Here is a 128142-nt window from a genome sequence, read left to right on the forward strand (position 1 = left end):
TTTAAAGAAAAACAATAAAATTATAAAATAAATTCAAAAAGACACAAGGAGCAATTGGAGGGAGGCCAGAACAGGGGCGATGAGTTTAAAGATGAGCGGCAGTATGTTGGGGTCGCTGTATGACCGCTTGTTACCAAGCAGTGTGCGCCACTGAGGGACTCAGACAAACTGGAACTGTGCATAAATTCCATGTATTCATGAATTATGAAGAAACATGACTCAGTCAGGACATCGTGCCCACTCTATGAGTTAGACAGTTCAGTTCTCCTCACATAACACACTAACAGGGACTATTTGTGGCTATTTCCTTATCATGATTTGATTATTTACTATTTTTTTAAAACAAATTGGGCAGGATATCCTACTTTAGATGTTATCTCATTCTGAGAAGGTGTATTCTGAGAACTGTTGCTCTCAACATGAGATTCAGTTTATTCCATTAAAGGGTGCAGAATTATTAGAGGCAACGATGTGCCGTTTTGTTAACGCAGACATTTCAGTGCGTCACCAGGGAGCAAACACAGAGGCATTCTTTCTGTGACACGAGAGCCTCCTTCACACCGTCACGGTCACTCAGACAAAGACGGGCACGCAAACACAGGAAATAGATTCACAGTCGCAGTGTGTAACTCATCATTTTCACTCTTGTGGAAATAAAAAGGCTGTGTATTCTCTCCACGCAAACCCACTCTCAGTTGTTGTGCCAGCTAGGTGACACTTCTGGGGAATATTATCCCTGGTACAAATCTGCAAATCACAAGTTTTAAGGATCTTAAGAATAATTCGCTATAGGTAACATGCATTACGCAGCAGGGTTGCCATGCACCATGTTGCTTTTGCGAGTGCTGCTTGCCAATCGCATGCCCAGAAAATGCCAAAATTCTCAGGTCCAGTGAATAATTCACAGATGCCTGCCAGGATTTTTTTTTTCCCCTATCAAAAACATTTTGTCTCATTAACACATTCATTGGTACTATGAAATTATGTGTTAGCCTAAGTGTAAGGTGTTGCTGAAATGACTCTCTCTCCCTGACACTGCTCAGATGGTACCTGCCCCCTCAAGCCATCTGAGCAGTGCAGACATCTGCGAGCGTCAACCTGCCAAGAACACGTCTAAAGTAGAAATATAGATTTTATAAAATCCCTAAAATGGAGTGACAGCGGATGGGTCATTTGGAGTAGCTGGGACATCATTTTATGTCAGCGTTTGTGTGGCAGCAATGTGAAAATGCCGAGTCGTGTTGTCTCATTAGTGGAGACAGAGACCAAAACCGATCACCCCACGACTGACACGTAAACAAGTCATGTGTCACTGAACAGCCTTGCTGAAAGACTCCGTCAGTGACAGAGAACCCAGCAAACTAGCCAAAGTGCATGTAGACTGCAGGGCCCTCATTTCACACTGCACCTTATTCTGAAATACCAGCGCAGACCTGGGTGTCTACATCTTCATCTGCATTGTTGCTTCTGCGACTGCCATGACATTCTGTACACACACTCACCTGGCATCATCCCAGATCCTGCACGCAACAGATACATACACTCACCATAAAAAAATGCGCCTGTATATTTCAGCAATCTGAATTCTTGCATCATTTTTAACGAGTGCACAGACAGCGTTATTTTAAATGCTGCTAATGCTACATCGGCACCACCAGAGTATCCAAAATAAAGAATAACATTTATGTGAAAATATCGTCATAATCGTCTAAGTGGGACAACAAAGTCCAAAGTTACAAGCACATCAACTACAGCATCAGAGCACTCTACGCAGTTTACATTCTTTGCAACTACAGAAAAATGGAGCAAAAGAAAACGTGTAACGTGTAAAAGTGTAATTGTGATACATCTGGTAACGAAAAATGACCAGTGTTTAAACAGAACAGGCTTTACCGGGACCATGCAAATCCATAAAAAAACCACATTGGATGAACCTACTTTCAAAAGAAACCCGAATCTCAGTCTAAAACCAGAATTCTACAAACGTGGTAACGTTTGAGTAGTTCTTATTCCAAAGCCTTTGTTAAATCCGAGCCAGTAATGGCAAACACCCACTTAAGGAGCCGCGTTAATGACCTGTTAGATGTGACGTCATTGTTGAGCTGCCGTAAAAAACATCGTTCATAAATGTCTCCTAAATCATGAGAACGGAAAATGGAGACATTGATAGCTCTTATAAAGACGAAAACGCTGCCATTCCGCTGTAGTTGCAGCGTTTGAAAAGACGCACCTGTAGGATATTTAAAGTGGATATTATAATGGAAACACTGCCATCTACTGGTCATACTGGTCAGCCTAAAGCGCACAGAGAGTAAAGTGGGTAAAGGTTTTTTATTTATTTATTTACTTTTAACTAGTTTCATGGGCTATAATATATGCTCCTATGTTTCAGTGATGGTACGCTGGTTCAATATTTTAAAGTCAAAGTTTCTCTGAACACTGGTGGGAATGGGAAGGTGGGGATATCCTGACCAGAAGCGAAGCCTGTGTGATTAACGCAGATTATATGCAGATTTGTCATCGTCATAAATGTACAGCTGTCCCCGGTCTCACATTTTTATTTGTCACTTCAAAGCATACTGTTCACCCCCGGGGACGCGGTACCTCCCTCATCTCTCTTCACCTGTTTCCCACACTGCATCGAATCCCTCACTGGGTTTGGATGTTCTCCATCTCCTCCCACACTGGCTGCCTTAACCACTGGCACAAACTCCATTTCTCACGTGAAGATTTGGATTTATCTGCTGATTTAGCAGCAGGGTCGGTGGTAGCTGACGGGCTTAAATACTGTCTTCACCCATCATGCCACTTTGCTGCAGCAGCTGGGAGCTGTGACGCTGCTTTCATCCTTTGGACTCCAGAGCTCCAGCTGTTTGCTATCTCTCATCCTGATGGCTGCAGAGCCCAGAAGCACCACCCAGAATTAGACAATCGAAAGCATGATTCACATCTGTGGCTGTCGCTTTGTAGTGCAGGACCCCCAAAGAGAGGTCCGAAGGGCACCTGGGGTGTGCATGAGGAACCAAAGTGTCATGTGCTAAGCCAGAGAGCATTCCAAACATTAAAACCTTGTGTATGTGGAATAAGGCCTTCATGGGATGAATTTGTTCATTTTTACTTATCTATGGGAAGAATTGCAGGAATTAAATGCTTTTCTTGTACAAATCCTTCGAATAACAAGAGTCAGCCTCAACGAAAACCTTCTTTAGAATGTGGAGGAGGACTCTCACAACAGGATAGCTTTACTTTTTCTCACACTTTCTCCAGGACAGACACAGAAAGGGGTCCTGTAAACACAGAGAAGGGTGTAAACACAGGGTCAGGGTGCAGTCTTAAAGCTGGATGAAGGTATGTGTGTATACATCTGTTTTCCCCATCAGGCATTTAATCCTGCGTCCGCTGCTTGTCCCTCTCCTTAATAGAATTTGTGGGAACGTTCTCGGACCCAGGAAGAGAAAACATATTCCTGCTGAGGTTACCGCGGCCTTTGGAGCGGGCTTAGAGGCAGATCCAGGAGGATTACCCCAAGCAACGGGAATCTATCTACACACAAAATAATCAACTTATCTACCCCCACCCCCCACACACACACACACACACTCTTAATAACTATAACCATGAAATCTGAGCCACCCTGCAAAGTTGCCGAGTGAGCACAAGCCACATTCTTTCAAGGACCTTTGCTTACCTCTCAGTTTCACTGAAGGATATCACCTTTCCAAATGACTTCTATTTATTTATTTTAAGGAATCTGTGCTGTGTGTCGTGTCACTTTTTCTTGCGTTTCACAGGATAGTTCTGGCATCTAAAATGACATAACAGTGAGAAAACAGTTTTGGCCTATCTCAAAATCCGTTGTGGCTCCCAACCGCCCTGTCAGTGTCAGCCCTTTCACCATAAAGAAGAAATAACTCTCCCACACCATCAGCTGCATGTGGCAAAGTTATTTTAACTTCCACATAGACATTTTTGTCGTCAGGAATGAAATACTTCTGTAAATCAAGGTAAGGATAAAGCAGAAATAACTTTTAAAAGAAATTACAAACTAGCTTGTTTGATTCAAAAGGACTTTCACAAGGGTAAGCCACATGTTTAAAGGTAAACACGACAGGTAAACATAATATGACCATTTTCCTATAACTGACATATTTTCTAGTGCAATAAACTGCTCTAAACTTCATAAACTATGAAAATATACTGTATATCCACATTGTAGTTCGAAAGGTATCTGTAGTTAGAATATAGACCACTAGAGGGAGACCTTTCCCTCATTTTACTTTTATACATTAAGCCTGTGTTCGTGTGTTAAAGTAGAACGTGCGAACATTCATGCAATTCATTTTGCAAATTATTACCGACATTGTGTCTGCATAGTATTGGATAGCAACCTTTTCAAAAATTGTGACAGGCCAACCCCAAAAAGAGGCGCCACGAGAACACAATCAAATAAAAATATATTTATTTGTTGGCTTTGGCTCCGCTAAAATAGTTGCACGCTGACTGAACTACATAGTTTTCGAGTTATGTGCAACTTCAAGATGAGTCAGTGTGCAAACAGAATGCAGCGATTAGATGAAGGCCAACTAATCTTATCGATGCCGCTCTATACATTTAAAAACAACACATCGTAGCTGTTTCATAAAATGTTTACGATCCTAATTCGTTTCTAAATTAAATATTAATGCAATATTTAGCACGCAGTGCGACTGTCAGCGAGCCCTATTAACAACAGCCAATCACTACCCACCATACTTGAGAGAACTCAAAATTAACCAATCAGATTTTAGCTTCTTAGACTGTGACCTATAGTGGCGGTAATGTTATGGAGTTTCCGCTACTTCTCTGCGTCCATCCAAACCAATAGGATAGGGAGCTAGCATCGAGAGCTAAGCTAGCGCCACGCACGGCCTATAGCAGACCGGGAGGGATACCAAGATCAAAACATTTCTGATCGGACGGAGAAGAATATCTCTTTATGAATCTGCATGAGAGCAGTTAAAATCCCAGAAATATGGTGGTTCTCAAAATTCGAGACCAGGTAAGTGCTCGTTGTGCTAGAAGCCGACCCAAGTTTGTACTACTATTGGCTGCCATACATTAGCCAGCAAAATGTTATTCGACTTTCTTCGGCTATTTTACGAAACTACAGCATTCACGTCTGCATTTTAGAAAATCTCCCGAGACTAAATGGTAAATTATACTTCTGTGTGTTAGGGCTGTGCGTGTTGTATTGTTGTTTACACTCTATATTCGCATTTTAGGGAATTATAAGAGCATCGCATTGGGACACATTCTTAAGCGTTTGTGGAGTTGTAGCCAGCTAATGATCGTGTCTTTCCCCAGCAATTAGCCATAGCCTGCCTGAAATGCTACTTCTATGACAAATGAGAAGTGACCAGTTGGCATGTGTGAGTTCAGACTACAGAACCACGTCTGGACTGTCATTTCTAAATAATCGTATGATCAAATAGCCACATAATATCGGTAACGCCGCGTCCGACAATCGCTTCGACAACGACGGCGGTCTGGTTGATTGTGACGTTACCGGGACACCATGATGTGCAAAACCCTTTATGTTGTTAAGCCAATACTTCCTTCGTTTGGAAGTTCGGTAGCCGACAGTTTATCCAACGTGCAGGATATCTGGTTTTAATAACGACGGCGCGATTGGCGTCGATGTTTTTAAGTCGATTGCAGCCGCTTTGTTGTGGAAGGGGATTGCTGTCACTGGTCCTGCGCACTTTTAGCAGGGATTTACTAAAACATATCGGTAATAATAGACTTGCTAGCTGGTGCATCAGGAATAACTGTGTGTATGGTCTGCAGGTACGCAGGAAAATCCCAGTGTGAAGTTCTGATGCCTTTCTAACAGGGTTGGCAGGCCATCAGAGGAGCGGGGCGTCCTTAGCCTTTTTAAACATTTGTCACCTACTTGGAACAACAAAAATAACTGTCCCTTATCATTCACGCACCGTGTGTTTTGGACGAGTCCGCTATTCCTGTGACATGTACGTGCATGTGCACCATTGTGTGTGCCTGGCTGATCCTGTACCTGGGCTCTGTGAGCTGTCGCCATGGTGACAGCACTAACCGGACCAGGTTGGATGAGGAAAGGAGGTGCATGGTCGTTCAGTCAGGGGAGCGCAAAATATCCCACAGCAGTCGTGCAAATGTGTAGAAAGAAAAAACTGCCACACAAGCCTGGTCTTTTAGTCTTTACTGCAGAGCTCCAGAGAAACGGTGGGACGGAACCCAAATACAACGGGCCACTTGTTACTCCGAGGTTGGCCCTGGGAGATCTAAGCTCTAACAGATATTCAGGGCGTTATTGTGGTGAAACGATGGATTGTGATGTGTTTTAAAAAAAAAAAAAAAAAAATCTATTTAGGCATCTACGCAGTTTAGAGGATTTGACCTTGAACGGCGTGTCTTTCAGTTCTGGCGACAGTTTGCACACGAGAATGTTCAGATGTACCAAAAAAGGCAGTTGATGGTCGGACTTCAATTCTTGGGTGCACCTAAACATTTCGGATTGAGTAACGTTATAAAGGTTGGCAGCTCAGTTAGCAGTGGGGGATTGTAGGTCATAAATTCATCAAAGTCCTGACTGAATGTGGTTAAGAAAACCCCGTGACTTTGTTGTTTGTTCTTTTATTTTAATGAGGCTATTATCTGGTAATTTAAGCTCTTCTTGGTTGCCAAAATACACTGAGCAGCTAGCAGTGCTTCTTTATTCTTTCACTTTTTTGTCAGGGGGTGATTCTCTTTTGAAACCATGAATGTACCATTTGTTTCTTTTCTTTAAATGTGTAACCAGTTGCATTGATTTCTTTGCCCTCACTGTTTTCCACATCCATGCCAGCCTTCGTCTAAAGACAATGGAAAACAGCTCAAGTCTGCTGATGTTAAAGATCAGATAGTAAAGTGCTGCAGGTCCGTAGACTGCAGCCGTTTCTCACCAATGGCCGTTTGCACATTTAAATCTCCAGTTGGTGTTTGTCGGGGACAGGGATGTTGATATGCACCGTTAGATTACTTTAAATGACTGCACGTCATTTCGGACTTTTAGCTGTCGGCTTGATGATCGTATACTTAAACGATCAATGCTGACTTTCCCTTATTTTACCACCAGCTCTGAGAAACTAAAGGGAAAATCCAGCAGTTACAGCTGTTGTGTGTTGAACTTTCACCATGCTGGCAGCTACAAGAGAGGCTCTGTAGATGGTTTCATCTGTTTCTTCTCTTAAGTTTAAAGCTTAGAATCCTCGTACAGGTATTTTTTCTGTTTAATTTGTGTTCTTCCATATTTAAACAAAATATTCTCATCATTAGTTTGACTCTTATTGTGGGGCAAAATATTAACAAGGAAGCAGTCAGAGCAGCGTGCACGACCCGGCTTCACAGCGCTATTTATTTAGCCTCCAACGGGCAGAGCCTACCTAATTTCTTTGAAAGAGCCAGCAGAGTTGGGCTTTCTGATAGAACGTCTTTTATCGTTGTTTTTATGGCCCGATATGTTTTTTCTAAGATTGAATGCACTCGCCGGAAACCATAGTGTTATAGAAGTCTGGAAACGCAGGTGAAAATGGCCAAAGGATTTCTCGTTTGAGCAGCAGATCAGTTACTTGGAGCAGGATGCTGCACTTGGATTTAGATTGGGATATTTTCAGCAGCCTGAAAGCACGGAACATAATTGGAAGGTGAAAATGCCAGACTCCCCAGGACAACCTACCTCTGTGCTGAATGATGTGAACAGGAATACTGTATGTTGGGACACTTTAAACATAAAGGAAAGAAGGTTGGGAACCACTGATCGAATAGATTCGTGGCTCTAAAGTAATCTAAAAAAATGAGTCGGGTGTGCGTTGTGGTCCTTGATGAAGACAATCCTGAAATTTCTCGAAGGTCTAAAGTTTTCACAGACACCGAGGTTGTTGTAGGTGAAGTAAAAACTTTACCTATTGTGGCATTTTGTCTAATATTTCAAGGCTGTTGTACCTTAAAAGGAAATTAAAAGATTAGATTGTGCTACATTTTGGCTAACCTTGAATTTTGGTTGAGTTCTGATTTTTTTTATTTTTAAATTTCTTTGTCTCTCCACAGCCTGCTTTGCTAAAAGCTATTTTCAACGTGGACCCAGATGAAGTTCGTTCCCTTATATTCAAAAAAGAGGATGTGAACGCGCAGGTAATTCCATCTTATTTCTAACAGCTGCTTCCTGGCATTATTGCTGTAAGATTATAATAATCCTCACTATCACTGCGTTAACAGGGGTGTCTCACACTGTTAGCTAAATTAAACACGTTTCTAATATTTGGAAAGTGTTTGTTTCAGAAGATATAGAAAGCAGATAAAATATCAGGCTTTACTTTATTTCTAAAGATGTCTGCTTGTTTTCAGGACAATGAGAAGCGGACTCCTCTACATGCTGCTGCCTATCTCGGAGATGCAGAAATTATCGAACTGCTGATTCTTTCAGGTATGATTCTTGACACTGATTTGAAAGGCAACCATATGGAATGTTTTGATATTCTGTGCATAGATTAGCTATATAGTAAAGGCACAGTAGAGGTTCGTCTTGTTTGTAGGCAGTGTATGCATCCCTTCATATCTCCACTTTTCCTGGCCCTGACTGACTGGTTTCTCTTTGTCTTGTTGGTGAAGGGAGCGGTAAATGATTAGTGACTGCCTGAGTCACTTATAATTTTGGTCAGTAGTCACTTGGTACATCTGCATTCCGAACTGTGCTATGCATTTAGGCTCATCTTTCATTGCCAACGGTTGTTTCAGATAGAAATTCAGAACTGTGAAAAAAGCTGTGAGCTGTTATTTTGGTCTCTTCCTAACAGTTAAAGTGTCATTTTAATTGTAGGTGCCAGAGTAAATGCCAAAGATAACAAGTGGCTCACTCCTCTGCACCGGGCTGTGGCGTCCTGCAGCGAGGTATGCACACGCTATACGGTTTCTAGGTAATTCACACCATTGCACGCTGACTGGGTGCATCATCTAAAGATGCGTTGGAAAATTCTCGCAGGAGGCCGTCCAGGTGTTGCTGAAACACTCTGCTGATGTAAATGCCAGGGACAAGAATTGGCAGACGCCGCTTCACATCGCCGCAGCAAACAAGGCTGTGCGCTGTGCCGAAGCCCTCGTCCCTCAGCTCAGCAATGTGAACGTGTCGGACAGAGCAGGCCGGACTGCTCTGCACCACGCCGCCTTCAGCGGCCATCTTGAGGTATTAATGTGACCTGCGGGGACCAAAGCCCTTTGAAAGTGTTCATCCTTTTGTTCGATAATTATAGCTGACAAAGGCTTGGACGCGTGCATTTTAGAAAACCTGACGGTTTGCTATCAGAGTCGTTCACCTTGCTGTTAATGTAAGCTCTTAAACCTTCCGCTTATTCAAAGGAAGTGTTTGTGTGTGCTTCATGAATGAATAAACACAATGGTCATTGTGCTGTGTGCTGCGGTTCAGGCCAGCTGAAGACTGGAAAGCACGTTTCCTGTAAAATCCTGAATGATAAAAATCTGCAAATGATAGCGGTTGAACCAGTCCTGTTTTTCTCCATTGTGACAGTAGGTTTTGGAATGGTACTCAGCCACTCCAAAATGACGTGTGCACACCACATGTCCCTGTTTTTTACACTCGCATGTAAATGCATCCAAACAAATGCGTGTTTAATGGAAATGCTGTGGAAATGTGCTATCGTGTAGGCAAATAATGAAAACCATACAGCCTGCTGATTATTCAGTGAAATTCAAACAGGTGAAAACGTGTTAAATTCTCATTATAAGCGTAAAAGAAGAACTCTGAGGACACCATGGATTTCCTGCTTAATTTCTGAATAAAATGAAGTCAAATTCTGGTATTATTGCTTCTACACATACAGTATCTTCACATGGGTTTCTGATCAGACTTTAACTAATTTCCTGACTGTATTCTTGTTTCTTTGCTCTGATTAGATGGTGAGACTTTTGCTCTCCAGAGGAGCAAACATCAATGCCTTTGACAAGAGGGACCGTCGTGCGATCCACTGGGCTGCTTACATGGGTAAATCAGTCGGGGGATTTAATATTAAATGATCATTTCTGTGCCTTTGTTTGAAGACATTAAAGCAATTAGTGACACACTGTTCTGCAACAACTAAAGCTGAAGTTTAGTAGCATATTATTGTAATTGGGTTTGTCTCCTTTTCCTGTTGTTTTGAATCTACAGGGCACATCGAAGTGGTGAAGCTGCTGGCATCGCATGGCGCCGAGGTGGCTTGCAAGGATAAGAAATCCTACACCCCCCTACATGCAGCAGCCTCTAGCGGAATGATCAGCATTGTCAAATACCTCCTGGACTTGGGGGTGGATGTAAGTTCCACCTACAGTATTATCGGCTCATAACACTGTAAGATTTAAGGAGGTATTACATAACCATATGTAATTATCCACGGTTGAAATTATTGCTTTCCAACAAAAAGGCTCAAGTCAAGTTTCTGTTTTTTATGGGGAAACATTGTCTCATCTCGATTGTCTAGATCAATGAGCCCAATGCTTACGGCAACACACCCCTCCACGTGGCCTGCTACAATGGGCAGGACGTGGTGGTGAACGAACTTATTGAATGCGGCGCCAACGTTAACCAATTGAACGAGAAAGGCTTCGCACCACTGCATTTTACCGCCGCTTCACGCCACGGAGCCCTGTGTCTGGAGCTCCTAGTGTGCAACGGGGCTGACGTCAACATCAAGGTCAGAAAATAAGTTGTCATAGAGGAAACATTTTTAAGCCCGATGTAGCGTCGCAGCACCGGATGTCAATAAAATCCCCCTCTTTAGTTCTAATTAAACAGTGACTTTATTGTCTGGGTTTTGCTTCAGAGTAAAGATGGAAAGACTCCCCTGCACATGACCGCTATTCATGGGAGGTTTTCTCGCTCTCAAGCAATCATTGAGAACGGTGAGTGAGAATTCGGCCTTGTTGGATTTTCTTGGGCGTACAAACACATTCAGCATCTCTTTAAAGGGCGGAACTTAAATCATTAACATGTTCTGAACCTTTTCTGAAGGCGCAGAGATTGACTGTGAAGATAAGAATGGAAATACTCCGCTGCACATTGCAGCTCGATATGGTCACGAGCTCCTAATCAACACCCTCATTACCAATGGCGCTGACACAGCTAAGTAAGCAAGACATTTCTGTTTTATTCTATTATTCGAAACATTTACTGACTTTAGAGATGTGTCTATTTCAGACGAGGTGTTCACGGTATGTTTCCACTGCATTTGGCTGCTCTCAGCGGTTTCTCTGACTGCTGCCGGAAGCTTCTGTCTTCAGGTGAATACTACCCACTGGCAGAAAACTACCTATGGATGTGTATGGGGAAACAACACTTCCATAACGAGTGTTTTTACTGTATGCAGGATTTGATATTGACACTCCTGATGACTTTGGAAGGACCTGTTTACATGCTGCAGCTGCTGGAGGGTGAGAACAGTATTATGTGTCGGTGTTAACACTGGTCTTGACTGTAATCAGGACCAGATTGATGTATTATTTTATTTGCTAAAGCTCAGCTGCGATCTACAGTAACTGTTGTTTTATTGGGAAAAGTGATCAGTCAGCATTAGAGTGATGATTGCTGACTGACTGGGGGGTTTTCTGTTGTGATTCGGAGGTTTTCTCTCTGCCGTGCATGATGAAAAGGATTTATTCTCTCACCTTCAGGAACCTGGAATGTCTCAATCTACTCCTGAACACCGGAGCAGACTTTAATAGAAAAGACAGCTTTGGCAGGTTTGTACTGTCATTAAACAGTCCGGATCAAGAATTTGATCCTTTTATTCTTGATCAAATATGACCCGAGCTCCGTTTGTGTTTCCAGGACTCCTCTGCACTACGCTGCTGCCAACTGCAACTACCAGTGTCTGTTCGCTCTAGTGGGCTCTGGAGCCAGCGTCAACGACTTAGACGAGCGGGGCTGCTCTCCACTCCACTACGCAGCTGCCTCTGACACAGACGGAAAGTATGTATTCCACAATAACTCGGTCATCAAAGAGGGGTGGCGACTGCATTAGAGACAGGTTACGCAGGCGAGGGCCGTTTCCCTCACAACAGCTTTTTGTTGTGGCAGGTGCCTGGAATATTTACTGCGAAACGATGCAAATCCAGGGATCCGGGACAATCAGGGCTACAATGCTGTGCACTATGCCTCAGCATACGGACACCGACTCTGCCTGGAGCTGGTGAAGATTACCTTCTGGTTTCTTTCATTTCAATATTTCTGTGTTGGAGTGATTTCACACATTTGTGCCATTTCTCCCTCCACCCCGACCCTTTTTATTTATTACTTTTTTACAGATTGCCAGTGAAACACCCCTAGATGTGGTGGGTTAAATGCAAAACTGACTTCTTATAAATACAAGCACTTGTAGGCAAAGTTCTAACAGATGTGTCTGATTTTCTAAGCTGATGGAAACCTCAGGGACAGATATTTTGAATGATTCTGATGTCAGAGCTCCTGTCAGCCCCCTGCACCTTGCCGTGAGTTTACTATCCATAATATATTGTCCTCTTTTATCGTGGTGTCGCCACACATTTTCCAACAGCTTTTTTCATCTTCCAGGCGTACCATGGACATCACCATGCGATGGAGGTCCTGGTGCAGTCTCTGCTGGACCTGGATGTGAGAAACAGTCAGGGATGCACACCCCTGGATCTGGCTGCCTTTAAAGGACACGTAGAGTGTGTGGATGTATTAATCAACCAGGGCGCTTCTATCCTGGTTAAAGACTTTAACCTGAAGCGCACTCCCATCCACGCTGCAGGTAAAGGCTTGCTGTCAGTGGAGTTCTCGCATTGTGTGGGTTTTGTTATAATGTGCTATCACAGTAGCTAATCTCAACTCATTTTATTTTCTCTTAAGCTACTAATGGTCATTCAGAATGTTTGCGTTTGCTGATTGGAAACGCTGATCTTCAGAGTGCTGTAGATGTCCAAGACGGCAATGGACAGTAAGTCATTTTATTGATGTTTTAGTGTTTTAATTTAGTGATCTTCTGACCTTTTTTCTGTTGTCTTTTAGAACTCCCCTGATGCTGTCAGTCCTGAGTGGACACTCCGATTGTGTGTATTCTCTGCTAAATAAGGGAGCCAGTGTAGAAGCCAAAGATAAGTGGGGCAGGACAGCTCTACATAGAGGAGTAAGAAGTTATATATAATTATACACTTAAACACTGTATGCAGTGCAGTCAAGGACCTTTTGTCAGTTTTTGTTATGTGGAAGCATCATGCTAAAATAAATTTACAGATTTATTACAGAAACTATTAAAATATTGCATTGACTTAAGTATTCTTAAGTCAATCTTGGTCTCTCCCAAAATGTCTCCATGTCCTAACCACTAAAAAAAACACCCCTACAGTGTGATTCTTCTCCCCCATGCTTTATTGTAGTGGCACCTGGTTTTCTCAATTGACTGTTATATTCTTGGTTATATTGGACCAGTGTGTTTCTCACAGTTTGAGAGTCTTCAGGTGATTTTTACAAGCTGATGTTTGGCTCTTACCTGTGTTTTACTCAGGAGAGGCTTATGTGTGGCCACTCTTTTGTCCTCATGCTGTAGTTTTTACCTAATGGTCCACTCATTTAAATTTGCCACAGGTGGTTGTAGAAACATCTCAAAGATGACCGACAATCATGACAAATGTGTAATGAAAGCATAACTACACTATTTTAGTGTTTCTTTTATACATAAACTTGCAATAAAACCTAGAAGTTCTGTTTTCAGGGTAGACTGATGAGAAAGATGATATTTCTTTTATTTTTTTATTCAAGTCACTGTTCATTTTATACAGATTTCACTCTGTTCTATTGCTTTTCACTGGAGAGAAAGAGATGTTTATGATTTATGGTGGGGAAAACTAAATCTATTGTTTTCTGGCTGCAGGCTGTGACCGGTCACGAGGAATGTGTCGAGGCTTTGCTTCAACACAGCGCAAACTTTGTGGCACAAGACTGTAAAGGACGCACACCGATCCACCTGGCAGCAGCGTGTGGACACATTGGGGTACTGGGAGGCCTGTTGCATGCTGCCCAATCATTGGAAACACTCCCCGTCTTAACAGACAGCCAAGGCTATACACCACTGCACTGGGCCTGCTACAATGGTACAGAGACGAGGCTGGAAAATTCCTACTTTTGAAAAAAAAAAAAAAAACACAAATGCAGGGAAAAGTTAATTGTAGCTGTTTAGTAACATTTATTTCCCTTATGACTCAATGACTAAGTTCTAATGCAATTTTCTTTGCAGGTCATGATACATGTGTGGAGGTCTTACTGGAACATGAGGTTTTTCACAAGGCTGAAGGCAATACTTTCAGCCCCCTCCACTGTGCTGTGTAAGGACTTAAACAGTCATTCTGTGCATGTCAGGAGGGGGAAAATGTTCCACTAGGTTAAAAATAGTGAAATATTTGTGCTCTCCCATGTAGGATACACGACAACGAAGGAGCAGCTGAGATGCTGATAGACACCCTGGGACCTGCCATTGTCAACGCCAAAGACGGTAAAAACAGGTGTGTCAAAGTGCAGAAAAGTTCATAGAAGACTTTAATATTGGATTGGAATTATTTCATAATTTTGGCGTTGCTTACCCAGGACCCCACTGCACGCAGCAGCCTTCACCGACCACGTGGAGTGTCTTCAGCTGCTGCTGAGCCACAACGCTCAGGTCAACGGTGTCGACGCTGCAGGGAAAACCCCGCTGATGATGGCCGCTCAGAATGGCCAGACCAATGCTGTTGGTAGGAACCCTTTAAACTGATAACAGAGACTACTCTTTCCTATTAATGGAGTTTGTAGAAAAAAAGTGATGGTTTTGTTCTCCTTAGAACTGCTGGTGAGCAGCGCAAAAGCAGATCTGACTCTGCAGGACACAGCGAAAAACACCGCGCTCCACCTCGCCTGCAGTAAGGTCGGTGTCGCTACACTTATACTGTATCCGATCATTTACACTAGCTTCCAACACAGAAAACGCACCATGCCTGTAATCAGCACTGTCTTGTCGTGCTGTACAAAAACATTTGTCTGACTATCATCCATTCTGAAGTGGACAGTGTGGTCTGGAAACCTTTGAGCTTTATTGTTTAACACCTTTGGTGTTTCCCACAGGGACATGAAACCAGTGCCTTGTTGATATTGGAGAAGATTACAGACAGAAACCTCATAAATGCCACTAATGCCGCCTTACAGACGTACGTTTGCTTCTGTTACTGTTGGTCTTTTGATGCTTTGAGCGATGGATTGATATTTTTCTGATGTGCCAATTTGAAGTTTTTAATGTGGAGTTTCTTGTTTGTTCTTTGAAGGCCTCTACATGTGGCTGCAAGAAATGGATTAACAGTTGTGGTGCAAGAGCTGCTCGCCAAGGGAGCAAGTGTCCTTGCAGTCGATGAAAACGGTAAATTCTATAACTGTTTTCATTCATTCTTCTCTTGTACTTTGGCCTCTTACATAAGGACATTTCTAATATGTATTCTGGCTTTTGATGGCCTGTTAATGATTGAATGATTAGAGGCACTATTTGCCTTTCATGTCCTGCGTGAGCACACACATTCTAGCCTCTTTAACCACATCAAGCATGTGAATAATGGTGTGAATAGGTTTTTCTGTATGAAAGATGCTGCCAAAAATATGAACAGACTTTGAATAATAAGGTGTTATTTGAATCATGCCTCAATCTGTCTGTGTTATTTTTCATGGTTCCAGCAGAAAAAAACAGACACCAGTTATTAAATCGAATGTATTTTTTTTTTATTATTATCTGGAGAAACTGCAAGCATTTGATGGTTCCAGTTTCCGTGAGGGATATTTTAGGAGCCTATTGTGCTTGTGTAACAATAATACCAACCATTGATTTCCTGTAAACCGCTGCTTAAACCTAATCAGGCTCAGGGGGGTGCTGGAGTCTGTCCCAGCACTCGCTTTCACTGTGAGAGGCAGGAATGGAAATACCTCTTTGGACTTGTGTTTCTAACTGATTGTGTATGATTCCCTGTGCCTACCAGTTGAAGCTCTGGTGCCGACTTCTTGACTACGATAATTTTTAACTGTCACTGTTTCAGGTTACACACCCGCCTTGGCTTGTGCCCCTAACAAAGACGTGGCCGATTGCCTAGCCCTCATCCTGGCCACCATGATGCCTGTGTCCCCCTGCACCACGGCCCCCACCCTCTCCTTCAATGCCATTAATCATTACACCACCAGCCCCCCGAAAAGCGTCACCTTTGACAGCCTCCCCGTGCTGCGTGGTGAGCACAGCTCCTACTGCAGCTTCAACAACATCAGCCATCACGACGGCATCTACAAAGACGAGGAGCTGAATGACTCTGATTCAGAGACGTACTGAGGGAAAGAGTGGAGCGACACATGTCAGAAACACACACGGTGTCTTAAATCACCAATCGCCAGCTTGATCGGGCAGAAGAAGAGAGAAGAAGCCCCCCCGCAGGAGCCTTAAGAGTCCATCCCCACCCAACAGAGAGTAAGACAGGGAGGAGGTGCAGCGGGCTGGCACACACATCCCGACCTCATCCAGCACCAGGTGTCCTTCAGCTGATACTGGACCTCAGTACCTGTTGTTTTACTAACACTGACTTGTTGTGTGCTAAAAAGAACTGCAGCTGAAGGGAGGACAGTGATTCTGTTCAGCAATAAGTGCTGAAGTGGGATGGTAGCACTTCACAGAGAGCTAAAATGACAGGGACCAAAAGACACAAATAGATTTAAACCGAGTTTTAACTGTGTATGAGATTAAGAATTTGGGGATTTATCCCAAAGGGGTTAAAAAATAAAAAAGCCGATGTTCATTTTTGAGATTTCTTGACGAGCGGGAGAGGCTGATATCTGCACACGGCATCCAGGTGAATGCACATGTCTTTCAGACCTGCAGTCATGCAGCGGTTGAACCATCTATTTTTGAGATCAGAATTTTATTAAACCCATGTTCATGTCTTAAATGATTTATTCTCCATGTGGGGAAAAAAAAATCAAAACTCCTTTGTGTGCAGCAGGTGATTTTTTTTTTAAAAAGAATGACCTAACTTGTGCTTTGGTGACCTTTCCATGCAGGTTAGATTTCAAGAATAAATTATTTGTGTTCCTTTTGGTTCCTATTTATGTGTTCATTTTGTGCCTTCATAATTTACTGAGGAAAAGATGGTTTTGTGGCGACATCTGTGAAAGTAAATTAGCATTTGGTAGATAATGACACATTTCTAAGAAGCACTGATTGATGAGTCTGCGGCTGAGCTTTGTGTGAAGAAACACTGTAAACCAATGAAATGACAGCATTTGATTTTATTCTGTTTGAATATTTTTCTCTAATATTAGTCAGTTTGTTGACAGTTCACTCGCTTTAACTTCAGAAAACAAACCACTCGATCCTTCCACGACGCTAAAGTTCAGTTTTCTGTCTGTATAATTATTTTAACTGGAAATATGTACAAACACAATTGATAGCTTCGATCGAAGTGAAGATACTTTTCATTGCGTTTTTCTTGAAGAGGGATGAAAATAGTCTGTATATAGAAATTATGACTGTGAATTCAATGCGTCAGCGAGTTCTTTCAATACTGAGATTGCTGTATATTTTATGGGTAATAAAGAAATGAGTTATTTAATCATGAGCCTGGTTCATGAAGACATGTCCCGTTTTAAACAGCTTTTTAGTAAAATTTGGAAACATTTTTAAATCTCAATCTGTTAGTTATGCAAATGGGAAAAACCTCCAACACACTGAGAATGACCCCAAAAGACTTGAAATTGGACTTTTTTTCTTTCAAAGTCTACTCTATAGATCCACTGTCATGACTGAAATCCTATTTCTGCTGCCCCCTATTGGTCAAAGCAAGAAGCGTTACCCCAGAATAAAGAATCTCGACGGTGTCGCAGATAAACATCAGCCAATTTCACATCGTAAAGTTCAATAAATGATTTTAATCGGATCACTCTCAAAAAGTCTTTGTTTTGGCTAATGTGTATTCTTGATATATACAGATTTATTATCCCCAGTATAACAATACATATATATCGTGCACTCATAAAATGGTTTTGCGGGATATAAGTTATTTCCAATTTTAAAGAGAAACGCTTGAATAAACAGCAGACTTTTACTTTTCTACAGGGTTTCATGACGTGCGGGCTCACAGGCAACGTCTGTTGTGATTGGCTGGTAACCCGGAAGTAATGTCGACACCACCCACCATACTAGTTGTGTGTGTGTGTGTGTGAGAGAGAGAGAGAGTGTGTGTGTGTGTGTACAGTTTTGGTGTGTCTCGCCGCTATCTTTTAATATTTAGCTACCGAACAGCAGCAAGCATCTTCCCGGGGACGTCATGGAGGAGTTGACGGGCGCTCAGCTGATTGCAGAGTCTTTAAAGACTCAGGTAGGAGCGCTCCAAAACAGGTCAAAGATTGGCGACCAAAGTTCAAGTTTCAACGTGAACCTAAACAAATTCACACCCATACGTCAATCATGAATAATGATTTTTTTTTATTGCTAATTATGTTTGTTTAATTCCCCTGCAGAACGTGGAGTACATGTTTGGAATAGTTGGTGTTCCTATCATTGAAGTAGCCATGGCTGCTCAGGCTGCTGGGATCAAATATGTGGGCATGCGTAATGAGCAGGCGGTACAGCGCTTATAACACGATAATTACAATATATATTAGCTTTAACAACTGCATGCAACGCCAAACCTACAATAATATTTGTCTAAACACAGGCATGCTATGCAGCATCAGCTGTTGGATATCTTACAGGCAGGTAAGAATTTCTTTTATTTAACAACTTCATACCTGATGTTTCCATTTGTAAATCACGCTCTCTTCTGCATGGTTACATGCAGACCAGGTGCCTGTCTGGTGGTGTCTGGTCCTGGACTCATTCATGCTCTGGGTGGAATGGCCAATGCAAACATGAACTGCTGGTACAGCTTCATTTAGCAACCGGGAGGCCTGGGAGGTGTGTATCTGCGCCCGTACTGTCTGGTTTAAGTTTGTTTTGCTTCCAGGCCCGTTATTGTCATCGGAGGATCCTCAGATCGGAACCAGGAAACAGCAGGTGCCTTTCAGGAGTTTCCACAGGTCGTAAACATCTTAATGTGGATTTCTTTCCTTTTGCTGCTCAATAAGTCAGGCTCATTTTGTTGTCAGGTGGAAGCATGCCGGCTTTTTAGCAAATTCTCTGTCAGACCCAGCAGTCTTGAAGTCATCCCCTCTGTGGTGGAGAAGGTAATCTTGTATCTTATCTTTAATCCTGTCTTTTTACTTTTATTGAATAACCTCCCCTACACACACACAGCTGCAAGTCTGGAAGGTGCAGTTGCAGACTTTCTTCCCAATATCACAAAAAAAGTTAATCTCAATTTATTTACCCGAAAATCACCAAGTTCGGGCATCATCAGTGACACGGAGGTGACAGATTTTCTTTTTTATATACAGGCGGTGCGGGCGAGTATGTACGGGCGTCCTGGAGCCTGTTATATCGATATAGCCGGGGACATGGTTAACGCTAAAGTGGACAGGAGCCAAATCAGGTTTGCACCTGCTTATCCTGTTAAATATGTGTATCTTTTTCTGCAAAGCATGACTTGTGTTGTCCGATTTATTTCTGTAGGGTTGTATCCTGCTGCCCAGATCCACCGGTGAGTTTAGCTGACCACGGTGCCGTGGCCGAAGCCGTGTCAGTCTTGAAAACAGCAAAAAGACCCTTAGTCATCATCGGCAAAGGTAGTATCAAATAAAATACATCAGTGCCTCCTACAGTTATAACATTTCAGCTGGCGCATGTGTTCCGTCCTTCAGTGAGAGCGGGTAATTAGATAAGTCATGGCAGCGTTGTTGCAACAGGCGCAGCCTACAGCCGAGCAGAAACTGCTCTCAGGGAGTTTGTGGAAACGAGCGGCCTGCCATTTCTGCCCACACCCATGGGGAAGGGGGTCCTCCCTGATGATCACCCACACTGTGTGGCTGCTGCCCGCTCAAGGTTGCCGCCCCCCCCCATTTTACTGCATTTGGAAAAAAGTCATTCATGGTCATTTTAAACACCAAAATGTGTTTTCTTTTTTCCCCTTTACTCGCCTCATGGCCTCTTCCACCGTTTCTGCTGTGAAGAGCTCTGCTGCAGGCCGATGTTATACTGCTGCTCGGTGCAAGACTCAACTGGATCCTTCACTTTGGCCTGCCGCCAAGATTTGACCCCAATGTAAAAATAATTCAGGTATATAAATTGAAAACTCCATCACTCAAACATTATTGCCTTTATCAGAACAAGATTTATTTGACAGATATTTAGCATCGAAACAACCTGATTGTTTCGTGTGTTCAGGTTGACCTTTGTGCCGAAGAGATGGGGAATAACGTTAGGCCTGCTGTCGCTCTGCTGGGAGACATCAACGCTGTTGTGACTCAGGTAACCGTGGATCAACTCTTATCTTCGATTGCCACAACAGTCTTAAGTGCATCATTGATGTAAGATAGGAGACAGATTTATTTTTTTCTTTCAGCTCCTGCAGGGTATTTGTAAAGATGGTTGGAAATATGGCTCTGGTACAGAGTGGTGGAGCTTACTGAGGAACAAAATTGCTGCTAATGCAAAAATATCAAAGGTATGTTTAGCTTAAAATCTGAATTTCATCATCTATTAACTAAAAAGCCACATGCTGACATTACTAGAACCAGAAATGTTTTACGGGGACGTCCTAAACGTGTCGGGATTGCTATATTTCCATTCTTCCGCAGACCCTGGCTCTCCAGTCAACTGTGCCCATGAACTACTACACAGTGTTCCATCATGTTTCCCAGCTGCTTCCGCACGACTGCATCATTATCAGCGAGGGTGCCAACACGATGGACATAGGACGAACTATGTTGAACAACTACCTGCCTCGACACAGGCAAGCCCGTCTCACCACAGCGGCATTCAGAGGAGCTCCTAGTCAGAGTCTAACACACCCATTGATCTGAAGGGGAGTGTTTCAGCTTCGCTGTTGCTGTGGAGCGCAGACGCAACCTAAATGGTTGTAATCTTGGAGTTCCACTGCATCATTTTTGACTGATATTCACCGCTGGATTAATATAATCATGGCAGATTATGTGTGCATGACGATCAGCCGATTTAATTATGACATCGGAAGCTGGTGAAACCAAATGAGGGATCAAAGACTTCACAAGTGTCTCGCTGAATCCTAAGCAAACATGCCAAAAACACACGAGCATAAAGCGATCGCCCAGTCCTCATTTGGATTAGCAAGGCCTGTGGTTGTCTCCTCCAGCTGTTTGGGAGAAATCAAATGGAGGGTGAAAATTCTGCAAAAAGTCCGCATAAACCATGTAGCATGAGAAAAGGAGTGCGGCTCGCTCAAGCTGCGGGTGATGCAGTCATGTGATACAGTTGTGTGATGCAGTCATTGTTCTAAGGTTCAGCTTGTCCTGTCAGGTTGGACGCTGGTACATTTGGAACAATGGGAGTGGGTCTCGGCTTTGCAATCGCAGCAGCGACACTAGAGAGGAGCAACGGCGAGAAAGGCCGAAGGATAGTGTGTGTGGAGGGGGACAGCGCCTTTGGATTCTCCGGCATGGAGGTTGAAACCATGTGCAGGTGGGTTCTCAGCTGCCTTTCCAGGAGTGATATGATATTCATTTGCTTTCCTGCTCTGTTTTCCCACCAAGTTATTTATTTTAACAGGTATAATCTACCTGTGGTCATTATTGTTGTCAACAATAATGGAATTTACAGTGGAGTGGATCCTGAAACGTGGAGAGAAATGGCAAAAATGGGGGATCTGACATCTATGTGAGTCTGAGAGGTTTGAGCATCAGTTACTGCAGCATGTTTCCTTTTCACATGGCCACCTTGTCATCATGTTCTGTGTCAGAGCCCCGCCCGTGACGCTCCTACCTGAGGCGCGCTACGACGAGGTCATGGCAGCATTTGGAGGGAAAGGGTATCTGGTGAGGACGGTGGAGGAGCTCCGCAGTGCTTTGGAGCTCAGTTTGACTGACTGGCAGAGGCCAAGTCTCCTAAATGTCCTTATCGACCCCTCGTCCGACAGAAAACAGCAGGTAACTCACCGGCGGCTGGTGTGTGTTTGTGGCTCCCCAAGCTGCAGTAAAGCATCAATCCTGTTGAGGATGCTGCAGTGCTCCATGAATGAAGGCTTCTTGTGTTCAACATGGAATCCCATCAGATTATACTGCACCCTCACCAAGTTTCTTCACCCTCTTTTGGAGGAATTGCTAAACAGTTTAGGCTTTATAGGGCAGGTGAAGGTCATCCAAATACCCTGATTTACACACAGATTTGCCGACTTAATCCTGACCCTAATCCAACCCTCTAGTGAAATGTGTGTATCCAGCAGTTTGAGGTCCTTTATCATTATCAAACAGAGGAACTCTAAAGCCAGACCTGATTAAATGCTGGCGTCTTATAGTTTATTAATGTAATAAGCAACAGTTTAGTGTTGCGTCAGTTCTCAGCTGTCCTGACGTGGCTTGATGAGTAGTAATCTACGCTGTGCGTGTGCTGCGGGACCCATGCGCTCCACTCACAATCCCTCCGCCTCACACTAGCCTGACCTTACTATTTCAGTCCCCATAATTAGGAAGCATGGCCCTCCATGTTTATCGGAGTGTATCCATGCAACCCTCCGTGGACATGTTGTATTGAGGGTCGTATCCATGGTGCTCATCTGCAGAAAGACACGACCCCTAACAATGTGTGAAGGGTGCTGCTGGCAGGTTTTTTTGCCCAAAAATATGCTTCATATTTAGATATAAAGATGAGTATTTGACAACAGAAGGCCATCACATTTTTCTGAAGCCATTTTGTATTTTCTGTATTTGCAGGAATTTCCCTGGCTCACACGTTCAAACTTGTAGAGCTGAAGATGGATCCAGAGCTCTTTTTTTTCAGAAATAAAAAAGATCAAACAACATATATTTGTAATTGTTTAAGGAGTTTTTCAATTCTTACCAACAGAGTAATTAAATGTCAAACAAAACATGAACAAATGCAATTTTGAATACAGCAAACATGATATTCTAGACATTGGTTAATAAAAAACTAAAATGCTCAGAAGTGCACACATGCATTCAGACAGTCTTGATTTCTTGAGTGTCTATTCATCAATCCACCACAGGACAGACAGACCCACGCCATTTACTCACACACTCACACCTGGGGGCACTTTAGACTTTCGATTAACTAATTGTGCACGATTGGCACCATTGCAGGAAAACTTGAGCTGGTATCTCACTTTAAACTCCTGTATATTAATTGAATGTTGTTTATTGCTACAAAAAACTGAGAAAATGATCATTTCTGTCACTAGGCCTGTCTGTGTTAAATAAAATTCCCTGGCTGCTGTTACGCAGCCTCTGTTCTCTTTAAATTGCTGTCATATCCTCCAGAGTGCCTCCTTGGACATGCAGGCACTTAGTCTGGGCAATCAAACTAATAATGGCTGTACAACACTTGTGGGGATGCTGTGTGCAGCATATCAATTGGCACAGATCAGGCATGCACGCAGATTCCCCTTTCCTGCAGAAGCCGACAGTGGATCGTCCCTCAGGAGTCTTCCTGCAGGAGCGGTGGAGACAACAAAAGGACCCCCCCCCCCTCTTTGCAGTAGTAGAGATCTAATATTGGCACCCGAAGCAGCTGGCGGGCTGTCTCCTATAATTTTAGCACACACTGATGCAGAGGAAAGATTTAATGGGCATTGGTCAGCATACCCTCTGCTAGGGGCGTAAAGGAGGTAGAGCAGCAGAGGAGGGGAGCAGAGGGAGAAGACAGTGAGCTTGGACGGGCAGCTTTGGGTCACAAATAAAGTCAAGCAACAATCTGGAGCAGCATGACTCTTCTAATGCTCGGACTGTATCTGCCTTTGTGGCTTTGTTACGGCCGGGCTCAATCCTCCTATCTTGACAGCTATGTTTCTTTCCCAGGTAAGATTATTGTAAGCGTGAGCCTTTGTGTGTCTGTGTGCGTGTGTGTGTGTGCACTTTAGTGTGCGCGCATTACAGTGTGCCAATGATCATACTGATGTGTTGAATTAGGCTGTTTTAGAGACAGGATTTTAGGATTGATTTTGATCTTACTGCATTTATAAACTGCTTGTTTTTATTGTCTCGCTGCCCATGAGGAGCTCTGGAAATGCCTCTATAAATAGGGAGAGCAGATTCAGTCCTTCAGTGAGAGGCACAGGCACATTATATCCGTGTCCAGCTCTTGGATATCTGCCGGATGGGTGTCACGTTTTGATCGTTTGCACCTGTTTAGCCCCTGCTTTTGCTGCTCCTGTCTGCCCTTAAACTCTGGGATTTGCCCAGTTATTTTATTTACATGAATGTGATCATCACTACACTGACTGAGACCACTGGGGGGGGAAAACAAACCTGTTTATTTATGAGGTTAAGCAATATCATTGTTCTGATTTGAAATCTTCTGCTGCTCCACTAAGGTTGGCAAATATTTCTGCAATTTTCTGACTATTTTGTATGTGCGTGCGTGTGTGTGTGTGTGTTTCTGGTTTTGGCACCTGTTGCCATTGTCTGTGTGACTGGTTGCATGCACACTGTGCACAGCTCTCAGGTCTCAGGAGCAGCAGAAGAGATTCAGCCCGTGCTGTTTGCTGAGTCCACCTCCACCCCCGCTATTTCCTCCTCCCCCTTCACTTTGGCGCCGCCATGCTCATGTGAGTCAAAGTCATGTGACTTTTTATTGTGGAATATGTTATGTCTTTGGTTTATGTCCAAAATATCCCACACTTACTGTCTTTGGACCTCTGAGTGACCCTGATAAAACCCCTCAGAGTTTACAAGTGCTTTAATAATCAATTCTTCCTTTTTATTACATACAGAATGAAGACGTAGGCAACAAAGGCAGTGAGACAGAGCAGGGCGGTGAGGACAAAGGTTCTGCCTGCCCTCGAGGCCCTCGCGGGCCCGCAGGACCGCCTGGCATTGAGGTTGAATCCAGAATCTTCTCATGCAGTACTGCACATCACCCCCTCCTCTCTGTTCTGTTAGTGTAGCCCAGCCACCTTGGTTTTGTCTGCAGCACACCTGCTGCAATCTATTTTAGAAAGAGCTTCAGCAGGGTCAAAGTGCTAATAAGAGCCACAATCCAACATTACCCAATCTCAACCTGAGAGTTCCTGCAGGAGATGGGGGATTTCTGTATCCCTTGTATCACAGCAGTGCATTAACGGTCTACATTTAGCTCAGACAGAAATAGCCTTTTTCCACCCCCTGCCAGGGTGCCACACATCATTCGTAGAAACTGTCCAAAGAGCCAGCAGGTTGGAATGATGCGTAAATTCCACTGGTTACCAACACAAACAAAGGTCTGTGTCCTGTGACAATTACAGATGATAACACAGCCCGTGAAAGTCGTAGACTTGTGAACCCGCCTTTTTTACCCCCCTAGAACCACACAGGGATCTTTATTTTAATCAGTTGTGGCAACTATGCTTTTAGTTAATTAAAAATTCAGAGACCGACTTTCAGAACTATTATGGTGTGTATTTATGGGGACAATTAGAAGAATAAATCTATTTTTTGTTCCTCAGGGCCCACCAGGATTACCCGGATTAGGAGGGCCCAAGGGAGAAAAGGTGAGCCGTTGATTTCCTTGCGATCTTTCTGTAGTTTGTGTTATTTCACCAGCTTAAGTGACTGAAAGATGCTTTCTGGAAGCATATCAAACAGCCTCTGTCCTTGTCCCCTCCTCCGCATCCTGTTGTCAGGGAGAAATCGGAAGACCTGGCCAAAAGGTGAGTGTCCCCCATTAATCACTTTATATTCTCCGCTAAGTGGATTTACTCAAAAATGAGATATGCTGCCTCCGCCCGCTTGCTAGCTGTAACTCAGAGCAGTGCCGGGGCTTGGATGTGTTCTGCGAGAACCCGCACGCTGGTGCAACCTTGACAGGGGACGTCGGAGCATCACTGAGGAGATGCAATGCATGCAGAGGGCGCCGCTGGGACGGGCTGTTTTTGACAGCAAAGCGGGATAACGAGTAGCCCCTCCCGCACAGGACCGATGTACTTAGCTATGACCACTCTGTCTTCCTCAAAGACACACAGCACCACAGAGGCCCCTCCCTCATTGTTAGAAAGCACATTGAGAATTGAGGACACATTGTTAGATCAGGGCAGGCAGGGAAGAAGTGACCTCCCCCCAAAAGGCTGAGTGGCTGTGATCGAGCAGTAAAAGCAGCCCAGTTGGAAAGCCTCAGCTGGCTGGTGGCCTGACTGAGCTGCTTTGCAGCACTGCAGGGCAATTTAGCTTAGTGCTTCAGCCAGGTCATAAATCATTTTATTTCCCACAAGCACAGGCTTCTGTTCTATATACGGCCCATCATTTAATTAAAGAGAGCAAAGTGACAGAGCTCGTTAAAGTCATTCTCCCCCACCGTGCAGCACTGATAAATACTGGCGCGAGCAGGCTGACAGCTTATGCAGCATGTCCTGCAACCTACCCTAACCTGCAAGGCAGGAAGACACATTGGGAGAGGTCTTGATTTCATTAACACTCCTCCATCAGCTGTGATAGCAGTTTTATTAGGCCAGAAAGTGATTTTTGAATTAGCCTTCAGGCTTTAAAATGTACTTCCTGTTAGGGCCGGACAGGTCCTCCTGGACTTCCTGGAAAGCAAGGACCAGCTGGATGGCCGGGACCCAGTGGGCCCAAAGTGAGTAAGTCAAACTTCTGATGTAAATTATTATTAAATAATAAGTATTGGGATTGTGTCATGTGCATCATTTTTACAGGTATTTACAGGTATAGTATTTACTCTTCAGACACTTATCTGAACTGTAGTTTTTTCCCTTTGCTTAGCATTTTAAAGTGCAGCAGTCCTTTATTTGACTGATTCCAGAAGTTTTTCTCTTGTTTTAGGGTGAGAAAGGTGACCAAGGACTGATGGGTTTACCTGGAGGCAGAGGACCAATTGGACCACGGGTATGATCCACATTCGCCTTTACACTTATCAACACTTGACATAAAAGAAAAAGGAAAGTTCCCTCATTTCTGTGTGTTTGATCTTTAATTCCAGGGCTTGACTGGCTACAAAGGCGAGAAGGTTCGTGGCCCTTTAAGTTGTTATCTGTAAAGAGCATATTCAGATGTGCTGATACGGACGTCTTCCGATGTTTATGACACGATGTAACACTCATTCATCTGCTCTCCAGGGTTCTCGAGGCGACCGCGGTGAGAGCGGGGCAAAAGGCGACAAGGTGGGGAAGTCTATCAGCTGTAGCGCAACAGTTCATGCTGTGCACGTACCTGCACTGCATTTCATCTGCTCTTCTTTCACCACAGGGTGCGATGGGCTTCCCGGGCATGCTTGGACAGAAAGTGAGGCAATAAATAAGTATTAGTAGCAAAAAAGATGTGTTTCCCCTTGAGAGCTTTAGATCTTTTTCAACTCCGACCTTGCTGACCGTTGGGATGATGTTTTTTCTTTGTGCAGGGCGAAATGGGTCCAAAGGGCGAACCTGGAACCGCAGGAAACAGAGGACCCACAGGCCGACCAGGAAAGAGAGGCAAGCAGGTGAGGCTTCCTGTCCTACCATCACAGCATCAAAGGAAAAGCTGAGAAAACTTTCTTGAGAAAAATCAAAATGGCCAAGAGACGCAATTTTACTGTTCGTTACTCAAAGTCCGACTGCTTTGCTCCGGTTTTGTTTTTGCTGCAGGGAATGAAAGGAGATCCGGGGAGTGGCGGTCCCATGGGACCCGCAGGCCCACAGGGACCTGTAGGACATCCCGGTCCTCCTGGTTCACCTGCCACGGGTGGGAACCTTGCTGCGATGTTCTTTCTTCAGAGCGCGGGTTTTGAGAGTGTCTGATACATGGAGCAGGGCAGCAGTCTGAGAACCAACAGCAGCAGTTTTATTTAGCAACTGAGAAACTTTATCTGGGGAAATGAAACACGACGCTCTGGTTATGATATCATGCACCCAATCGGATTCACAGATGTCAGTCCTCTGTAAACATATAAAGATATTATGTCAACAGGTGACATTTAGTATTTATCACTGATGAGCGATTCATGATGTTTGGACAGCTTGACAGAATCCATAATGCCACATTTGATGTGATGTTCTATTCCATCTATCCTGATCTTATTGTGTCTTAATAAACATTCTTTTCTGTGCACATGTTCAGGACTGTACATGGTTGGAACCAAGGGTGCCCGGGGTCTGCCGGGGCCTCCTGGAAAGTGTAGCTGCGGTGCTCTCAGTAATTTTCCATACGATGATTTTTCTTCCAGAGGACACCACCCGAAAGTACCAGCGGTGAGGAAATAGTCTTCGTTAGTCGTTATCGCTGGAAGCTCAAACACCACATTAAGACAGAAGGTTCTGCTTCTCTTATGGCTTTATTCAGATCTTCATTGTGAACAGTGATGAGGAGATGGAGCGCCTCCACGCAGATAACGCGCTCGCATTCCGCAAAGACCAGAGATCTCTCTATTTCAAAGACCTCGACGGATGGTTCCCGATCCAAGTAACAAGATAGATTTGTCATAACTTTCAACACGGGCGAGGGGCACTCGCCCCGCAAGCTCTTTTTAAAACTCTGTAAAAGTCTTTTCCATTCCAGCTGATGCCATTCCAGTCCATGGAAAACGCACCTGACGATGACGGTTACTGCGGCGATGGGATCGTGCAGGTTCCCAGGGGGGAGGAGTGCGATGACAAGAACAGGGTCGTCACGGACGGCTGCGTCAGTAAGTCTCGGTGTTGTCATTGGCACATTTGTCACGGCTTCGCTATGTGCATATAACATGACTCCCTCATCTCTGGCAGAGTGTAAACACGCACACTGTGGCGACGGATACCGCCACGAGGGTGCCGAGGAGTGTGATGGAAAGGACTTTGGATACCAGACGTGTAATTCATACCTTCCAGGGTGAGCACAATGTATATTGCTGTCAACATTGTCCTGCCCCTCGTCGGTGTGTTGGCACGCCGACCAAAACGTTGCGTCTCCTCCCGTTCGCAGGTCATATGGTCACCTCAAGTGCACGCCCCACTGTGTTATCGACTCCACAAACTGCAAATACTTCACTTGAGGAGGAACTTGGATGATCCAGCAGTGTCCTCTGGGTTTTGCTTGACATGCAAAGAATATTTTGATGTATAAAGAAAAGAAAAAAGAAAAACATCTATATATGTGTATATGCATATACATATACACACATATATACAGTATATGCCAAGCAAAAAACTCTAAATTTAGATGCAACAATGATTCTCTGGGAAAAGAACATAACAGAATCCATATATGTGTGTAAATATCACTCATCTCTATTGCTGCTGAGACATCTAGATCTCTGGAGTTCTGCTCAGTCGGTGGAGGTGAGAACCTTCACCCATCATACAAACTCTTTCTTAACAAGCACGGTCTCCTCGCCGCGCCGATTCAGACCAGTGAGAGGGGCGGAGACTTTATCGGGAGTCATTTGGACGGTGGGCGGACCCATCGATCCGGGTGCCGAAGCCCTGGGTGTCCTGCCACGGCGTGAGTGAGAGCGCATTTGCATGAGGCAAAATATTTTGCTTGATATTCTTACAACAAACCTGGCGCTGTAAATAGTGAGGCCAAGCATCAGAACTACAAACAGGTACGGTTAGAGGTGGACGTAGTGCATGAAATCCTGTTCATACTCATATATTTCAATGAGACTGTTACACCAGGAGACTGTTAGCGTGCAGATACATTCACTGTGGAGTCAGAAATGTAAAGTTTCTCAGGAACAAACAGGTCATATATGTCCACCAGACACCTTTAACAGGCCTCTCCGGTACAACTCTTTACAAAGGAAATGGCGGCGACTGTACGCTGAAGCGCACGGGCAACTCGGACAACGTCTCCGCGGGGGTGCCCACCTGAGTGGGCTGAGTCCCCTGTGCTTCAGTGAGAAATGAACCACACTGTATGTGAAGGCTTGAAACTGTTACGCTCTTAAAGTTCTCACAGCACAGTCAAGGCTGGAATAGTGCGCTGCTAGAGGGGTGAAGTTATAATTCCAGTCTCTTTTATGCTCTTTACTGTATTTACTCTAATACCTCTTTATCCAGTCTTTCTGTCTTACAGCAACGGTGAATTTCTATGGTCACACTTATCCGTGTCTTTACGCATCCTCTGCATTTTTGGACATTGGTCCTGGAAATCGCTTTGATGAAAAAAGTCGACATTTTCCACGAGCTGCTGAAGAGAGGGCGCGCTTCTCTCCTCTCAGCCACAATTGGTCGCAGTCAGGAGGTCAAAGGTGATTCTCCTGGAAAGGCGTTGAAAAGACCGTGTCTCCGCATGCTTCTGGTGCCACGCCAGTGAGTGTGGACTGCTTCCAAACGTTGTAAATCGCCGCCTCCATCAGTGTAGCCGTTGTCTTAAGAGATGAGTCCAGCTCTGCCCGGAGTGAAACAGAGTACTGTATGTTTGATGTATTGTGCCATGCACAAAGCTGCGATATCTTTTTAAAACGACTGTATGTTGAATGTCACGTTGGCCTGTGCTGATCTGCTCTGTTGTGTACGGTGTAATCACAGCAATGTTCAAAGCATGAAATGTTACATGGACCGAGGCTGGGATTGCTCTTTGACTTTGATGTTATGAAATGGTTTCCACAGTACTCGTGGGTATGTGTAAAATAAAAACGGGAGTTTGAATCGTCCAGAAATCTTCCTGACACGCTGCTTTTGTCGTCTCACGCTGCCGCCGACTGCGAGGGAAGCAGCACAAAAAGAAAAACTGCGATTGATGTTCTCTCGGAGCACTCACTGTAATAAAAAGCAGCAGATATCCATCAAGTGGCTGAAGGACGCTGTCGGCAGCTCCACAGTGCTGCGTTAAACTCAGCAGAGCACGCTCACTGGCTTCCATATGGTGGTGAAAATGCCTCCCAGTGCTGAATCTGTGTCTGCAGATGTGGCACAGTGATAAGGGTTTGGGCACGGGCAGCCCGGCAGGGCCCACAGCAGGGACCTCGGATCCGACCCGCTCGAGTAACTCCATTAGCTCGCTTTTTCTAAATCACATCAAGACAATTTGTCTGCTGCGATGCCCCAGTAAGAGCTTACCTAGGCGCACTCCCCAGTCCAGGGTGATTCTGCTGCTCACAATAACAAAGATCAGCAGGTTCAATGAACGTAAACATGTAAATAAAAGAGGTCTAATTTTGGCTGCGGGGGCTGATAAAGGAGGTCACAGAGACAGGAAGCAGGCAGGGACCCAGCTGTTGGCCAGAGACCAGGGGAAATATGCTGACCCGTGGACAGGAACGGCCGGCATGCAGCGTGCACGACAGCGGCTGTTTAGGCTATGTGCCGCAACTCCTGTGCAAATCTGCTATCTAGCGATTACTTGTTGACCCTAAAATAGTGTGTCTTTGCATGTGTGTGCAAAGAACCGCAATATTTAACAAAAAAAACAACCAATGCTGAGACAATTTGATTATTTATTCCATAAATTCAAATGGCATCTTCTCAACAATAAAAATCATGTTTTCTTCTGATTCAAACATTAGAGTTTTAAGAGGCGCCGTTTGAGGCAGAGGCTCTGCTCTAGTAACCGTGTGCGTTGCTGAAAGCACAAGTGTTATGTTGTAGTTACAAATACTTGGTGGTAGAAAAGGAAATGAGAATTTGTTACAACAGCTCAGTGGACGTGTCAAATGGGATGTCTGGTAACAACACCAGTAAATGGAGTAAAACAGTCAAAACATGGTGAAACAGCTAAAATACAAGCACAGAGTGGCCTTCCTGTAACTGTTGTCCGAAGCTTCATCTTAAACCTTCACAATCTCTTAAATTTACCCTACATTTACAGTTTCCATTGGCACCTATGTAAGTTAATACATAAAACCATGCAATCAACATGCCCTGTGAGTGTCCACGCATCAACGCACAAAGCTGGACAGATGTGATCCCTGCGATGCGAACGCCATCGTTTAAAACACAGACGGTGTGAAGATGCGCGCTATGCATAGGTTTGTGCAGACTAAATCCGCACAATGTAAATACTGACTACAGCTTTACTGTAGCATGTGGTGCTATAGGCAGCAGAGGTTAAAGTCATTCACTTTACTGGTCCGATTTGGTCCCATGGAGTTGCTGGGGGAAAAAAACCAACTTCCCATTAAAGTTAAAGTCAGTGCAATAAAAGAAACATGCCCAATATTCACCTAAACCACATACACATGGCAAGAGTTTGACAATTCAAATAGTGCTGTGTGTTAGTGACCATTAACGGCCTGTTTTGTTAATGCAGGTAAACAACCTTGAATAAATATTTCTTCGTTTTCAGTTCATTCTGTTCAGGGATTTCCCTGGAGCCACGACACTGATATGGACCTTCGAAAGTTACATGAAGAGCTTTGAGAAATCACCACGAACGTTGCTGCTTTAGTCTGCATTGTAGTTATTTTAGCCCCCTCGGTTGGCTGCATCATTGGGGCTCTTGAATGTGGACCAAAGGTCCTTCATCACACTGGCATATATTTTCAACAACCCCTGGAAACACCTGGAAGAAGCACAGGAGGTGCTCACACTCTTATGGATACAAGATGCCCTTGATGGCATCTGGCAGCAGCCAGCTGCTGTTCTGACCCCCTTCGTCAGCTTCAACCTTCCTGGAAGCGAATTCACGCTGTATTCACACCACTTCGTCTGACTCCAAGTTGTACTCTTCGTACAGGTCATCCAGGATGGCCAGCTGCTTCTCCATGGCAGGCAGGTACACCCCCAGATCCCGGTGCATCCCTCTCGTGAAGCCGCTCTTCAGCTCGTCGCCCTCTCTCAACACCAGGGCGGCGCTGAAGCTCTGATAGGATGGAGCTGCTCTCAGTGCCAGCTGGGAAAACACCATCACAGATGGGGAAAGATTATTCACAATATGGGAGGGGAAAGTATGATGTGAGATAGGGAAGTACCTACAGCAAACACTCCTCGTACGACCCACCCGTGGTACTGCCGCAGGGTCTTTCCATACGCGTTGTCTGGACGGAGAAACCGGCAGAACTGTTAGCGTTCATGCAGACATATGTAGACGTCCTCGTGTCATCATGCTTACTCAGCGCTCCCTGGATGTCCTGTTGTCCTGCGTTGACCTCCGACAGGAACTCCTTGAGGAACTTGAGGCCTCGTCGGAGCCACAGCAGAGCCTCTGTGGCCGAGTTGCGCACCAGGGCGACGTTGTTCTGGACTTCGTTCAGCACGATGGACTGGAGCGTGGGAAAGCTCCCAGGGTCCGACATCAGTTTCTGGTGAATTTTCTACACGGCGCAGAGACAGGGCGGAATGTTGCTACCACTCAAAAACATCTGGCATCAAAACACTCAACAAAATCCTGACGACAGGTCAGTTTTCATGTCGAGTGACGCCGATTCATCAACAAAGACCACACGTACCTTAATGTTTCCAACAAAATCCATTTTAACAGGTGCAAAAACTGTGGATCCCAGCTTGTCTGAGGAGAGAAAATCTTTGATCATTTCCTCTTTTTCTTTTAATCAGTCAGCGAGACATTAGTTGGCCCGAGCATTTCAAACATGCCTGCTGGAGATAAACGCTCCAAATGATCAAATTACCAATATAATCTGATATAATACTGATAATAAACCCTTAAGAGAGAGTAATGATAAAGACAAGAAGAGTGTTACATGTCTAAATACCAGTCGATATAGCTTAATGGTTAACCTTTACTCCTATTCTCTGTTGTAAAACCCAGCAGACACATGATACAACATCAAAAAATTCATTCATTCACAGGTGAGCAGCAGGGTGGGCGTGAAATGAAAGGATGACCCAGCATGCACACATGACGAGTGGGAAGAAGAGAGAGAAAGGGTTAAATAATCCCACATGGAGCAGGGTGGAGAGGAACAGTGAGGCAGATTATGAAGAGGAGCGTCTTGGAAGTGATGTCCTACCTAATACAGGCACTATTGCATAGCATGAGTCCAAAAACTCTTGTGTGGGGATGCCATTGTCGTCATCCAGTCTCAAATCACTAAATCTAAACAGATTCAAACAGGAGAGAAGTTAGAGGTGAGTGTGCCATGTCCGTCTTTATTTCATTAAAACCAAAACAGAGAAGGTACAAAGGTCAAAATCACACCAGAGAAATGATCCAGTCATGCAGTTCTACGCCTGACACTGAGGCAGGTACCTTGCTACCTTGTTTACAGCCTGACAATGAGCAGTTACAGGAAGACTGTCACCTTCAAAAGAACAACTTCAAAAGTGCATCCAGCAGACAAATGCCAGACAGGTATTTGCTCAGGTGTTTACATTATAAATAAATGTGATAGAAGTTATAGAAATCAGACTTGTTTGTAGGTCAGTAACACTGTTCAGGAACTTTAAGGAAAGACGAAATACGCTAAACTACAAAAAAGGACAAACCAACAACAAAAAAAAGCTTTACAAACCCAAATATCAGTCGAGGGCATCTCTGTGACATGTGATCAAGAGAGAACACACTAGTATAAAACACATGACATCTTCAAACACATCCCTTTAAAATCTCTGCACATTAACAGATGCTTTATCGTCACAGGCCAGTTTAACTATGCAGCGGAAGTGCATTAGCTATAGCTTAGGTCTGGAAATCCTAATACTGTCGCGTGAAACAACACAGACACACTAAGTTCCTGTAGTAACGTGCCCTACAGGATGTGACCTTCCTGAGTAGCGTTTTCATACCTGTGACTCATTGTGCTGAAGAATGTTTCCACTTGCTCTGTGTCTTCTGGCTCTGCTGGATCAGTGCAAGTCTCCCATTGGTGCTGGTCTGGTGCAGCTTCCTGTTCCTGATGGTGCTGGACAGCATCGGTGCAGGTTTCCTCCTCCAGACTTTGGTCCACTTTGTGCTTCTGCTCTTGATCTGTCTGCTTGTCATCAGCCTCCCTTGTTGTCGCGTCGTAGTGTTTGGACTCGGGTGCGTCCTGAGGCGCGTGTGCGTTGGGACCGACCATATCCTCATCGGTCACGCTTTTGGTGTTGGTCACTTCAGTAGCTGAGGCAGAACAAAAAACCCAGAGCTCAAATTAGAAACAATGCCTGCACACCTAACTAAAAAGGCACATTTTCATTCAATATTCTACAGAATTATAGAAAACATTTTGGAGAAACCTGTACAGAGCTCTGAGTGGCTGCTTAGCTTCGCTACAAGTGTTCTAATCCTCCCTAACATTTAAATAAATTTGATTTAACAAATTAAATCATTTAAATCAAAATGAGACACTCAGTATTATACAAACATGAACTGGCAATCTTTAAGGGAGTGTCAGTTCTCTGAAGGTGTAGCTGAGACTGTAACTTACATTTATTATGTAAATCATCTGGTTTATCAGGCTCTTCCGGTCCCTCTGGTCCAGAGTCAAGACTGTGGTTGTCATGTGCAACTGGTTCCACCGGGGCCTCTGACAAGTCTGTCCCTCTAAAAGACATTTCAGTGCACTTTGAGGGTGTTTTTGTTTTACATTTGTGCATTATTTATGAAATGCAACCTACTTGTCTCCAACATTTTGACTGAGATGATTGACACACTTAGCCTGAGGGGAAAGACAAAACACGAGGTGATTACAGTGTGTATTCATCAATGAGGATACGTGATTTCCAACGCTAAATGTTGCTGATTTCAGGGGAAAAGGAAATGTTCGGAGAAACCTTTCGAGGTTTGATAGCTGCGACTGGCGGCGATCCCGGTGGACTCTGTGTAGCCATATCCAGACTGAATGTATGGTTTGCTATTTGCATGCATTCCTCCAGTGTCTTCAGGAAAGTAGCACATGTGGACTTCACCATGTTTCCATTGTCTATGGCAGTCTGAGGAGGGCCCACAACTTATCAGCACGCCATATCACTGTCTCCTACTGTGGTGCCACCCACAATAGAAGCTTCTCTTATTTCACCCAGTCATTCAAACTTGATCCTCACCTCTGCTGTATCCACTAGCTCATCATTCTCCTTGATTTTGTTCACTTGTTGCAGAAGAAGGTCACAGTAGAGTCGAAGTTCTGACATCTTTGTTTTCAGTGCGTCCGTGTTTTCCTGGAGCTCTGCAATTGAGGTGACATCATGGTTGTTTAAAGCCTTTGATTCAAGCCATATTATTAATGTGAATACGACGACATCCAAATACCCTTTTCTCTCTTTGTCCGGTTATCTGTGAGGCAAGCTTTGGCCGTTCCGAGCGCCACCAGCCATTTCTGCCTCTCTGCTGCATTGATTGCTCGGAGGTAAAAGTACTGTTCTCCTGGTATGGTCAGGTCAACCCGTGTAGCATCAGTGGAATGAACTAAGAAAACAGGTCAACAGAACCTTATCCAAAAGACAGTTGGCTTTTTGCATCATGACACACAAAATCAAGGATTAAGCAATCTTAACTGACCTTGAATTTCACAGACTGAAACCTTAATGCTGCCTTTGCAACCTTTCCAGGCATCTTCTTGAGAATCGTAATAGGACAAAGTTCCTCCTTCAAGCACGAACCAACGAGGTTGCCAACCTGAGAAAAATGGAATAATATTTTATGATTAAACTTCTATCATGTTGATAATCGGGCATATGTACATGTCAAGAGCGTTTTCCACTGTCGCTTTCTGAAGTTGTAGACTTAACCCTTGAGATATGTTACCTAGACAAAGCAGTTATTAAACCAGATTAGCCAGCGCTATCTACCAAGATCACACAATTGTACTTTACAAATGTCAAAATGTCAATTCAATTATTCTGGAAACCTGCTTAAAGAAGATAATGGTAGTTAAAAGATGACAGTAGCTAACGCTAGCTGTCCGCTTCTGGTTAACATAATCTCTACAACCCAAGTGACGTTGGCATGCTAGCTAGCTGCCCTAAAATGACTACTATAAAGCAAGTCAACAAGCGACTTCTGGATTAACTTACCACTTATATAATTGGTCCACTTGTACAACATTCCTTCCATTGTTGAAATTCGTGTTCTTCACGTTCATTACTTGTTTATCACAACAAGATGTGATGCACAGCTGACTGCGGCGATTCCATCGGGCTCCGAGTGTGAATAGTGGAGTAACGTTTTCCTCCAGTTCTATGATACGAGATACGTAGAGAAAAGCGCGTAAACTTTTCGTGAATAGTGGTCTAACGTCGGAAGGATTTGAGCGTTTGGAGGCGCCGATAGCGGTGAATGACATTAAGAATAACCAATCAGATAAAAGTAATCGGTAAATGGGCGTGGCCCTAATAATTGTCATCCAATCGATGAAGGAGGCGGGCACAGCCGACAGATTGCGTCCATAACAGAAGTTGCTTGCCACGTAGTTGGCATTCCTTTCAGTCTATTTTAAGTAGTTTTAGATCCGTTTAGAATTTTTTTAGTCTTGCACACAAGATCAGAATGATCATTTTATCTATTTTTTCGATTTTATCGTCAGTTTTTGTATTTGTAACTGGGAGAAAATTGCCTGAGCCGGAGGTACAAATTGAAGTCCTGCATAAACCATTCGCTTGTTATCGTAAGTCAAAATATGGAGACATGCTTCTTGTACATTACGATGGATTTCTAGAGAGTAACGGCACGCTATTTCATTCCAGGTAAAGTTTACTTTTAACATTTGAAGTTACAGTTGTTTGCCATCTCCACTGTGTAACTGTGATGCATTATTTTCACCATTGGCAGCCGCAAAGATGGAGACAAAAATCCAGTATGGTTCACACTTGGGATCAAGGAGGTGGTGAAGGGTTGGGATAAAGGTCTGCAGAACATGTGCACAGGAGAGCGCAGGAAACTGATAGTTCCACCAGCTCTGGCGTATGGAAAAAAAGGAGAAGGTAACAACCCTAAAAACCCCAAACTCCATCCTCTAATATTTCACCATTTCTGCCTTCTCACACAGTAACATTTTGGTTTATTTACAGGTAAAATCCCTCCGAGCAGTACTCTCATTTTTGATATCGAACTCATGGACATAAAAAATGGCCCCAGGTCGCACGACTCTTTCAAGGAGATGGATGCCAATGATGACTGGAAGCTGTCCAAAGAAGAGGTTTCAATGATTTTATATTTCTAATGCTATCATTTTATTTGCACTACTTCTAGCGGTGTTTTTGCATTCACTGTGCATACTTAAATTTGTGTTATTATGCTGTCATAAATTATTCTTATTCTTCCCGCACGCAACAGGTGAAAGAGTACCTGAAGAAAGAATTTGAAAAACATGGATACTCACCCAACGACACAGAACATGAGCTGATGGTAGAAGACATCTTCAAGAATGAAGACGACGATAAAGACGGTTTTATTTCCACAAGGGAATTTGTCTACCAGCATGATGAGCTGTAAACAGATGTTTTCAAGACTCAATGTATAGTTTCTGTCGGTTTGATATCGACCGTTTTGCTGCATTGATTTAACAGTGTTGTCTTACAACAAATAATCTTTGTGAAGCTTAAAAACATTCACTCCATTTTGTGGAGATCATGTATTTATTTCAATAAGTCTTGTAAAGTCACATGAAATGTATTTAGGGTATATAAATTGATTTTTTTTTTTAACTTATGTGTTTTTCCTCAAATGAGTACTTCTGAAATACGAGAAAAAATAAAAATGTTCACTTTTCCTGCTCTTTTACACTGATCTAACCCTAACCCTGATATGATGCTGGAAGAGTATTTTTCTGTGCCTGCCTTTAACGACCACTAGAGGGCGCTCTGGGTTTTTGGATAGTAACCACTGGAAAACCCGAAGAAACTGTCTGCATTGCCCATTTTTACATCATTAGGTAGCTAAATTAGCATAGCATGTAAAGTAAACACAGAGATTTAAATTTAGGCTAATGTTTTTAAAAATGACTTGTATGTTTATTTGTAAGTACATTGTAGCATCCGTGGTATTTTGGTACCTCAATGTTGTTTACCTCCATGTGAGTGTTTAAAGGTAAACCAGGTTTTGAAAGCTTTCTAATATTATAGAGAAGTTACTGTTGCATAGTAATGCAGCATCAAGAGTAGCAAAGCTACTGAAACAAAGGTGAATTTTCAGTTCAATAAGGACCTTTTGTTGGAACACCTGGCAAGGATTCAGCAACGCTGTCACAAGATGAATCAGAAGATCCGCATCGATCTGCTTCAGGCCACAAGCAACGATCACGTTTTTGGCTGACCCCATTTTGCAGTTACTAATCATAAACCAGCATTGTGGGAAAAACAGGTCACACTGTTCGAAACACTGCTTTCCTACGCTTTAATAAATCGTCTCATAAATTACATTTGAAATGCAGTCTTCACAAAAATACACTTTGATAAAATGGATTCGTAGAAAGGATTCACTTCATTACATCAAACTGACCGTGAACGCAACATGCTGGTCAGGGCTGGACTGACCATTAGCTTCAATGGCATCATGACAGAAACGGTGATTACAGATGAAGTGAATGATTTTAAAAAGCACAGAAAGAGGAATAGTACAAAACTGGCACCCAACATGTGAGGAGAGGAGATTTGCTTTGGTGAATGAACCTCCTCATTATAACAGTGTTGCACAAAGATGGTAAAAACCACAAACGGTCTCTTGAGTTTGTTTTTTTTCTTCTGTCAAAGTTTTGGACATCAATTCTCAAAAGCATTTATAGCGATTATCGTGGGGGGGGGAGGGTACGCGTAAAAGAGAAAAATAAACATCTTTACAAAATAAATCTTTTCACATGTTGGAAAAAAAAAAGTGCTTCACCGGCGCCCGCTCGTCTCACCTCAACTTAGTAAACGCTTGTTACATGTTGACCATCGCATGATCACATTTTATTTACAACTCAACTTTAACCAGTGTTCCCACTACATCACAATATGCACACATGTGGGAAAGTCAACTTGGCCGCTGTGGGGAGGCTTGCGTTACGCCGCTCCGGGCCTCCGAAGATTGACACAGTGCTGTTGTCATGGCTACACCAGGTAGTGACAGTCTTTAAACTTGAGTAAGGAGGACTCAGCACATCCTAAAATAAAATCAACACCGCTTTGTATATTTAAAAAAAAAAACCACGTCTGACAATGACGACCCAAAACGTACAGTAATATTAAACCAACTTCTAACATGCATGAAAGAAGCCTTTCAAGTTCATATTACAAATGTTTCATTCGCATCAGGGTGGCTTGAATTTCCTCTTTAACAGAATAAATTAGTGTCCTCTGTTTTCCGGACCATGCTCGCCTTGGTCATCAGAACAAGACGTCTTCGTGCTCGATCATGAGCTGCACCACCAGCTTCTGCAGTCTCATGTCATTCAGGGTCGTCAGTGCGTTCATCTCCGGCGGCTGCATCAGCGTGGGACCGAAGACGATGCCCAGGTTCTCAGCGTTCATTAAATTGTACTTTTCAAACAGCGTCACCCTGAAAAAGACACAAGACTGCTGTGTAAAACCGCCCCACCACCCACAAAAGCACCAGTTATTCCAGTGTGTTTTGCTGACCTCTTCAGGTGAGCCATCAAGTAACGCAGGGTCTCGTAGTGAGCGGGGGGCAGCTGGAGTAAACTCTCGTGGATGGCCTCCAGTCTGGTATCGGCATTTGGAATCCCTGCATCACACCAGTGGTGATACGGTCAGAAACAGAGCAGTAATGGTGGGGGAATAACCCGGTTAGAGAGGCTCTTACTCGCAGCTTGGATGAATTTAGAGTACAATTCGAACGTAATGACAGGAATGGGGAGGTCTCTCAGGTACAGTTTCAAAGCACCGGCGATGATGTTGATGTCCGCATAGGCACTGGCACTGATGTCGGCCTTGTCGCCATCTGATGTGGAGAAATAAGAACTAAATGATGTCTATGCAAATGCATATGCGTGTTCATGCACGTATGGCAGCGTAAGCTTACATAAAACAACAAACCTCGGTCAAAGGCCAGCCTCACGTCCTCGATGTGCTCTGAGAAGCCAGACACTCGGTAGAGGCCTTCAGATTTCATCCCTGAGAGAGAAGAATTGGAGGTTTGTCCCAGCTTTAGGGAGCATTTGTGGGGGTTTAATTCTGTAAAAATGCTAGTGTTGTCTACCTCTCAGCTCTATTTCCTGAATGCACATGTCCACCACCATGGGACGCGTAGAGTTGTGAGCTTTGACAAGAGTGGTGAGGTCACAGCTGAACACTTTTTTAATCCTGCGCAGGTCCGGCTGGCAGTCACTGGGAACCAGTTTGGAGCACTGTTTGTGTACATTCAGCCCACAGTCTAAAAGACCGCGATGCAGATAAAGAGAGAGATTAGTCTGATAACACGACCATCAGAGCAGGCTCAAGGCAGACGTTTGTAAAGGTTTCCCAGAGTCTTTGATAAGGATGTCTGGATGAACTGTGAGGAAGGTAGATAACGCTCGTCCAAGCTGGGACTCTTGTTATACTTATAGCCACAATGAGCATGTTAAACAGCACATGCATCTGAGCTCCACTACTTGGAATGAAGGAGCAGCATTTGCGCTTCTGGGACTTCAGATGACGCGTGCAGAGGAAGAAGACAATATTGGAGGGAAAAACAGACTAGACATGAAGCGGAGATAGGCGAGAATAAAAAAGGTTGCTCCTGTTCCCAAAAGCACATGAGGTGTCTGATGATACCAGCGTTTGCTTCTGGCTTATCAGCATGGTAAATGTCTCAACAACAAACACTCTGTTTGGGGTGAAGGAAACCGAGTCCCCTGATGCGCAGACACAATCAGGACTGTCTGGCTATTTTACTGAATTCTATGGTCACAAGATTTCCTCACTGCAGCCAGAACTTTTATAGGTTTAGCTATGATGTTTCATTTTCTCACTTCCAGCTCTTCGTCATTGGTTGTTTTTTTTGTTTTTTTTAAAAACATGCAGTTTAGATGAGTAAATGCAACTAATCATGAACAAACCAATGAATTACTCTTTAATTTTGGCAAAGGTTTGTTTGTTCGTTCTTCGGCGACATCTGCAGCAACATTTCTACGTTTTGTGTTTTACAGAGCCTCTGTTCAGAAATGCTCAAAGTAGCAAAAAAAAAATAAAAGCGTAGAAAATATGCCAAAATTAAAAATCAAATCAAGAAATTTAGAGCAGTTATACAACTGAAACATCATCATGTGACATGTCAGCTACCGTTGTTTAATCCTGGTATGTGATGTGAAATCCATGGTAACATGAAGTCGGAGTGAACAGTTACCTGAACAGCGAACACCTTGTGCGATGAGGCCCCACATGAAGTTGGCGCAGTACTCACACCAGTGTGGCCCTCGAAAGGTGTGTACCTGGGGTCACAGCAGACATGCTCATACACGCACAGTACCACGCGCCAAATATTACCAGTCATTACGATGCTAGCGCTAAACTAGACAGATGTTAGTTTGGGATCCAGTGCTGAAGAGGACGAGACCCCAAATGACAGCGTGTGTGCGCGCAAGGCAGATTAAAGGATTTACTAAGGATTTACTAAAATGTGTCTGGCATCTGCCGGTGGGCAATCGGATACAGGCACGCCAGGCCGGAGTCAAAATAACAGATGTACGCCTGCTGCAAGGCGATCGGAGCCACACCTGCAGGCACACACACACACACACACACAGCTTGTGGAGTTTCTATAGGTAGCAGCAGACTAGTGACTGATGGTGGCATATGGCAGGTGGTGAAGCAATGGTTTCTATTCTTTCAAAAAGGTAAAAGGCTAAAAGCTGCGGGGCTTATTATAAGCAGCCTGTTAACTGAAACCTAAGATACAATTGCAAGAATGTTGAGAAGCCCGGAGGCAAAGAGTCCCCAAACTCTCCTTTGTATATTTTAAGAACCATAAATCTGCTGCCATATGGGTTGAGGTGGAAGCTCCAGGCCATTAGATGAGCTTTCAAAAAAAAAAAAAAATCAAGCAGCCTAAAACAAAAATGGCTCAAAGAGCTTTCAAATCGAAGCTAATCGATGTGCTCTGTAGCTAATGGGTTAGGGTACGTTGTAATTAGTTTCTTCCCCCCAGTGCATATGCGTGTCAGCTGCACATATTCCCATCAACACGAGACCCAGTACAGTCAGTGAACTGGTGCAGAAAACATCTGTAAATTCTTCCTTCTAATAGCACATTTTCAAATGTACAACATGCAGGAAGCCCTTTCCTCACCTTGAAGTTGTGCATCTTCTCATAGGAGCACTGCTTTTCCGGAGCATCTTTCAAGACGGTGCGACGCACAAGAGGTGAGGCAATCTGTGGACAGGAGGCCAACAGTTTAATAGGCTTCCACAAAATCGTCCCCTTGCTTCCCAGTTTGACTCCCAGAGCCAAAGCCAGCAGCTCCTGACGCTTCCTCTCATGTCTTCTAGCCTTGTGGGTGATCAGCTCGCCTCCCAGACCTCCTCTGTTTTCTTCAGCCTCCACAGCGGCCCGGTCGGGTTCCCACAGACACTCCATCTCCTCTGAGGAAAGTTACAGAGGGGAGACAGAACAGCCCAGCGCGGAAGCAGCTGAAGCACTCTGACCAGGTCTGACTCAGGAGCAAAACTGGTGACAACTAGAATGAGGTTGTCTCTGCATCTGGTCTAAATGTGGTGGCAGTGAAGAGCCAGAGGAGCGAGGGGACCAGGAGTGGTAGTGGGCGGCCTGAGGGCAGGAGTGTGCCTTACACAATGGCCCTCATTCACACGCCCAGAAAGGGGGAGAGAGAGAGACAGAGACAAACAGAGAGAGAGAGAGAGAGAGAGAAACTGGGACCCAGAGGTTGAGTGCTATGAGAGCCAGGGCGGTCGGGGGCTGTCAGGACCGTTTCACACAGCTCAGCAGCTCTCTAAAGGAGGATCAATAGTTCAGACGGCCTCTTTATATTACAACACACACTCCCATTAGCACGATGCCTTCCGGACACACTCCACTTCACTTCACCAAAGATAATACCGCCGTTCACATTCAGCGGTGCATCTCTTAAATGGGTCACTCCGCACAACTTCGGCCAACGCTCTGGCTGAGCCATGGCTGCATCCTTGAAATTCAGACGGATCTTGAACCCCCCCCTGCCTCAGCTATGCCAGCCAGTTTGTGGAATTCCCCAAACAGTCATCCAGACTCGACCTTCCAGACGCTCTGACTGCAAGCTGCTGCCACCAATCAAAATCATTTGTCTAACAGTACCAGCAGAGCCAGACCATCAACTGGGATTGGGGGGATTAGCACCATAATCCTAACACTGGAATTAATCCCATAGTGCCCAAATCTAAACAAAATCCCACAAGAGGCTCATTTGTACAGTCTGAAACCATTTACAGTATGACCAGTGGGGGGTTGTTGCTGTGTTCATGCCGAATTTGTCTCTATTAGCTCTGCCTGTGAACAACCAGTAAACAGTCCTGCGTGTCTGCTTTGTTAATTACACCAAAGTACACAGCGGAGCAAGGGAGGGAACAAATATCTGCAAGAATTTATATCAGACTGCCATCTCAGATGACAGCCGAAACCATGAGGCAAAAAACAAACATCCAAGTGATTCAATAAACTGGACGGGAAGGTCAGGATGTCAGTAAACACTGGATTAGTGATGATAAAGTGTCACAATGGCGAAGCAGAAAGCTAAAGACCTTAAGGGCAACTGCAAATCCGAGATAAAATGAAAGCGCTGGCCGCTTGGAGGCAAAGTAAAACACCACTGCGAGCCCTCTGAGCAGCGGCTTTTCTCTCCCGTCTGGAAAATCTTGACGTTTCCCGGAGTGACAGGGCAGGTGAAGATATTTGCCATTGTGGCTGACATTCCTCGAAAAGATGCACACATGCGTAGTCTGAGGCGACAGACGAGGAAGAGACGACTTATATATAGATATTTCTGCCTGGTGAGGCTGTTGGGGTGGGAGGACGAGAGGCTGCGCTCTTTTGTGTGAGGGCAGATGGCTCCTTGTCTTTTTAAAGAAGAGCAGTGGAAGAATGGACACAAAAGGTGGTCACACAGAGAGCGCTGCCTTCCTTTCAGGAAACTTGGCCCTTTTATTCCTGCGAGTCTTTGTGGGAGCACAGCTGAGCGGACTCTGTTGGACGCGAGGACACGGACCAAACGGCACAGTGGGGGCTGACTCTGTACGACAGCAGGACAGATCTACACACACTCTCGACAAAACAACCCCGCACGCTCGGCTCCACAGCTTCAATAACTGCCATTATTCCAAACTGGAGGGGAAAGAAAACCCCCGTCAGTAGAAACAGTGTGTTTGTGTCTAAAGCACAATGTAACTTCTTCTAAAAGTGCAGAAATATATGATACTTTGGGAGCTGAAGGCGACAATTTCACAACTAAGGGGGCCAAAGTGGCCAGTTTCACATTTTTATAGGAGGAAACTTGGTGGAAATCTCTTCAGAATTATCATAACAAATAGCAGGACCATTTCCCTGCAACCCTTTCCAGACAATGCAAACAAACCAGCCCGTCAAGAGCCAGTGAGTAAACCAGCACGGCGAGAATCACCAAGGATGCAGCCGGGGCCGGGGGTGGGTGGGGGTGTTGTTCTGACCGCCAAGCAAATTCCTGTATGTGTAAAGAGATCAAGTCAAACAATCCTCCTCTCACCTTCTGGGGCAATGTTTTAATTACGCAGGAATTTGCAGTTTGGGCAACTTGGTGGCGGGCGGTGTACAAATGTCGACTGTACAGAAAAGGAACTGTGGCTGCGATGCCTCAGGGCCTGGTGGAGGTGGTGGTGTTTTGCTGCTAAACACGGAGATCAAAAAACAGCGGCGGGCATGTTGTGCTATCAGACTGCCTAATATTCACATGGACAGAAAATATTTTCTTCTTCCTTTTCGATCTCTTCCAAAGTGAGTGGCAGGTGGCTCACAAACAGCGGCTGAGGAGACGCCGCAGCTGTCACTTCCTCAGATGATGGCATCACTCCGAGAAAAAAAGGCGGCAAGATAAGTGACAGCCTGACATTTAGAGCTAGCGGCGTGTTCTACATCTCCGTGCTGAACCGAAGGAAAACGGAGGCTGTGGTTAACAAGATTTAAACAGCAAAAGCAAGCAAGGCCGCTGTGTTTAAAAGGGGTCTCCAGCAGGAGGGGGGACGGGAGGACACAGCATCTTGTTTGGACCACAGGAGGAATCACCTGGGCGGCACAGCTCTGCTCAAACTGGCATTGCAGCTGGATTGCAGCTGGCAGTCAAACTGGGAATGGATACAGCCTCAGAGAATGGCAGAAGCCAGTGAGATAAGAAGGGATGCATGCAGAGGTGTTATATCTAGACCCTAGACACCAGTTGGGTAAACTGGGGTTGTAATTTAAACAAACACATATTTATAAGATATGAACAAAGTCCGCCTTGTAACGCATTAATAAAACAAGAGTGAATGTCAATCCTCTTCCCTTTGTCTGTAAGGTCAAGAAAACCTTTGGTGGTGAGGAGATAAGCACCATTTGCACTAAGGAGGAGGAAACAAGGTGAGGTCGCCACCTAGTGGAGGAGCAAGAGTGAGACTGCACAGAAGGAGCGGATAGATTCCACCTTGACACACTAAATCATCCATAGGCTTGAATAAGACAAGGAGTGCCAGCAAACATGACAAGCAATTTGTCTCATCCGACATCAGCGGGTCTGAGTCCCCTCAGTCATCATTACCGTTCAGAGGACGCAACAAAGCGTCGCAGCGGCGAAGGCAGCCCAGTGCTGCAGGGCAGCGGGGATAATGCATGGCTCATTTCCGGGATGAAATGAACTCTCAGCAGTGCCCGAGATGCGTTCAGCAGCGTGAAGGCAGATCAGAACGACGGTAAAACGTCTGTCAGTTGGCCCCGGGTGCCCGTACCTGACAATTTATCTGCGCTGAGATGAAACAGCTGAGGTGTGTCTCAAAATGTTTTACCTCAGCAACACGTACTCAAAGAATAATACTCGGTGTCAAACAGTGTGCTCAGATCACTAAAATTATACTATAATTAATACAATCACAGGTATTAATATAATCTAACAGGTTGACACAATAATAGCGTCTACTTTGTCCCAACACACACCTGAAGCCTTTCATTAAATTCCTTCTCAGCCTTTGCTGCATGTATCATTCAAGTCTGGGCAGATAAGGATTTAGGCTGGAACTCAACTGGTTACACAAGACTGTAATTGTCCATCATTTGTTCTCTGACTCATCAGTTCACCTCCATGTTGAATACACAGTTTAGCACGTTTCTGGTTCTTGTTTCACTTTTTCTGCATCTGAACTACTTACAGGCAAGAAAATGGTGTAAAATCTAAATACACGTTAGGAGAAAAGGGATTTAGTTGGTAAATAGATCAAATGATGTAACGTTTTGTCCAAACCATCTCTAAAACCATTTATTATTATTTATCTTGCTTATTCTGCTTATTTTTTTTTAGAGTTGATTCACAATTCACAATTTAAATTCTAAAATACCCAATAAACTCACTCTTTCATCCCTCTGGAATGTGACCCTGCGTGGTTCTGTGCGTCCGCGGTTCAGCCTGTGCACCGTCTTGTCCTTCAGCAGCGAGGTGTAACCCAGATGCTCGTAGATAGGATTGGTGGTCATCTTGGCGATGTACTCCGCCGCCTTGGTCTCAATGTAGAGGGTGATGAGCGCGTCCGTGACGAGGTCGTGGACCGACTCGAACCTCTTCTCCCCGACGAAGTGCTTCCCATCGTAGAACAACCTGTAGTTGAGGGTCTGGTGACCAAACCTGCAGCGATGGAAGGACGAGGACACCGCAGGACACACAAAGGTCAAACCAGCGGGTGAGACGCGCATGTTTCTGTACTGCCTGCTGATGGTGTCAGCACCTTAAGGCCAAGGTGTGTGTCCCTGGCTGCCTTTGGCTTTCCCTGATGAGGTAAGCACCTTCTGCAGTGGCCAGCAGCTCGTCGGCATATTCCCGAGAGATCCTGCCGTGAAATCTGGAGAGGAAACGCCAGAGGTGGTTATAATGTAAAGAAAAGTTAGAATCCACTCATCCAAAGAAGCAACTTAAAGTAAAGTAATTCTGGCTTCTCCAAAGTGGCTACAGAACGCACGTCACTGTACTCGGTTGTCGTCATGTTTGGTTGTAGCTATGGCAACCTGTATATGCCACCACCTCCGGTCACGGGTCGAGTCACTGTGGTCAGTACGGATGGTGTCACAGCTTTTGAAATAACATTTATTTTGAAATAAAGCTGACATCAGACAGACAGGTGCTGACGTCTTTTGTAGTTATTCCCGTAGCGATGGCAGGACTGGACACAGCCTCCAGGAGTGGCGGAGGTCAGTTTTAAGAAAAGGGCAAAGGGCAGCTGATTTACAGCCGTTGTGACAGAGGCTGCGACCTGATAGAAACACACCAGATGGGGACAGGAGGACACGCAGGCAGGCAGCAGAGGATGAAGACACTTGTAGCAACGGAAAATGTAAATCACTGGGCTATGTCTCACAAAATGCACATTGGCAGCTAAAAATAGAGCTGTGTAGCATAGTGAAACGACACTCACTCTCTGCCGTAGTATTTGGGCCTGCTCTCCATCTGTAGAGGACATTAAACATGACATTAGAGAAAAATGGGAAAAACTATAGGAAAGTTCAGGAAAATGTCAATGAAAATTATGGTGCGGCTATTCACCACAGAATGGATGATCTCCATGTGGACTCACAATTATTCAGAGCTAAGAAACAACACACACACACACAGACACACACACAATAATCTCAAAACCAAATCACAGAGTGTGATGATAAATTAGAGGTGGTGTGAGGAAACAGCTGGAGAGCGACGGCCAGCCGCACAATAATACATATTTACTCCGCTGCTGTGTCATGACAGATGGCTGTGTTTATTTTGCAAATCTTTAAAATAACAGAGCTGGGAAAAAAGGCATAAACAATTTAAAAAAAAATCAAGATTATAAGATACACTTATACAACATGTGTGCTTTGACTGAAACTCTGGGCTCATTAATACAAACAAAACTAACCGTGTACATACCAAAGTTTAAAGTATCATTTGCCAAAATCCATTCCCAAAGATAAAGAGATACATAAATAATGAACTTGGATTATTAGCCAAATCTGTCGTGCAGAAGGGAAAAGGGGCAGACCTGAGTCCTTCCACCGGTTACTAATGGGTCTGGCTTCCAGCTGCCAGCTTCAATCAGCACAGAGTGAAGTTTTCCCAAAGGAGGGAACCATTTTGCAAAATGTGGTGCAGCTGTAGTCTGGATTTTTTTTTTTTTTTAAAAAGGCCAACCGGTGTTTGAACTGGTAAAGCTGGTAAAGTTTCACCTTGGAATTTTATCTTTTGCCAGTGAATTGTCTATTTCCTTTCAGTAATTAGCAGAAAATCAGAGAAATTAGTCATTTAATGGATGAATCTTGACCAACACCCATAATACCCACCAGTTGGTCAAGTAAAACACCCAAGAGCTTCTAAACTGACAGGGATTTACAGGCTTGGTAAGAGCGACACCGTCACACAACAGTGGCCCCATTGTCCACAGATTTACAGATGTACCCACCTCCTGAGGACACGTCATCCTCTTGGGTCTTGGTGCTTCCTGCTGTAGCTGGTACACTGTTGGAGAAACACACAGATGGAAATTAAAAAAAAGCCCTCTGCTCCTCACCGATAGGTAAACAGTGCCAACTCCAGTGGCCCCGGAGGAGACACAGTGACTCCCCATTGGGCCTTAGTCCAGCCTACAGGCCCCAGGCTGCACGCAGGGCCAGGGGCCTATAAATGTAGAGATAAGCGGTCGTGGTTTACGTGACAGCAGCTTTATATCTGCAAACCATCTGGGTGACGAAGGACCCTGCTGTGCAAGTGCCTGATGTGCGCGTAAGTGTGCGCAGTGCAAAATGTCTGTTTGACACTTACTGAAACTGGCCAAGTTGGAATTGAGAGATTTGCAGTGAAAACCGCAAACACTTCAGCCGCCTCATGGAATGAGTGTAATTACTGATTAAAAGAGAAAGAGGCGAAAACTCTGCCTGGGCTGTCAGCACAGATAAATTATTACACAGGGAAAAAGAGCACGGCTTCCTTTTTCCATTTTCAGTTGTCTTTAATCCGAGCCTTCAGAAACCAGGCTGGCTATAAAAATCCTTCCCAAATTACCGTCTTCACTATCTCATGCTGTAATGCACCTGTTCCTACGTGTTTGGCAGCATCCAGGCCTTCGGAGTGGTCGGACCAAAGACTAAAATAGCAAACAAAGCACTGTGTGAGGTCCAGCAACATCTTCCCATGAGTTTCTTCTCCCAGAAGGACGCAGGACTACTGACTGTGAACCTTCGTGTTTTGCCAGGCCAAGTTAAGCTCAGCCAGAAAAATCTGGCGCTCATCCATCAAGTGAGTTCTTTTAAAAACACACACACACACACACCAAAAACCCCAAAAACCGTGGGCAGAGATTTTCCTCCTACACGCCACAAACGCTGTATAATGAAGTGGGTGTTGGGTGAAGCCCTCTTTTTTTTGGCAGAGCGTATCTGCAGGTAGAAAATCGTATTTTCCCCCGCATTGGTAACCTATTTTCCTGAGATCAGGAATGCATTTCTGCACGTGTAAAGGGTTTGAGTGGGCGAGCTGTGCGTGAGTGTGCGCCTTTTCAAACCCACCATGAGTTTCTACCTACAGGACGCACCTCAAACCCAGTTTTTCCCTCGTTCGTGGCAATTTCTGTTATTTATGCGCAACAAAATAACTGTGAGGAAGTAAAGTGAAGGCCAAAATCAGGTTAAAGCCTTTGCTGTACAGAACACATGAGGGAAATGATTACTTACAATAGGATTTCCATATGGGCGGCTGGTAATCCTCAGGGTCTGCAAAACACAAAAACAAAGCTGGTTTCTGTTAGGAGCTCACAGCAGTGTGACTCTTTCCTCATTAAACCTCCATTTCTCCTCCATTCCCGGCGGACCGAGCCCTTCACCACAGTTCAGTGTGTCACTGTTGTTTATCTTTTCCTAATCATTCGTCGCCGCTGCCTCTTCAGAAGCACAGGCGAACACACTCCAAATCAGCGCCCAATCAACGCTGAAGCGTCGTGACGGCGCACATCTCATCTTTGTTAGCCGCCGGCGTGGTCTTAGAAGACACGGCACGTCTCTACTGTGAGGGGAGCGTAAACACAGCTGTCAAAATCAGACCTTGTGGGATGGAGTCCCTCTGGGAAATATGGTTTGCTGATTTATAATTACGAGAACACATCCCGGAGTGTGCGATGGAGTGTGCTAATCTACTCGTGAAAGTAATGGCTTGTTGTAAAATGTGTCAATCAATGAGTCAAACATGTGGTAAAATATGTCACTGACCCCCTGAGCCACTGATGCCGTAAAATCCCAGGCTTCTCTTTGAATGGTGCAGCATATTTATGTGGAATATAATGACTCCAGTCTCACAGCTCAGCAATTTTCCACTGAATGATTAGCTTTGGTAATGAAAAACGACACATTTTACATCTATCTGTCATGGCTGTCCACACTGCAGGGGTTGCATGTTAGGATAAGTGCTTCAGTGATCTTTCATTCAGCTCCTATGAGCTAATACGTCACAGCCCTTTTGAAGCAACCTGGTAAATCACTTTATCCCAGTCTGTCTTAGTCTCTCCAGCCTCGAACATGAGCTCAGATAACACTGAAAGACTCAATCGACAGTTGAAGTCATGAATCGCGCTGGTCCAGAAGCTACATGTTAGCATTCCTATGAGCTGATGAGCAGTCCTGGTGCCAGAGGGCAGACAAAAAGGTGGAGCAACACACCTGAGGTGGTGCGTGAGCACTTGTTGAATATGGGCAGAGAATCATTTTTTCAGGAGGGGCTTGACCCAATATCACAACCGTGCGTGATTACTCTTCATTAAATAACAATCTATGAGAAGTGACTGTGATTAAATGCAGCTCAAATAATGAAAATAAAGAAAAAGCAGCAGGGTAAATGTTGTTGCTGGCAGGTCTTCCTTCAAACACAAATAAATATAGGCTCCAGACCTCTGCGTGCTGGTGTGTGGCCAAGCTGCCTTAGTAAAAGCATTGTCCTGACGTTGGGGCTTTTGTCGCTGTATGCTGCACTGGCAACAGTGGCAAAGATTTATTTCACTGCGGCTGGTTTTTAAAAGTGTGATTTCAGCCGGTTTGCTGCCAAGCATCCCCCCACCTTTTCAATAGGCTCTATTTTAATAAGGAATGCCATTTGAGTCTGGAATTCTGCAGCCACTACACAGCTCAGGGGAGGGAGCTTTCGGGGGCGGATGCATACACTGGCGCGCACACGCGTCAACACACGTGCACACGGTTGAAGGAACATCAAAAAGACTGCGTGAGGAGCTCCGAGTGTGCGCAGCGACTGGTGATGAGGGTGAATGTATAATTCCCCTGCAGCCAGAGACTTCTTCCATCGCAGGAACCTTATTAATTTTGTTGCCTTCCATTACTCACCACTCAGAGGCATTCGATAAAATAATGGCCGGAGGGTGTTTGCTCGGGTGACAGAGAGAATATGTGATGAATGAAGAGCGAGCTGGTCTATGATTTACCCCCCCGCGAGGCAAAATAAATAAAGGACGGAATTAACGGCATCACATAAAATAATGTGCCATGCACCGAGTGAAAACACAGCAGAACACAGTCTGGGGATTCATGACCTGTGTGTGTGTGTTCAGTGTGTGTGTGTGTGTGAGAGAGTGTAAATGTGGGTCAATATCAATCACGTTCCTAAAAAAAAATTCATACGTGCATAATTATGCAAATGTTCAGTTACACTTTGCGGGATGTCTCTGCATCTCCCCTGGAATCTGGAACAAGAAGCAACATTTGATACATTTAAATGCAGAAAGAGCTGCAGACACAAAGAAACAGTAGCTGCAGAGTCCACGTGAAGCGGATCATCGTCCCCCACAATGTCTGACGCCGGCTGCAGTATTTCTGCGAGGACGGACGCCTGCAGGCCCTTCACGAGCAGACTGCCAGACAAACGCAAGTGCTAGCGCTGGAGTACAGTAAACATACCCACGGAGCGGGCCTGTGCTGAGCGTTTGCACTCCACAACCTGAAATGTTTGCACGGGCTCTCCGGACACATGCCGTTTTTCCATCACAGCCAAAGTCGTCTTTTCGTCCTTCTGCGTTTGGCAGAGCGATTACGCTTCCCCCAGGTAGTGTTTTTGGATCAAAACAATCTAGTTTCTGTTGGAATTTAGAGTCAAAAACATCTGTTGTTGTCTTCACGTTGGATAACTAATTAATACTAGGCGTCATCTCAGTGTGCGGCTGCATACACAGAACACAATCTGTGCTGCCGAAATGCTCGATGCACGCAACAGATCCGTCAGATCAGCCACTGAAGCCGCCTGATACGAACCAGATATCCTAAAGTTGTGGTGGGTGTTTAGTCTGCACATCAGAGAGCCCGAGTAGCCCCCCCCCCCACCAACAACCCTGTGCAACTGAGCTGACATCAGACCTCTAATTCAAACCAAACCATTAAAAGAAATGCACACACATCAGCGCCCCATCAGAAAGTTTGGTCCTATCAAGGCTGTCTTCAGGTCTTTTACAGAAGCGAGCGGTTTGGAGCATCGGCAGTAGGAAAGGAAAAGCCCCCTTCAACAGGAAGAAACCTCGAGCGGGACCAGACTCCAAAAATAAAATTGTTTTTGCCAAGTCCTTCCAAAAATACCGGGTCAGTAAGAGCTTCTCCCGTCACTGTAATCAATCAGTGAATCTGGCTTTAGAGCAGTTATCACTTTTCCAGCCGCAAAAATCTAAACCCGGTGAGATCTTATGAGAACCAGATGACTAGACAGTGCATTAGCATCATTTCTGCTAATTTCAGCTGTTCCACAATCTTGCCCAAACCTGGGCAACTAGTGCATGATTGATTTGGAAACGTAGCCTAAAAAACGGGACAACTACATCACTACCAGCAGGAAAAATGCCTTTGCATGGCCCTTGAAACTCATTTTGCCCCCCACATTCACATTCTGTAGTGAACTCCTGGCATTCACCCTAACAGTGGGATACTTTAAAGTTGTCCTAATATCATAATAAATGCATGAAGAGTATTTACAAGCAGCAAAAACACACTCATATGGTCATGGGGGGAAGTGCTGCAGGGAGGCCATCTGTGCATCACACTGGTCCAACACAAGCGTTCCCAACGCCACCAGAGTGTTGATCAGATAATATGTCGCAAGTATGACTGCGATGGTTCCTCTCTGAGGTGTACAGGACCGTCCCTCTCAGTCCCACTCCGTGATTCATTACTATTCAGTGGATCATTGACTTTGTGATATTTCTCGTCTGCCCCCACTTGTGTCAATAACAAAGGAAAGACAGTGGTGCTGTAAACCAAACAGGGAAATCTGTGACCTACATGAACGATGCAGATAAAAACGCAACAAAACCAAAGAAGGAAAAAAAGGGCAAATATTTTCATTTGATCTGGTGAGCTGCCAGAGACCTTGATGGGATGGTGTTGGGATGGCGGGCGGTCCTGGCCGGTTCGGTTGTTCAAGGCCTAGCCGGAACTGAAGGCACACTTTCATCTTCTATCCCTCTAGTTAGTTTCAAAGCTTCCTTTCCTGGAGCCGTCTCGCAAATGGTGCGCTGCTCGTGGAGTGCGTGCGCGGACGCCAACCCGTGCCAAGAATGTGTAGGAATCTCCCTCAGCCAGGCGAAGGGCTAGAAAATATCTCTCGATTGGACGCTGGCAGCATTTGTAGAGCGATCGGGCTGGAAGCCTTTCAGCAGTTTTTGTTTTGACTGACCTCAAAATCTGAAGTGGTATTTCTCACCTTTGCGCTACAGAAGGGTATAAAAGCTGATTTTAGTGTTTTTAAACACCCTCCCTCTTGTTTGGAGAACAGGACTCCCAATATGGAGCAAAGCAAAATTGCGTTGGAGATTCATTTTGGAGTCACATGCCTCATAGACAAGATTATTCAAATGTTGTGTCTGCCTGCCAGAGAGCTGTGCACGAAAATAATAACACCCTTGTGACGAGCACTCCATCCCTGGCAGCAGCGCAGCTTGTAACCTCTGATGATTATATTGAGGGCCCAACAGTAATGACAGCCCTCCGAAACCACAGAAAGAAAAGATTTTCTTCTTAAAGAAGCAGAGGTCCAACAGCGAAGCCGCCGCTCTCTGAAACACACGCACACGAGATAATGCCGTGTGGATCGTGCGGGCGCCGGGGGCCGCGTCGGCTCGGAAACGACCGGCTACACCACCTCTCCCTGGGCAGTGGGATGACTTTGGGAGCTGTGCTTCTGCAGAGAGGAGGTGAAATAAAGCAAATACTGTCCTGCTCCTGCAAGAGAATACGCCCCTGTAGTTGCTGGGGTGATAGCAAAGAGCAGTGTGATGGTGTAAATTGTAGTTTACACCTTGGAGAGCACACTTTATCACATAATGGGATATACAAACACTGGAGCTGCTGCTTAATGCAACAGCTGAAGGTCCAGTTTTTGCTCTCCTTCAGTCAAAGCCTGAAATATAATACAAGCACCTAATATGTGCTGCTCATACAGCTATTATAGACATATTTGATGGCTGTTTTGAACTATTATGTCACTGGACCGGAGCGTATTAACAATGTCAGAAAATATCCCCTGCATTTTTGGGGGCAGAAATAGCAGAGTGCACTAGCCAAAGATAATCTTTAAAACCAGCCAAGTGGAAAACCAGAAGGGGAATCATGGAGATGATTGGCAATCTAATGATAACATCCAAACCCAAAGTCTGCCTGACTGCATCTCCAAACCTTCTAATCCCTCAGCGCGCAAAAGAGGTGAGCCCATTCCCTGCGTTCCCACCACCGTGATGCCTTCACTGACCAATAATCATAAATAATAACAGCTAATGGAAGCCACTTAAATAATAGGCTCTCCCAAAGTTTAAACAGGAGAGTTGCACTTTAAGATCTGCTGTAATGAAAATGTTGACAAAACATAATAAACATTTTATTTTATTGTTAATATTCAAACCATATAGATGCATTTAGAAGTTATTGTTATTAATGTTTGGAGCCAGTTTGCGTCTGGCTCGTGTGAACTCTTACCTGAGGACAGGGATGAACCTGAGAGGCTTGAGTTGCTGGATGCTGCCATCCCAGCCTCGCTTCACGCTTCGGTTACTCCCGTGTGACCAACGTGCGCTCACAGCAGATCCTCCGCGGCGCTGCATCCATTTCCTGCCCTCCCTAGTGCGCTTTACCGTCCTCGCCTATGGAACTATTTCATGCCTCGTCTGAAGCACCGAGCAGACGCCTGTCTGAGTCGGCGGGTCGCTCCTCTTTGGATGGCCGCTCAGCAGCTCAGGCTGCCGCATGCGGTGACGGAGCTGCCTCCGCCTCAGGTTAAAAATAATCAAACAAAATAGAGGAATGCATAACGGGGGTCTGTTTCTACGATCCACGCCGGGAAGAGGGAGTTAGGGTCTATATTTGTGTCATGCAGAGATCATCCATGGATTCCATGTGGCATGTGCCGCTGCGAGGACTGGGATAAACACAGTTACACCGCAGCGGAGACGCGCCTTCTTAAAGCGAAAGTTTGGAGCAGAAGAATCAAAGAATCTCCTAACAGAGGTTTTAATTTGGGAGAGAAGTCGCGCTGTCATTCACCCAGAGGCTCATATGGATTAACTCCCTTTTTTTCCTTCCCCTGAATTCTGCACTGCATATTTTTACCGTCGGACACGTTATGTCTTGTTCCGTTTAAGGAGAACGAAGAGAATTAATCGGCGTTTTGCGCCATCTAGTAGCGACCTCTTTACATGCAAGCCACTGCGAAAGTTGAGTTTTTAAATGAAAATGTGATGTATTTTTAAATGAAATGGAAGCATACTAATGCTACCACTTATTATTGTAATGATAAAACAATATTAATAATGCATGGTAAGGTAATAAAGACAAAAAGAACCAAAAAAACGCGTTTTTTCTTTTTCTTGTGCGCTTTAAAAACAACTAAAAACAACTTTTAACACATGTAGAAAAAGCTGATTTTTTTTAAAATATAGAAAATAACTTGAAACAAAATTTGATAGTTCATCTAGTTTCTCATATTTCTTGTCTCAGCTCGGCCGAAGTCCATCGTTTATTCATAGGACGCATCACGTGATCCGACGTGTCACATGATCTACTTGGATCAGACCATGTGACACTGTCGCAATTGTCTGTTGCTCTGGTTGCAGCTCCGAGAGTTTAAACCATTTAATGTGTAGTTTTAATGTTTGAACTGTGCTTTTTAAATCGCCATTAATGATGAGGTGAGTTGCTGTCCTTTTTAAAATGGATTCCAACGTGACCTCTTGTTCTTCTCTGGCAGAACCGGTTTTTGTGCAGGCCTGCGCTGTTTAGAACTTGTCTGTTTCTGCAGGCTTTTTTGGGGAACCCTTGCTCTCCTGCTGCTCTGCTTCACCCTGGACTCTGCAGAATCGCGGGGCTGCTCGGCGTTTTTCTGCCGGAAATCCCACCACGTCAGGCCGCCGAACGCAGGCGACCCAGGTTCCCCCCTCTTTCTCACTCCTTACCTGGAGAAGGGCGCCATAGACGAAGGTACGATGCGCCCGCACAGCGCAAACGGCCCAAACGGTTGCGTTTTAACGATCGTCACCTGATCACCTTGTTGCTTTCAGCCAGGAAACTGAGTCTGGTTGGAGAGCTGCCAGGAGCTAACGTCAAGAGTTATGCTGGATACCTGACTGTGAACCAAAAATACAACAGCAATTTGTTCTTTTGGTTCTTTCCTGCACTTAAGGTAGGGTCACCCCCCCCCCCCCGTGTACCCCAAAGGTCATGCACAGTATGTCTTTACGTGACAAAAATGTTGTGTCAGAAATTGTGTGGTTGTTTTTATTGAGCTTCAGGTTTTGGATCCAAGGAAATTCCCTCCGCCACTGGATGATAAGGAGATACAACAGTTCAATATTTAGTCAGCTGCCATCTCGGCCTGATAGTGAAGTCTGTTTAGTGTCAAAAACATTCTTTTAAGTTCAGTCTGAACTAATTATGGGTTTAAAATGGATGTTTTTTGGTGTTTTGGGGTGTTTTTTGTCTCTAACTGCAGCCTTGTAAATTCACAATCCACAACACAATCAGCTGTGCATGTTGACTTTAGTCTCCTTTAAAATTCTTCCAATGTAATGCAAATTAAGTTTGTGAGGACCTGTTCTTCTACTAGATTTGTCAGTACACTTCCTAATACAACCACTGCCACTTAATAATACTAGGATTGATTTAACTTTTGATTCAAATTTAATGACAGGAAAACAGGAAATGTGCAAGGTATTCTCATTAGGCTCTTGAACGGTCTGCTAATAAGTGTACTGATGATGTAAAGTTGCCACTAGGTGGTGCTGTGCTCATGTGTTCCTCTCTGATGGACAGGCCAGTGAGAAGGCTCCAGTTCTCCTCTGGCTGCAGGGTGGACCTGGTGGCTCCTCCATGTTTGGCCTCTTTGTAGAACATGGCCCCTACGTGGTGTATAAGAACATGACAGGTAAGAGGAGATTTGGCTCCACAGCAGCGCACGTGCATGAGTAACACCTGGAGCATTCTCTCGCTTCCCCCATCTTCGTTTTTCGCAGTTGGATTTCGGGATTTTGCGTGGACTTCCAGCTATTCCATCCTGTACGTTGACAACCCAGTGAGTGTTTCCTCCCAATAAAAAACTCCCGCCTTGTCTGTGGAACATTTTCCCACATTTGAATGTGTATTTATTTAATTTTTTGTTAAAGGTCGGCACAGGTTTCAGCTTCACTGATGACGACAGGGGCTTCGCTCGCAATCAGGACGACGTTGGCAGAGATCTGCACTGGTAAATTGTCACGCGCACATTCCTGTCGATGTCCTCAACTCCGGCGTTTGCAGCTGTTTTCTCCTCTTCTCTTTAGCGCTTTGACACAGTTCTTCCAGATCTTTCCCGAATATCAGTTAAACGAGTTCTACGCGACTGGCGAGGTGCACTTTTGTCACTTTAGGTTTTCTTTAACATTATTTGGTCACATCAACGTTAATAACCCCTCCACCTGCAGTCTTACGCGGGGAAGTACGTTCCTGCCATTTCCTACTACATCCACAAAAACAACCCCACTGCCAAAGTGAAGATCAACCTCGTCGGAATGGCGATCGGTGACGGACTCTGTGATCCAGAAACGGTTTGTTAATTACCTGATTTAACTAAATACAGCCCGCCAGGTTTACTTAGAACTCTGGTAAGTACTAAGCTGTGGTTCTTTTCAGATGCTGGGTGGTTACGGCGACTTCATGTACCAGACGGGCATGATCGATGAGCTCCAGCGGCAGTACGTCATCAAGCAGACGGACCTCGGGGTCACGCTCATCCAGCAGCAGAAGTGGGTGGAGGCCTTTCAGGTAGGAGGCTGACATTTGCTGCCTGATCTTTATCAGGGCTGTTTGTGAGGTGTTAGTGCCAGTTGAGAATAAATGTTACAGTTAATGGAGAAGTTAAGTTATTTTATTTCCTCGAAATCTTACTTCAGGTTTTTGATGCACTGCTGAACGGTGACCTGGATCCAAATCCCTTTTTCCAAAATGCCACAGGCTGCACTAACTACTACAACTACATGGAATGTCAGGTAAGAGCTATGCAGATCTGCTCATGGGGCATTTTAGAATGGGCTCAATTTTACTGGTGACTGTACAGCAGGGGTTCCTCCTTCATCTGGTTTATTCTTGTGTACCAAAGGAGCCCGAAGACCAGGGTTACTACTCGCCATTCGTAAATCTACCACAAGTGCGGCACGCCATTCATGTCGGGAACCTGACATACCATGATGGTAGCGATGTGGAAAAGCACCTCCTCGAAGATGTCATGAAGAGCGTCAAGCCGTGGCTGGGCGTCCTGATGGACAACTACAGGGTGCGTTGGTCGGCGTGCAGGCAGGCAGTGCTGCCGCTTTTTAACAGAGAGGAAAAATCTGTCCTTCGTTACTAAATTGCTGAATTTTTCCATGCGTCCAGGTGTTGATGTACAGCGGGCAGCTGGACGTTATCGTGGCAGCGCCATTGACAGAGAGGTTCCTGCTTACTGTCAACTGGACCGGAGCGGCTGACTACAAAACAGCGCCTCGTTTTCACTGGAGGGTTCAGCCCAGTGACACGGAGGTGGCCGGTTACGTCAGACAGGTCAAAGAGTTTTACCAGGTGAGCGGATATCAGGTACAACATTCTGAGGTGTGTCACTGTTTTGTGATTGTTAATTCCTTTTTTTTTTTTTTACATGGAGATCATCATCCGTGGAGGTGGACACATCCTTCCCTACGACCAACCGGCAAGGTCATTTGACATGATCGACAGATTCCTGTCGACGCGTGGCTGGTTGTAAACATACTTTTGGTGCCGTTCGAAGCACATCCACTGTTGATTAACACATAAATCTTGTGAATTTCATTACTGTAAATCAACACATTTTGGGGCGACTTGAATGTAGACATTTTAAAGGTTAATGTCCTGTCTTTAAATGAAATGTTTGTGTGGTTTTATCATATTTTGTTGATCATTTCTGAAGACAGTTACATTTTCACAAACATACTCGGTACAGCCTCCACCAGGGGTCGCTGTTGCGTCTCTTACAAGAAAGATTATTAAATAAACGAAAATCAGAAACTACATTCATGAACTGGGAATTTTATTTTACTTTCTTAAAGCTGATGTGTTTAAAAATGTATTTTCCTTGCTGATGAACTACAGAAAAAGATGTGAACTGATAACTCCTGCTTATTTCATCAAAAATCTATGGAGATGTCCAGATGGTTCAATAATTGATGATCATACTAAACCTTAAAAGCATCTCACAGTTTAATGAGCAGTTTTGTGCGAGAAGCATGTACGGACAGACACCGCTGGCATTTATCATGCAGCTTTGTCGCTCAAAAAAATTGACCGACATCTCTAGATTTAAAGTACGTTACAGAACAAGTGCTTTATTTCATACCGTAATGTAACTGCAGTGATATTCTTAACATCTGTACAAATGCAAAACAACACAAAAATGGAGATGTAATTACAGACACACAAAAAAATTGTACAAAGTTATGCAGGTAAGAATGGATTCATCAGTTCATTACATATAAACAAAGTGTTTAAGCGTCGACACGAGCCTCGACTTGAAAACAAAAGGCAACAAGTGCTTTGAGAACATTATTTACAGCATGTACCACACATTTACTCTCTTCAGGATGAAAGGTGGTTGAATGACGGGTACAGATTACAAGAAATGAAAGATATGTACAATATTTATACTTTTACATTTAAAATAGTACAGTTATAACATCATATGTATAAATTTTTCACCACCCTTCACAAACCCACACAGACGCACTCACACTGCACCTTTCATCCGTTCTTTACGTCTGCACCTCCTGGAACGCATCTTTTTATATGTATGGGGTATGCAGTGGACAAAGGCAGGACTTCTGCTGTTCAACATCATCCAGTTTTGAGTGTATGTGTGTGTTTTTGCACACTTGCAATGCTCTAACAATCGAAAGATGGTTTTAAATGGAGACAAGCTCGGTCGCAGAGACAAAGCCCTTTTTTAATTCGATGCATTTCTGGGTATTTTCAACACGCACGGACTCTGTTGTTGCTCAGACCACTGTTCATCCTTCATCTTTAACAAACATGTCGGTTTTCTCAATTTAATGAAAAAAGAAGGGCAAAACGCTAATGGAGCAGGCTCATTTCAAGCAAGTCTTGTCCTACAATTCTGGTCCCCTTATCTGTAATTCATGCCAGGCACAGTGATTATATCTAAAATTCATCGCTGGTGTGGATAAAAGGGAGGGGGGGGGGGGTGTCACTGAGAATTACACTGACTTTAATATGGCTATTCTACCCTCTGGCATGACAGAGGACAAAGTGCATAGACAGCATTATAATCACTCCACCTGTCAGTGGAATGCATTTCATCCACCCTACTGCAATAAACACAGTGCATTATGGTCCACATGCTAATGTATCAACATTCCTGGTCGCAGCAAGGACAGAAAAAAGCCATTTTGGTCAGAGGAGTTACAAGCTGGAAGGAAGTTTTTTGGCCTACACAAGAGGCCTGAGAAGGAGGAAAGAGAGAAATCAATGAAAGGGGTCAAAGTTCAGATGGAATGCAGACGTTTTTCTCTTTGGTCAGCTGTCCTTACATGCAGCAGACATCCTCGACAAAGTGGATAACAGGAAAAGATGTCAATAATGCACTGAAACTGTAACAGACTAGGTTTTGCGATCTATAAGGAGCCAACAGAAGATTGTAAATAGTGTTTCAGGCACATTGTGATACTTTAGAGCAGACACACATTGCTCTTCTTGGGATTTAAAAAAAACAACTTAACTTTCTTTGCCCAATTATTGAACTTTGTTCTGTAGAGAAAAAAGACACTGAACAAAAACGTCCCAGCTTCACATGCGCGCAGACTCACAATTTAACGTGTGGACTCATATGCATTAGCACGCAGAGGCCTCGATAATTAAAGCTTGAGTTGGTCCTGGAGAAGATGAGCCGAGCTGCCTCGCTGGTATCACAGTGTTCAGTTCTGTAGCAATAACAGCATCGTGCGTCCTCGGGACCGGAATAGCTTGGCGGCGCCGCTCTTACTGCGAGCATGTGGCGAAGATAATCAATACTGTCGTGTATTGCTTCCAAATGATCAAGTAAAAATCTTTAAGGACACCTCTGACAGGGAAAAGAGTAACAGTCTGAGGGAGAATACTCGCTTGCATATTTCTTGTCTCTGTCAGACAAATTCGTGGCAGCGACGTCGCACTCGTGTTTGCAAACACTTGTGATGTAATTTTTCAGTCCATCGCACACAGAGATGAAAGGTTTGCTTTAAAAATGACACTCTGAGGCCAGTTTCCCTCTCTTCTTGCGACATCATGCTCCTTTTGTACCATTACATAACAGAAAATAATGTCACTTAAATGCTGCATGAGATTAGCACATACTCCCTTTTGGCTGTACGCACAAGAAAGGGCAGAAACAATGGGGATCCTACACTCATTGATAAGGTCGGTCTATAAAAATAAATGTAGCTACTGTATATAAAGAGCAGCCTCACAGGCCTTTGAGGTTTTCCCTTGAGAGAGGGTGCAGCGCGTTCAGCTGAGACCCTCACGGTGTTTCGGGTGGTGTTATGGTCGAGGTTATAGTCCGTCCAGTCTCTAGTGGATGGGGTTAATGTCTGTACGGTGGTTGGTCTGCCCGTGCACGCTGCTGCCCACTACAGTTGTCGTGGAGGTCGTGATGGTGTTGTGCTGAATGACCTGCTGCTGGGAGCACGCCGGCGTTGGGCTGCCTGCCGGGCTGCTCTCTGGGCCTGGGGAGACAGAAGAAGCGTGCACATGCGTATGCTTTAACCTGTTATGTGAATAAAACACTTCAATTACCACACGGTTTTGGTTCGCAAGCGAATTACCCCAAAAAACGGAAAAGTGAATCACCCAATTCCATAAACACGTCTAAGGACTTTTGGACACATTGACAGTGACATTTGTACATAAGCTGGGCTGATGAAAGTCTGTCCCAGCCCAGTCTGGGAGCTGACTCTCCCATATAAAAGAACCATTCAGCCGCGTGTGAGCCTCATTTTCCTGTGCTAAATCCATGCAGGGAGGAGCTGTGTACCCACTACATGGAAAGGTGACTTGCATCCATATCAAAAGGTTGGGCTCTCGATAATTGGTAAAATCCATAGGAGCCTGACCTCTGACCTCTGTGTGTAAATGTCCCCTCAGATGGGAAAATGTGGGATTCATGTGGGATTCATGTGGTATTCATGTGGTATTCATGTGGGATTGATGTGGGATTCAGCCTAGTCTAGTCTAGAGTAGTCTGAGAGTACTCACGAGCACGTGTATGTGAGCGTCATTGCCTGTCTAGTCAGTCGTGCGTTACTGTGGCCGCGTGTCTGTGAGCTACTCACTGAGGTAACCTTGGGACTCCTTCTGCATAGTGGTGATGGGACAGTCCTTGTGTGTGAGGAGAAGCTGCTTGAGTTGGGTCACCTCATTCTTCAGCATGGTCACTTCATTCTGAGCAGCAGGAGACACGGAATTTAAGGACCCATCCAAGGAGTCGTAATAAAGGGAGACGACACTTTTATCCTTAATCAATTGATAACTACTGGCTTCTGTGTATTGATTTTCCCATCGCAAGCAAAATATTTTACACTTTATGGTCATCAGACTGACGACAGTTTAGCCCTAAAGGTAACTGTCTTTGCTTACGTGTGACAAGGGTTTCGTAAAGGCGTCTACCTGAAGCTGCATGTTGGTCTGAGTGAGCTCTTCTGCTTTCTTCTCTAGCGACATCACCCAGACTTTTCTCTTCTGTCTGCACCGCGTTGCCGCCGCTCTGTTCCTCTCCAAAAACTTCCGCCGCCGCTCATCTGGGTCTTCGTCCACCACCCGCCTGCGCCGTCCCCCACTGGGGGGTGGCGACTGCAGCGTCTGCGTGGGCTGCATCTGCTGTGTAGCGGGGGACATCTGAAACAGAGCGGGGGGGGCATTGGTGACTCTGTGTCCGCCAGCAGAAACCAACCTGCCACCTGTCTGCTGCATCAACCAAGCATCCATGCCGTGCCTCCTGCAGTTATTCCACGTCTGGCAACATAAACAACATCTGGCGGTGCCAGGGGCCCCGTGAGTCGGACCGTGGGCGTCGGGGGTGACAGGCTGAATGAGTGACTCGGTTGATTCACCAGCCTGCCCACCTTGTTAAAGAGGTGCGAGAAAGCAGTTTTTCCACTGCCCACTTCCGCTCAGACTAAAAACCGCCAGACGCAGTCAAAAGACCTGTTTCTCGACTGTACGTGCACAGACATATCTCGACAAATACTTGGCAACGCCGGGGCCTTTCAGTCCTCAGATCGTTACTACTTTACGAGAACGGCGGAAAACAGGCCGCTTTAATGGCCTCTGTGCCCACGGAGAATGTTGTTTTAATGCCTTCGTGATACATTGGGAGGGTAAAAGTGAATTAGCTCTCCTCATGTCTGAATGCCCCCCCTCTGTAAACGGGGAGACAATGCAAGGACAAAACCAATCCTGTTCATTTTTAATGCTCCATGCAAAACTTTTTTAAAAATCGATGAAAAACACAAGTATTGGCGACGTCGCCATGATGCCTAGAGCTACGGGGCAGCATGGATTCACAGTTTACACAGTTGCTTGTTTATTGACAAACTGCGAACTGATGCAGGATTTCAGACATTGATGTCAAGCCGCCATCAGCTGCCTTTAAAATAGTGCAGTCTCTGTCTTCAGGTTGTCTAAAAGCCTCAGCTCAGCATCAAATATCCTCTACTTACATGTGTGGCGGAGTGCATCGGCGGGTGCGGCGAGGTCTGGTGCGGGTGATGGAGATGGGGATTGTGGGAGTTGTGGTGGTGGTTGTGTCCCTGCGGGTGGTGGTGCCCGCCCTGCCCGGGGCCCTGACTGTGGTGGTGGTGGCCGTGGTGCTGGTACGCGTGGGGTGGAGCTTGCAGGTGCTGGTGTGGGTGCGAGTGCATGTGATGATGGCCGCCCTGCTCCTGTCGTGTTGACATCATCTCCATCATGTGGCCCATGGAGTTCATGTTGCCGTTGGTGATGGCACCAGGGTGGTGTGAAAGTGCGGCCTTCAGCCTCTGGGTAGACAAAATCAGACGTAGGGTTTGTGAACATGTGCACAGGCTTTCATAAAGGACGTCCACATCAGCCATTCTAAAGTGTGTTAATGTGCCGAGCGGGAAATGACGAATGGCTCCATATATAAATCCATCCCTATAAATCTATACATCAGGGGAACAAATCAGAGCCACTTAGGCTGCATGTCCTCTGTCTCTCCTTCAGCCCTGTCATCCTCTCGCTTTACCTTTCATGACTGCCGTCCCCCTTTCCATATTCATAACAGCTTCTCTTCCCTCTCCGCATGTGTGTCTGGCTGTTTGCCCATAAGATAAATCCCTTTGGTGTAACCCTCCCTCTCTGTTGACCCAGCAGGGGTTTTGTTGCTTCATCCGTGTGGTCTAGTTTGCCCTGAGCCAGCGTCTGAGGCACACCAGAAGAGTCTCACTCAATCCCGTGTGTTTACTGAAGGCGCCTCTCCTCACCTGTGGGTTTTCTTTGGGCATCTAATAAAGACGGCTGCACGACCAGAAAAAACCTAATGCAAATACGCACGTGGTAAAATATGTCAGGTTTCATCTGTTGTAGGCCAAGACTAGCGAAACGCCTTGATTATATGTGAACTGCATTTGGAATAACCGATGTAACTTCAATTAATGCACATGCAGTAACGACTTGAACCGTCGTTAAACCAATATTGATGTTAGTAAATTGCTACGAACACAACGGAAAACAAAGACTATCATTTCAAGGGCTGTTATGAATTCCACAAAGTTCTCTATTCTGGTTCCCAGTGTTCTCTTTCCTCTCTCGGCTCCCTTCCCCCTTCTTCCAGCTGCTGTCAGCGGGTCCACGCCGTGTCCAGGGCTCCATATCCTTTAACAACTTTCACATTCATGATTCCCACAGGGAATGGCATCCAGCTGGTCTGGATCACCACGTTAGGACACAGCCGAAGCCCCTCCACTCCTCTCTCACACTGTCCGTGAGTGGAAAGCTTTTTTTTCACCAGGAGGGAGGAGACGGTCAAATAAATCACGTTAGAAAGAGGAAAAAAAAGACAGTCCAGGTTTCTGTGGGGCAATATATACTGCATATGCCCCAGTTTGTATATATGTTATTAAAGAATTTACAAATACTTCAGCTTTACTAGTCTTTCCATAAACAACCTGCTTGAAACCGGCAGTGAAATTTTGACCTTGCCAAGCCTGTTTTGTGGGACGGCAGTTTCTGTATAACAGGGATGCCTGACATAGTGACAGAACGCTACGCTTCTGGACTTCTGCGCAGTTTTACTCATCCCTTTTTGAATGTTTACCTTTATGTGAGCTCAGCATAACCTTTAACCCCCGCCCCGTCAACCCCGCGTCAGTTGCATGACACTGGAGAACCGGCAAAGCGGGGGTTAAAATACCACAGGGTGTATACTAACAAACGCCACGGGAGGACAACGGCCTGCAGCTGTCCACAGCATTCTGTGTGATGTAACCGGCAGCAGGAAGAACCCTCTGACACCGCAGAGTCCTGATAAAATCACCATGCAGAAGCCAAAGTCGACAACGCAGAGAGACAGGTTAACGCTAGATGACATTCAATTATATTAATATAAACAAGCTCACAGATATCAATCACCATCACCGATGTTGACAAGGGCATCTCTGTATGGCCGGATGAACTCTATGGCTGAAAGTCCTCAAGGAACACCTTCACGTCAGCTTGGCAGAAGGCGCAGCAGAGGTGAGGCCCGACCCCCTCATGAAAGAAGAAACCAATCAGGCTTTGACAGGCTGCTGCCACTGACTCACGCAGCAGGCAATCGCCCGAATTAGTCGAACCGAAGGAAACGGCGAGGCCGTCGGCCTACCTGCGCACGTCAGGGCTTCGATGAGGACTGGGCCTGCCCTACTCTTTCTCAATAGCGGATGGGGGGAAAGGAAAGATAGGTTGAACCAGAGGTGAAGGGGGACAGTGAGCGAGAGACACCGGGGTTGAGAGATTAGATGGCTTCTGGAGTCTCCTCCCCAAACATCACATCAGCACAAGACAGCCAGCGCTCATTTATCAGTGCCGGAGTGAGCCTTCCAGCTGGCAGAGCAGCGCTATCTGTTTATTAATCGAATTAGCCGAGAGTGTCGGCACAGAGGCAGGTTACAGAGCCGAGGGGCCGCTCCACAAACAACTGAGATATTTGTTCTAGGTATGCATGCAGGTTCTACACGTGTATATGGTTTAAGTTTAGTAGTAAATTACAGATTACAAGGTCAATCAATGTCAAGAGTTAAAGAAAGAAATCATATGTCTATGAAAACAAAGGAGGAAGTGCTTTAGCTTTGAAGCCATATTGAAATCTCCCATCCTGCTATTCAATACAAAGGAAAAAAACTCACCTTGACAAATTTTCCAGTTAAATAACCTGAAGCTCTCTCTCAACTGAGGCCCAGTAATGCTCCGTGTGGAGTCAGGACTCCAGCTCAGTCAAAGCTAGGCCGGCCAAAACTTAAGTCTTAGCATCCAGAACCACAGTGACGCAACTGCAGGACGTTAGTGGAGCGATGATGAGCGAGCTGTGATTCCAAACACCTTCATTAGCTCCCTAATTGCTCTTTAACACATGGTTGTATCTCCCCAGACTGCGATGAGCATGGAAACTTAACAACCACGTGAGTTTTGACTTCAATAACACATACTTTACGTATATATTTCTCCCGTGGCAATAATAGCGGCTACGGAAAACAGTCATTATGTGAGTGAAGGTGTTAGCCTGCGGTGATCCGATCTGTCCTATCACCGTCTGTTTTGCTGTTGTTGAAATAATACAAAATAAGGAAAAAACGCAGTGGAGAAACAAGAGATTGAGTTATTCATGAGAGGCTGGGCTCCCTGTGAATACAACTATGAACTAGCATCTATTTGTATGTAAAGACATGCATCTGACATAGATTTGATGCATTCTGTAAGTGGGTGTGAAGCTGTAAGCCTATTGATTTTTCATTGTGAAAAGACAATCCCTGAATCAGCTTTTGCCCAGAGGGGTGCTGCCTCCTCTCAGACCTTTGCTCTCTGACCTCTCCACTCCCACTTCTCTCTCTCGCTCTCATTTATGTGGTTTCAGGGATAACAGGTGATCGCCCATTAATGATATTTATTAATGGCTGTTTTCTCTCGGACACCGGCGGGCTTTGACTGATGTCCCTTTGAGTGCTCTGGGCACATCCTGAGAACACACTCGGGTTTCTCTTGGCCAGATGACTTCATGTCTATTAACCCTGGGTGGAGGAACCGAGAGCACAGAGCAGGTACAAAGGGAGCAGACCACGCCTGCCTCAGGATGGGTAAATCAAACCTACAGAGGTCGGGGTGAGCACTTTTATTCCCCTTAAAAGTGGAACAGTGTACCATCACAGGACCTGTGGCCCTCTGGCGCCTTATTGCAGGTTGGACAGATTTAACCAGTCTGTGGAATCACTGTGTGGGGACACACCGTCCAACCTTTAAACATATTCAGATGTGTCCCAGCTATTAAATCTCCCTCCTTTTTGGAAAGACCTGGCTGATAAAAGTAAGAGACAGTCATATTTTTGGTGTTCAGAGTGTTTAAATGCACAGATTTTTACAGCAGAACACATTTTAAGTGTCTCTGTAATGCACAGTTTTTCTACATTGCTTTTCCTGCCACTCAGAGGATCTAATTTCTGCTCCTCGTCCATCCCCTCCATCACTGCCGCTGCCCACCAGTCCCTGTCTGCAAACCCACTCTGTGTCCTAAAACTCCACAACCCCATTAGTTCAAATTTTATTAGATTTCCCTGTCACCCAGAGAGATAGCAACATCTCCTGCTTTTCTCTCTCCATCTCTCGTGCACAAACACACATCTCTGCAATTTTACTGCAGTCGTTAAGCTTAACCGTTAATTCAATCTTACCGTTAGACAGAAATTTAACATTACAATTTTAGATCCAAAATGATGCCACATAGTTGGACAGACCCCAACATAGATGGTCCGACCCTGTGATTTGAGATCTATTAGGAGGGACCCCTCACACAAATGAAAAAAGAACGTAAATGTAGAAACCACATGCGTGCACGCACACATCAACCTACCCACACACACTTTGGCAGCCATTTTTTCTGTGCTTTTATATTAGCGTCTTTTGATTTTTCGAAACAAACGTAACCCTCATGGAAATCGTAAATCCCTATCCAATATTTGATATAAATTTCTTCAACCTAAATTTTTATCCATGGACCTCACAGAGTTATGACACCACATTCTGAAGAAACACACACACACACACACACACACACACACACACACACATACACACACACTGTCTCTCTCTGTCCCCTGTTCATCCACCCCCTCTCCCTCTTGCCTGCCAAGAGCTGGGGACTGTTAAACTGATTTCCTCGGGGAGTGGTGAGGCAGACAGTCTGATGGGAGTGCTGGGCTGTAATGTCACCCCACCCCACCCCATAACCCCAGCCCTTTTTTTGCGAGTCCGAGGCCAAACTGATCAGAGCCGGGACAAAAAGACGCCTCTCTTCGGTTCCAGATGCAAACGAAGAGATGGACACGTCCCAGCTGTTTTGCCACAGCCCGACGCTCTGGTGCTGTTGTGGTGCTCGGAGGAACTGTGGCAGTAGAGGCGCAGCGAGACACACGCCCTTTGAGAAGCATGCTTCAAAACATGTGCTCATGCACTTGGCAGCATCTCAACCCTGTCAAGTTAATGGATGGGCCTCTGACTCTGGACTGTATATCCCCTCTCTTCCCTCTATTGTAAAACTCCAGTGCAGCCTACGGGATTATTATTACTCCCACATACATCATTTGGGATGCAGATTTTACCAGCAATGAATATTATAATAAATGTGAATATACGTCTTTGTGGCACCGTCTTACGTGTCATCTGGTCAACAAAATTTCAATTCAAAGGTTCGATTATAAATCATTTGAAAGAAGCCTAAAATAGCAAAGTTCAAATTTATGTATTTTGGCCAAACTGAGTGGCCATAACTCAGCGTTTATCTGGTATGCAGTGCACATTTTCAGAGGCATTCCTATTTGATTTGGACTTTATATGATAGCAAAACAACACATTTAAGATATTTATATCATCTAATTTGACAGGATTCCTCTTGTGCTCCAACATGTCAAAATGGCTGAATTCTCCTTTCAGAGGAGAATTAAACCTCAACTTAACTTCATGTGTCAGTAACCGGCCACACCACTTGATCAGACTAAAAATCTCTGAACCAGCAGTTACTTTGGCACACAGTGACACCTTATTGGTCGTTTAGGCTCGCGGTGGCTGAACCAGTCCGGTCTGGACCCTTTGCCGATGGCTAGTTTACCCAAGCCTGGCTGTACCAGAGCCCAGTCCCATTCACAGGCCCTGGACCATGACCAAATGGCCTTCACATACACCTCTCATCAGCACCGCTAAAACAACACCCACTCATCCAAAAACAAACAGATGCGACATTCTGTGTGACAAACGCCACCCTAGCTCAAAACACCACACACTCTGATACACACATGTAGAGGCTTTTTATTATTATTATTATTATTATTAGTAGTAGTAGTAGTAGTAGTAGTAGTGGTAGTAGTAGTAGTAGTAGTAGTGGTAGTAGTAGTAGTAGTAGTAGTAGTAGTAGTAGTAGTAGTAGTGGTAGTAGTAGTAGTGGTAGTGGTAGTAGTAGTGGTAGTAGTGGTAGTGGTATTAGTAGTAGTAGTAGTAGTAGTGGTAGTGGTATTAGTAGTAGTAGTGGTAATAGTAGTAGTAGTAGTAGTGGTAGTAGTAGTAGTGGTAGTAGTAGTAGTAGTGGTAGTAGTAGTAGTGGTAGTGGTAGTAGTAGTGGTAGTAGTAGTAGTGGTAGTGGTAGTGGTATTAGTAGTAGTAGTAGTAGTAGTGGTAGTGGTATTAGTAGTAGTGGTAGTAGTAGTAGTAGTAGTAGTGGTAGTAGTAGTAGTAGTAGTAGTAGTAGTGGTAGTAGTAGTAGTAGTAGTAGTAGTAGTAGTGGTGGTAGTAGTAGTAGTAGTGGTAGTAGTAGTAGTAGTAGTAGTAGTAGTAGTAGTGGTAGTGGTAGTGGTAGTAGTAGTAGTAGTAGTGGTAGTGGTAGTAGTAGTAGTAGTAGTAGTGGTAGTAGTAGTAGTAGTGGTAGTGGTAGTAGTAGTAGTAGTAGTGGTAGTAGTAGTAGTAGTAGTAGTAGTGGTAGTAGTAGTAGTATTGTTTTCAAACAATACAAGTACCTATCCTATCCAGTGAAATCAGAGGGATCAATAAAGTACTCTGATTCTGATTCTGAAATTGTTATCACATGTTGGGAGTAACCAGTATTTGACAGACATTGCTGCAATTCTTTAAATCTTGGCAGCCGCTCTGACCCGTTTGCTCTATAATCTTCCCCTCTGGCTTCAGTGGATGTCCAATTGTCAGTGATGCACTGTTACATTATAAACATAGGTGTTTATAGGTTTAATTACACTGTTCTAGTGTTGCAGCTTATAAAATTCTGTTCATTTATTCACTTAATAAACACAATTCTTCTTAGTTGGGTTTTTAGAATGGCTGTTACTAAGGAGACATAATTGATTTCTGGTTAATTAGACACATTCATGGGCACATTGTAAATGATTACAGTCATTTTCAATGTTGCGTGTGCATGAACGATTGCATTTATGTTCAAAACTATATTGCGTAAAGTTAAAAAAAACGAAGTGAAAGTGCGCTTTAGCCCATTCATTCTTGTGACGTGTCCGGGCCGCGGGGCCAGTGACGGGCAGAGAGGGTGCCGAGACGCTGAACACAGCACAAACAAACAGTGGGTGCACAGACGTGTCTTCCAGAAGGCAGCAGCACACGCTGTAGATGCAGACGTGCTCTTAGTTCACTGTCCTCTGGTGACATCATGCCCAGACAATACCACCATTCTTGGAGATGTTACAAAACCTGTAATTACACTATTGTATGCAAACAGCTCCTCCCAATAAAAGGCATCGCCAGAGGTGCCTGTTTTGCGCACCGAAGGAAAAAAATGAATGACACACGCATACTAGGCTTAAGTTAATGAACCAACTGCTTAGATGACATCACGTTATGTTTAACACTCAATTAATCATCTTGTAGTTGTGTTGAAAACCCAAATGTAGCTGCTTAACATCCCTTTTTTTAGAATTTCTAAACAAACTGCGCAAAACTCCTTCAATTGCCCAGTGCTGAAAGAGCTCAAATCCCGTAAAGGGGAAAGTGCAGAGCACAATACTCTACACTGAAACACGGAACAGGAATGGTGGCGTAGAAGAAACGTAAAAAGCTACAGAAACACTTTGATTATTGGTCCCCTCGTGTGCCGTGAAATGTTTCTTTAAGAGACACGCTGTTTTTTTCCCTCCACAAGTAAAAAGGAGTACATTTAGAGCATGCCAGGAATTATGTCATCCAGCCATGGAGTGCCAGCTCTGCAGCCAACAGTGCTGCAGTGAAGGAACATATAGTATAGTTTACCTCATAAAAAAACTCATCGCCTCGTCTGATGCTTAGTGACAAATTTATTATCCTTAGTAACAGCATAAACAATAGATAATTGGGAGATAATAAATAACACATTTTCGCGCACTGGCCTTCCTATCTGAAATTAGCAGGCCAGCAGAGCAGGATGTGTGTGAGCAGGGAGCCTGTTTCAAAGAGGGGCACAGAAACAATGATGAATTCCTTTATGCAGGATCCCAGCGACATGAGCTGAGTCATGTCCCACAGTTGGCACTACCGTATGTTATTTAGAATAAGTGTGATAAGGACTTGTTTGGGCTTCCCTTGTTCCAGATGAGACGAGATAGCGAGCGTCTTTCATCACATGCACAAAGGTATCAACCATCTCAGCAGGAGAAGGTGGCTACTGTTGAGGCGCAGGTTTTTTGAGCGGTGAAGGAAATTCCAATTGACCGTTTTAGTTTCGCTGGGTTTGTTAAGGTATATTCCCACAAAGCAGCACAGTTCTTTTGAAATCCTGATTCTCTAAATGATCATTTGTTGTAATGTGCATTTTGGCATCATCTACACATATAATGTGCATAATAAAGCTTGCCAGGATGCTCAGGAAGGTCTTCCTGCTTCCTGTATGCTACATTGTGAGCTGGCATTATTTGTAAAATCAGAAAACTATTAAAAAAACACTGAATCCTGTCTGTCTGTGCTAATATTTTTATAGGGATGCACGATATATCAGCGTTAATATCGGTATCGGCCGATGTTAGGGTTAGAGTTAACATATCAGCATCGGTCCAATGAGTAAAATGAGTATCAAGAACTGCTGTTTATATCCACATAGCTGCTGTTGGTGTATGGGGATCTGGAGAGGGAGGGGGATATCCGTCATCCACAGCATGACGTTTTAGCCACAGGAAAAGTTTAAGCCAATTACTGTTAAATTGATATGTTCTACTGATGTTGTCCCCTTATTATTGTCTGCCATGTTGAAGTCAGCATCCACAGATTCGCTGGCGGTGCCGCTGTGCTACCGGGAGAGCTCATCATTTGGCCCTTGTGCATGCAAATCCCAACGCTGCTAACGGTAGCCAGCAGGCAAAAACCAAAGCAATACTCCAACAGGACTCTCCAGTATCACGCGTTCATAGTGTGACACGTATATTTTAACCTACCCAACATAGATAGACATTGGTAAATATCGATTATCGGCTAGAACAGCAGTATTAATATCGGGATTGGCCAAAATTTCCATATCTGTGCGTCCCTAGTTTTTAGCAGTAGAAACTGTGGTGGTGGTGTCCTTTAATCATAACAGGTTTGTGCTTTTTGTTCTTATTTTGTGAGAGAACTTTCTTTAAAGTGGCAGTACCACTTTCCTGTTATCTTTAAACACGTATGCTCTGAACCTTTCTGAACATAACTCTTCATTTCCTTTCAAGTACCTGTCTGTATGGGTATAAATACGCAGGCAACACATGCCAGGAGGAGGACACTGAGCAAGATCGGTTAGCATTAATGTATGTGTGTGAATGTGCACGTGTATGTGTGTGTTTGTTGGGCTGTTCACGAGGCCCTGCAGAGGACCCGCTCTGAGCGTTGATGTAATGCTTTGGCTGGCGTGCTGTGGAACTTGGCCTCCTCTCCGCACCGTTTCCTCTATGCTTTGAGGGTCAGCTATCCCACAACCTCCAGTGCACAACACGTACCATTCTATTCCCCAAACCACAACAGAGCTGAACACAACCACACCCAGCACCATAAGCACCCAATCGTTCGCAAGAAGAAAAACACTTGAACCAAAACTAATAAAACACTCCAGTCTCAGCAGCCCTCCCAGACAACAGGCTAAAAGCAATGAAGGGAAAACACACACGTCAGTCACTACAGCACCATGCTTTGCTGTACCACTTAAATGATGGCACTTAAGGAGAAAATCAGAGATAGAGGGGAACAAAGATGGGCAGTGATGCAGCTACAGTCTTTGGCCTAGAGCGCACAAACACAGCGCTTAGACTGAGATACGACTCCCCGAGGGGCCACAGCAGTCCTTCGGCTCATTAACTATTTACACCAGAGACAGGCCTCCCTGCTGCTCTGGCCCACCACAAAATCAATTAGCCTTCATTAGCCCAGGATCTGGGCATTCGTTCTCTGGCAGGGGAGGGTTAATCCTGCTACCGAGGCCTCCAGTTACCGCAAAATATCAAACATTCACACACATATGGGCGTACTTGCGTGTACAAACGCGGAGGGGTAAAAGACATTAGGCCGAGGGTAGGTCCTTTCATGTCACTCATAAAGATTTCCTCCAATTTCCTCGTGTTCTTTTACAGTTTGGAATGTCAATACCATCTCTCCATTTTCAACTCCCTGGTTCACTCGGCCTGTCTATCCACTTCCTTCACGCCTATCAAAGTCCCGCTCGAACCCCTTCTCTTCTCTCATGGTGTGAGTGTTGAAGCAGAAGGCGAGCATCCAGGTCCGCGTCCCGGGGTGTGGGGTTACAGTGCCGAGATTTCCCATTGGCAGAAAGTCAACATGGTCGGGGTAATGCGATTAGAGCCGAATTGAGAATGTCGCAGGGGACACACGGGCCTGATCATGGCCCAGTTACCCGATAGCAAGGCCGTATTTATCGACCTGGCTCAAGCAAGGATATTACAGACATTAGAGACTGAGTCTATGCTTATGAAAACCCTCGCAGGAGATCGCACCCCGATAACACAATTAGCCTCTCACTTTCTATCCACAATCATGGAATTCCATCAGTTGCATTTAGACATCAGGGATCAGAATCTTAATTGTTCCACATTTTGGTTGCCTGCGTGTCACGTCTGAATATCCAGAAAGTTGTTAGAGAGGCCTGCAGCCACTTAGTGACTGCATATGTTTATGGGAGGCCTAACAGAGCATTTACAATTCAATTACATACTAGATAGGAGGAGAAAAAAATGGAGAAGATGTGTCTGGACGACAGCCAGAGGAGAGATAAGCCTAATACACTAATATTGTGTTACCCCAGCGTGTAACCATAGGAACAGTTGAAGAGATTCAAAAGACTACAAAGACGATCAATCTTGAGAAAGCAGGAGGAAGAGGGAGAATTAAATGCCCTGGGAATGCTCCCACTCTCCTCTATCAGAGCAATAACTCTTCTAATGACCTCTGCTACCTCCTCTCTCACTCTTTCTCCACACAAGATGTTTTTCTCCAGCCAACTGAGCTATCAGCGAGCCTTTCCAAACAGAAAGACTGGCCAGTGGTTTGGGATATTCTTTTCTTTTTAGTATCTAAGTCATGACACTTCTTCTCATTCATATGGAACCTTTTTTCCCATTTTCAGGGAGAGTTATTTATTTTGAAAACAATTGTTGGCCGGTGTTCACGTTGCTACAGCATTTATCAAGTCGTATCACCTGCACTTTAACAGTGTCTGAATGTGACGTTAATCAGAGGCACATTGTCGGCATCGGTGAGGAAGTAAACATGCAACACAGACTCAGGGTTTTCTCCCCACCTCTGTTCCCTTTACCTTTGTCATATGTTATACTTTCAGTATAACTTTAAAACCTGCCTCCATCAGCTTCATTGCCTTCCCTCCGCTCTCACTGCCCGCTTTGTGGAGGATGAAGTCATTTGATTTTTCCCTGCTGTGCTAAACTAGTGCTAACAAGTTGCAGGACCTACAGAGCATGTTCTGTACATTAAGATATACATCAGGCAGTCGGTGGGCAGCCCAGCCTCAACCACATAAAGGGCCCTTTATTCCAGCCTCCAGTCTCCCGTGCTGCACTGGCAGGTTCAGACACAGCTTTGATTACACACTAAATGATGAAATCCACATAGACCTAAAAGCACAGCTTTGCTGGCACAGCACAGTGGAAAAGAGGTTGCAACACTTTGAGCTGGTGTGTGTGCACTCTTGTATGTGTGTTAGCATATGTATCTATGTAAATGTGTGTATGTACGCTACTCACCAGTTTGGCTTCTGAGTGCATGGAGGGAATGTGAGTGGAAGAGCAGGAGCTGCTGTGGGTTGGTCCTTGCATGCCCATCATGTTAGAACCCATGGTCATTTGTCTTTCCATCTGAAGATTACAACAGCTTTTTAAGTCATTTTGACAAGCAGAGAAAGATGATTAATCCTGCAAACTGCGGCTTTTCAAACAATACAAATGATAAACAGTTTATTTAGCTCTGACAAATGTTCATGTTGCGGTTTTTCAAAGCCATAACCAGATGCTGTCATTGTTTTCACAAAAAAAAGAAAAGAAACTTGTCCAAGAGCAATCTATGAGATGAGAAACCACAAGACCCTAAATTCACATGACAGTCTGCCCTATGCACGGCTCTGTGTGATGATAACTGGAGCTGACCCGAAACAGGAAGCCAGTATAGAGAGACTTAACACAGGAAGCCAGTGCAACAGGGGTGTGCATGGAGGGATATTTGTGATAATAGAGAGCGGATAGCGCTCAGACCCACATGAAACCACCTTCCTATTGTTTCAGGATGTGTTAACAAAGGTAAGGAGCTGAGAATATGTACACATCTGCTGCATCTCTAATATACTGCCTTCTATAAATGATCCCAGCCGGTGGGGTCATGTGTCCGAGCAGAGATCTGAATGATCGGCTGAGAGTTCACCAGGGCAGAGTAATAATAGATTCATTGATGATGGGACAGGGCATTGTATTAGAGGACACAGCGTTGTTTCTAATAGCAAAAGCAGCAGTCTCGGTTGCACTAAGTGGATTTCATTTTTTTAATCCATTAATTTTCTGTTTTCAATCAGGGTTGCAGACCGAGCAGGTGTGAGCGAGCAGGGCTACACCAGGGACAGGCCTCCAGTCCACAGGACAACACTCAAACCTGACGCCTTCCTGCTACGATGCCACTGCTCCAGCCTCTGCACTGCACCGCCTGTCGTTTTCAAATATGTCGGCGGGCTTTCACACAGAAAGCCATTTTCTGTCATCACAGGACAATTTTACAGCTTGTTTTAGTTTTCCTGGGCGTAGTGTTCAGGCCTTGTGCGACAGCTTGCATGCACTCTGGACGTCCAGCTGCTGGTTGGCGTGGTGCTCTCCACAGAGAATGTTCCGATCCGCCCTATAACCTGCCCTCCCCTCTCCCCGTTCCCCGTCCACAGAGACTCAATCCTAAAACCTGACACACAGCCCTAATTGCACTAAGTGTGTTTTGTGTAAAAATATCACCCAAACCTGCACCCCTTTCCTGAGCCGTCAATCTCCCCTTAAATCGCTCCGCTCTTAATTTGATAAACATAGGAGCCCCCCTCCCCCTTCCCTATACCATAAACATGGGCTGACTTATGTTACAATGAGAACATATGTTGTATCATTACAATCCTGATATGAGCAGATTTTTCTTTGTGGGCTGTTGTCATTTTCTGTTTTCTGGCGTAGCTCGCTTAAATGATCTTATTGCTAGACGGTCTGTGTGCATTAATTTGTACAAAAGATGACGCTTTAAAGCCACAGTGTCTGACAACTGGTGCAAATGTGTGGTTTGTGTGGGTGCTTACGCTGTCGTCACGTATGAGCCTCGAAATATGCTTCAGAGTGCGTGACCAAACGCATGAGTGTTCTCCGTTGTTGTACTTACTGGCATCAGCACAGCAGAGGAGCCAGGCATGGTCGGGTCTGGCAGAGTTCCAGGCATGGAGGCTGGCAGAGGCTGTCTCTGTCTGTTTCTTAGGTGCAGCAGTGAGGACAGAGAGCCGGGCACAGGCCTGTGGAGAAACACAGAGAGACCTTTAGAGAACTTCTGCTAATGTACCATTTAAACCCAGCCAGCACGGCCACCAGCCAAAGAGCTAGAGGTTTTAGAGATAATACACCATTTCAATTTTATTTGGACTTTGGTCAGCTTAAGACACACTGAGGTAACTTTTTTAATGATTCAATACAAGCTCACAGCAACATTTTCATTAAACAGATATCTACCAGTCCAGTCCAACACATAAATACTGCACTATACTAAAATTCAACACTGGAGTCAGTAAAGAAAACGAATCTTTAAGAGTTCCCATCTGTGCCCTGCCATAGATCAATTTTCCCCAATGTCTTTTCTTTTCAGTGCTGGGTTCTTTCTTTCACTGGTTGTAGTGCTGCAGATTCATGCAGAAACTGAAACTTACTGGGCATACTGGGAGTTTAGTCTAAACAAGTAACAAAAACATTTCAAAGTGAGACTGTGGCTGACTAATAGCCACGAGGAATATTTGTCATAATAGCCACATCAAACACACAAATTCGGCAGAAAAACGGCTCCAGCGGTGGAAGGCGTGTGGGTAAAATAAGAATAATAATAATAATCCCCCTCGGTGACCGCAAAAGTGTGCACGGACCACATCAATAAATAACAGATGAAGGCTGGATTATGCTTAAACTCACTGAAAGCGGTCCAGTCACAGGCCGCCAAACACCCACAGCAGCCCATCTGTACACAGTGGACAACCACACAAACCTCATTTGTACACACACAGGTTCTCGTATGTTCAAAAACACCCCAGTGTTTTGCCTTTATTTAGTCAATATAAGCAAATGCTGGATTGAAACCTTCTTAACTCTTATTTTGTCCAGCCAGTCAATCATTGTCGAACTGTCACTATCAGGCGAGCCGATAAAGCTCAAATTCCTTTATCGTTTCAAAATTAGTGTGAAGAATGAGCATTTAGCCTAACTATGTTTAAAAGGTCAATGTAATGAAATTGACCACATCAGAGCTGGGATTAACATAATAGTGTGCAGTGAGGGAGTGACTGCCATATGGGTTTGAGGGAGGGGGGGGGCTCCAAATGGCCAAGGGTCCCCCCACCTGAATAAATACCGCTATTTTTACAGAGCTAAATATGTGCATTTATGCGCCAGACATGTTGGATTGCTCCACACACACATTACCATTACCCTCCTGTCTGTATGTATGTGTGTGTGTGCGTGTGAGAGAGTGTGTGTATGTGTGTGTGCCATTACCATCTAACATTCAAATTTATCACAATCACACCAGTTTAACATGGTGACATGACATGTGACTGAGAATCCAAGCATTTCCACATGGGGGAAGTCATGAAAGTACAATGAGGTGTGTAGGGGAGTCGCTCGCCGCATCAGCACAGTTTCCCTTCTAGATTTAGACTCCGCCCATGTCTGAAAGAATGAAATAGAAGTCGCGTTGCAGCGGCAATGACACACTGCTGCTTTTGTGGATCGACACTCTCTGGATGACTCATGGGGATTTTCTTTTTTGTTACTGTAAATGTGAAATGTTTGTTTCTTAGGGAAGCATGTTGGCCCAAATAAGGAAGAAGAAAAAAAACCCTGAATGTATCTTTAAATGTTGAGTTCCATTTCTCTCTAGAAGGGATGGTTAGGCCTGCTATTATTGAGAGGCAAGAGAACACAACTAGGCAAAATAGGGCATTAAAGAATTTCAGATAGTTTTTCTGAACATATACCAGTGTTGTGTGCAAGATGTTGGTTTTTACTGTAAAGTCATTTAAATAAATTGAAGCCAAGTCCATGGCTTCATAAACTGTAATTAAATCAACATGGTGATTTAATTCACATTTAAGGAGCAATAACATGTTCCCGGGCAGGACCATTGCCAAGGTGACTTTTTATGGAAAATCCCATTTATTCAACCATGTTGCTGAGGTGATCTTAAGTAGCTGTTTAAAATCCAAGGCGAGCCAGATCTCTGTGGTGAGCAAAACCCTAAAATCCAGCAAAATACATTCCCATCGATGCACTGGATTCTCAACAGAACTCTCATTTACGGTACATCACAGGAAAGTCAATTGAAGGTCCGAGAACATTTGGTTTGAAAACAAAACCAGAGCAGGTAGGTCACTGCTGTTGTCAGAACTGATTCACAAGATGGAACATTCCATAGTTACTCACACAGGTGTCTGTCACCTACAGCCGTGGAGCACAACCCTGTGACTATTGCACACATTTACCGTATATTTGGCTTGTTCAGGAGGGGTAAAGCAAGAAAGCACCTTCCTGAGAGGCTCAGCCCTGTAACTGAGCTGGTGCGTAAGATGTTTAGGCCACAAAGAAGGCAAAATGTTGTCCCTTTTTACATGAAGGCAATAAAACAGGACGTTTCAGGAGTAGTGGTGTCATCTGTGATACTGTGCCTACTGTGCCAACATAAAATAAAATACACATGTGCACAATGTGTATTGTGTAATGTGTATGTAAATTGTGGTAATTAAAACATTTCTTAAAACATGTTTTATGACTAAACCCAAACTTTTACACCTTTTTGGCCCAGTTCTCCAGCATGCTTCACACTGGTGCATGCGTGGCGGTTCGTGGTGCGTGTGCGGGTGTGTGAATTCTTGTGTGTGTCTGTGTTTTTGAATAATGACAGGCTGTGGCTCCACCGAGGGGTTTGATAATAGCCTGGGCTGCGAGCCCCAGGGGATGGCAGGTAGACACTCTGCAGTCCTGACCGTGCACTCTCACATTACTGAGTGCCTCACTCTCAGCCCAGCTCTCCTCTGTAGTCTCCACCCAAGAACAGCCACTACCACCCACCTCCATGACATCACTTTTAGCCCGTCTTTCTGCTTTTTTAAATCTCCTATTCTGTCGTGGCTTTTCTCCCTCTCTAATATCCTCTGCCACGTTTCTCTCTAATGGAGCAGAGCTGACAACGGTCCAGTGTCTTGTTAATCCTCTATGACTCTCTTCTGGACCTCAGTGCTCAACACGAGCCCCCCTGGAGCTGCTCCGTCTAACATGCAGTACAAATCCGGCTGTCTGTCTGCAAACGCACACATGTAGACGCGCACAACACTGTCCCAGTCTCCACAGATCCCAACTCCAGCTCAAGTACTGGGGACTTCACACACAAGGGGATTGGCCTCTATCCAGTGAGGGAGAGAGGTGCAGTCAGTACACTGACTCATATCCTTCCCTTTTTGACTCTGCTCCAGAAATGATGTAATGCTCTTGGCTTTTCGCCCTCCCCCCACCCAGTGCCTGCCCACCCCTGGATTTTTGTCCCTCCCTCCTCTCCTCCTCTCGCCTTTTCCCTCTCTTTCCCTCCCCGGCTCGTCCAACATCACCGCGCTCGCTCCTCGCGCAGTGAAGTCACTGAGAGCTCTGGGCAGACACAGCAGTGAAAAACTTTTCGAACGTAACCAAAACACCCCGGGGCCAAGTTCCAGACGCTCGGGAGACGGTGGTGCAGTCGCCATGGGAACGAGGGTAAACATAGGGAGAAACAAGGGCCTCAAACAGCTTGCAGCTGCCTGACTCTCTGAGTAAACACTACACAGGACCTTCCCCTGATTTACTGCCTTTAATCACTGGTGGGAGGAGAGTGCCAAGGGGTTTGGACTGAGGAAATAATACGAATCTGATCAAATAAATCAGTCCTAATGGGTTACGACACAGCCTGATTTTTATTAGAGGGCCGGTGGAGGGATGGATGCTGGGAGGGTGCTGCTCTGGGATTGATCTGGGATGAGGTGTCTTCACGTTAGTTTGCCTCAAGCTGAGGTGAAGCATTCCAAGGCAGAGCTGAGGTATTTATGCAACTGCTGTGATATTATATTGATTTATTAATGTGACAGTGAATTCCATTTTAAGACATTTTAAGTCAACGTTAAGTAGTGAAAAGGTTTAAAATAAACTGCCTGACCTTATTGGTGACATAACCTTTTTTACGACGAATCATTTTTCTCGTTCTATTAAAACCCGTCTGCCCGTTTGCCCCTAACCTCCCTAGCTGACTCCTCCTCCACTTAGTGAAGCCCACCTGATGCCCGCTTCATCCCCCATATCACTTTCATTTGAGATTTTCCCACACCTAACACCCTTCAAGCTTTCATCTAAACATGATCTATCCTTTCCTCTCCCCGTGCAGACACGACTTTTATCCTTTCCGAGCAATCAGCCACCAACATGGAAGAGAACCCATGTGTTCTCCTCTGATGCCCCCCTTCCGCTGTCTCCTCCACCTCCCTGATCCCTCATTTCCTTTCCTTCCATCTACCTTGGATCCCCCTCTTCCTCTCCTCCAACCACCTCTGATCCCTTTCTTCCTCCCCTCTGCCCACCTCTGATCCCCTTTTCCACACCACCCCATGTTGTGATCCTTGCACTCCCCAAGCTGCGATGTCCCAGTGTGTGAGTTGCCTGTGCAGGAGCCTGCATGTGTGGTGGCCCCGGGGCAGAGATGACACAGACCCGCTGGAATGAGAGGCAACAGAGTCTGGGCGTTTCTTTACAAACGCACTATTAAACCCACTGCGGTACACAATGAGCTCATCTTAATTCAGGTCAGATGTACATCCTGTATTCTTGCTTTTTGGTTGCTCTCCTTCCTTCTTATAATTGATTACACTGTGTACCTTTGTTTTTGAGCAACATTGTTTATTGGCTCACCTTTGCTCTACCTGCTGTGGTTTAATGTGCATCAGCGCTGCAGTTTGCATGCAATGCTAAACAGTGTTTATGCCTCTGGATGCTGTGTTTGTCATGTCATAGCATGAGGCTATCTCAGGTGCTCCCACGCTCATGAACCCCCCCATCCCCACGCTCTGTATACAATTTTTTTTAAAAATCACAAAAAAATAGATGAGACTCAATTTAATGTGTGATATTGGCGAGCTCATTCTTTGTGTTCAGAGGTAAGCTCTCTGTTCTGTTGCAAGCTGCCAGGCTGTTTCATCACATGCATGGCCGTGAAAAACACAACACGCAAAGGAATAAAAGCACTTCAACAGTATCGATCTGCAACAGCTCACCTAAACAAAAAGCGATGTCACTTTCTGAGACAAATGTCTGCTTCAGGACCAGATACAATGGCGTGCAGAGTATCTCACAGGATATTTTGCTTATATCCTTTGTAATTGTTCAGCATATCGAAAGATCTTCACAAAAAAAGAAAGACTCAAACGGTAGATTGTCAACCACCGCATACCGCTTGCAAGAAACCCAACAGCTCGGAAGTCGTGCAGACCAGCATTTATTTCGGCTACTTCCCTTAAAGACAAAAGCAAGGAGCTAAAGAAACTGATGACTAAAGAGGTGTGAAAACTGCTAAAAGTCTAAAGCATTATGGGAAACAAAACCACAGAACGACTTCCTTTGAAGCGGTGACTGACAAGGCAGCATACGCTGTGACCAGCATGTGCAATAGGCCCAAATTAATCCAGGAGATAACGTTTGCAGCACGCAACTGTCAAACAGCAAGTGAGCAATAGAACTTGTGTTTTGGCAAGAAGGCACGAGCTGAGTGCCCGGTGTAAAAAGGTGTGAAAACCACAATCAAAATTAAGACAAGTATTTAAATACCATGTCACAAACAAAAAAAAATTAGGGCATTTGACCACATCCGTACTATATTCCTCTAACGTAGCTGTATTCAGGTTGATTGCTGTGATTGTGATATGTAATGGAAACAATTGAGCTGAATTCCTCTGCTGATCCAGAACAGAAGAATGTAATTTTAATGCCTCGTACCCACACCCATAGCGCGTATCTCCTCTAGCGAGTGGAAAGGTTCAGGTCTCCACAGAATGTTGCATCTTACATGGTTGGCTAGTGATGTCCGACGCGTTTAACTCTGACATAACTCAGCAACAGATGTTTATAATTGAAATGCAGAAAGCATTCAAATCTGTTGGACACCATTTCCCTTTGTCTGATAATGATAGCCATGACATTAAGATCTGCTGGCTCTTTCTTTTGCCTGGGTTTAACACTGGTTTGTGTCAGCTCGGTTTCCCCGAAGACCGTGTTTAGGGACTCGGGGTAGAAAGGGAGAGAGAGGAAAAGGAAAGCGAGAGAGGGCCTCAGGTTTCACAGCTGCAGGCCCAGCTCAACCCTAAAGTAAATGGACTTGAAGAAAGCCAATCCTAATTGATTCCAAGCCTCAAAGCTCTTTAGTAAACATCGTGGAGCAATGAAAATGACTTGTTATCCTAATTCATTGGACGCTCAAGCTGTGCATTCTGTAAAGCTATGAAAGAAGCAGATGGGCACCGGATTAAAGCGATTCTGCTTGGTGATTTATTTCTCACTACAGATATATTCACCTCACAAATGACTGCACGCGCTAAACCTTTTATTCCTGATGAGGCTAATGTCGCTAATCTTCCCTCTAGTTGTTATGATTACGCATAAACATTTGCACAGTAAAGAACCTTATTCGGTGTGGATGAAAACCAACACACGTTCAGTGATTATCTTTCCCTCGCAAATACAAATTGCTGCAGGCAACAGCTGAGGGGCTTTAATATGGCGACGCGTGTCAAAGGAAGGCACCGATGTGGCCTCCAGTGAGCTCCCCAACTCCCAATCGACCTGTGAAGTGTCAAGTTAATCTAAAAGGAGGAAGTTCCAGTGGGAAGACCTTCCTGTGGAAGTGTTACTTTCTATTGTAAAGGTTTCCTCAATGCATTTTCCTGCTGATATTAATATTTTCAGATCAGTTTCCTTCAGCGCTTCCTATTAATGCATTCGGTTTCTGTCGTCTTGGCAGACAACAGCTGTTATTATACTCGCACTCCACTGATTCCAACATCACTTCGATAACTGTGACAAGTCTATTCTGAGGCAAGATGTCACCTCAGTGTGACGTGTCAGCTGTGTGTGCGAGACAGCAGTGGAACCATGGGTTTCACAAAAATCTGGGAGTGATTTAAGGTCATAAAAGCCCGCGAGGAGAAGTGGTGACTATACGCGCCAGCGTAGTGAGGAGTTTTAATGACAGGTAATCTCAGGTGAGGCAGGCCAGCCGAGGCTCCGTTACTGGCAGTGATTGCCGCGCTTCCAGGGGGATGAAATTCCAAACTTGTGCTCCACAATGAGCCTGATGGGGTGTCAGTCAGGCTTAGTGACGGGCCTCCCATCCAATATTCAATAGCTCAAGTCTGTTGTCGCAGCACAGACATATTAACACCAAGTCATCTCAGTGTCTGACTGTTTTTTTTCCAAATATTTGGTTTCCAAGAACAAAGCCTCTGTATAAATTTAAAACACACAAAAATCAGAGGGGGGAGTCATTAACTTAAAAAAAGAATAGTTTGCACCTTTTTAACAAAATATCTGACTAAACAAAAGAATTAACACTTTCACTTTGATTGAATAAAATCAATCAACTACTTCAGCACTGCTAAGGCACAGTTCTTAAACAGCTGGTTCACTAACAGCGCCGCCAACCACACGCTTTGTAGATGTGCTGTCCTGAACACCTGCAGAAAGGCAGCTCAAAGGTGTGTGTGAGAGAGACAGACCTCTGCAGGGGCTAACACTCCCATTGAGAGAAAAGAGCTATTTTGGAGCAATGAAATGGTAAACCGTTGTAAAAACAGTCACAGCTGAGTCTTCCACAATGACCTCATCGTGTCCTCTGGGACTCTCTTTGGCATGCTCTGCTGTGGGACAATACTGAATGAGCAGCATAGCATGAATCGGCGCCGACGCGCACGGCGCTCCAAATGTAACAGAACCCTGACATTACCTCAGAGATTGCAAGAGCGGTGTCAGAAAGGGATCAGGACTAGCCTGAGGCTGGAATTCTGAGATGGACCCAGTTGTGTTGAGAAGATAACATAAGAAGCTTTTAGTACGACCTGAAGAGGTTAGCCAGAAGGGTTAAAAATCATTTAAAAAATCATTTTTTCAGCCTTTCTGTTTGGATTCTTAATACCACATCAGCCTACTCACCCTATCTGTCTGTTGGTGGATGGAGCCTGAGTGATGACAGAGCTGGACTGTGGAGAGGGAAGGGCCTGCTGGATCACTATGCTGGTTTCATGGTTGCCCATCCGTGAGTGCTGGTGCTGGCCTGGGCCTGCCTGGCCGTGCAGTGAGATACTCTGTAGGTGCAAACAAGTAAAGCGGGGGCATTTTTAGGTGTTGCAGTGTTTTCCCAGAGCAAGTCAGATTTCTCAGTATCACTCAAGCAATTACAACTGTTTGGCCTTGACCTTCATTCGCCCAACTTGAATGGGTAATGAGGGCCCAAACCAGCCTCCACGGGCTTTTTCTTTGTTAAGTTCAGGGCATACATTGGATGGCTAATGAACACCAGGTTTCCATACTGTTATTGTCACAGCAGGGCAGTTTCTTTAACTACACAAATTCTAAAATAACATTGGATTGTTAAAAAAAAATACAAACACAAACCTCCCAAGTCAATTCACATATGTTAGCATAAAGCAGTGATGTCCAAACGTAGCAGAAAAAAGGTAGTAAAATAAAACAGCTTAGCTGAGAATGCAGTTGCTAAGCGTAAGTCTTTCATTTTCAGGCCTGTTTTTATATGCATTCCTATGAAATGCTGTTTTATTGTAAAGTTATTTCAGCGTGTATCTGTAGTTGGTGCACTCCATCCTCTTAGAGAGGCTGGATCTGACTCGCCTCCTGCTGACGTTGCAGAGCTTCCATCATAAACCACACAGGCTCGGGAGAATAGGCGAGGTTGACCCAAGCACAGATGAGATCCGGGACCAAAACACCCTGACGACAGCTAAGCTACGCGCACATCTTTCCAGACATTAGATAAGCAGTCTGTCTTGTGGTGATTTGACGACTATGCTCCAGGTATAAGAAAGCTGACTGATAAATTAGTGGTGTGAAGATTTTTCTGCTCATGTCAGAGGATTTGTGGGCAGGCCTTTAATTTCTGCCACAAAAGTTGCATCCTGGGAAGAAATCGGACTCCAGTCCTGAGAGACGAGGGGCTGTTTGAAGCTACAGGTGTAGAAGACGATCTCTTTTCCACTCACATGTGGCGCGGAGGCAAATCTGCAGCTGCTCGGCCTGTCTGTGACTGCTGACAAGGCTGAAGAGGAGCATTTGGGGGGCAACTGCAAAGCTAGAGGTGCGTCATGTGACTCAACTTTGGAAGAAAAGGTGCTGCTCGTCGTAAATCCAAACACGCCTGCGTCTATCAACATGTGAACACAGTGTGCAGACGAGATCTCTCAATCTATTACAGGTCCAGGTACTGCTCGGAGCTTTGATAATGGCATGACTGATGATGGCACCTGATAACAGTCTACAACCACCTGACCCCTGTAGGGGATTTTTATTGTTCAGCCCCGGTCTTTGTTCTCCCAACTGTACCTGTTTGCTGTCCTCCTCTTCTTGGGCTTTGCAGAACTCCTGCTCAATGGAGCAATCCAGCTCGCTGAACAAGCCCACCTCCTCACAGTTTTTCAAGAAGCGCGTTGGCGTCGGCGTCTGGTCTGGAAATCAAAACTTGTGATTTTAAAATCATTATAACATTGGTAGTTTAGGAAGAGGCAACGCAGGGTACCGAAGCGTGATCAAATTAAACCAGGATCGTGTATTACATTATTTTCACGTGCATGCAGTGATGAGAAATGTTACATATTTAAAACTATGTACGTATTTACTCTGGCTTTAGGAAAACAAAGCCAACACCCTGTGAGAAAAAGACAGTCCACTCGAGAGCCCCGTTTCAGCTGATGAAGAGCAGACTCCACCTTTAGAGTGGGGGTCTCGGTTGGTGTGCTGAGTTCCATCGCAACTCATTCAACTTGACGTTGTGGGGGGGGGGAGAGATCAGGTTTCAGACGGTTGAAGGTGACTTAAGGATCGGGCTAGTTTCAAAACTTAAAAGCATACTTGGTCTGTTTATCCATTTTGGCCGGACGGAGGAATGACATAAACTTTCATCGAGACCTGGGCGCCCAAAATATAAATACAGCTCGTTGGGAAAACAAATGTGCATTAGCATAATTTAAATACACATTTTATGACTGAGGTGGAGAAAAAGCATTAAATAATCCCCAGTTTGAAGTTTCAATAAGAGAAATGCTAATGGAGTTGTAACTCAGTCGGCAGGTGATGAGAACTCAAAGCCAAGAGAATCTGATCCTGGCTGTCAACCGAGTGTAAATAATAAAGAAGACCTCGGTTGAGCCGCTCACAGCGGTGTCCAGCGTGACCTGGCAGTTGTGCACTGGCCGCCAGCTGTCAGTTGGTTTAAGTGGCATGTAATCTATGATTCAGTGTTGTTATGAACTGAAGATTAATGTGCAGATAAACACGTCCCTTGCGCAGCCATAAAAGCACCTGTGGTCAGTTTAGGGCAATGTCCCCCCTTTTTCATGGGAGGCGACGAGGAAGACAAACTTTGACAGGCCGGTTCCTCTGCGTCGCCGTGGTGTACATACTCAAAACCAGTGAGCGCTGATTAAAACTGCCCTGTCGTGTGATTTAAATCATCGTAAACTACTAGCATGGCTGTGCTATTAAGTTTTCTTGATGAAAGACGAGCGCGTCTGTCTGGGCATGAATCACCTGCGTACACACCTGCAAACGAACGCTCTGGGTGAACCTTTCTGGTGTAGCCAGCAGCAGCGGCGTCGTGCACCTCACCTGACAGCATGTTGTCGTTCTTTATGGAGGGAAACTTGAGCGTCATCTCATGCTTGTGTCGATGTATCATCAGATGGTCCTCTGTGGGGAATCGCTGTTTTGTTTTTAAAAATAAAGCAAAATCAATTAAGCTTTTTAGTTGATTATGGAATGTAAATGTGTCTTCATACTACCTGCCAACCCTCTCCTAAAAAAGAAGGATCTTTTCGGGAGCCTTCTTTCTATTTGTATATTTAACACCGAAACACCTGCAGCGTTATTTACAGCTTAAGTTTCCCAGTTCTGGGATATTGAGTTTCTCCCTTGTACATAAGCTAATAACCCTCTTCTCAGGCCTCCTCGATGTGGACCTCATATTACACACACAGGCACACACACAGGCAAACACACACACACCCCCACACACGCAGAATATCATGCTCTTATTGTCTCGGCACTCTCACCTGGGAACAGCCAGGAGCGTTGCACACGAACGGCCTTTCCTGGTCTGAGTTCATCACTCTTGCCACCTTCTCATAAACTATAGAAAAAACACACACACACACGCACACACAGACACACATGCGTACACGCAAAGGCAAAAAGTAAGAAGAGGAAGTGGATGAATTACAGTTTCCCCACCAGCATCCACGTGGAAAAACATACTCATTGTGCAACGCCTGACATTAAATTGCCGGTGCTTCTGAAACATCTGTGGCTCAAATGCTGGTTTCTCACACTAAAGTAATCTAGTATTCACCTAAAATGACATCTGGGCTACGTTCTGCACCATAAAACAACTGTGCAGCTTTTTGAACAAAGATCCCTCGACCGGTCCACCACATTGACGCGTCCAGAGTTTCTGTAAAGCTCGTCGAGGCGCCTATTTAAAGCACAAATCGACCGAATCGTTTCAAACACGTATGATTTTGGTCCGGCAAATAAGACGAAAAGTACTTGAGTATTCCAGTATCATTTTAAAGTCAGCGGCAGACACTTAGATTAGGCAAAAAAAAAAAAGTCAAAGTAAGGTTAATATTCAGTTGTTCCTGTGAAAATCATAAGAAACTGTGCAGTTTTCACCGAAGGTGCAACTTTTAACAGCAAACATTTGCAACACTGCGATCACACTGGTGGCAGATGTGCAGTGTCCGTATTAAGATGATTAAAAAATGTACATAAGAGAGACCAAATTGTTCCCGGGAAACACAGACGGCCCTGCACCTGTACGTAAAAAGACATATAAATTGCAACCAGAGACATGAACATTAAGAGCCTCCAGTTTTGGTGTATTAGCCTGTCCCTCTGTATACTTAGACCAACTAAATCAAGAGCAGAAATAAGGGATTCTGCCCTCCCAGCCCAACAATATGTTGAAAGCAGTCCAAACACACTTATGAAGGGATGCCAGAAAACAATAATTTGGAAAGAAGTACAACTATGTTTATATTTCTATGTCAATGTCTATGAAAGAGGAAAGGAAACTCTACAAACAACCACCAAAATCTGTAGCTGGTACTAGAATTATGTAATCAATCTGCTCATTCATAAAATGCTGTTTTAAACAACGTTTTCTGTCAGGACAAGCTGTGCTACGTGTAGAATTATTGTGTAGGACTGCGTATCAACTAAAGCGGTTTCAGCTTTGGAAATGAATATTATTTTACAGCGAATTAACGATCTCACACACGTTTGCATCTGTTCTTTCCGCAGGTGTTGAAGAGTTAAAAGCAAATGAATACCTAAAGTAAACAATATGACAGGATTTCAATTTCCTCTCCCAAATATTTCTTTTAAAGACAAAGTAAATGCTACAGTACGCTCTAACATGAATCTAGGATCTAGATTCAGCTTATGTCACAAGAAGCCCCGGTGATGCGCCTCTCCTCTCAGGTATGAATACCTTCATACAGCGTGTACAGGTGTCCCGCTCTGATGGGTGCAGGCTATTTCCTAAAGCACAGTCTAAACACGCTCATGTTGTGCTAGGCTTAGCGGTGCTGTTTTCCTAACAGGCTGCGCTTCTTGACGGAGTCCAGAGAGCGGGGATCTGGACAGGGTCTCTCTGTCAGAGAGCGCCGAGAACTGGGCACTCTGTCTGTCACCAGTGTGAGAAGAAACTCACCTGCGCGCCCTGTTTTGACACAACAAACATGATTAACGCCGGTGATCCGAACCCTGGAGCCCCGAGCAAAAATGATGGGAGCCACAAAACCGCACTTGAAAAACCAATCGCTCGTTAATCATACCTTGGAAAACATTTCTCGCCACCTTAATTATCTCAAATTCAGACGTGTACACAGAGGTTTTATACAGTTTAGTAGGTTTTAATTTCGACAATCCCACAAATATTCAGTTAATGGCTAAACAGTGACAACAAATCACCAGAAAGCTCTCTTTGAAAATGAGACGAGAGAATGAAACCAATGTAAAAGCGAGCGCTTCCTTTCCTCTAAAAAGGGAATTTCAACATTTCATCACATTTCCCATAAAATCCAAACCACATGACCGCATAAAACTGTTAACCATTAATCCTGAGTATGTCTCCGTGAATTATCCAAAAGCTTTAACGCTCCAAATTATCGATACGCGAGGCCCTTCCCTGGGAGAGGGCATTTGGCTCTCGTTCCATATCGATGTTTTAGTTTAGCAGAGGAAATTTGGTTACACTTTACATTAACTATATCCTGATGTGTGTGAGGGGGGAAGGATTAAAGTCTGGTGTTTGATTTCAAGAGGAGCTGGGGACTATTTCTCCAGGTTAGAGCGCATATTGGAATTTAAACAATATGGTGGGGGAGAGGTTGGGGTGCAAAGGCATACGGGGTAAAGCGAGCACAAACCCACTCTCCAGCTCCCCACAGCCTTTGACAGCGGGTTCAAGGCAGGATCACAGCGATCCCCGAGGCAAAGCGCACGGCCCTTTCAGACGGTGTCTGGCCCTCAGCCTCTGCTGCTGAGGCGAATACATGACAACAAGCCTGATGTGATATACGCCTTAACGCTTGTGAGGCACTGGCTTCTTTAGACAACTTTAGAGATGCCATTTCAGAGAGTGGGACACGGTATATTTACAAAAGCAGCCAAGAAAAAAGTGAAATATTTAAAGCTGCAAGACTTTTTTTTAAGGTAAAACGACGTTTCTGCTGTGCAAAGTAATGTTGTAGCCGATATTTCAGCCTTTACAACATTCGAGCAGTCATTATTTAAGTTAGGGTTTCGCCTTGACTGTGATGATCACCAGAAAAGTGGTTTTATAATGCACTGGCCCGCTTTAATCACAAAAATAGAGTGTAGTTTCTGTATACAGTAATACAGAAAATACAAATTCACCCCTCTTTATGTTATGAATTTGCATAGAAGTTTCACAAAAAGTCATTTTTCTTCTGCAGAAAATGCAGAATCTACTTAAAGAAGTAAATCAAAGGAAAACTCTGGGAACATGTGAAAACCTTTCTCCAACTGTTGTTCTCGTTTAACTTTACAACAGATACAGGTGGAAATATATCATTTGAGCACTTGACAACATCATCAGATGTCACACCACTAGGTGGTGAATGATGATTTTGATAAGCCCATTTTTGTCAGACAGACATAAGGACAGAAGATGAATCAAACCATATTTTAACGCTGGCTCAGCACAGCCTTATTTAAAGTGACCCTCAACATCTCGGTGCTTCATCAACTATCGATTGGCCTGCAGAATGACGTAATCTTGGCCACGCTGCTCCTGTGGAGAAAATGGGACATAAATTTCACGGGGACGCGAGAATCACTCTTCGGTTTTCTTTTAATTAACTGACACGGTGGCAGAATTATCGAGGTTATCATTTCCCAGCATCTGGTGAGCCGCAAAAAGGGGGCGAGTGGTGGCGAGACAGCCGGCCCTGCGTATCCCGAGATGGGACAGGCATGAAAATGGTGATGCAAGAATCCAGCGCTGGAGCCCACAGGGGGGGAGGAAAGGCTAAAGGAGACCCGTGCTGGCGGAGACCCTGACAGCGATTATTCATTTCATTTCTGCGCAGTGATTTATGATTTCTCGTGAATTCCTGCAGGCGGCTGTCCGCTGCTACCTGACGGACCGAGCAGCCGCACTTGACTCAACTTGCAACAAGTCAACAGAGGTGCGGATGACAACGCGCCCGCGCGGACAAACCCCGACGCGCCGCTACAACACCGACGACGCCGCGGCTGAAGTTGCGCGCCTGAAAAAAACGACAACACAGCACTTCGACCCGGAATGCTGACGCGAAAACAAGCTGTTGCACGGGCGTAAAAGAGGAGAAAAGGCACGCCGATCGTGACGGAGCGAACGCAACAAAGCTGCGAAGGCGCGTGCACGCTGCTCTGCGTGGCGGCAGAGCGGTTTCAACTCACCAGACAAGTGTAGAAAATGCGAAGCAGTCTCTCAGAAGAAACCACGTTGGACTGAGAAAAGATTACAATACGATCTATTTAGAGAAGCATAACGTCACCCTTGGGTGACGTCACGTGGGATTCCTGAACTTCTAAATCATTGCGGTCCGCTCGGGTGGGCGGTGCGAGCGGGGCGGGGTTTGCGAGCAGACACGCCCAGGCGCTCGCGCGGACTCGCGGGGGTGGGTGTGGCGCAAAGTTGGGACTCAGGTCGGAACCAATCAAGCATGCAAATGAGGCCGGCGGGGTCATCGACGTGCTGGGGTTGAGTCGGGGATGGGACTCGACCCCGCAAAGCTGCCGCACCTCACGCACACTGTAGCGTCACATCACAACCTGACCACAATAACAGGTAAAAATGAAGCCAACCGGGGATTATCTTCAACGTATCATCGCTGTAAAAAGTACCCAGAGCTCACTGAGAAGCGGACATATATAACAGTGACATCCTGTGATTCTGTGCTATAGTCAAATATTAAACATAAAGATTTGAAATTTTTATCCTACGCACGTAAATGAATATATTAGCATCCACAGTTCTGTAGATACTGCACTTGGTTTTAATCTGATTCTTGATGTTTGAGTTTGTCTATAAAAGGTAATACTTTGCTTCTGTTTTCCCCCCAAATTAAGTCACACCGAATCAATAGGTTTAAGCACAAACCATGTCTCTAAAATATAAATGTGAAATAGAGAAACTCAAAATTATACTTACAGTCCATACAGACGTCACACTAAATTAGCAATAAATTAGCATCTTTTCTTTCCCTGCAGAGCCAAAGGAGCCATAACGTGTCCTTCCGTGCATCACTCACAGCTTCTCCTGCACATGAACTGAACATTCAATAGTGGTTCTAGACTGAAATATGTGCCTGCTGCAGACCAGGAGAGATTTAAACAGTTTTAAAGTGCCCAGTATTTGTGTTGGGGCTCTGACCAGCTGCGACCCGCCGGTGCCAAGCGGCTGTGATTTTCTTGTGCCACAGACACAGATAGCGAAGCCAACCTCGGCTCCAGGGATTAATGACTCTTCACACGTTGAGAAATGTTTACCACTGGCCGGCGGCCACTCCACAGGATGCACTAAGAGCTCTGTCACTGAAACAATAACGCAGTCTGAAAAGCCCCCATAACTCAGGGCTTCTCTGCCTCTGTCTTTTAACCAGAGCTTTAATCAACATTTATGACATCCTTTTGTCTCTTTATTGCCAATATATTTCCCAACCAATCCAAACATTATGCTCCCAGAGGAGAAGACTATTAAGGATGGAAAGAGCCGATACAGTTTGGGTCAGTGACCCACACTAAAGCGGATTTGATCTATATTATACTAAACCTTTTATTATTATGCCTTTGTGCTTTTGAGTAAGATCACCTTGGGAAGATTAACTCCGGTTAGGACGCTTCCCTGCAGCAGGTGCCAGAGTTGAAGGAGCTGCTGAAAAAAAAAAGGTTCTTTTCAATTTGTGAGTAAAATATCAAACACACATTAAATATGTTAATTCGTGCATGAGCGGATTATCAACAAGGCTGAAGGTCTCTGAGATATTTCATGAAATGTCAGATTCTGAATGGTTTTAGTGAAGTGTTTGCTGTCTTGATTTTAGTAACAAAAATCTTTACGCACCCGCCACATTCCTAGAAAAAACAGTGACCACGTGTCTCCACAGTCCTGCTTACAGACAAATGCTGGATTCAGTGTTATTTAAAACTTCTCACCATTTCCAAAAGAGGTCACAATGCACACGAATGGTTTACCTCAGAATATTGTTAGCATTCAAGCTAAGGTGGAGTAAAGATGGCCCTTTAACTGCATATCCTGAACTGTTAATATGTAAACAGATCTAAGTTTCACAATTCTATAATCTGCTACACCTTAAAATAATCTTCATTTTATAGCATGCTGAATTCCTTTGACTTTTTTTGAGAAATGTCATTTTTGACTGAGGAAATGGTGCATGATGTTACTGACATTGATCTGGCGGCGAGGAGCGAAGTGCACGTTAGCGTTGATGTTTCTTCATGTGTTTGTTCAGAGTTTCCTCTATAAAGAAGACAGAAGACACGTTTCGGGCTCAACTTCAAAATAAGAGTGTAGATTGTTTTAACTTGATGTTTCTGTGTTCCCGAGGCCGCTGATTTGAAAAGCAGCGCTGCAGGAGAGGCTGGACGACAAACAACTCGGCTTAACTGGAAGACTAGTTCAACAAAACATATGTGCTGGGAGGTTCCCTGTAGATAACCCCAGTGACACCAACACTCTCAAGCACTCAACCCTGTAATACTGACATTAGGTGCCTGCTGAATGATGCTGCCTTTGGGGTGGCTGGATTTAACAGCATAAAGGTCCTTTAACTCTACTGGGAGCCCAACCTTCGGGTGACATGAACACATCCATCATCTAGCTGTATGCAGGGCCTTTATGCAAAATTCCATTTTATAACATTTCCTGTTTTTACTCTGACAGAAGCGTGTCATATATAAGTATTGATTTAATTTTGTTTAAATATATTTGGAACAAGAGTTGTTTGGAGTTGTTATATTACCAGACCGATACTCATTGGTTATTCTGTCCTGTAATAAGACCTTCAAACCCTTAATAAAGCTAAAGAAAACCCTAATCATAATTTTTCAGACAGAAGGATCATCAAAACTTCAACAACGTGACCTTTTCAGGGGAGTTTTGGGCTTTGTAAATTTCTGCCTGCGTTTGCATTTACTTGTTTTGATTATCTATTGAACCCAAGCCAAAGATTCTTCTTTTCACAATCGCAGTCAGTTGTCTGCTCTGAACGCATCCATTAGAAGCAGGAGGAGCCTGGGGACCAGCTCCATCTATCATCTTTGAAAATTTACTGACTAGCCTTGTACATATTTTGCTTTCCTGACAAACTTTGGAACCCAGAGGACTCAGAACAATACACACGAGGAGAGTTTATTCTTGCCCCTGAGACCTTCTGAGGTTTTAGTTGACAAGACAACACAGCAATGTTATTTACCGGCAACTATAAAATGTGATTTTTCCAGCATTTGTAACTCCATTACCTATGAAGCACCTCTATAGTAGCGCAAACCACAAGTGCATCCATTACCTCATCTATATTTATGGGTTGTAACAAACTGAAGATAATGACTGGCAATAATGATGCTCATCAAACACAAGCATCAATAAATAAAGGCACCTGAGAGCCCGCAGCTTTCCCAGAGGATAGTGTCTGATTCAGGGGCAAGAACCTCACAGTGTGCACAAACGTGCATGGATGTTAGTCATGACCCCCACCACCATCATAAAGATTGTGGATTAGAATTTAAAAGTTCCAAAAACAGATTTCTAGCCAATACATGGACATGACAACTGTCTACATGTTTAAAAGTGCATGTGTATGCTAAATAGTGTGCATATATTTAATGTTTACATCACATGTTTTAATGTGACCAGAAAACAAGTTTAAATTGTTTTAGCTCACAAAAATCAGAGTAGAATTGATGTTTAGACACAGAACTATACTGCCACCCTGTGGCCATTAGACGTATTTAACTACTTGTTGAAGTTTGAAGTCTTGCTGTTGTTGTTATATATTACTAATATTTAGTCCCTATCATGATTGTATGAAATTAATAACAGACTAATCACACTTTCACTGGTCAGCTTGCACAGTCCAAATGTGCATAACTCCGGGTTTAAATGTCATCTAAGTGAAAATCGATGTATTAAGCCAAACATGTTATTTCTGCCAAAGGCATTATTAAAAGGAATATAAACCAGAGGACCATATTACATTGTAGAAGCAGCTATTCTGGGCACAAAAAAAATATAGTCATGTAACATATTAAAAACTGTGCAAACTTGGAAAACATGCTTTAAAATATAGGTCCCAACCAGGAAACACCCTTCTGGAGATTGCTACAAATTTTTGAGAGCTAAATATTTAGGTTTTGTACGTTTATTGCAGCTCTACAGTCCTTACATTGATTCTGACTGATGGTGAAAAAGCATCTAAATCGTGTTTATTTCCATCCTCTTTCTACGCGCTCGTCATGCTTTTATTCTGAAAGCCAAATGACGTATGTTCCGGCGGAGCTCACTCACGAGCCGGGAACTTGTCATCGCAGCGCTCCAGCTGTTCCACCGCTGCTCGCCTGCTGTTTCCCCGCAGATCCCCGCTGCTGCCTCATTTCAAATGCAGCCGCGACCATGACAGGAATCGCCGCTGCTTCTTTTTTTTCTAACGCCTGCAGGTTCGGGGGCTGCGGGCTCCACTTCGAGTCGCTGAGCGAGCTCATCGCACACATTGAGGATATCCACATCGGTAAGCCCCCCGCCCCCCCCACTCCCCCGGCACGAGCGCCGCTGCTAGCCGTAGCGGAGCTATCAGGAGTGGCTAAGTTAGCGAGCTAGTTACTTCCTGCGTCTTGACAACCCTGTTGCTAGGTGTGGTGGCTTTTGATGTTTGCCGTCGCTAGAGACTACATTTCCTTGTTCGGTACAGTTATCAGTCCATGTAATTGAGTCTCCAAACATACTGACTAAAAGCTCATTTCATTTGGTTCTTTTGGAGCGAATTGATTGCAGCGCATTAAGCGCGAGGCCCGTGCACGTAGCCGCCCCGAAAGCGTCGTAAGTTAAGTTGCAGCGGGCAGGAAGCAGCGAGAACGCCTCCATTATTGAGCTGCACAAATGCGACACTTCACACTTATTACTGGCTGCAAATGAGTCGACAGTCTTTCTCCAGACCTCTCTCTCTTTTTTATCTTTTTAAAAAGACGCGTTATCACTTTAAGAAGCAACAAGTTTTTGTTCGCAGCAGCCACGTTTGACCTGAACTCAGGCGTCTATAAATGATCAATGATGCATGGAGGTAGTGTTGTAACCATGTCTTAACTAAGATGACGAGGACACCACCTTCAGCGAGGGGGGGTTTCTTTAAAATTTATAACTAATCCTTTTTAAAGAATACGACACAAAGCTTAAACATTTCACCCATATTGACAAATACATCCAGATGGGTATTAACGACTGATTTGACTCCGTTTTATTGTTTCACACTAAGAGTGTCTGATTTATTGAGCTGTTTTTATTTATCCATTGAAGATAGATGATAGATAGATTGATTAACTTTATAATATTTAATGACACCAAATCAAATGTGTGTATTCATAACTCCTCACCTGCACCAAACAGTCATTCCTGCACACTCCGAATGTTGCCTTGCAGACTGCACGCCACCTGCCTCCTAAATCAGAGAGCAACAGTGTGTAATTCTTGTGTTTCAGAAACATCTGTGTCAATGTGCATTTTCAGTAATGTAGGTCAAATGGAGAACTCTATCCTGTCGCGTGCGTCGACGAAGAATGAGGCTATCGAGCTGAATTTCGTCCTATGTTTCCACTTTACGCGTTATTTTTGATTCGGTTTCATTGTGGTTTGCTTCCTTAACATAAGTATTAGGTGCATGCAGTAAAAAGAACAAAAACTCTCAAAATAAATGAAGGTCTGACTAGGAAGTCCTTACATCTGGTCACCAATGTCATATTTCAGCTGCTCTTATTGAAGCTGACAAGGTGCAGCTGTCTCTGTTGTTCTTGTTTGTTGCTTGACTGCCTTTAATATCCTCTGCTGGCTGACTGTGCCATGCATGTGTCCAAGGTGTTAGTCTCTGAAAAAAAAGGCCTCCTGATGACTTATTGGGGAATAATGAGGCAATTAGCTGGCTCAGAGTGGGGAAAAAACCCCTGCCCCCTTCCTTTGTGCCGGACTTTGCCCACTCCAAGAAGTGCAAAAACGTGCTTGCTGCGCCAAGTGCCTGTGAAGCGTAATTACAGACAGAGAGTGCTGGAGTTGGCCTGTCTTCCTCCTCATCTGGAGGCCTGCTGCCCAAAACACATTCTCTTTCATAATTGGCTCCTGCAGCTCTGCTCCGTGAACATAAGGTGGCGCTACCCTGCTACTGCTTTACTGAGAAAACTGGACTACACACCGAAATAGTCCATTGAATAAAAGTCCTCTCTTAATTTAACAATGAAATAATTTCCAAGTTATCAATTTAAACCACGCATATCTGACAATCGAGTCATTTAGTTAAAAGCTCAGCGTACTAATCTTGTCATTATTTGTCCTTTTCTCCTTTGCGTCAACATCCAGATGTGCTAAAACAAATATCACACAAACGTAGCGAACGAAAACGAGCTCTGCCACGCCGGGAACTTTGGGACACGACATCCACGACATGATGTGCGGTGGTGCGACCTCAGCAGTGGTCTGGTGCCATATCCAAACACACACACACATGCACGCTAAGCTGCTGAAACGTTGATGTTGTGAGTGTAAAGCTTCAGCGGGGGCCACAGAAGAGTCCAGGCCTGGTCAAAAGGGGCCTGTTTGCTGGCATTGCTCCCTTAATAAGAAGCTCATTTAGCTCCGGTGTGGACCCCCGCCCCCTCAGTGTGGAAGTAATAAATTTGTGAAGCGGTAACTGGTTCCCTGATCTGTGCACCTGGTGGGCCTAATTACATTTCCCCCCATCCCCCGACACCAGCGCTCCTTTCCTGCGTGGTGTCTCTTCTGCTCGATAAACCAGAGAATGCACCATCGGTACGTCATCATTTTCCCCCAAAATTGAATGAAAACTCATATTTCAATAATGTGTTATTACGTCATTGACTCTACATGCTTTGTAATAACACTTTTAAGGCAGCCATGTTTGTTTATGTCCTGCTGTGCCTGGTTGTGTAATTCTTGTCTGTGTTCATATATTTGGGCTTCTGCTTGTGTGACTGAGCTTTTTATCCTCCCCGTGCTTCTGTCACTAACCTACAAAGGCAGCTTGCACATGGAGCTCCACTCCGTTTCATTTCCTCCTCAGAGGTCACATCATAATGAATTACCTGTGCCACCACTCCTGGTAACGTCCCCCCGCTGCTCGGAGCCGCCATAAAGATGTCACCGTAACGCTCGCCACTCAGCTCCGCCCCGCGCTGCCTTTGGCCATGAGGGCGACTGAGGAAGCCAGACGCTGGTTTAAATGAGAGGGGGACCTGTGTGCGTGTGTGTGTGGAGGTCATGGAGGTCGTTAAGGGCACCAGGCGTCATTTCCTCTGTTGCCTAAGGAAGGTTGTTGTGTGATCGTCTCTGGGTTTCCTGTTGGCCTAATGAGAACGCACAATTGCATCATGGTTTGGGGTTTTTTAGCCACCAAAACACTGCGACTTCTGAGTCAGCTGGTGAATGCTCCCATACACGCCGACACCAGAAGAAATCTAAAACACTTGAAACTATTATGAAAGGAGGAGTTTTTTGTTTTTAGAATGAAGGCTGGGAATAAAAACACCCCTGTTTGCCACCTTGTTTTGCCCAGTTTTGTGTTCTGCTTATTTTTATTTCAGTTTTCAAAGAACATCCTTTTGGACCATGTAAACCAGTGTTGCCTGTCAGAACTGTTTGCCTCTGGAACCATAAAGGCCCCTTTTTTCCCCCCATAGTGATGGAAACAGTCGGCCACCGGGGTGGACCACCTGTGTAGGCTGATTACAGGGGTTCCCATCTTTATTTGAGGCGCCTTCTGCCCAGACCCCGACTGCTGGTGGCCATGAAAGAAAAGCAGAGGCTGCAGGGGAACTGGACACTGCAGGCCAGCCTCCACCTGAGCTGTGTGATTTACAGTGTGTGGGGGCCGACTCATTCTGCTCATTCTGCTCCTTGAGGCCTATTAGAGAGGTTTGAAGGCAGGCTTGCGTTAAGTTTAAACGGCAAAATGGAGGATGAAGTGTGGGCAGCGGCCTTTCAGAGGGGGGCAGGAAGACTCAGCTGGTGAGTGGCAGACACTTCTCTTTTATAGGGCAGCGCTCCTCTCCCACATTGACGGAGGTAGGGAGCGAGCGTTTGAAGTCAGGCCAGCTTCACATCAGGATGAGGAGATTGGCCATTGTTGAGCAAGGAGCGCAGCATGGGAACGCTCAGTGTGTGTCAGCTGCGGTCAGGTCTGAGCAAACGGATTGTTGGCAGCCCACGTACTCAAAGAAAGCACTTCAGATGTACTGCCCCCCCCCCCTATATTCTAAATGGTGTTAATATGCGTGTTGGAACTCATTTTGATGATGCCAGCTTTTAGCAGGAAAACATGTGTGAGCCTGTAAATGAATGAAAATTGCAGCATGGTGGAGGAAAATGACCCCAAAACACTAAAAATGGTGGCGTATGCCACAATGTTTTACTTATCTGTGTTTATCCACTACTTTTTAACTTAAATGTTACTCTCCGGTACCCCTGGTAGAGGGAGAAGGACCGGCCAGCTACTGTAGAGATCTAGATATGTTTATCCCCAGTGGTGCTACCAGGCAACAGGTTACAGGTAGGAAGCCAGGGAGGGATCACTGTGTTAAATCTGAGTGAAATGTGTTAGCAGGAGGATGCGATATGAAATCCTGGCCACCCTAATGCAGAAGTCTTACTGTCTTCTTCGTCTCCTTAGACACAGACCCTCGTCTTCTGGAAAAGCAGGAGCAGCAGCAGCCCACCTACGTCGCCCTCAGTTACATCAACAGGTAAAACGAATGTGATAAATGAAGCAAAAGAAACCCCCTGTGGGTTTCAAACGGTCACGGGTGGGTTGTTTCAGTGTTCGGTTGCTGGGTTTTTATTGCACCAAGATCATCCCAGTCGCTCTAATATGGTGCCTGAACAGTGGGGGCCACAAGCCAGTGTACAGGAGGGCCTGCCGCTGTCTGCCTGCCCCCACAAACACATCTTGATGTGGTTACGCTTAATTTGCTAATTCCACTTTTATTTCAGCGATGTCTATTTTTATAGTGACGTTTACCAAAGAGTTTGCAGCCCAACCTAAACTTTTTCCTCGCGGCTGAAACTCTCGAGTTGTTTTTGGAGGCGATGGTTTCTCCAGCCGTCCACACGGTTGCAGATAGAACAAAAAACAGCTGGTTTATTGTCCCATAATATCCAGGTTCGTGACGGATGCCGCGCGGCGAGAGCACGAGGCCGTGAAGAAGAAGGTGCAGCCCAAGCTGTCGCTGCCTCTGACAGGCGGCCTGTGTCGCAGCAGTGTTCCCACGCCGCCTCGCCACAGCACTGGAAACCTCACCCCTCCGGTCACGCCACCCATCACACCTTCCTCTTCCTTTCGCAGCAGCACACCAACAGGTAGAAAACCACCCTCGACACTCTTTTGTCAAGCATTTACTGGCGGTCGATGTAAACTCCATGCTTTAAATCGGTGTGCTGATTTATTTCTGCATTATCAAGGCTTTAATGGATAAAAATTAACTTTAAGCATCAAACTTGGTTCTGACTTTGATTGATTTATGTTAATGTAAATGCATTTTTAATCTTTGAGCTGGTATATAGGGAGCAAAGTGCAGCTTCCACCTACTTACGTTATATTGCAGGAAGTCGTTATTTATTTTTCAAGGAATGGTTTCCCATGCACGGACTGAGCGAAATATGCAGCATTTCATGTTCCGTCTTGGGTTTTAGCTCTTGTGGGTTTTTCTGTAGCTCGCCTCTGGCACAACATCCTTAATTAATCAGCAAAACAGTCGCAGCTCGCTGACCTCCATAAAGCGGATGCATTCTTTCCCACTGTTGGCATATTTCAACCCTTCCCCGAAACCTCCACTGTGACACATGAAGTAGAGATTATGGGAACGCTGCCCCAAAGAGCAGGCTGAGTTAGAATGATTCACACCGATTGGCCTGAAGGCCATAATGATCGGCCGCAGCGAGCCCATAAAGCTGAGGCCCGTTTGTCCAACGGCTCGTCTGAGACTGCGTTTCACCCTCTCACAGGTAGCGAGTGCGACGAGGAGGATGTGGACTTCGAGGAGTCCGACAGCGACGAGTCGTGGACCACGGAGAGCGCCATCAGCTCCGAGTCCATCCTCAGTTCGATGTGCATGAACGGAGGAGACGAGAAGCCGTTCGCTTGTCCCGTGCCGGGTTGTAAAAAGAGGTACAAGGTAGGTTTTCACGCCACCCCGCCTCTCCTCAGAACATGCACCGTGGATTTAACCGCGTGTGAAACGCTTCGACCACACCCAGGGAGCCCAAGTAGGACATAAATCTGATATTTTCACTGCTGAAAGTCTGAAATGTGTGATGTTTAAGAGTTATCCAGTTGTTGTGCAGCGCAGCATGTAATATAAAGGCATGCCTTTAGTGCACTGCTCTGAGGTGGGTTTAACTAGATTTTCCAGTCACATCTGGTGTTTGTGGTTGGATAAATTATGTGCAGCTTGAGAAAACTGCTTCGCTGACGTGAATGAGGAGGTTACGGGCGATGGCTTGGTCTGAGGGAGCGTTGGCAGGTCTGGGCCCCCGTTCAAGTCCAGACCGAGACAGTCGGTAACCGTCGCCTCTTTATGCATCGATTACAGAATGTAAATGGGATCAAGTATCACGCCAAGAACGGCCACCGAACCCAGATAAGAGTGCGCAAACCTTTCAAGTGCCGGTGCGGGAAGAGCTACAAAACATCTCAGGGTCTCCGCCACCACACCATCAACTTCCACCCACCCGTCTCCACTGACATCATCCGCAAGATGCAACAGTAGAGGCGTCACGAGTACCCAGCAGGCCACAGTCGGACCACAGCTGTCGCCGCTCCTCCTCTTCGCCTTCTACATCTCCCACTTTATATCGTTACTATTTTTGCATGTTATAAATGTATTATTATTAATCCTTAATTTTTATTTAGAGTACCAATTCTTTGTGTAGTGTAGTTCACCTTTTTGTATTTTGCACACTTAAGCTATCTTTTTTTTTTTTTATTCATTTCCTGTTGTTTCTTGTATGGTGACATACTGAAAAAGACATTATCAACTATAAGGTTAAACCGACACACAAACACACACACACAGACACGCCAGCATGTACAATGTGTGAAGTCTGAGGATTGTTAACTCGCCTCTTTTTCAGTGATGCTTAAAAATGCGACAAACAAGTTTAAAAAAAAAAAGTGAATGTGTGGGTGCTAAAATAGTGCTGAAAAAATAGTGCATTTTGCTCATGTTGATAATCATTTGCTGGACTTTTTTCGTATCTGCAATATTTCAATTATTTCTTTGTGTGTGTGAGTGCCAAAGGATGATCTCAGGTGACGTTTACAAGCATTTCAGCCCCCGCCACTACCAGTGTTCAGACAGGACACACATCCAAGGGTGGGGTCCTCAGAATCTCCTGTGCCATTGTTACTAATGTTTCTGGTCACTTTCGTAAAGCCGTTTCCTCCTTATTTTATAACGAGGGATTCAAGCACTTTTTTGTAACAAGTTGCTAAGAGATGAGTATTTTTGCCAGTATCTAATTGCCGATGTATAAACCAGGAGAGATGCACGGCGAGCCTGCAATGTTTCCACTGCTGAGAGATTACTGTGATGGCAGTTGCCTTGAATTATGACTCCAGGATCCGCCCCTGTCATCGGGTGCCCGTATCAACGGGACTGTCCACCCCTAAATCCCAAATACAGTAAAGTTTCTTTAAGGGTTGGAATTTGGCAGTTTTGGAAGACAAAGAAGAAGATATTAACATTCCTCATTCGCCTTAGGTTCTCGTCTGGCTTTGCTTCTGGTTTGAGCATTTAATTTCCTCATAGATAGAATCTCTACAGGCTTTATCATCTAAAACTGAGCAGATCCCCCAAACAGGAGACACTGACAGATTTAGCACCTCATAGATCTTCATGTCAGATTTCGGGGTGGTTCGTCCCTTTATACTCGGCTTGCTCAGCATACTGTTAGACTAAAAGTGGAAACACACAGAGGCCGTTTCTATGTGCCAAGAGAAAAGAATAAATCTCAGATCATAATGCCATCAAATCAAGCATTCATTTTCACTGCATGGATGTTAGTGTTGAATTAATTATGGTCCAATTAAGAGTTTGGACAGTGTTATACTGCCAGTATGGGGGAGGATAGTATGTAGTGAATGTATTGTGTGTCAAGTGCATTAAATTATATTTTCATATATTTCAGGAGTTAAACCTGTATTGTGTAATAAAAAAAAACAGGTTGTGTTTGAGAAACAGAGTGTGATGTACTGTAATTCTTTAAGAGCTACTTCATGTAAACATGTGTTGGTTATGTTTAGAATTAAAGTTCCTGTGGTGTGTGTGCCTGAAGACTCCTGTGTCATCGACTCCCCAGAGACTGCGCCGTTTAAAGCCAACTTTATTAGTTCATCTTAAATACACGAAACTCTGAGAGAAGAGTGAAAGGAGGCGACATGAGCTCACTGTGCACCGATTAACTGATGACTTTTAAAACATTTAAAACCAAAAGAAAAGAAACCTAAAATCACACGAGTTTAACGTACACAAAGCGTCGAAGCTCTCACAACATTGGCTTTAATATCCTAAAATAGGCGATGATACACAGTGTAATCATGTCTGCAATCACTGAAGACTTCTCCCTGACTGCATATAGAGAGCTACGGCTGCTTTCTATACAAAATGAGCCAATGAAACCTACAGTGATGCATTAAGCTGAAACCTGTTTGAAATGCATGTTTGGTAAACATTTCATTTTCATCTCTCCCTGATTCGTTAAATCCTGCAGGCTTATGGATCTGCCAGAGCCCAAATCAATGTAAAGTTAGTAAGATCAAAAACAGTCTTATCCTCAAATCCAAAAGAATGGAAATCTGCCTCCTACAACGTAACATTTGGATTGGCAAACCGATTCAGAAGCTCTGCCATGTGCAGAGTTAAACTGTCAAAATGTTAAATCACTCTTGTTTTAAAGTACCAAAGCGGAAGTGGGTAAAGTCCTACAGAGCAGATCCTTACAGCAATACATGCAGAGAAGAGCGCGCAGACATTGGTTTCACCGGTGACCGGAAGTGGGCGCACACTCCTCTAGTCAAAGTTGAGCTGGTGGCCTTCGAAGTGAGTGAGCACGTGAGCCTCGAACACCTTCTGGTCGCAGTCCAGGGGAAACTGCTCGCTACACATGGGGCAGATCTTCCAGTGGCTCTCCACGTGCTCCTCGAACTTGTTCTGATCGTAGTTGGGCGGGAAGATGACCTCGCAGAGCGGGCAGCGCTTCATGTCCATGCTGCAGAAACAGGGGAGGGGGGGGGGGGATAGAATCACAGACGGTGAGCAGTGAAGTGACGTCAGCGCACGTTAAGCGCACACTAATAAAGAGCATCTGTCTGACGCGTCGTGGGTGGCCCCCCTCCCTGACGACTGCCAACTGAAAGGAGTGTGCAGCAGAACAAACACTTCGCACATGCTACGATACACACGGGCGGCAGCAGACCTGCACGCCGTTAACGAGGCTCTCCGTTACCTGGGATCAAAGCAGAAGGCAGTCTGACCATCGTTGACAAAGGTGCTGCGGGTCTCTGCTGCCGGGGGCTCTTTGTTGGGATTATCCTATGATAGAAGTGTAGAAAAAAGTCAATCAGGTGCTTAACAACAGGATGCCTGTCTCCACCCGTGAGCCTCACGTTGTTGTTGTTGTTGTTTTGCTTCTCCTCTGGCTCCTCGTGGCCTTCTGGGCGGCTGGGGTTGCGCGTGGGTTGGATGCAGACCACATTGCTGTCCCAGGAGGGTGGACCCACGGGGGGTAGTCTAAGCAGTTGGTTATCTGAGAATTCCTCATCTTCATCATCTGGAGGGGGATGGTTTTGAGACAACACTGTTAAAATGAGCATTTTCAACCAAATGTATGCTGAGATTTTTTTGAAATAAGACTGGCCTTTTGGGTCTGAAATGGAGTAGGGGTTCCCAAACTGCAGCTTGCTGGGGCTCTGAGCGACCAGCAAAGGGGTGGGGGCGTCTTGTGTGTATGGGACAGGGTACTGCAGGAATAAAGGCACACTGGGCTGGTTACTCTCCAAACTGGTTTTCTGGCTGCCCCCCTGATCGCCCTTTCTTCCTCCGTTGACCTTTTGGAGTTCCTGTGAAGGAAATAGCATCATTAATGGGCAAAAAAAAGCCACTGAAGTAACAAGCCATTTTCTAAGAATCTAGCTGCACAGGTAGTTTTATCCATTTTTTATCCTCTGAAGAGACGATATGCATCATCAGATCAGACAGCAGCCCCAGAGCTGTGGCCCTTTCTGTCACTAATACCAACAGTTTAATTAGTGCCTTCATTAAAAAAGAAACTGGCATCTGTGTGTCACTGATGTTGTAGGCGCCACTTTAATTTACTGCTGAAACCTCAAATTGGGTCATTTTGCTGTGCTGAGTTCTGATGTCATAACCTCAAAGTGAGATTTCAGGCCAAGGAGACCTTACTGTGGTCCATAGAAATGGAATGGAAAAAAAGAGGGAATTTACTGCTCTCCCTCCATCAAAGGCATATTGAATACAGAGCAGATAGAGAGAAGTGTGATTGGAAATGACTGGTGCATTTGGTGGATTTTCTGTAGTGAAGTCAGTTAAAGTCACGAACCTCTTGTAGTTTTTCCTTCTCTTTACAAACAAGGGCGAGCGTGTCCTTCAGTTCTTTGAGCTCCCGTCCTCTTTCAGCTACCTGGCTCTGAGGTAATAAAAAATAAACTGAAATTTAAACATCCACGGAAAGACATTTTCAAACATCTAAGAAGCTCCTGATTATAACCATGTCGCTCAGGACGAATGCCTGAAGTCGACTGATCGGAGCCATAAAGTCTCCCCTAAGCAGAAGACTGATTTACGTAAAATATACATCGGAGATAAAGAACCTGTTTGAATTCCTTGCAGACACTTAGCAAATATCTGGCCGAACAGAGCCAAGCACAGCATTAGTCAGGCAACCGGAGAAGACTCCACTAAGCTGAGTTGAGCTTGTTTCCAAAGTCTGACATAAACAGCAGTAAAATGTCGTCTGACGGATGGATCTGCTCATAAATAACACTGTCAGAGTGACTACTTTCAATGAGAGAGACCATCAAAGGCTCCATTCCTGAGCTAAAGCGGCCATAGTCTGCAGAGGGAAAAATGCAGTAATTGTTCTACTGCCGAGCCGCTTGGAAAGAAACGGCGCGACTGTGAGTGAATGAGCAGTCTGCTGAACTGACCTTGTAGCGGTCTTCCTCTGCTGCCAGCTGGAGTTTAAGGTTTTCATTGGTCTTCAGCTGTTCTTTAAATTTCAACTCCAACTTAGCCAACTCATCAGCGTACATGCAGCTACGATCCTTCTCCTCCTAAAGGAGCGACAGGATTATTGGATTTCTTTGGTTTAAAGAGCAAATATGACCTTCTGATGACCTGGGCTTATAAACAAAAACAGTTTAAGCACAAATGACCAACATAAGGGATGCACACGGGAAGCTTTACCATTAGCAACTGTTTGCATTTCCGGTACTTGTCATTCCTGTCGGACGCTTCTCTGCTGATGCCTTTAAGCTTCTCCTGAATGATGACTTCCAGCATGGGATCAGCAGAACCTGGACTTCCTTTAGAGGCAAAGCAAAAAGCAAAAATAAAGCTCTCCGTAAATTGGATTTTGTGGCTCAATCTACAGCAGCTAGATCAGAATTACCTGGGACTGATGTGTCTGGACTGAGTGTTGCAGGGATGATCAGAGCTTCCTGGGCTGAAGTTCTCTTCACATCCTACAGACAGAAGTGCTATGTTAAATAAACAGCGTGACGCCAAGATGTCCAGGTATTTTCTACATTTCATTGTGGTATATTTCATTATAAAAATGTATATTAGTTAAATAACTGCTAAATTTAATACAAGAGATGACCAAGACCACTTTTTAACCTTCAGAGGCCATTTCGAGACATCAGACACAGAAACATAATTACATTTCTGTTCTCTTGCCTGTTGGGAATGAGCACAAAATGCAATGTCTTGCCCTGTGGGACATACCCCTTGTTGTTCTGAGAGTCTTAGAACTTGTTTTTGAAGTCGCTGGCATTCCTTGTATTTCTCCTTGTAGTGCTCTGCTGCCATGTGGAGACGCAGCTTCAGGTCCTCCACCTCTCTCTGCAGCTCTGCAACCACAGCTGGGTCTGCAGTTTCTTCTTCTGCAGCTTTGGCCTGGTGAAAGGCATGAAAAAACGGTCCAGAAACCAACCATAATAATAGCTCACATGCAAAGATCTATAATATAGACAGGTAGAAATATGAATAGCATCTTTAATCCTTTTTACAATCTTAGTTTTCTAGAATGAAGCTAGGTAAAATAATTGAGCTGATTTCTACATATCAATCACTCAGCGTATGTAATTTAAATCAAATGTTTTGTGGTAGCTTAGCAAGCCTTCTTACAGCCTCTTGCTTTGCCTCTGCCTTCATCTGCTCTATGAGGGTCTTCAGCTGGGTAGACTGAGCCTGAGCTTCAGCCTTGGCCTGGCGGAGGGTGTCTGCCTCCAGCTTCATGTGGTAAAGCTCGGACATGGTGCGATCGCGGGTGCTTGAGGTGTCCCTCAGCTCAGCAGCTAATAAAGACAACTGCTGCTGGTTGGCCTGGAGCTGTTCTTCTTTCTGTCTCAGCTGCTCTTTAAGGACCTTGATGTCGGCCTGCCGAAGGCAAAAGGTTTTACAGCGAGGGTATGATGGTGGATGATTTAATCTCGATTAAATGTAATACATTTTCTAATGTATCTCTGTATCTCATCTCTGTATCCATCAAAAACATTTACAATTAATTAGATTTTTTCATCATTATTCAATACTAATGTATGTGATTAATCATCAACTTCAAACAGCCTAAGAAATAAAATAGTTATACCAGGGGCGAGACTTTGGCCAGGATCTCCCGGTACTGTTTGTCCTTCTCAGTGAGGCACGCCTGCAGTCGCCCCACCTCCTCTTTAAACTGGGCAATGGTGTTTTCCTTGTTCACGTCCACAGATTTCAGCATCTGTAGCTCCGCACTCAGCTTAGTATTTTCCAGTTCCCTGTTTTTCAGATGAATCTGGCACACAAACACACAAAAAGTTAGAAAACATACATATTCTGGCTTTCTTCACATTTCTAACACACCAATCAGGTACCAAACAGAGTGTTATGACCATTAAAATAAATGTTGCATGACCTCAATTACAAAACACGGAATGAGATAGACCCATAAAATTTTTCTTCTGAAGGACCCCGAGTGTGATGTTCAACTTAAATGAGGTATGGGTTTCAGGCTCTATTTCCATGGCGACAGTGCAGTAGTTCCTCTGTAGTACCAACCACAACAAAGTGAGAGAAAGACTGAAGAAACCAGAGGAAAACAGAAATGGTATGGCCTGTTCTGTCAAGTGGTGCCGGTTTAAAACAGGAGCTCCGGTTTGTAAAAGAGTATAAAAAACACAAAAAAAGAAAGCAACTAAACATTTCGATCTGCCAACATTTTGATCGTAATACCTTGTAAAGCTCCTTCTCGTCTTTTTCATTTTTGAGTTGAGACTCAAGAGCTTCCTTCTCTACTGTGAACTTCTTCAAACGATCCTTAAGGCTAAATGAAAAGAAAAATCTTGTTACACCTTCATGGTAAATGAAAAGGTTTTATATGAATATGGATCACTTCATGATATAGGATTTATTTCCTCAAAATGTAGCAATAAAATCAGATGTGATTGATTTTAATGTACACCTTTAGAAGTATAATAACAAATCTTGGAGGTTGATATCAAATTGTACTTATCTATAAAAAAAACCCCACCAATATTAATGCTGGAATCCAACAACATATCAACGAAATAGAATTCTGTAAACAATAACAGCAACTCAGTAGCGGTGCAACACCATCTCTGGAGTGAACCTACTTGTCCAGCTCAGTTTCTTTTTGAAGGCCCTTCTGAGTTACTCCGATCAGATCTTCTTCCAGCTGAACAACTCTGGCGTTGGCCTCCTCCAGTCTTCTCTTTACTTCCTCTTTTTCTTCTTGCAGGGCCTGGGAAGAGCTCTGCACCTCCTGGGAGATAGTAAAAAAAAATGACATTGTACAGTGTAACAAAATAGAAAATGGTAGCAGTCAGTCAGTCAGTAGTCTGTTTTATAATTCACTATCAAATAAGAAAATGACTTTACTACAACAAAAATAAAGTTAAAAAGGCAAACCTAATATGAAAAATAATTATATGTTTTATCCCTCTAAAACACTCATGTGGTCTAAATGGGAAAAAAAAGATTTTATACAGGCATTTAAATCTTTAACTAGGTCATTCCAAAGTTGAAAGGCTTATATTAAATAAATTATTTTTATAGATTGTATATAGGCAGAAAACTTTAAACTTTATATTCACACCACATAAAAAAAACAATAAAAGTATATCCATAAAATTAACAGCCACAAAATCTGTAATCACGATTTCATTTTAAAGCCTGTAGATTTATGGTAAATAGAGAGCTATATGAATTATTGCTGGCACTGCTTTTAAGACATAATGTTTTGCTATAAAATTCTGAATTTCAACTCTGAAAATAGAGACGGTCAGTCAGTCAGATTATGATTTACTCTTGGAGGATCACGAATTGGTTCCTGCAGTTTTGCAGCTGTTCGCTAGGGGGAGCTGAGAGACTTGTCAAATATGACTGATTTTACTGAAAACATTTCTCTTCAAAAACAAACAGGAAAAAAATATTCTAGGTTAAAATAGATTTGTATAAAAGTGACAAAACGGGGCTCTTCTTCCAGTCTAGACTGAGGTTTGATTTTTTTTCCCCCAGCTTACTTGATTCTCTCTTCTGAGCTGGGCACATGTCTCCTTCTCCTCCTCACACTCCTTCTTAAGGTTCTCCTTTTCAGCTTCTAGCTGCTCCTTTTCCTGCTCCAGGAGAGCCACCTTTTTGACCAGCTCTTCTTTCTCTCTTTGAATTTCTTCCACCTTTTGCTGCATATCAAAATTCAGCATTGTTTAAAAACTCGTTGCACTAAAAACAGGTACAAACACTAAATATTGTTACTTCCAACATGCCTACCTCCAGGAAACCGGCCTTGGTTGTGACAACCAGGATGTCAGAGTTGCATTCATCCTCCACTGTCAGAAGTTCATCCGCTGACGGACTGTTGGCCCGAAACTGAAACGGTGTACTGGCCCCACGAATCTCCCCTTTGTGGGTCACATAACAGAACTGGTAGAATTCACCATCATCGTTGGGCACATAATAACCTGGATAAGGATAAAATACAGTCAGCACAGCAAAGCCAAGAAGCAAAACAATCTTATTTACTAAAAGGTGCCAGTAATATGAAGACTTTTGTACGATCTTACCCTGAAAGACCACTGTTCTGTGGACTCCTGTTCCTTCCACATAGTTCTCAGGGAGAGGTGACCACAAGAATGTGTAATAGTCCCTTGCTGTGCTCCAGCCAACCTGTTTAGACATAAAGAAAGCATTTATTCAGAGGTTCTCACCACATCTGTTAAAGACAAATGCAATGGAGCCTAATTAAAAACACTTTCCAAAATCCAGAATATACAAAATAAGGATTATCTAAATGTGGCCTCATGAGGTTTGGGATAAGTGGGAAGAAGAGGGGGACTTTTCGGAACAAGACTACTGATCTCTTGTTTTCAGCGCTCCTGGCCACCACAGCCTGGCCCCTGTCAGGACTGTGGACACAAAGCTACAACTCACTTTTAACAGGAAGAGAGAAATAGGTGAAAATTTTATACATAGGCGACTTGAAAATGAAAACCAAAATGTAATTACATGTATTTTATGTGTTGTTAACGGATGGCTGATGAGGGGGGGAATTACAGAAAATACATCCACAACTTCGGGCTCGTGCCATAAAGCTGTCACACTAAATCAGAGTCACGTCAGGCTAGGTGGCTCTCGACGGGCACGCTCAGCGAGCGTGCAGGCATCGACACGAGCTCAGTAAATCACTCAATTACACGCTGCAAATGATAAACATACACAATTCATAGAGATACACAAACATTAAAAATACCATACTACTACTTTAAGATAAAAACTGATTTTTTTTTACATTACCATCTGGGTTTTTTTTACATAATTGTTATCAAAGTAAAGGGACAGAAGGTCCTGCTGTTCCTAAAGTTCCCAATTGTTGGTAGTGCAGCTCCAGCTGCCAGTAGTAAAGAACAGGAAGCAATTAAGACATGCACCTAGTTAGTGACTGTCATTACTGAAGGTCTGCCCTTTCCAGACTACACATTAAAAGGAGCAAAGATGGTGGTGGTACTGGTGGGTGAAACCTCAGAGAGACTCTTTTCAAAAACAGACCTGTCTGCTGCACACGCAGAGGAAGCCACCACTAAAATGGGCTGTGAGTAAAGCAACAACTGTCAACACCGGTCCAGAAATTGAAAGCAGGACCAAACAAGGATTTTTTGGGGGGGCTGCTTATATTTTTGCAGCAATTCTGAACACCTGTAAATGACTGTATAATGAAAACGCATACGCATGCAGTACAAATACATTTGCAGATTTGCCCTATTTATTACAAAATATAAAGAATAAACATTGAAGACGGTGCTAAAAAAAATGTTCAGACTGAAAATAACCCCAAGGTTAATCCTAGCAACTCAAAGCAGGAAGTATCCTGGGAGCTTTGTGTTTCATAAAACAAACAAGAAAAAAATACTTTACAGCACAAGTTATTGCTGAGAACACAGAAAAATATTTTCCCAACAATTTGTTACACATTGCCTTAGATGTATCTTACAATATTATCAGAATGCATCCAACACAATACAAGCAGAACTTCTGTTCCTTCATCATATGTAATTTATTTTCATTCATTCAAAGGTAAAAAGATGGCTATTTACCTTGAATATGCCAACCCAATCTTTTGGATGTGGCCTGATGAACTGTGTCAAAGTGTAATGACATTCCAGGGCTGCATGTGGCAGGTAACTCTTCCCCACATTTTGAAAGATGACGTGGGCAAAGTTTGATGTGTCCATATCGTTTTGTAAAGTCCCGTCCAGGAACAGTGCCATAAATTACTCAGCAGTGTCTGCACAGTTGATAGGTTAGCAAAGATAGGGAGATAACATTATTACCAGAAACATAACACAAGGGAAAGACATGTGACATATAAAAAAACTGCTGTGATTAACAGGTTCTAGAAGTGCACAGTTCATTTAGTGAACAGGAACTTATGGTTTACATTCTATTAAAAATCGATTAAAAAGGCATTTATAATACACAATAAGTGTATAAAACACCTATTCTCTGCATGATCTGTGTAAACAATTAGACAAAGTTTCCCTTTAGTTGATGTGATTATTGGTGTATTTTAATACAATATTTCACTATGAATAAGCCACCTACACAATACACTTAAGTCAACAGAGGAAAGTCCCAAGTCTGGCTAATGACTGTGACGTGTCAAGCTTGTTAAAGGGTCTTTACACATATTTAATAAAAGAGACTCTTGTTAATTCCGAAACCATCAGTAAACTTTTTTTTAAATTTTGTCATATGTTGAGATCTGACTTGCTGAGGAAATAAATAATACACAGAATTGAAACTCTGTTTTTAAATATGTGTTTTAACCATCGTATTGTCGCACAATATCGGGGTTTTGTCGAACATCGGCCGCTTGATTAATTGTTCCACGTTCGATTTTCCCACAAGGGCCTCAGCTCATGATTTTGAGCGACGCAATTACCCCAGGCCCCTGACCACAAATACATTTACTCCGTATAATCGACAAAGTTTGTCATCTAACAACGACCGAGGTTTGCAATCACATGTAATAACTACATTTAGCAAACCTGGCACAGATTAATAAACGCTTATTCCAGGTTACAAGGCAGAGTAAGGCCTAATTTGATCATACTAATCATATCTGACTAGCTTTGCAGCTAGCTAACGCTACTTCAAAAAGAGTACCTCTCAAAAAAAGGCTCGTTCTTGGGAGACATGTACGATATTCAAATATTTACTACGACTGGTTAGATACACAGCCCAAGTTTACCATCGACAAGATGAAAAAATATATATAAGTTAACGTCGCGAAAAAAAAGAGCAGCTCACTACATAAGAACTAGAGGACGAAATTAGCCGAACAGCTAACAACAACGTCGCCGATCTTTAGAACAGACGACGTAAACATTGACAGTATTTAAAAAAGAACATTTACTCTTTCTAACTGTAAAATGAAGCCTTAAACATACCGAATGGCCATGTTGAACAGTAGGTGAAAACCAAAAGTAAGATAAAAGCAGTTGACGCAGTTCACTTCGCTTCCTGGAATAACAACAACATCACGTCATTTCCGGAAGAGGACAAACCTGGGAAAACCCATAAGACGCTCATTAACGTTCTTCTTTCATAAAGAATAAAACCAAGGTCGTTATTGAGTTCAATTTAATTCCAGTGATAATTCATGCAAGAATGTGTATATCATTCTAATCCAAATTTTATAGTCCCACTATTTATTTATTTTTGGCATTTATGGTTTTCTGAGTCTAAACCCAGTTGAGTGGTGAGGAAAAGACTATTTTGTTAAATAAATCATGTAATTCCACTTCCAAATTTTACACTCTTGAATATATGCTATGCATTAATATCTAAACATTGCCACAGCCGCAACAGGTGATTAGGGATTAGTATAGTTTTTTTTTCTTTCTTATTCTAAGTTAATATGGCACCACGTATGACCACCCCGGTCTTTTGGTTTTCTCGATTTTACTCGATTTTACTGTAGTAGTGTTTATCTTGTCTTATTTACCAATAACACCCACTGTGATATGGGATGACTCTGAGATCAATGACCTATAGAGACCTATAGACCCATAATATCTGCCTGGGCCTATAACTCATGTACAAACCTGTACATGAGTTATAGGACGATCTCAAGTCGGAATAAAATATATAAAATCAAGCCAAATCCATCCACACCTTCCAACAGAAACACCCTTGATTCTCTGACCAGAATCTTAGTTCATATCCTGCCTCTTCATTCAGCAATCCCTCGAGTCCCACTCTTGAATATGTACTAACATTTACATTTGATTCTGATTCTTATTATATGACCAGTGACCGTGTCAATGTACTTTGTGGATATTTTTGCACTGATACATGCTGTTCTCTGTAGGTAGCAGAACGGCTCCTATACCACATACAGTATAATGGACATATGAAAGCCCCTCCCCCCGCAGCCTATTGGCTGGATTGGGAGGCCGTGTAAAGAGAGTTTGATATTTGATTGGAGGAACGACACGTCCTTAATACACGTACTGTTGCGTCATATGTAAGGTCAAGAAAAAAGAAGCATGGCCGCTGTGTTGAGAGGGTCTCGATACCTAGTTGGAAGGAGCTTCAACCATGGTGCCTTTGCATTCGGTAAGAACAACGACCCGATTGTCCACGCGTCACGCACGCCGCGGCGCCGAGTTGTTGCGGGAAAGCTCGAAAATAATCATTTTGCCTTGAAATCTTCAGAGAAGTTTAAGTCAGTTGTCGATGGGCTTTAAGCCATCAGCAGACTGGTTAGAAAACCCGAATTTCCCTGCAACAAACGGCAAATGTTTTCAAGATTCTATAATTGTACTTAAAAGAAAAAAAGAAACGCGTGGAAAGGATCTGAACACGCGTGGGTGCACTGTCCTGATATTCTCTACTGTCGGTCACAGTCGAGTAAGATTCTTTGGAGTCAGATGAGCTGTCTCTGCAGCTTCTATAACTGCTTCTTGTGACCTTCCTCGTGTGTAGATTTACATTTTCATTGAGGCGTTAAGCATTATTAAAATTAAAATGTTTTGACGTATATATTTGAGTGCATATCACTGTGGATCTTAATGCAACATGTCCTTTAGTTTTAAAGATTAGGTGTTCAAAAATAAGAAATAATCAAGATTGGAAGTATGCTGATGTTTTGGTTCTTTTATGTGCTCTGTGAGGCTCATGTGTTCATTTGAATTAATGTGTCCATTATGTTGTAGTCTCCTCAAGGTCTATGGCCTCAAAGACCCCAGTGGGGTTTATTGGTTTGGGAAATATGGGCAACCCAATGGCAAAGAACTTACTAAAGCACGGATACCCTATCATAGCCACTGATGTGTTCCCAGAGTCCTGCAAGGAAGTGCAAGAGCTTGGCGCACAGGTATAAGAATAACACACCTACGAGCTGTTTTCTTTTTTTAATTTGGTGGAATATTTCCCATCATCCATTGTTGTTCCTCCATACAGATTGTGGACAGTCCTGCAGAGGTAGCAGATAAGGCTGACCGCATTATCACAATGCTTCCCTCTAGTCCCAATGTTATGGAAGTGTACACTGGATCCAATGGCATCCTCAAGTGCGTCTTGGTTTTTACTTAAATACACATGAATTGAAATGTGAATTGTATTAAAGGTATAGATTATGTTGTTTTTGTTTAACAGGAAAGTGAAAAAAGGCTCCCTTCTAATTGACTCCAGCACCATTGACCCCACTGTCTCTAAAGAAATGGCAGCTGCTGCGGAAAAGATGGGGGCAGTTTTTATGGACGCACCGGTATCGGGAGGTAAATGTTCCATTTTGGCTGAAACCGCTTCACTGAGAATGTTAAGGGGATGAATTATTTTACGTGGCTCTTGATTGGGTGATGGAAAAATGACAAGAAACTGAAACTTTAAATGAGGAAATCATCCATGCATTTCATTCAGTGTATACATAGAACATTTAAATTACTTCTTTAAACAATAAGCTGTACTGCTATATAACTAGCTATTAGGCCTGATAGCATAAGCATTGAAAGATGGAAGAAAAGCACCCCCAAACGCGGATCAAACGAGACATAAAACCTGACCAGGTGTGAAAGAGTTGCACCTAAAAGGTTCCGTTCGCTCACGTGAGGATGAGCTGATGAGCACCATGTTGTGATACGTGAGTTAACAATGATACTTGATAGTTTCAAACTACTTCATAAAATACCATACAAAAAGTCTTATATGCTCTTATATATCCCTTTTAAAGCTGTGTGCGCTGTAGCATGCTCTGTATATTATTATATCCAGAAAGGACTCATTTTCACCCAGTAAAGAAAGCTCCACCCCCACCCTGACTGCACACAAATTCCTCATCCTAACTGCCTTCCAATGCATTTCCTCTCTTTGTACAGCCAGTTCCTCCATGCTAATGATTTGCTGTAACGCATAAAGATCTACTCGTTTTGCTTTGAAACTGTCACAAACTGCAGCGTCTGTTCTACTTCGATGCATATGGATCATTTACAGTTGTCAGATAAAGCTGAAACAACATTGGCAATGTAGTCTGTGGTTTATGTTGATATATAAAAGGACACGTTGTCGGCCATATGTTAGAATGTGGCTAGCACGTTGTAAGAGGACATAACTGTCGTTTTTCATTAGACTGGGAAGGACACAGCTTCACATTTCTACAGTGGAAATAGAGAAAGTCTGTGTGTTTTTTTTTTTTGTGTGTTTTTTTTGTTTTTTTTTTAAACCCCTTTTCTCAGTTGTTTGCAGTTTTTATTGATAAAGTGACTACTGGGATTTACTAAAACACAATGCTGAGAAGTGGCTTTTTTTTCCCAGGACTCAGCTCTCACATGAAGTGAGTCTGTTAATGTTTGTGGTCTGTAACGGTCGTCTCATGGGTTAAACCTTTGTTTCAAGCCGATCCATTTAATTTATAAAGCATGATTTTAAATAAACATGAAGTTCTCCAAAGAGCTGTACAGTAAAAGACACAACAAAAAAATTTCAGAAAAAGATCAAATACAAATTAGATGAGCATAAAATTTAGATCACATAAAAAAACAGTACAATAGACTGTCCACCCCAGTGCACATCAAATGAACAATCCATGTGGCGTGAAAAGCCAAGGAAAGTAGGTGGCTAATGAGCAGTGGCAGCTCGTTCCACAGTTTTGGAGCTGCAACAGAACATTTGGTCCCCTCAGAGCTTCGGCCCTGTTTTGAGGTACTGATCAGAATGGTTTCATACATTTTTGACTGTGAATCTCTATACTGCCTGTATGTGCTGTAAATAAACAATGAATGCACATTTTTAAACAATGATGCATGAAGCAGTGGAGCCTTTACGTTTAAGTTCTTCATTCAAGTCTTGATTTCTCAGCCGTGCTGCTGAATCAGCCTTTTCTCCTCAGCGGAGCGAATAGAAATCCCAGTTAAACCGGAACATGGGTGGTAAACATTGTACAGCAGGGATCATGCATGGTTTGTGCCAATTGGTCTGATTGTATTTAGATGAAACTGTTTGTTTGTTTTGGTTTTAAATGATAAAATGCTTCTTTAAAGGCAAAGATGACATAAATGGTAGTTGATTCTTTATGGACAGGGAGAACGTAGCAGTAAATGTGAGAAATTGCCCAAAACATGAGGACACAGTTGTGCTTCCATGCCTCTTTTAAAGCTAATTCCATTTGTGTCTTCTTCTCTGCATCTCACATTTTACCGTTTGTTCACTGGATTTAAAACATTAAAATCACTGAGCACCTCTGCTGGATAACTTCTCATTCCCAGGTGTTGGGGCTGCTAGTTCTGCTAAACTGACTTTCATGGTTGGAGGGGCAGAAGAGGAATTTACTGCAGCCAAAGAGCTCCTCAGCTGCATGGGAGCCAACGTGGTGTATTGTGGTCAGGTTGGAACCGGACAGGTACGAGCCCCATTTTTTATAATTCCCAAATTACAAATGGAATGTTGACCCTTGTGCTCATTAACGTCCGGTGTGATCGTCTCGTTCCAGGCTGCCAAAATCTGCAACAACATGCTTCTGGCCATCGGAATGATCGGGACTGCGGAGACAATGAACTTGGGAATCCGGTACAAATAAGTCATGATATCTCAACCGTGTTATATGCAGTGTTGGTAACGCGGCAGTGCTCCTCACTCACAGGCTCGGCCTCGATCCCAAGCTGTTGGCCAAGATCTTGAACATGAGCTCGGGTCGGTGCTGGTCCAGTGACACCTATAACCCTGTGCCTGGAGTCATGGAAGGAGTCCCATCTGGGAATAACTACCAGGGGGGCTTCGGCACCCAGCTCATGGCTAAGGTCAGCTGGACGTCCTGGTCTCGGTTTCCTGAGTCAGGAATCTGAGTCGACTTCTCGGTTGATAGGGAGTTAATCTGTGATATTATCATCAGTTTATAGGGGTTGCAGGTTAAATCACCATTAATGTAAACAATGGTGGCTTTTGAACATATTTGTTTCTTTTCTTTTCTCCAGGATCTCGGACTCGCTCAGAACACAGCCACTAACACTAAAACTCCTGTCCCTCTCGGTTCCTTGGCTCATCAGATTTACCGCATGATGTGCGCACGTGGTTATGCCAGTAAAGATTTCTCCTCTGTTTTTGCGTTCCTGCGTGAGGAGGAAGGGCAGCAGTAATGTTGGGCCTCCACCCACCCGTCTCCAGCCTCACCAGTTCCTGGCTCTGCACAGGACTCGCACGGCAGGGTGCATTTTGCCCTGAGGACTGTGATTATTCTCTTCTTTTTCTTCAAAGTTGTGAGAAAACCAAGAACAACAAGAGCTCTTCTTTCCTTTTGGGAAAGTCTCCATTGATCTTTTTTAAAACGCAGCACTCCCTTTTAAAGGCAAAAACTAGCTATTTTGCAAATACATGGAATAAAAGGAAAATAGCATTTTTTGCACTTGCATTTTCGAGGGTCTGGTGGAATCTGAGACCGTAGCCCAGTTATTCAAGGCCGACTGTAAGATAGGCTTTACATAACCTGTTCATCATTCTAGGTGGCCCCCTTTTCCAACTTTTATTGGGTTATTTCACCTGATATATGAACTGTTACTTTGGACTGTAAACATGTCTAGTTACAAAATAAAAGAAGCTGTGATGTCAGAACATGTGTTGATTACTTTTGTTCTAAAACATCTTTTCTGGGCTTTTACCTTGACGTGGTCACAGGTTAAAACATTTAATATTGCCATGTTCATTCAGGATGTGCTTTCAGTCATCCCGTAGATACAGCATCCAGTTTTGGATGTCGATGCGTGTATGTGCCATGGTTGCAGCCTCACCTGACAGCCGCTCTCCTCTTAAATAACTCCACATCGCTGTAGCTGGCCCTTCTTCCCACTCTTGTCACGACACAACCATCTAAAAAACATCTGCCTTTTGAGCTTGGCTGCAGTAGCAGCGCAGAAGCGGGGGCCAAAAAAAGGGGTGGGGGGGTGACATTCATTTGTTTCATTTAGAACTCTCTGATCTGTCTACTTCTTTCCAAAGTCCCTCTCTCAAAATTTAAAACGCGTTTTTAATTAAAACCAGCGTCACACCCTGTGACCGACTTTTGCATCATGCACCCGCAGCGTCGTTAATGCCGCCGTTTCTACGTCTGAGTGCGAGGGCAACGTGTTTCTGATGTCGTTTACCAAAAAAAAAAAAGAATCCGCAGAAAGGCTGAGGTGCCAGAGGTCATGCAATCACAAGACAAACTCATAAAAAGTCCATTAAGCCCTGTTGGCTAAGAGCTGCGCTGTCTTATGGATCGGGGCTGCGAACAGAGCTGCACTTTGGGCTCAGTCCTCCTGGCCATTATACATGCAACTTTACATGGAGTCTACATTTAGCAGTCTTTTTAAAGAATTGTCTAAAAACTATAGAAACATCAGCTCAGCTGACGTTTACATATTTAGAAGAAAAAATGAAACGATCAACGGTGACGATTAGGCCACTCATCTTTTTATTAAAATGTTTGCAGAGCCTGTTCTAAAATTGGAGTGCCCAAATATTTTTTTAATTTGTTTTGAAAAATCATTCCTAATTAACTCGTGCAGAAAATCTAGCAATAGTTCTTAAGGCTAGATGTAATTTTCTGTTGCACTGTTCAATTGTCCATTTTAATTTCACAAAACAACGAAAACAATTGAATATTCATATAAATTTCATACTTTTTGACTATTGAAACGTAATATCAACAAAATCGTAACTAATTCTTATTCAAGCACCAGTTAAAAAATGCAACGCAGATAAAAAATTTAATAAAAGACTCTGAATATGCAAGTGAAGAGATTTAAGAGCCTTTTATTGAACTGAACGATAACGAGCCAATGCCAAAAATATCTGTTTATCTACTCATTTCCTAGCTCCCTTTAGTTCAAATGCTTATAGAAAATAAACAGGAATGCAATCATTTCGGTCGAGCTGTCGTTCATCGTATGTGGAAACACCTCATTCTTCCTCACCACTGATCGTACATGCCTACCAGATCAAGTTAATCCATAAAGAATTATAGTCTCCAAAGGCTGACAAACATTAGAAGTGTTGAAATTTATTTATGGACAAGTTGCAACGTGATCTCACAAAATCATATAGGTTAAAATGGGATGTGGTTCGAAACTTATTTTGTTTGCAAAGTGAATTATAACCAAGTTTATGCTTTTATTTCCTAAATGTCACAGTAAATAATTTCTTATGGCTCGCGCGCTTGTTTCAAAAAACAGCCAAACTCGGACGGAACTACAAATGTGTTAGAAAAAAATGTTTTATTTTCCCTTCTACGCATTTTTCGGTATAAAAAGTGTAAGATATTTGAAGATGGACCACTTTATTTCCATGTCGCTTGAGCGCTTCCAACTCTTTAAGTTAAATCAATGTGAAAACAACTCGCCTTTAAAAAGACCGCAGTCTGCTGGCGAGCTCTTCCCCGCGGTATTTAGTGGTGTTTTCTTATCGGGATGGTGTAAAGGGCCCATTTGGACAGATTGCAACTTTCAACTTGACCTTGGCCTCCAGCCGTATACCTAAACCATGCGAGGAAGCGCGCAGCCAAATGTGGCGTACTGTCGGTGGGTTATCCAGACTGTGAACTTGTGTCTCCATTAACGTGTTGCTCTGACATATTTGCTTAACATGTTTAAAGGTCTTGCATTTTAAGCCCCTAGCAATGCATTGCCCTCTGTTTGTTACGTTCCTGGTTTTGTTTTTTGTTTGTTTGTTTAGTTTTTTTATAATCTAAAATTGCATAATGGTCGTGCCTCAAAGAGTAACTCCCCAATATTCATCATATCGCTGCACGCTTAACAAATTACGATTGAAACCATATTGATGAGTTAAATCTTTTAAAAGCCCTAAACAAAAAGTATCGTTGCATCGTTGTTACATTTGGCGTATCTGTGACAGAAATGGCACGCGTAATTACGCATGAGAATACTTGCATATATTCACTTCTTGAGCAGTCAGCTCGTAAAAAAAAAGTGATGTAGTGGCACAAAACAATGGGTAAAGTTGTCTTCATAAATGTGTCTCTCAGTCGGAAAATTCCCGGTTTTGTTGTTTGGGGAAAAACGTGGACAAAACAGGAGAAAAGTGACGCAGCACATCACGGCAAGCACACAGTTCGGTGTGAGTTATCTGATGTCTGGACGTTTATCATCTCCTTTGCATATCACGTGCCTGCCCCTGACCAATAACCTTGCGATCTTTTCGTGCTCTAGTCGTGCTAATATCGTTACTCTGGCCGAGTCCCTGTCTCTGTTCAGTTGAGGGGATTTAGAAAAAGAGTTGGTCGTTTCGATGTAAGGCATGCTATGACTGCTTCGGTTCTCCTCCATTCGCACTGGATTGACCCGGTGATGTTTCTCTACGAAAACGGCTTGGATGAAAGAAACAAGAACATGGAAGGATTTACTGGGAGCAATTTCCCCGCGAATCAGTGCAGGAATTTGTTAGCCCATCCGACTTCGCTGGCTCCAAACACGACCTACACTTCGAATGATGTGCCAATCTCTGGCATCGGCGAACCTGGCAAGCAGTGCAGCCCTTGTCCTGCTACGCAGAGCTCGCCCAATGCGTCGTTGCCATATGGATATTTTGGCAGCAGTTATTACCCTTGCAGGGTGTCACACGGCAGCGTCAAGGCTTGCGCGCAGCCCTCCGGCTATGGTGATAAATACATGGACTCGCCGGTTTCTGGAGAGGAGTTCTCATCCAGGGCGAAGGAATACGCGTTTTATCAGGGCTACTCTTCTGCTCCATACCAGCCCAGCTACTTGGATGTCCCCGTTGTGCCTGCCCTCAGTGCCCCATCTGAGACGAGACATGAGCCTCTGTTACCCATGGAACCGTATCAGCCATGGACCATCACCAATGGCTGGAGTGGACAGGTTTACTGCACCAAAGAGCAACCGCAGTCAAATCCTCTGTGGAAATCCTCTTTACAAGGTAGTTACTCATAGACTTTTAATATTTTTTTTAAAATAAAATGTTCCAAACCTTTGCGTCATGCATGCGCCATATGACAACGAAAAAAATCTAAATGTTTACCCTATATATTCTATTATTCCTTTGTGTTTATTTCAGATATCTCTGGTGGAGACAGCGGTGTCCGGCGGGGGAGGAAGAAACGTGTGCCATACACAAAGGTGCAACTCAAGGAACTGGAACGGGAGTACGCTGCCAATAAATTCATCACCAAAGACAAAAGGAGGAGGATATCCGCCCAGACCAATCTGACTGAGAGACAAGTGACAATCTGGTTTCAAAACAGGCGCGTAAAGGAGAAGAAAGTCGTCAATAAGTTTAAGAGTCCCAGTTAGCTCTGCAGATACTGAACTATGGAGACGGGCTGACAGAAATGTGGCTTTATCCGAGAAAAAACTGTGCCATAATTTATTATATTACACGAAGCGTTCCTGACGCTGTTTGACCTATACATTTCCTTCCTCCCTTTTAATTGGAACCAGTTCGTGCGGCCTGTTGACAGAAGACCGGAAGTGGGTTGGAGCAGCGAGATAAAGACCATTCGTTTAGGAGATTCGACAACTTTTTTAGGTATTCATCAAATACTAAGAAATCACTGAAGCCAGGGAGCCACCCTTAATTTGTCACTGTTTTGTTAAGTTATAACGTTATAAAATACAAAAATTCAAGGAGAAGCCACTAGAAAATAAACTGAAGTCAATGTGTAGACGCATTATAAATTATACAAATGAATTTAATCTGCAAGCCTCATGACAATAAGAAAGCGAATTTGAAGAGAAAAATAGTAACATTAAACGAGAGGACAGGTGATGTCAGTATCTATTTTATAAGAGAAAATATCTGTACACATTTTAGGAAGGACTTATCCCGAAATAAACCCGTCATCAACAATGAAAACAAAGTCATGCGTTTATTTAAAAATCCAATTATTACGAGTTAATTAATCTTAACCGAATAACGGCTTCTCAAAATTTGCATCACACTTATTCAACATTTGTCGAATTACTGGCCGTTCATCAGAATTTTGTATTTTCAACTTTTCTCTCAAAAAGGGGTTTTTCAACACAATATTGCCACTGCGGACCATGTACTTGCTTTCTGACAGCTACTGTAATCACCCTTTCTGATAGAAGTTTTCCTTTTTTAATAAACGTTTGAGAGGCGCAGTGTGATCTCATTATTGTCGTTCGTGTCTTTAGTGTCACAGTGGAAACTTTAACTTAAGAGAAAAGACTGAAGACGATTATTTATCCTCCTAAATGATAATACTTATCCTAATACTTTAATTCAGTATTTCGCGTTTTTGGCCTTCACAGAGAACTCCTACAGTCATTTAGAGTGTATGTTGCCATCGTGTGGTGAAACTATGTTAGTACACCCTGCTTTCCAGGATTCGTGTGTGTGTACGCGTGTTCTATATCATGAACGATTGAAAGACAACTAAACAAGTCAAGTAGAATGTCCATATAATTTGGTGCTGCAGCAAAACCCCAATTATTGTATTTTCAAGCACTTGCAATGACATTTAAATAGAAATGTTCATAACATGCATGTTTCTTACAGTAAGCTATGAGTACAGTAATTGCAACACAACAAAATAGACTAGAAATTAGTTCTTTTCGGCACGTTCGCATTTCAAGGCTCTTTTGGTCATGGACTGTAAACTTAGACATTTGTTTACGTTATTCTTTTACTCCTTACTGACATTTGGCTGATACGGAAATAGTCACCCAGTCTGTTTCTTTTGTTGAAACATTTAGAATAAGCATGGGAAGATATATAATTGTAGCTATTTTCTTAGATAGAGTACAACTATAGGGACCAGAACTTCACAATGCATTGGTTTCTGTAAAGTGATCACATGATAGATTTAATGCGCATGGGTTTTATAAACCTTATCCACAGTCTTCTAAACCCAACAAAACCATTGGCTCTAGTTCTTAAGTGTAAATGTGGGCCATGGCACTGACCTCCTGCAGTTCACCATGACCGACAGGTTCAGTTTTCTCTCCGTTTTCTAGACCGACCATAAAAAAGAGCATTTGTCACAGTAACAAGGCAGCAGGTCGTGTGTGTGTGTGTGTGTGTGTGTGTGTGTGTGTGTGTGTGTGTGTATCACTCCAAACGGGATTTTAACAGAAATTGTCTCGCAGAGGCGTATGTGTAAATCTGGACCTTAATCCAAATAACAAGATCAAAATCTTTTCGTTAAAAGCTACAGTTGTGTCCCACTGTGTTCCATTGGCCCACTTTTTAAGGGAATGATCTTTAACAATTTCTCTGAATGGACACATTTCTTCCTCCTTTGTTATCCTCTCCACAATGGTCTCATGCGCCTGTGCTCCCCCTAACAGTCAAGCGCTTTAATGCACCCACTCCAGACTCAACTATGCAGTTAAAAGAAAGACGATGACATGATTTTCCTTTAACCCTTTTTAGAAAGAAAAAAAACTAAAGTAAAAATTGTTATCAGAATGGCCTCTGTAGCATCATGCATCCGTTTCAAAACAAAACAATAAAAGAGGCAGACTTCACGATGACGCAAACATTTTCCACGCTGCACTGAAACAAATGTGGAATTCTTATTTTCATATATTTTCCCGACATTCCCGCACTCCAGCACCGCGGAGATGAAGTGTTGAATTCGCGGAACACGTCCCCTGGTTAATTTGGTTCCATGTGAATGCAAAAAGAAGACGAGAAACGGTTTTGAGTAGACTTCGTAAGCTTTAAAGTAAGGCCAGTTGTAAACCTCGGTTAACAGTAGGGGCATATTTCCGGAAGCGCCCCCCCCCCCCCCCCCCCCCACACACACACCTCTGTCCAAATGTGTTTGTTGTTCATTCGGGGTGTCCAGTCCATGAGCTCCCGAATCCAACGAGAATTTATGAAATATTTAACTGCAGTTCGTTTTTTTGCACAAACGAAGACAACGACATTCAGTTAAAAATGCTGGGTTCTATTTATAAATGTTGGATTTGATCTTTTTCCTGCAATTCTTTTTTGTTTTGTTTCACACACACACGCACACATGTACACACACACACACACGTACACACACACACACACACACACACACACACACACAGACATTAATTTTAACCTCATTCTAATCTGACTAAGTGACCATTGTTGGAGCCTGTTTGTTTGGTTTTAATTGCAAAGTCGTTTTGTTGT

The 128142-nt window shown here is 44.1% G+C and overlaps 12 protein-coding genes across 15 annotated transcripts; 8 read left to right on the forward strand and 4 right to left on the reverse strand.

Annotated features, from left to right (window-relative positions):
• The first annotated feature begins 4829 nt into the window (after nt 1–4829).
• Nucleotides 4830–16394, forward strand: ankrd28b (ankyrin repeat domain 28b). Its single transcript, XM_003966110.3, has 28 exons — nt 4830–5038; nt 8104–8187; nt 8401–8479; nt 8873–8943; nt 9035–9235; nt 9964–10051; nt 10217–10359; nt 10527–10739; nt 10869–10947; nt 11057–11171; nt 11243–11325; nt 11412–11475; nt 11716–11784; nt 11873–12013; nt 12122–12233; nt 12349–12375; nt 12457–12531; nt 12614–12815; nt 12914–13001; nt 13073–13190; nt 13935–14154; nt 14298–14385; nt 14479–14562; nt 14645–14790; nt 14878–14960; nt 15158–15240; nt 15355–15446; nt 16111–16394. Exons 1-28 carry the CDS (start codon nt 5012–5014, stop codon nt 16392–16394), a joined length of 3159 nt encoding a protein of 1052 aa, XP_003966159.1. The 5' UTR covers nt 4830–5011.
• Nucleotides 16395–18260: 1866 nt separating this feature from the next.
• Nucleotides 18261–22985, forward strand: hacl1 (2-hydroxyacyl-CoA lyase 1). Of its 2 annotated transcripts, XM_003966109.3 has the most exons (17): nt 18261–18432; nt 18575–18679; nt 18772–18812; nt 18895–18975; nt 19060–19132; nt 19202–19279; nt 19490–19584; nt 19665–19777; nt 19898–20033; nt 20162–20267; nt 20376–20459; nt 20554–20655; nt 20789–20943; nt 21486–21647; nt 21735–21842; nt 21925–22111; nt 22895–22983. In XM_003966109.3, the coding sequence occupies exons 1-17, from the start codon at nt 18382–18384 to the stop codon at nt 22925–22927; spliced, it is 1710 nt and encodes a 569-aa protein (XP_003966158.1). In that variant the 5' UTR covers nt 18261–18381; the 3' UTR covers nt 22928–22983. The 2 variants fall into 2 exon arrangements, with proteins under 2 accessions (XP_003966158.1, XP_011604037.1); XM_011605735.2 differs by having other exon boundaries at nt 19060–19279; nt 22895–22985.
• A 499-nt stretch (nt 22986–23484) lies between these two features.
• Nucleotides 23485–30738, forward strand: colq (collagen-like tail subunit (single strand of homotrimer) of asymmetric acetylcholinesterase). Of its 2 annotated transcripts, none has more exons than XM_029838808.1 (17): nt 23485–23995; nt 24635–24744; nt 24910–25017; nt 25621–25665; nt 25798–25824; nt 26673–26744; nt 26951–27013; nt 27108–27134; nt 27244–27288; nt 27374–27409; nt 27525–27605; nt 27751–27847; nt 28223–28353; nt 28445–28564; nt 28661–28787; nt 28867–28969; nt 29063–30738. In XM_029838808.1, the coding sequence occupies exons 1-17, from the start codon at nt 23902–23904 to the stop codon at nt 29130–29132; spliced, it is 1356 nt and encodes a 451-aa protein (XP_029694668.1). In that variant the 5' UTR covers nt 23485–23901; the 3' UTR covers nt 29133–30738. The 2 variants fall into 2 exon arrangements, with proteins under 2 accessions (XP_029694668.1, XP_011604036.2); XM_011605734.2 differs by having other exon boundaries at nt 23492–23995; nt 28646–28787.
• A 762-nt stretch (nt 30739–31500) lies between these two features.
• plekha8 (pleckstrin homology domain containing, family A (phosphoinositide binding specific) member 8) lies at nt 31501–37112 on the reverse strand. Its single transcript, XM_003966196.3, has 13 exons — nt 36973–37112; nt 36458–36574; nt 36209–36364; nt 36004–36125; nt 35734–35892; nt 35578–35618; nt 35388–35503; nt 34768–35080; nt 33993–34078; nt 33471–33529; nt 33134–33335; nt 32998–33059; nt 31501–32914 (listed from the first exon to the last, which is right to left on the reverse strand). Exons 1-13 carry the CDS (start codon nt 37010–37012, stop codon nt 32717–32719), a joined length of 1671 nt encoding a protein of 556 aa, XP_003966245.1. The 5' UTR covers nt 37013–37112; the 3' UTR covers nt 31501–32716.
• A 190-nt stretch (nt 37113–37302) lies between these two features.
• On the forward strand, nt 37303–38677 carry fkbp14 (FKBP prolyl isomerase 14). The gene is made up of 4 exons (XM_003966195.3): nt 37303–37641; nt 37727–37878; nt 37966–38093; nt 38231–38677. The coding sequence occupies exons 1-4, from the start codon at nt 37445–37447 to the stop codon at nt 38387–38389; spliced, it is 636 nt and encodes a 211-aa protein (XP_003966244.1). The 5' UTR covers nt 37303–37444; the 3' UTR covers nt 38390–38677.
• A 589-nt stretch (nt 38678–39266) lies between these two features.
• chn2 (chimerin 2) lies at nt 39267–56587 on the reverse strand. The gene is made up of 13 exons (XM_029838536.1): nt 56054–56587; nt 50777–50815; nt 49510–49565; nt 48490–48521; nt 47806–47919; nt 47435–47705; nt 43163–43246; nt 42221–42305; nt 41093–41266; nt 40930–41007; nt 40697–40834; nt 40513–40618; nt 39267–40432 (listed from the first exon to the last, which is right to left on the reverse strand). The coding sequence occupies exons 1-13, from the start codon at nt 56100–56102 to the stop codon at nt 40261–40263; spliced, it is 1398 nt and encodes a 465-aa protein (XP_029694396.1). The 5' UTR covers nt 56103–56587; the 3' UTR covers nt 39267–40260.
• Nucleotides 56588–57103: 516 nt separating this feature from the next.
• cpvl (carboxypeptidase vitellogenic like) lies at nt 57104–60625 on the forward strand. The gene is made up of 13 exons (XM_003966108.3): nt 57104–57261; nt 57372–57550; nt 57631–57752; nt 58382–58493; nt 58582–58640; nt 58732–58811; nt 58888–58954; nt 59029–59151; nt 59237–59368; nt 59497–59592; nt 59703–59876; nt 59978–60160; nt 60243–60625. The coding sequence occupies exons 1-13, from the start codon at nt 57254–57256 to the stop codon at nt 60339–60341; spliced, it is 1434 nt and encodes a 477-aa protein (XP_003966157.1). The 5' UTR covers nt 57104–57253; the 3' UTR covers nt 60342–60625.
• A 171-nt stretch (nt 60626–60796) lies between these two features.
• On the reverse strand, nt 60797–93996 carry creb5b (cAMP responsive element binding protein 5b). 2 transcript variants are annotated; one of them, XM_003966107.3, is made up of 11 exons: nt 93871–93996; nt 89955–90031; nt 89512–89605; nt 88231–88352; nt 86827–86978; nt 78740–78866; nt 77089–77199; nt 65323–65640; nt 64271–64498; nt 63937–64045; nt 63176–63330 (listed from the first exon to the last, which is right to left on the reverse strand). In XM_003966107.3, exons 2-11 carry the CDS (start codon nt 90006–90008, stop codon nt 63176–63178), a joined length of 1470 nt encoding a protein of 489 aa, XP_003966156.2. In that variant the 5' UTR covers nt 90009–90031; nt 93871–93996. The 2 variants fall into 2 exon arrangements, with proteins under 2 accessions (XP_029694395.1, XP_003966156.2); XM_029838535.1 differs by lacking the exon at nt 93871–93996 and having other exon boundaries at nt 60797–63330; nt 89955–93319.
• A 3989-nt stretch (nt 93997–97985) lies between these two features.
• Nucleotides 97986–106030, forward strand: jazf1b (JAZF zinc finger 1b). Its single transcript, XM_003966106.3, has 5 exons — nt 97986–98219; nt 102378–102450; nt 102867–103063; nt 103709–103878; nt 104296–106030. Exons 1-5 carry the CDS (start codon nt 98105–98107, stop codon nt 104470–104472), a joined length of 732 nt encoding a protein of 243 aa, XP_003966155.1. The 5' UTR covers nt 97986–98104; the 3' UTR covers nt 104473–106030.
• Nucleotides 106031–106071: 41 nt separating this feature from the next.
• Nucleotides 106072–116064, reverse strand: tax1bp1b (Tax1 (human T-cell leukemia virus type I) binding protein 1b). Its single transcript, XM_003966105.3, has 18 exons — nt 115950–116064; nt 114594–114784; nt 113067–113169; nt 112774–112964; nt 112527–112685; nt 111618–111766; nt 111217–111307; nt 110594–110779; nt 110131–110382; nt 109729–109899; nt 109394–109466; nt 109189–109307; nt 108930–109055; nt 108323–108409; nt 107621–107822; nt 107370–107533; nt 107210–107295; nt 106072–106972 (listed from the first exon to the last, which is right to left on the reverse strand). The coding sequence occupies exons 2-18, from the start codon at nt 114765–114767 to the stop codon at nt 106774–106776; spliced, it is 2532 nt and encodes an 843-aa protein (XP_003966154.3). The 5' UTR covers nt 114768–114784; nt 115950–116064; the 3' UTR covers nt 106072–106773.
• Nucleotides 116065–116989: 925 nt separating this feature from the next.
• On the forward strand, nt 116990–121602 carry hibadhb (3-hydroxyisobutyrate dehydrogenase b). Its single transcript, XM_003966193.3, has 8 exons — nt 116990–117120; nt 117720–117880; nt 117967–118076; nt 118162–118283; nt 120267–120400; nt 120491–120567; nt 120641–120797; nt 120972–121602. Exons 1-8 carry the CDS (start codon nt 117051–117053, stop codon nt 121131–121133), a joined length of 993 nt encoding a protein of 330 aa, XP_003966242.1. The 5' UTR covers nt 116990–117050; the 3' UTR covers nt 121134–121602.
• Nucleotides 121603–124230: 2628 nt separating this feature from the next.
• Nucleotides 124231–126125, forward strand: hoxa13b (homeobox A13b). Its single transcript, XM_029839402.1, has 2 exons — nt 124231–124926; nt 125065–126125. Exons 1-2 carry the CDS (start codon nt 124293–124295, stop codon nt 125298–125300), a joined length of 870 nt encoding a protein of 289 aa, XP_029695262.1. The 5' UTR covers nt 124231–124292; the 3' UTR covers nt 125301–126125.
• Nucleotides 126126–128142: the final 2017 nt, after the last annotated feature.

The sequence above is a fragment of the Takifugu rubripes genome, chromosome 7 (genome assembly GCF_901000725.2).
Source record: "Takifugu rubripes chromosome 7, fTakRub1.2, whole genome shotgun sequence".
Taxonomy (NCBI): Eukaryota; Metazoa; Chordata; class Actinopteri; order Tetraodontiformes; family Tetraodontidae; genus Takifugu; species Takifugu rubripes.

Excerpts from the sequence above, each read along its gene's own strand:
- tax1bp1b (XM_003966105.3), bottom strand. The coding sequence starts at position 114,767 with ATGGCACTGTTCCTGGACGGGACTTTACAAAACGATATGGACACATCA. Across the intron at positions 112,965-113,066 it reads CAGAACAGTGGTCTTTCAGG|GTTATTATGTGCCCAACGAT; the intron begins GTAAGATCGTAC and ends ATCCTTATCCAG. Across the intron at positions 109,900-110,130 it reads CAGAGGCAAAGCAAGAGGCT|GCCAAAGCTGCAGAAGAAGA; the intron begins GTAAGAAGGCTT and ends GCCTTTCACCAG.
- ankrd28b (XM_003966110.3), top strand. The coding sequence starts at position 5,012 with ATGGTGGTTCTCAAAATTCGAGACCAG. Across the intron at positions 12,532-12,613 it reads TCAGCCCCCTGCACCTTGCC|GCGTACCATGGACATCACCA; the intron begins GTGAGTTTACTA and ends TTCATCTTCCAG. Across the intron at positions 14,563-14,644 it reads GCCAAAGACGGTAAAAACAG|GACCCCACTGCACGCAGCAG; the intron begins GTGTGTCAAAGT and ends TTGCTTACCCAG.
- colq (XM_011605734.2), top strand. The coding sequence starts at position 23,902 with ATGACTCTTCTAATGCTCGGACTGTATCTGCCTTTGTGGCTTTGTTAC. Across the intron at positions 25,018-25,620 it reads CAGGACCGCCTGGCATTGAG|GGCCCACCAGGATTACCCGG; the intron begins GTTGAATCCAGA and ends TTTGTTCCTCAG. Across the intron at positions 28,788-28,866 it reads CGTCACGGACGGCTGCGTCA|AGTGTAAACACGCACACTGT; the intron begins GTAAGTCTCGGT and ends CATCTCTGGCAG.
- creb5b (XM_029838535.1), bottom strand. The coding sequence starts at position 90,074 with ATGTGTGTCTGTGTGTGCGTGTGTGTGTGTGTTTTTTCTATAGTTTAT. Across the intron at positions 64,499-65,322 it reads CGATGCACTCCGCCACACAT|ATGTCCCCCGCTACACAGCA; the intron begins GTAAGTAGAGGA and ends GCTCTGTTTCAG. Across the intron at positions 63,331-63,936 it reads GGAGTCCCAAGGTTACCTCA|GCCCAGAGAGCAGCCCGGCA; the intron begins GTGAGTAGCTCA and ends CTGTCTCCCCAG.
- hoxa13b (XM_029839402.1), top strand. The coding sequence starts at position 124,293 with ATGACTGCTTCGGTTCTCCTCCATTCGCACTGGATTGACCCGGTGATG. Across the intron at positions 124,927-125,064 it reads GTGGAAATCCTCTTTACAAG|ATATCTCTGGTGGAGACAGC; the intron begins GTAGTTACTCAT and ends TGTTTATTTCAG.
- jazf1b (XM_003966106.3), top strand. The coding sequence starts at position 98,105 with ATGACAGGAATCGCCGCTGCTTCTTTTTTTTCTAACGCCTGCAGGTTC. Across the intron at positions 102,451-102,866 it reads GCCCTCAGTTACATCAACAG|GTTCGTGACGGATGCCGCGC; the intron begins GTAAAACGAATG and ends CATAATATCCAG. Across the intron at positions 103,879-104,295 it reads GTTGTAAAAAGAGGTACAAG|AATGTAAATGGGATCAAGTA; the intron begins GTAGGTTTTCAC and ends CATCGATTACAG.
- fkbp14 (XM_003966195.3), top strand. The coding sequence starts at position 37,445 with ATGATCATTTTATCTATTTTTTCGATTTTATCGTCAGTTTTTGTATTT. Across the intron at positions 37,642-37,726 it reads GGCACGCTATTTCATTCCAG|CCGCAAAGATGGAGACAAAA; the intron begins GTAAAGTTTACT and ends CACCATTGGCAG. Across the intron at positions 37,879-37,965 it reads GTATGGAAAAAAAGGAGAAG|GTAAAATCCCTCCGAGCAGT; the intron begins GTAACAACCCTA and ends GTTTATTTACAG.
- chn2 (XM_029838536.1), bottom strand. The coding sequence starts at position 56,102 with ATGGCAGCATCCAGCAACTCAAGCCTCTCAGGTTCATCCCTGTCCTCA. Across the intron at positions 49,566-50,776 it reads GCCCATATGGAAATCCTATT|TGTACCAGCTACAGCAGGAA; the intron begins GTAAGTAATCAT and ends TTTCTCCAACAG. Across the intron at positions 47,920-48,489 it reads CCCAAATACTACGGCAGAGA|ATTTCACGGCAGGATCTCTC; the intron begins GTGAGTGTCGTT and ends TTTCCTCTCCAG.
- plekha8 (XM_003966196.3), bottom strand. The coding sequence starts at position 37,012 with ATGGAAGGAATGTTGTACAAGTGGACCAATTATATAAGTG. Across the intron at positions 35,619-35,733 it reads CAGCTATCAAACCTCGAAAG|GCTAAGTGTGTCAATCATCT; the intron begins GTTTCTCCGAAC and ends CTTTCCCCTCAG. Across the intron at positions 35,504-35,577 it reads AGTCAAAATGTTGGAGACAA|AGGGACAGACTTGTCAGAGG; the intron begins GTAGGTTGCATT and ends AATGTCTTTTAG.
- cpvl (XM_003966108.3), top strand. Across the intron at positions 58,812-58,887 it reads GTTGGCAGAGATCTGCACTG|CGCTTTGACACAGTTCTTCC; the intron begins GTAAATTGTCAC and ends TCTTCTCTTTAG. Across the intron at positions 59,593-59,702 it reads ACAACTACATGGAATGTCAG|GAGCCCGAAGACCAGGGTTA; the intron begins GTAAGAGCTATG and ends TGTGTACCAAAG.
- hibadhb (XM_003966193.3), top strand. The coding sequence starts at position 117,051 with ATGGCCGCTGTGTTGAGAGGGTCTCGATACCTAGTTGGAAGGAGCTTC. Across the intron at positions 118,284-120,266 it reads GGACGCACCGGTATCGGGAG|GTGTTGGGGCTGCTAGTTCT; the intron begins GTAAATGTTCCA and ends TCTCATTCCCAG. Across the intron at positions 120,798-120,971 it reads GCACCCAGCTCATGGCTAAG|GATCTCGGACTCGCTCAGAA; the intron begins GTCAGCTGGACG and ends TCTTTTCTCCAG.
- hacl1 (XM_011605735.2), top strand. The coding sequence starts at position 18,382 with ATGGAGGAGTTGACGGGCGCTCAGCTGATTGCAGAGTCTTTAAAGACT. Across the intron at positions 18,976-19,059 it reads AATGCAAACATGAACTGCTG|GCCCGTTATTGTCATCGGAG; the intron begins GTACAGCTTCAT and ends TTTTGCTTCCAG. Across the intron at positions 20,944-21,485 it reads AACTACCTGCCTCGACACAG|GTTGGACGCTGGTACATTTG; the intron begins GCAAGCCCGTCT and ends TTGTCCTGTCAG.